The following is a 144,179-nucleotide window of genomic DNA, read 5'->3' on the forward strand; positions in this document are numbered from 1 at the left end:
AAGTTTACTGATCGAAGTCTAGCGTAGAACTGACCAAACAATGAACACCCCGTGCACATTCCCGCCTTTGTCCGCCTGAGTGACCATCACTCACGTGACAACCACACGCATGAACGAACCGCACAAACAGGTTGTATAGACACGTTCTGTGCTATACTCCGTAACGCACAGAACTGAAAATTATTTACAAGCAAGAAATCATTTTCGCACTAAGCTGAGAAGTTTTTGCTACATGTTTGTTTAATAAAATATGTTAACAAACAGTTATCGCCGGTAAGACCGTTCGCGATGCAAGATGTTTTGCATTCGATTTCACCATGAATAACACACGTTCCTTAATGAAAACATGGTTTTTGAACTGGACGTAGCGTTATCGTTTGATCCTCGCCGGCGGTGCAGGTTAATTGCTCAGGAGAGATCGGACGGACAGTGAATACCGAAATTACAGGAGTGAAACTATCAGTAGCAATGTAGCATCTCATAAAGTTACTTCTAAAATAAACGAAAGGTGTGCAGACGGCTTTGAGTACTTGCTATAAGATTGGATTTAGTCTGTGTTATTAAGAGGTAATATACATAATTGAACGTTGGAATACATTTATTATACGCCTAGCTTACTGTTTACCCTCTCATATTTAAACCATGATTCCCTGTTTGTCACTATTGCTGATCTTAATACGTAAACAACTGTAGAATCAAAATATTACGTAATGACAATATGATTAATGGTCAAAAGTTATATAAATCATGAAAATTATACACAGGAGCCCTTATCTCTATGCGCATGCGTGAACAATACCTTGCGCGTATCACATGCGTTATAAAATGTCGTAAAATAAACTAAATAGAAAGAACTCGCTTGCGTTAGGTCGACTTCATCGTTTTCAATTTAGAATGTGTACACTTGAACAAAAGTCCCAATATAATACACGCATGATTCTACACGTTGAATTGATAATCTTTCAAATCACTTGTGCACATATTTTGACATGTTTTGAAGTTCGTCAGTAAATGCCTTACATGAAGAAATTTCAACATCGGAACTTAAAGAGCTCCAACATTTAAGCAAGACTAAAATTCAAGAAAACAACAACAACAACGTTTACGCTCACATGGGCTCCAATATTGTATTTGCATTAAGAAACTATAGCCGTTACCACTTCTATATATAAGCGATCCAAGTTTTGTAAAAAAAATATAACAAAACAACAGAAACACTCTAAATTATCAAGTCGTTTTGCGTTTGTAACGATTTATACTTTTAAAAATTGAGTCGTGTTCTGAGAAAACTGGGCTTAATGCTCGTGTGTAAAGTGTCATCCCAGATTAGCCTGTGCAGTCCGCATAGGCTAATCAGGGACGACACTTTCCGCCTTAACTTGATTTTCGGTAAGGAGGGACTTCCTTGAAACTAAAAATACCATAAAAGCGGAAAGTGTCGTCCCTGATTAGCCTGTGCGAACTGCACAGGCTAATCTGGGATGACACTTTACACACGAGCATTAAGCCCAGTTTTCTCAGAACACGACTCAATTTCATATGATAATTACTCATTAACAAAAGTGTTCAGTACGAATCGATACCAATCGCGTTATTTCGTTACCTAATGCACAGTGTTTGTTTACTTTTGAAACTGTGACAAAAAGTTGGAAAGTTATCATTTCGATAATCTGTGAACAAGAACACTAAAGGAGTTGAAACGCTCTTCCTAACACAGTTGAAAAATTTAAATATTAATATGTACTTTTTTCTTAATTGGATTTAAGTGTTCCTTTGTTATTTCACATAATTTATGAAATCATATTTATAAAATACATTTATGGAAAAAATATTTATAATGTTTGTATGATCAGCGTTATAACACTTTCAAGCTGATGAATATTTGTATAACGTAGTAATTTAGCTAATAAATACAATGTTCCATCAAATATTTAATAATATATTTCTATCAAAATTTAAATTTTGTTTAAGTGTTCGTTAAGGTAATGTAGCAGTATACTTAACATATCACACATACATTATCATAACTCTTAATTTCTTTCAGATAAATTATATTTCATGAGAAATTCAAATGAAGATGTACATGTAACTTTAAAGGGTATGGCATACAATTATGACGACATTAAATTTCAAGTCGAACGCTTGATTTTATTACGTCACATTGAGAATATTATTGTTCTGTGTAAGTGCATGCAGTCCATCTGGAGGAGATATTTTTAGTTACAATTCTTTGCAGGCCAGTGACTTGATGAATTTTTCGAATTTAAGGAATTTACAAAAGTTAAACATAAATCCGTTGTGAATACCGTCGATGGCAAATTCATATTTTCAACGATAAACGCTCACGTTTAAAATAACATGTAGCCCTTAATAACAGCACCCGATTGTATAAACGCTGGTTAAAGTTACCGCTCGGTAACATTCAAACCTTGGTAAGTTTGCGGTTATTCAGGTATAGTAGTAACCTTCAAGGTAACTCGATTGTATAAACACGATATACCGCACTGTAACCTAACCGCGCATAGTGGAATTTAACCACCGGTAACTTTAACCAAAACATTCCCACAATGCATAATTTTCGCGCAAAGTGTCATGCTTATAAACAGCGACATGTATTTTTTTTATCAAATTCATTCACAAATGAATTCACAATAAAATAAAGTGTAAATTTTAACCATGAGTTCATCAAAATGACCAGGGACATTTTGATAATGATGGCGGGATTTGCATCATTTAGCGGAATCCCTGGTGCTTCCAAACTGCAAGAGAGTGCTTACAAAGACGTCTTTTCTTCTAGTTGTTCTAGATGTAACATAAAAATTATACATGGTCGTCGTAACATGCTAGACTATTCTTCTAATTTGGCTTATGTTTACAATAAACTTACTTACTTTCTTGTACAATAAGGGAATTTACCATAGACAAATAAAACATTGTACAAGTTTAAATATATCTTTGTATGCAGAAATCTGCAAATGCAACCGAGTTTACCAACGGCTATTATTTGTGTCGTGTTCTGAGAAAAATGGGCATAATGCATATGCGTAAAGTGTCGCCCCAGATTAGCTTGTTAAGTTCGCACAGGCTAATCAGGGACGACACTTTCCGCCCAAAATTGATTTTTGCTAAGAAGGGACTTCATTTTAACAAAAAATGTCATAAAAGCGGAAAGTATCGTCCCTGATTAGCCTGTGCGAACTGCACAGGCTAATTTGGGACGACACTTTAAGCACATGCAGTATGCCCATTTTTCTCAGAACACGACACATTTGATAAACTGCTCCGGTTCATTTTAACAGCAGTTATGTACATAGAGTACATGACGTAGCGTGTGACAAAGAAGAAAGTTTATTGAGTTCTCATTTGACTATAATGATATGAAGGCATAAGGGTCTTTATTTGACTATGCTAAAATAATTATCAAAGACTCTAGATGCAAACTCGTCAATTATTGAATTAAATGAATTATTTATGGATTTTAAAGGATTATTAAAGGTACGATACTAGTTCGAACGTGTTTTGTTTTTTGTTTGTACTTTTGTTGTTCCCTGTGCTCGGAGAAATGATTTTAAAATGGGCGCCATTGATGCATCGGATCACACACGGCATACCCATAACAGAATATAAGAAACACGTTCTGTGCGTCCTTAAATTCGTCGTCCGAAGTCGGAAATCGTATTGCCCTGTAAATTAAGTCAAATAAAGTGTCAGTCGCCGCAATTTGTTGTTTACTCGTCGAAATTGTAAAGGTCGTCGATGGTTAGCTTTTATAATGTCACGCGCCGCGGCCATTTTGTGTAAGTTACCTCTCGGTTACTTGTACTTACCCTCCTAGGGAAGAAGGGTATGTTTTAACTGGGTTTTAACCGATCGGTATAACTAACCAAATTTTATACAAACGCTTACCGACCAGTAACCAACATGTTACAGACTTTTAACCGCCGGTATGTGGTGTCACGTAATCGTTCATAGTTCATGGACGACACATAGTTACTAGCAATGTTCATTACTCTTAAATTACCGGTGTGTAGCCTATCATTCAATATCTCGTCATGCGCGTATTGCCAAGATGACGAGATTTGCATTAACTACCATTTTCTCGTGTCACGCATGGGACAAGTTGGTCCCTCTCTATTAATGTTGGTTTCTCTGCATAATATAGGATAACATATTCAACAACACCATATATCAGTTTCTAGTCCAATTTAATGTCTGACTTAACTAATATTTCAGTTATACAAATACGTTGTGATTGCTACATGATTGTGTCTTTTTCCAATTGTACGCCTCTAGGTCTAAACGCTAACTGCCTTTCTCCTTTTAACATTTGCCCCGTGAAACTCAGTTATGAATCCCATTGGTCAGTGTTCTATGCGTGGTTGTTTCTGATTGGATACATTACTTAAGATACTGAATCAATGAAGCCCTGGGAACGGGATAAACAAACCACTAAAATATTTACAAGCTTTATCCAACCTTTTGATGAGAGATTTAACTGAATAAACACTACTGCCTGACCAATACAAACATACCTGGCCTTGTGTCAACTATACTACATGTATTCTTTAATCTGTCCCTCATCGATAAGCTTATTTGAATATATGTGCACTTTGTGACTGTCATGTTTACTGGCCCTTTTAATAAAATTTTCAATATTTCTAATATAAGGTAAACCCACATATTCCACCTATAATTTCTAACCATAATGTGACAGTGGTTAACCGCCGGTTTAACTGTTTATACAATCGGGTGCAGGTGTCGTTAAAAAGCGGCCATGTGTTCCACATAGACATAACAATCGCGCTTAAAAACTTCGAGTACTTTATATAAGTTAATCCTGTGTTATCGATCGGGAAGACGATCACAGGGATCGATTTCTGCAAAGGTTTACTTTAATCAAAATAAAGACATATGTGTGTACATCTTCATATATCAACTGTAGAAAACAAAATGCATTAGCCCATATGAAGTGTAGATCTCTATATTAAATGTTTATACAGCTATTAAGGTACATATTCGATAAAACAACCATTTTGAATTGTGGTTAAACACAGAGGCGTAGCGAGCCCTTTAAGGATGTGCAGGCACATTTTAGGGGGTCCGCGGACACCCCACCCAGGAGAAAAGGCCTGTAGTGGGCGCAGACGCGATTTTTCTCATTATAGGTTTTAAAAATGAAATTTTCGTTTCGTTACAAACATTTTTAACATATATACAATTTTGGCAACATATGGCAATTCATATGATGAGAGGGACTTATGTTCCGACTCTTCGTAGAGGCAAAAGTATTGATCACCTTTTCAATGCCCGCTGCACTTTCCCGGTGAATGTGGAGCACTGCAAGCGCTGTAAGGCAATCCTCGCCAATGGTAGAGCGTATGAGTGTCTTAATACGCTTCATAGAGCTAAAGGACCGCCTGCAGGCTGCTGATGTTGCAGGCATGGTGTTCAGTTCTGTGAGTATCAGCTGAAAAGGCGGGTAACCGCTTCCACACGCGTTCTGTGCATCAAGCAGGGTTTTGGGTCGTTTGTCTGCATCCATAAGACTTCATCGGACCATCCATCGATTGGCTTCTCGGTCCAGCTGTTGACGTTCAACTGATATGTGTTTATCTGTGAACGACTGTACCCTCGATGGAAAAGAATACGACGCCGGTTATCATCTGGCAACGTTTCAACCGAACATGGATCTGGATATGACGGTGGAATATTACAGGAATTCATTAGTTTGAAATACTCGCGCCATAGTAAATAAAACTTTGCTTACCGCTATTCACATGCAGAGGAAACTCTGTCACTCGATCAGACGGTCTTAACAATATAATGGTTTTAAACCATATACGCTTGAGGGGTTACCTAATGCTATTAAAAATGCGCTACCTATTCTTATTTGGGTGCATTTGACTAGAGTAAAAAGACTACGTTTCTTTCTTAGTTTTGAATATGAACTCGTTGAATACGTTTAATGTCCAACATATTTGATGATTGATTTCCAAAAGAAAGGCGGGGGAGAATTCACACCTCACTTTAAAAATAGGGGTGGATTTTTCAGAAACAGAGGGGCAGTTATCAATTACCATTTTTATACGTTTTAGTTTTACTGTTTTATTGTTTAACCTTAAACACTATTACATACCGTCAGGTCAGTGAAATACTAGGGTTACTTCTGTGAATTAAAACAGCACTGTCCATAGTATTGCACTTAGATCTACTTGGAAAAAAAATGTTTTCGCATGATACTTCCGTATCACTTTAAATTATAAACACAAACATTTGATGATTTGCGCGCCGTTCATGATATTTAGGGATCGGCGCTAAACAATTTTGATTCAACAATTTATACAGCCACGATATTCATGCGGTTGACGTGACGTCATGAAGAACGATTTTCGCACACTTTTTGTCGAGAGAAAGGATCAACATTATTCAAAGCTAGAAAAGTCGCGTTAACATTAAAATTTCGGAAGTGTGTTTCGGATTTATTTTTGGAATTATGCTCATTTAAGAGTTCAACAAAACGTGTACGAATGTGTGTAATAAATTCAACGATAATTTTTTTAATGATTCACGGGTCGAATAAATGTTTGTCAACATTATGCACGAAATTTCCACGAGGATTACTACCGGTTGCCATCATTAGTTTTCTCAGTAACTGGTCACGATTTCATCGTGGAGGTGTACACCGTAGGGTCTGATTAGTGTCACGCGCTGATGACAAATACGTCACGCGTCGTCTTCATGACTTTACTGCATGTATTGACTGCCAATGTGCTTTCGCTTATTCAAAGAGTGCGCACTCATTGGCCAATATAGATTTTCTAACACAACGACGCTCCGCCTTTAGACTGTCTTTAGTTGAGTAAAGAGATACATGTTGTTGAGCTCGATTGGTCATTGTTGGCTCGGGTAGTACTTAAATGTACCCCGGGTACTCTTATGATGCTTAATTGTACCCCGGATGCGGAAAATATACTGAAACGTACCCGGGAATTTTAACGCAAAATTTGTAGTTGTCGGCTTTTTTTCAAATTAATTATGTTAATATCAATGTAAATATTCTGTAAAATGGACTCTATATTATCGAAACACCTACTTAAAAAGCATTGTAATGCAGGTTTTGTTCAAAGAGAATTTTGTTTTGTATGCCTTCGTGTGTTTTACGACATCGGGCTTTGGGTGGGAATAAAACTCGGGTACATTCAAAATTTGCCGGATACCTGTTAGTATTTTTGCCTTAAGTATACTTATGAGTACCCGGGGTACATTTAAGTAGTACCCGAGCCGACAATGGCCAATCGAGCACTATGAACGATCCATGATTTCTTGCAAGTTATGACTATAGCACATTTTTGACACGTTAGATTAACATCTGTAGTTAGACTATATAAAACACATATGGTTTTACCACATGACAGACGGATTGACAGCATAATAAACTGTTTGAACAATTTTTAAATCTTGAGATGACTATAATTTGCAAATAATCAAATTTCTGATGCATTTATAATTATTGTGTTTACCTATTATTGTTGACATATTATGCTTATTATTATTCGCCGTATCGCAAAGACAAGGTCATTTGGAAATAAAACAATAGTATTTTATAAAAAATGTATACCCGGTAGTCAACCATTTTAACTTATTTCTACGGTAATATTATAATTTTGGTACTGTTGGACATATGGTCATTGTCGGCTCGGGTATTACTTACATGCTCCTCGGGTACTGCTAAGTATACTTAAATGTACCCCGGGTACGGAAAGTACATTGAAACGTACCGGGAATTCCAGCGCTAAATTGGTCGCTGTCGGCTTTTTCTCTACAAACTAAGTTAATATTTTTGTCAATATTCAGTAAAATGCCCTCTATATTATCGGAACTCCTACTTAAAATAGTATGTTGATGCAGGTTTTGTTTTATGAGAATTTTTTTGGGTATTCCGTAGCGCTTTTTACGACATCGGATTTTGGGCGGGAATAAAACTCGGGTACATTCTAAATTGTTGGCATATTTTCCGTACCGCGGGTACATGTTAGTATACTTAAGAGTACGCGGGGCACATGTAAGTAGTAACAGGAGCCGACAATGACCAATCGAGCTGTAGTTGACAGACGATCGTAAATCGGCCCCCAACATTTGAAGGCAATATCGCTTTGATCTTTACAATTTCTCATGTACACCGAGCGCGCGAATTTTCTCGCACACATGCGGTCAACGCAAACTTTATTAAATAATTTTTAAAAGGCTAATAATATAATAAGTCAAAAGCTTTGACGTTAAATATCAGGTACTTGATTAATTATTGCAAGTGAAACAACTTATTATAATTTATGTCAAAATTGTTTTCACACATTTGAAACGGAAACGAACGATAATGCTTATCATTGCTTTTTTTGTAGGTGACCTTTGTGCTGCTAATGATGAAAATGGCGAGGCAGGACGCCATCTTAGTTGTTTGTTTGGTTACCATGGTAACGACAAGTTTGGCATTTGACCTAACCATTCTTCACACAAACGACGTACACGCGAGATTCGAACAGTTCAACAAATACGGTTCGGATTGTAGCGAGAAAGAGGCCGGAAGTGGCCAGTGTTTTGGAGGCGTTGCTAGGCGACTGACAAAGCTCAACGAGATACGTCGTAGTCATAGCAATGTGCTACTTTTAGACGCTGGTGACCAGTTTATGGGTACACTGTGGTTCATCGTCTATAAGGGACTGGCCGCTGCTCATTTTATGAATAAACTTGGATATGACGTCATGGTAAGTGATGACGAAATAAACATATTTTTTACGTATTTAAATCGGTTAACGACGTTCCAATATTAGCAATATGAATTACCAATAAAGCGTATAATGGTTTGATTTATATGTTCGTTGAAGATGAATAGCTCGGTCACTTTAAAGGCACCTTTTAACAGGTGTTGGCAAAGAAATAAATTAAAGTAATAAAACAGTAACCCTTAACTGGGCTCGAACCACTGACCGCTTGAGTAAAAGTCTAAAGCTTATACCACTCGGCAATACGTTATCTTTCAGTGTGTTATGTATTTTACAATTTATATAAGCAATCGTCGTGGTGGCACAAAATATAACGACAGCCACATAACTCTCCAAGTTATTCAATCGTTTCGCGTTACAACGCTTTATAATTTTCGGGGTTTTTTTAATCGTCAAAATATGCATATAATGGATATTTTAGAGCATGTTTAATGTTCAGTATTACTGTTTCTTCACAAATATCATAACTACAACGAAAATTGCGAATCTGAAACATTTTTTTTAATTGTGTCAAATACCAAAACGTGAAAAGGCAAATTTTCGTTTTAGACATTTGTGAGGAAACAGTAATACTGAACATTTACATGCTCTAAAATATCCATCGAAAATATGCATCTTTTGATGATTTAACTCTTTTCAGTGCCAAATGGAACCGAATTTTGAAGGCCTTTGCAAACAGTTTGGATCCAGATGAGATGCCACAGAACGTGGCGTCTCATCAGGATCCAAACTGTTTGCTATTCTGATAGTATTCTTTGAAAAAAAAAATCGAAGAAAATGCTAATTTTAGAAATTCAGCAGATGACATTTTAGCAGACGATAAATTTCCCAGCTTGCATAGGATTAAAAACCTGAAATCATAAAGCGTTTCAACGCGATATAATGGGGTAATATCGAGAGTTCTGTTATTGTCGTTATATTTTGTGTCACTACGAGGATTGCTTACAAAAAGTATTAAATACATCACACATCGAAAGAGCACGGTTGACCGAGTGGTCTAAGCGTTATTCTTTCACTCCAGGGTCAGTGATTCGAGCCCCGTGCAGGTTTACCTTTTTCTTTCTTTAATTTTACTCTTGTCTTTTACTGGAGCTTTTTATATCCTATGTTTACATTTATCAATATAAAGCATTTGAAGACAAACTTCAATACGTGCCAAAACATGTGAAAAGTTTCCTTTAAATGTATCTTCATATGTTGTATGGTGAACTTCATATATTGTTTTAAAATAAAGCTTCTGTCGAAAATGCTGAAGTAAATGTGAGGAAAATTTAATTTTATACAGAGATATAAGTTAGGATTACGTCCCCATTTTTCCCGACAAAACACTGACACGCTCGTATAAACGTGTAAACGCGACTCTCTGTAGGCGCTTGGTAATCATGAGTTCGATCTGGGTGTCGAGGGGCTTGCTCGATTTCTGGATAACGTAACTTGCGACGTCATCAGCAGCAACATTGACGTCACAAGGGAGCCTCGGCTGCAGGGGAAGTTCAGTGAAAGCGTGATAAAGACTGTGGGAGGACAACAAATAGGCATTATAGGATACACAACACAAGAAACCGTGTTTATTTCCAGTGCAGGTTCGTTTTTATTTTCAAACTATGTGCCTAGAATAATTTATTTAAAGAAGGGATTGCTATAAAATATACGAAAGGACTGATAAACGCGCGCAAGTACGGACAAATGCACGCATACACACACGTGCATGATTTAAAAATATAGCTTTGAGAAAAAAGGGATAAAGAAATTAAATAACCAATGCCAGGGTAGATTAATGTTTAATGGAGGTTATATATATATATATATATATATATATATATATATATATATATATATATATATATATATATATAAAGCTTTGAGAAAAAATGTACAGGAATAAACAAATTAAATAACCAATGCCAGGGTAGATTAAATGTTTAATGGAGGTTTGACATCATTAACTACGATGGTTGATTGAACAACAACAGCGGAAACAACAACAAATGTCATAATAATGTATTTCGAGAAAATTCTCTCATCAGGCCCGACGTTGACATTCAATGACGAAATCGCCAGCATCCGGTACGAGGTGGCTGTCCTGCAGGCCGCCGGCGTCAACAAGATTATCGCCCTCGGTCATGCCGGTCACACGATGGACAAGGAGATCGCGAAGATTGACGGCATTGACGTCGTCGTCGGCGGTCACACCGACACATTCCTTTACACGGGTAACACGGGACATCACATGTCAATAATTAATGTTAAATTATTGCACGGCCTATACTATCTGGCGCCATCTTATTTTGGAGTTGCAATGACATATACGAACCAAAGTTCCATTTAATTTGGCGCAAATGACTGGACATGACAAACCTCTAAACAACACCATTTCTGTAAGTACGTAGGCTTTATACAGTTTGAGCATATTATGCCTTTAAACAAAAGAGCACTGTTAATGTGCTGTTTATCCATCCATCATTGAATAGAGATATACAATCGCAACGCATTTTGGAACGTGCTGGACAAGTTGTTACATAGTGGATGTTTAGCCAGATTATTCCCATTATAATTCGTTGCTTTGTTCAACATCGGGTCATTGGCACCAGCTTTGAAGGTCACGTGAATCTTTCATAAATATCCTAAAATGTAGTGGCGCCAAAGATTACAGGCCGTGTTATTATACCGCCACAAACATCTGTCTGATCGTTACTTGTTACGACAATGATGTGATTTAATTCGTTTAAAATAACTGTATCCAGCTAAATCCAATTAAGTACTTAATATTTGGATACACAACGAACAGCAAGAAATTCTGCAAATTACATTAACGTTTTTGTTGGTATTAGTTACATGCAATAAAATGTATAAAAGTTGTTTTTTACAACAGAAACACACCCAAAAAAATGACTGCAGCACAATGCATTGCTGGTTAGAATTGAAAATGGTTTATTGTTTCAACTAATCGGAACTTCTATTTATGGGTATTCCACGTTGAGTTTGTGATTATATCTATCGTATTTGATCGTATTCGCCAGGTTAACTTTTGCATGAAAAGAAAAAATGGTGCATTCTTTCCTAAAGAAAGATGCTTGGAAGATTTAAATCAAGCTCAACCTATTACATAGGAAAATAATTACGATAGTTTTCCCTACTTTTTCGAAAGATGTTAGTAGAAACAAACAGCTGTTGATTACCTTATATCTTTAGTGAAGAAATTTAACTTTAAATACTGTGAGCCGTGATGTGAGAAATAGGAAAATAATTCTGGTAGTTTTCCCTACTTTATCCAAAGATATTAGTAAAAACAAACAACTGTTGATAATCGTATATCTTTAAAGAAGAAATCAAACTTCAAATAATGTTAGCCGTGCTCTAAGAAAACGGGGCTTAATGCATGTGCAGTCCGCATAGGCTAATCAGGACAGTGTCTGCTGTGATGGAATTATTCGTTTAGAGGAAGTATCTTCTTATCGAATATCTAGTTAAGGCGGAAAGTGTCGTCTCTGATAAACCGTTGCGGACTGCACATGCTAATCTTGGACATGCATTAAGCCCCGTTTTCCCTACCTAGACTCATATATTTTGTGTTTGCAGGGACACCCCCGTCGAATGAAAGTCCCGTCGACGTATACCCTGTAGTCGTTCAGCAGCCTCAGGGTGGTCGGGCACTCGTGGTGCAGGATTACACGTTCGGAAAGTACCTCGGGTATCTTAACGTCACTTTTGACGCAAGCGGTGCCGTCATGAGTTACGGCGGGAATCCGATTTTTCTAGACGCAAGCGTACCGGAAGGTAGGTATAGCTTTGAACGGTGAAGGAAATAACAATATTATTTCATATAAAATGAAATATTCACATAAGTGTCTATAAATGTAGGCTTGTTTTTAACCAACACGTTTACATGCCCAAACTCCATTACAAAAGGAAGAGATAAAAACATAATGTCTCGGCAGTTTACAAAATAAATTAAGGTAACACCAATTACAACACACTACCAAAGGACATTTTGAGTTTGCTTAAGGAGTTTTCACATTATAAAGTAATCTATAATGTTTTGCTTTCACTTATTTTTGTCACTGTTTTCGATTATTTTCGAAAAAAGATCATATACACGAGAGTTTAAATACACTTTCAAATTTATATTTATAGACCCCGGTTTGCTTGCGGAAGTGGCCACCTGGCGTTTGGATGTGGACGCCCTTAAAACTAACGTTATCGGTGAAACGTTAGTGACGTTGGATGGTCGACGCGAAATCTGTCGACTGCGAGAATGCAACCTTGGTAAGTCCACCATATGACTTCTATGACTAAATATACCGCCCTTGATAAGAATTAACGTTGTGCCACATGAAACACGTCGCTTTCTGAACAGTTGGCTTGATCCGTCAGACAGCGTGATATAGAAGCGATATCTGTTAAAGATAACAATTGCCATCATAGAGGATATTTGTTGGATTCGATGGAATATCGATTTTATTTTACGAGTGATCATATAAAATATGTATTTGTTATTATCACGAGTGAATTAAAATCGATATCCCATCGAATCCAACAAATTTTATTTTTATTTATTCTTTTTTTCACCGCTTATTTACATAGTAAAAGAGTTTAACTGCATGATTTCGCTAGATTTATGACGTCATTTCGTCGAAACAATTACGTCATTTTACCGTTTAACAGTTAAAAATATCGATATTTTTCACTGTTATTTTTCACTATGAAAACAGTGAAATACCAGTTTTATTTCACTGATATTTCTCTATTAACCACCGGAAAGCGTAAAATAAAAAGTGATTCTACATAATCATTTAATGATTATTTATACATTTTAGTAATTTGAAATACTTTATCTATACATTACTTGCAGTCAAAATGACATTAAGCTTGCTAAACACTATATGTATACAGTCAAACCTGAATTCAGCGGTCAGTCAAGGGAAATGATCAAAGTGACCGTTGTCCACAGGTGACCGTTGAATTCGGATCACAATTTTAAGAAGGTTGGTCAGTTGGTAGTATTACTACGTCGTTACCCCACCCAGTCGTTTGCATACAGTGTAAAACAAATGCTCATTGCATTAACAAAGCATAATAACAGCATTAACTGACGCGTGTACATTGAATAATAGAGAATACTATCTTTTAGATTGATTTTATTTCATAATGTTAAATTAAACAATGACTTTATCAACGCTGGTATAATTGTTTTCTCGTGCATCTCATTCATTCAGTAAATAAAGCTTGTCACGTTCCGTTGACGTCACGTCCGTAAAAGTCTAAAAAGCGGATTCGGTGTCATAAACCGATAGTACGGTGTAATTGTACCGTTCTAAATCAAAGAAATAGCGGTCATTTAATTAAGCGATAATTACTTTCAACAAGTTATAAACTCTGAAACATTTTCTTTAGAAGATACACCCACAATTATCCCCGGAAAAGAAACCTTCTCAACACCTCATAATTTGTTTACTCGCAGCGGGCCGCTTTTATAATATCATAGACAATTACCGCTTTCAGACGCTTTAAATGTTGCAAATCAGTCCATGTTTTGCCATTAAAGTTGATCACTAATCCTCTTATCGCCTTCTTATAAAAACACTCGCCAGCTTAATATTGTTTTTAACACTTAATCACCGATACAGATCAATTGACTTTGTCACGCGCTAATGCGTTATGCATGCAGACGATAATTGCTATTAATACACATTGTTATTGTTAATGTCACCGGTTTAAAGTTATATTATGGGCATCTAACAGTTTATAGCTGGCTATCGCAACCGTTGTTTATTTTTGGTATTTTCACTTCATATACAATGTACACTTATATTTGTTAAATCAACATACTAAAACACTATCCCGGAGAGAGAAAAAAAATGCATTTGAATATCAACCGTCTTTTCGTTAAACAACTGATCATGCATGTACGATGTGAACCTAAATTTAGTTTTAGTGCAGATTCGTTCATACGACACAAAGACACAATTTTGTTTTACGGATCATTTCGGCTTAGAGGAGTGGGTTAGTCATGTAAAGTAACCAATATAAAATATATTTTAATAAACAACTGGTAGCAAAATGAGATGCAGACAATTGTTCTTTTAATGCAATCAAAATGAAAATTCAATAATAATGGTGAAACAATTTTACATACCGGTCATGGATGCACAAATTGTTTGTTTACTCGCAGCGGGCCGCTTTTATAATATCAAGGACAATTACCGCTATCAGACGCTTTTACCGCAAAATAGACGGACACATGATTTGCTGTGTTTTTAATTTTCGCGACTCGAGACGACTCGAGACGACTGACGCGTGACCGTTGATTTCAGGTCAAACATGAATTTCGGAGTGGAATGTAGTGGCCGTTGGCCGTTATGGACAGGTGGCCGTTGAATTCAAGTGTAATAAAGAGTGTTTTTCGTCGGGGGGATTCCAGACTGACCGTTGTCTGCAGGTGACCGGTAAATTCAGGTGGCCGTTAGGTCAGTTTCGACTGTATATATATAACATAAATAATTTAATGAATATTGGAATCGATTACTGTGATTTTATATGATGGCATGAATTCGATAAGAGATATACTCGAAACCAGTCAAAAATCTGCGTGGAGATTTACTGACTATTGAGCCAGAAGTTTACGCTTAGACGGTCGTTTGTTTGATGTTTTTTTTTAAATTAAGCCATGCTCTGTGAATACGGTGTTTAATGTATATGCGTTAAGTGTCCCAGATTAGCCTGTGCAGTCCTCATAGGCTAATCAGGGATGACATTTTCCGTCTGAACTAGATGTTTGCTAAGAAGAGACTTAAAAAAGTTTCCTGAACCGAAGAATATCAATAAAAGCGGAACGTGTCGTTCGTAATTAGCCTGTGAGGACTGCACAGGCTAATCCGGGACTACATTTTACACACATGCATTAAACCCTCTTTTCACAGAGCACGATTCAATTAGATTTACCCTGTTTTCAACAGTATTTTAATCATATCATGGCGATCGGTTAACCAACTTTTCTTCTTTGTTACTAGTATTTGATTTCCCATTTCTGAGTGTCCATGTACTAAGCCAGTTACTTACAACTGCCACATTCAAATCGTAGAAGAAGGGGGTTTGTGACCGTAAAAAAGGATGTCTTGAACAGTCACCATCCATGAAATATGGCTAAAAATCAAGTTTGCAGTCCAGCTTTTTACCAAATGAGCTAGCCGTCCCGTTTCCCATCGATTCTATTCCATCCGTATATAGACTTGTGGGATTTTATCAATATCAGTCAGTACAGGTCTTTACTGCAAATATAAATCCACTGTATTTGTAAATAATACATGTCATATGCTGGCAAAAAAGGACTTATAAATGGACCACACAGTTAGTTTTTGTGTTGTTTGATAAATAAGTACGCAAATAATCGTTACCATTAAACAGGTAACCTGATGACGGACGCTATGGTGGACTATTATGTCAAAGGCTTCAACCACGCCAATACCACGTGGGCCCTGTCCGCTATTGCTATGTTGAACAGCGGTGGCATCCGCGCTTCTATCCAGAAAGGTTTGTCAAACATTATTAGTGTATCAGATAAGACCTACGTGCTTAACATTATGTTTGTTTTCCAAACTAAAAACTGATGGACAACAAGACCCCATGTAAATTGCTGCGTCTTCAGATAGTGATGATACCACTTTCCTCACTTCTGCTAACATACACCCAACACTGTCAGAACTAACGCCACCAAAATAAACTCAAACAATCGTGAATTCAATTATGAAATTACACCGCAAACAATAACTATATCATCTTATCATTCATCACCAAGGTAACATCACCACTGGGAACGCAAACACCGTTCAGCCGTTCCAGGGAGAGGTGGACCTGATCACGGTGACGGGCGCAAACCTCCGCGAGCAGCTCGAGTGGAGCGTGGGGGAGTACAACCCAGTTGATGCGCACGGCAGGTTCATGCAGTTTGCAGGTAACCACGGGATGGTCTTTTAAATCCCTTCAGCTATCATGGCTTAAAAAAAATTTCAAAATATATTCTCATTTAGCACATTATCGTACAAACTTCGAGCGGGTGCAGACATGATTCCTTTTTTTTGTTGACCGCAAACTTAGTTTTTTGTATGATTCACAGTGAAAAACCACTAGATTTTGTTTCAAAACGGTTTGCGATCCTCACGAAACTTGAGAGGAAATATGAATAATTCGATGTTAATGTTACAAGAGTTATTCATGTATTAATTTTCCCAACCTTCACAAAAAGATGTAGCTCGTTTCAAAAATATACCGGTATACATATTTTTAACAAATGTCATGAGAAACTTTAAAGTGTATCATTGGACTTAAAAAACGAGTATTGTAATCTTCGTTTATGAAACAAACAATCGATTACCATGAACAAGTTATTTATTACATATTACAGGTTTACATGTAACATATAACCTGCTAAAGCCCTCCATGCATCGTGTGGTCGACGTACAGGTGCGTTGCCTTGAGTGTGACATACCGAATTACTCCCCGTTGAAGGACGACGCCATTTATCCAATTCTTCTACCAGCATTCATCGTCGGTGGCGGAGACGGCTTTAATTTTCAGCCCATAGAGCATCTGCCTTTAAGTAAGAACGCGATTTTACGGGATAGTACCTCCTCAATGTTGAACTTCTTTAATTTACAAATTGTCATTTGACTCGATATATGTAGTCCACAGTCTATACTCTTAATTTGCTATTAAGCTTATGTGACACCAGGATGAAGGATCACGTGACTCTGTGGGGTTTCCAATTAAATGTTAATGGATGTAAACACACCGGTAATTGGTTCTTTTTTTCAAATAACTTGTTTAAACAATTTTTCGTAAGAACTTCAACTAGTGCATTACAGACAGATTTTTATGCTGATTATTGCAATGTGAAGTACATCAGAATTACTTAATTTAAGAAGCCTGTGTTTTTGTTCAAAAATTCCGTTTGTACTGCACGGTTATGTTTCACGCAACGTGAAATTTTGTCGACGATTTCATATGTATTCAATGATTTATTCTTACTTCTTAAGATATCGGCACAAACTTCAAGACAAACTGTCTTTTATGCACTTAAGATTTTTATTTATTTGAATAACTTGACATATTTGAAAACAAAATCTTGTGTTTACAACTTTACATGCTGTCCAGCCCGTGTGTAAACCCCTTTGATTCTGCACCCTGGACACGCATAGCAACATTATTGTTGCAACGAGCAAAGAATCGCAGCAGTAACCAAAACATTAGTAAAGCAATATTAACTCTAACTCTAACTGTAGCTCGTATCGCAATATTATTCTTGCAAGGATCCAATAATTGAAGTTGTAACCATAACACGAGTAAAGCATTACAATATTAACCTAAAACTGTAGCTCGCATCGCAACATTATTTTTGCAAGGATCCAAGAATAGCAACAGCAACCATAGCATGAGTAAAGCATCACAATATTAACATTAAAATGTAGCTCGCATCGCATCATTATTTTTGCAAGGATCCAAGAATTGCAGCAGTAACCATAACAGGGGAAAAGCATCACAATATTAACATTAAACTGTATCACGCATCACAACATTAATTCTGCAGGAGGACCTACATGCCAATATTATCTATATGACAAGTTTCGCAACATAAATCTTGCAATGTTACTACAAATTGCAACATTACGCTTTCAATGAATTCGCCACGTAAGATTACGCTTGCAAAGTGACTTAAGTGACATAAAAATATCCTCGCATGCGAAGCCGTCATATCATTAACCTTGTTACGAGACACACATCGTAACATTAACCTTCTAATGTGACACCGCGTATTGCATTATTAACTTTGCAGTAGGGCACGTATTGCAACAATAACCATTCAAGGAGACACAAACACAACATGAACCTTGCAAGATGACATCGCGTATTTCAATATTAACTTTGCAATAGGGCACGTATTGCAACACTATCCATTCAAGGAGGCATACACACAACATTTACCATGCAAGGTGACACCGCGTATTGCAATATTAACTTTGCAATAGGGCACGCATTGCAACAATAACCATTCAATGAGACACACACACAACATGAACCTTTCAAGGTGACATCGCGTATTGCAATATTAACTTTGCAATATGGCAGGTATTGCAACACTATCCATTCAAGGAGGCATACACACAACAAGTACTGTGCAAGGCGACACTAATAGCAACATTTACTTTACAAATCTGCTCGCAGTGGTTACTTCCAGTCCATGCCCGCAGCAACGCCAGATAGTGGAGACTGATTTTAGGAACAACATTTTTAAATTGATACAACATAGTATTCTTGTTTAAATAGTAGTAATGGCATTTGATTTAAAGAAAAATAATTGCTTATATTTTTTAAGTATGCCAGGTCACACATTCGTACATTTATGCATTTAGTACACAACAATTTAATATAATAACATAATATCATAATCTTGTATTGTATTAACATGTTGTAACACGATTTGCTCTTTTCTTCAGACACTTTGGATGTTGAAGTTACCATGGCATACCTGGCGAAACACGCTCCAGTTTACCCTAGCGTGGAGGGCCGGATACAATTCCAAACACCTAGCGGTCCGACGACTTCCGGTACTGACAAATTTGTTAGTGGAATGGCGCCTATGGCAATTCTTTTGACATTATGTTTATATTTGCTTTCTTGATTCTGTATTAAGTGATAAAGTAAGTTAAACTTTTATCGTTGCCTTACATTTAAAGCGGTTTCTGTTTGTCGTGTACACATATTGTACAATCGGTTTAATTCCGGTTGATGACTTCGTGATTGGCTTGGGTCCTTGTATTTTTGATTACTGACATCGTTTTGAGTTTTTATTTGAAACCTGTGTAAACTATTTATAGATTTAGTTGTACGTTTTTTTTCGTTGAAAAATAAAAAATCAGATGAAAAATCTATAAAATCTAAGTCATGTGATGTCATTATTGTGATACGATTGCTAAATCATATATTGTGCTTTGGAGCTCCTCCTTTCCTTAGCGCCTTCTCCTTGGCATTGGCTCAGTTTCTTTTTGGATAAATGTAAAGTATTTATTTGATCAACTAGAAGGCAATGTTTTTGTTTATACAACAACTTTTATGTCTTGATTTCGTTAACGATTACATGTATTGGAAATTTGCTCCTCACCCAGGCAACATAAGTCGATTTGCTTTGAAAACATCACGATGTCGCAATTTATAAAAAACATCCGGTCTTAAACGCTGCCTGGGGAGTATTGTTGGCTTTTGTATTAATGCATCTCGAAAGGGAGGTGGCGCGTATGATTGATGGCCATGCACCAATCATGTCATTCACCAATCATCTGGGCATACATCAATCATCTGGACGTATAATCTTACAAATTCTTTACACACGACCTGCGTGAGCATGCCAGTGCTTGATTACTTAAGACCAGTGCCTTCCTTATAACTATTGGTATTTCAATCCCTTATTAATTCCATAACTATCTGTTTCAGGTCAATAAATCCCATTTGAAACGTAATCAGTCATATAAGCAATATACTAATTATGTTGTTTGTAGGGACTGTTTAATTATTTGCATATTTGTTAAGGCGTTTAGCATGTTTTGTTTGTTCTTAACGTATGGAAAATTGCCCTTAATAATCATACATTTATATCTGTTTTTTACGACTTGAATATACATGTATTCAAATATTTGATTTATGAACCCTTAAATCGAATTTCCTTTTTAAAACGTCCGAAACATAGTAATGTTCTTTTTCGTTACAAAACACACATTATCGAATGTACCTTCAATGCATCTTTGAAGAAGTAGGATAAAGCAAATATTATACATTAAAAAAAAAAGAGACATCATGTAGATTTATGCAATTCGATTCATGTACTTATAGTAGTAGGGAATAATGATGTTCGTGTTAAGTTATCATTTTTTGTGTAACTGTGAACTGTATGATATAGAAATCTTGTAAATAGTTAAATAATACCTATTTTGTGAATACTGATTTCAAAATATCATTTTATATAAACTAATTTACCTGTATATGGTTTATATTTTAGCGTCAGAGTTTGGTTATGAAAATATACGAAAAAATAAGTGTTACTTTATTATTATTTACCTACGTATGATTCAACATATGGTAACGGCTGGAATATCCCACACTCGTGTGAAGATCTTGTTTACGGTTTCTTGTCAGAAAAGTTTTAAAATTTCCCGTCATTGACGATTATTTTAAACAGGAAATTTATAATACGTCTATCACTTGAATATGAAGCTGGAAATGTTGCCACACGGCGTTTCAGATGTTAATAGTATTTTCTGGCATTGAAACTAATATAAATAAAAATTAAAACTCCGTGCAATTAGGTAATGCTCAAGTAAAATTTGTTGTTAATAAATCAAGCTTGCAAATAGTTGTTTATGTTTTATTACACAGTTTAAAACAACAACCATAGACTTTCATACAGTTAATGAAAAAGGAAATGTATTTATTGCATTTCCCTTTTACGAGGGCAGCCTTTTTTATTCATACGTCGAACATGAAAAAGCGACTAAATGTATATCTAGTGCAAGCACAGCAAGGACAAAATATTAACACGGTATTTTGGTTTATATGTGAGCAGCCCATGTGACTTAATGGAGTCAGCAAAGGCTTATCAGTGACGACATTTTCTGCTTGGCCTGGATTTAAACGAACAATACCGTAACAGTTGAATGTGTCGTCTACTATTAGCCTGTGCGGACTACACATGCATTAATCCCCGATTTTTCTAGAATAAGGCTCTGTGTAAATTTAATTACACAGAGGTGACTCGAGTTTAACAATGCTTAATGATTGTATGTCTTACAGTATTAACTGCAGATAGCACATTGAGAACAGTACATATCTGAGGAGTTTCGCCGGGTTGTATTGCACGAAATAATTGCCTGATGTTTTATTCCATGAGCCCACATGTTGACTGCAATTCAATGACAAACAATCAACAAATTAAAAACAACTCATCAGCTGTCCACAGTATTGTTATACTCCATTTAATTTATTACTATCTACTATTAAACAAATAATTATAGCATTGAAATAAACGAGTGTACGTGAATAATACATCGGGTTAGAGGGAAAATGCTAGATATAATTAAAGCGATGTATTTTACCGTTAGATCGAAAGTAAAAAATAATAATCAGCTCAGTGAAGATTTTGAAGATTGTGAATGCTTTCTTTGTGTAAGACAAGGTGAATCGCTCTGAGCATTTTTATTTTCAATGTACCTTAACAACATTGAAGAACATTTTATATCACGTGACTTCCGAGGGCTAGAGATATAGGTATCTTAAAATTATTTTTGCTATGACATGAAGATGATATCGTACTGCTATCAGTGACTGAAACTGGACTTCAAAACAGATTACACTTGTTAGAAGCTTAATGTGAAAAATGGAAGCTGTGTGTAAATACTTATAAGACTAAGCTTATGATTTTAAGAAAAGGTACACTGAAAAAAAAACGTTATTTTTACATTTATTGAGAAAAAAAGACATTGTTTAACATTTTACTTATCTTGGGATTGTTTTTACAACGAGTGGCTCTTTTAATGGTACCATATCTGGGTCAAATGCCCCAATAAACTAGGTCACCAGGTCAAATCTTAGAAGCACCGTATAACAACTACAGATGCCACATTCATTACTGAATTCATTTAAACTTTTAGAAACACGTTGTAACCATTCTGGAGACCACATTTATGACGACGTCTTAATGAAACTACGCCATGGTGTTTATCTGTGTCAGATGCGTACACTCACTGGGTCACCGTGTGCTAACTAAAAAAAACTGTGTTACCATTCTAGAACCCATATTAATGACTCAATTGTAATTACATTGTACTCTTAGTCAGAATGTTTTGTTTATCTTGACATTTAATTGGCCTAGTCTAAATTGAGGTAATGCGCGATCAAACTACGCCACTAAGTCAAATCTGATTCACACCTTGTTGCCACTATTAAAGCTTAATGTATAACTCAGTTATGATAAAATTTGGTCAGAATATTATCTTGACAATATATATGCCAAGTTTGAATCTGCGTCTAGTGCGTCCAAAATCAAGATCACTTGTTAAAATGATTGACACACATTGTTACCACTCTATTCGCAACATGTTTGACAATATATAGGCCTATATTATGTTTGGGAGACCTAGATCCCCAGATCAAGGATTTCTTGTTACCATATTAAGAGGCCACGTATTTATTCAGTCTTTATGAAACTTGGCCCGAATGTTTATCTTGAAATGATCTAGGTCAGGTTCAAACCCATGTCATGGGAATCCTTAACCTAGGTCACCATTAAAAATCAACTTTAAGTCACTTTAAGAGCCACATTTATGACTTAACCTTGATGCATCCTTGTCAGAATATTAATCTTAACCATATATATCCAAGATTGATTCTGGATCATCAGGTCAAATCTTAAAAAACCCAGAAGGACCCTAAAAGCCACACTGATAATTCGATATAAATGTAATTTTGTAAAATGATTTATCTTGACAATAGCAGGGAAATGTTTAAATATGGAACAAGTGGTGTCAAAAACCAGGTCCATTTTTCGAAGCTTGGTGAACCGCGAACTTGGGTGGGCGCTTCAAGGCCATTAACGTACTCATGTTTGGTTGAACTCGAAACCTTCCTAAACAAGGCTATTCAAAAATAAAATTAAGTGTTTTACCTTAAAAAAGGTGATACGAAGGTGAGATTGTGAAATCATGTAATCTCGAACAAACTCGTGTGCTGATAAATAAAATCCATGCGTTAACATATATTATAGTGTAATACATTTTTTATTGTCACTAACTCTTCAGGGGATCAACCTATTGTTCCTATCCGATAGCTGGTTGTTTTTCAAAATGAAACGGTGTCCACACACTTGAGTACGCAATTTAAATAGCGAAGCCCAGTACTGTCAAGTTTCAATACACTGTCCGCCTTAACACGATTTGAGACGCAATTGTCGTTTTGTCAAATGAAGTTCGCCATGTAAAAATCACGATAACATCCGAAGATTTTCCGATTCAGTTCACAGTACATTGAAACATGCAACATATCTGGGCGCAACATCTAAACGTTTGGAGTCCTTGTAGATTAATTCAAACTGTCGGAGATTAATGTTGACTCTTTAAACACTAGTCAATGTACAAACGTGTTTTGTGGATTTAAAGAAAATGTTAACGTCCGGTGAGATTAAGGTAAATCTAATTCATTGAAAACTCTGCCTTTTACCGAGCGTCTGTGTTAAAATAATAATCTATCTATCTTTGAGCTATGACTACATACAAGTTAAATTCGAAATCTTTTTTGGTCTGTAGCCAAATAAATAATATTTGTATTGTACTACTATTGTCTTATAAAAAGAATTAGATGATCGAATTAAGAAGATGCAACTGAATGCTTGAGAAAAATTCAAACAAATCCATGAGATTCATACCTTTATTAATTACTTATTGACAAAAGTTGAATCCTAAACTGAATTTATGTGAAATAAAAGACTCATGTTTAAATGCCTCTTTATACAGCTTTCTCGCTGTAATACCTCTTCAAAAGTAAAACGTACTACTCTTACAATTCAATGGGTGCGGTTTAAGCAAACACCCCCACTAACACCTCATTGCGATCATCACCGGACTGAATTACCAATACAATACAGAAAGTATGCGTATGTAGGTGTTATTTTGGTGATTTCCCTATCCGATCGTGTATCATGCCATGGGTGCAACACTCACTGGTTAACCACCATCTTCGATTACCGACATGTGGTATTTCATGTTTCATATGTTAACCCCCGAATGCGGTCTAGTATACGTTACTGAATAGTTAATAAGAAGTATGTGGTTGGACAACATAAGCGTCACAATTCCCACTTAAGGTCAAGCGTGGCTTTTTGCATATATCATTCCGATACATTCGTCTTTCGGAAGTACAACGTTTATTTGAAATATAACGCGCCGGAAGCAAACTGATGCGAAACTATTCACATATTTATTGATAGTCATAAACATATACTACACCATTTATCAGTTGTGACAAATTGCTTCACATTATACAAGTGATTAATAGTTCAACGAGTAGTTTGGACTTTAAACGTGCACTGTGAGTACTTGTTCAAAATAAAGTAGTTTCTTATAAACAAGTTATTGATATTGATGTATATATAATATTACCATATATGTATTGGTAAAAATACAAATTGACCGAGTTTTCAACCGAGTGTTTCTGTCAATTTTTCTGTAATTTGAGTCATTTAACATGGTTATTAATTAATAAGTGCTTTATTGTAAAACGTTTTGTATAATTTTTAACAGACGCTATATATGTACGCACTCCTAAATGCAAGGAAACCGCTGTCAATTTTGTGAAAATACGTGTTGTTTTGTTATTGTGACACTTTACAACAACTACAAACTCAACCTTAAAATACAGGATATTATCGTTAGTGAACGCACAATTATCATGCTGTACAATGCTTGATGATACCGGGTATTGTGTTTGAATCCTTTTTCAAAAACAATTAAAGCATGGCGTAGGAAAACTGTGCGTTATTGATTCTTGTAACTGATCAGATTTCCATGTTCTCACGACCTGCCTCATTTTGAGTTTGACTCCGTGTATGTCGCACTACGAAGCTTCTGTTTAAAATTTACAAAGTTAATTTGATTTTCGGTTAAGATGTTGAACATTTTATTTCAAATTTGCAATTCTGGCCGAGAACGTAGTGTTTTGTCGTATATTCGACTTAAAACAAGTCAACTTGCGAGAACAATATGACAAAAACAGCCATCATATGATAGTGATTTGAAAGAACAATTGTAGTAGAATCAAAATAAATGTATCTCTAGAAATGTTAAGTTGTTGTTTCAAAAAGGAGTCAAATTTGCAAATCCAAGTAGCTGAACAAATTTTTGTTAAGTGATATGTTAAACTAACGCTTATGTGCACGCAGCACTTTGAGAGACCATATCAATACTTTGCGAATCATTGCCCAACGCCACTGGGCAAAATGGCTGCATAATGAGGTTATCTATTAAAGCGAGACTATACGATTTTGTCAAATATTTATGAATTTATATAAAGTGTATAAAAAAACTTCTTATACAAATATTTCAATATAAATTAAAATAAAAGTTAAGAAGACATGTGTCGAAAAAATACGAAATAAGCCAGATATTTAATTCTGAAATCGAAAATATATATACGGTCGAATTTGCCAGCAGGTATATCATGCATGTACGATGTGAATCTATATTTATCTTTACGGATAATTTCAATTTCCTGCAACGATATCTATTCATACGACACACGAACACTAACTTCGATCCTAATAGAACGACGAACGCGTCGGTTATTGTAGGAAAATATGTACTAAATATCTTTGTCACAATCGGCTCGGGGCGCTAATTTGTCTTTGCTGCATTTTTATAAAATTCGTCTTCAATGTGTATTTTTTCTTGCCTATTTTGTTTTTTTTAACATATTTTTATCAAAGATTACAATTTACTACATATTAAAATCGTATAGTCTCGCTTTAAGAAATTTAACAAATCTGTCTTGAATCTTTATGTCCGAGCAGGTAAATGTTTTACTCTCATGCAAATTAAAACACGAGCGGTGCGTTTTAATGATTCTGATGTTATAAAAAGGCAAAATGAACGTATGAAAATAATAATATGTGCGTTTGTTCATAAATAACTTCATGCATCTCAAACTATTTTCACGTCTGCATTGTTGCTTAAATGAAGGTTTTGAATTTCTTTTTTAGGCCATCGAAATGTACAAAGGTTAACAAAATCATATTATTGCCTTTCGTTTCGCTTCGTTTCGTTTATTATGCTCTCCCAAAATTTTTGGGGGAGCAAATAATCGCCGCTTCGTCAGTCTGTGTGTTCTGCCGTCCGTGCACAATTTTTGTCCGGGCTATTTCTCAGCAACTAATGACCGGAATTCAATGAAACATTATGGGAAGCTTCACTACCAAGAGGAGATGTGCATATCATCAGCGGGTTCTGATCGGATGATTTTTCACAGAGTTATGGCCCTTTGAAATTTTCCATTAACTGTACATATAGTGCAATTCTTGTCCCCCCAACTACTGACTGGAATTCAATGAAGCTTTATGGGAAGCTGAACTACCATGAGGAGATGCGCATGTTATTTGTGGCATAACAACTAACATAAGGAAACCGTTATAAGAAGGCTACTACGTATTGCTATTGCTGTCATAACAGAATTGCATGTCAGCGACTTCCTCTTAAACTTAAAGTGAAAGCTGGAGAAGAAACAAATTGTCACTTGCAGTCATAACACTAAGTTTGTATGATAATCGCACAATGGTTTTTTTCATTTAATTAACTTTTTTAAAGGTTTGACTTTTTTCAATCATGTTAAACTCATGAACATATCTTCCAACACATTACAATGTTGTAGTAGTAGGACTAGTAGTAGTAGTAATAGTAGTAGTAGTAGTACTAGTAGTAGTAGCAGTAGTAGTAGTAGTAGTAGTAGTAGTAGTAGTAGTAGTAGTAGTAGTAGTAGTAGTAGTAGTAGTAGTAGTAGTAGTAGTAGTAGAAGTAGAAGAAGTAGTAGTAGTAGTAGCAGTAGTAAAAGTTGTGTTAGTAGAATGAGTAATAGTAGTAGTAGTAGTAGTAGTAGTAGTAGTAGTAGTAGTAGTAGTAGTAGTAGTAGTAGTAGTAGTAGTAGTAGTAGTAGTATTACTAGTAGTAGTAGTAGTAGTAGTAGTAGTAGTAGTAGTAGTAGTAGTAGTAGAAGTAGTAGTTGTTTTTGTAATCTCAATATGTAAAACGTGTGTATCTTTAATTGAATTATTGGATGTCTTGCTGAAACTAAACGAGGTGTGAGTATATTTACAAAAAAACGGGATCCCAAAGAGCGTAACGTTTTACGAAGAAGGCAATCCCGTTCAAGTGTTCGTAAAGAAAATTGCTAAATGAAGGAACGCTTAAAGTACCTCATAGCGTAATAAACGCATACTTCTTGGTTTCCTTTAAACTTAGGCGCAGCATGATGTGTGAATTGATTTTTTGTCGTATTTGATATGTATTGGATTTCGTAGAGATGTTGAAAAACATGCATGGAAAAAGCCATGATAAATCGCTCGAAGTACGAACATTTGTAATACGGAAACGATAAAGAAAACGTGCAAATGTCAAGTAGCTTCTCACGGATATCTTTTATGCTCCAAGTTTGATGAATCCAAGACAAGAATGCGATGCCTTTAATAAATCCACTGTGCGGGATCGATCTAATGAGGAAAATTATTACCAAGAAAAAACTGGCTTATAATAGCCACTCCGGATAGAAGGATACACTCATCCCCTCGCATTGAATGATTGCATTCCTAAATATTCAAGGTCATGTCATAATTGGTTTATTTAAAAAAATGGTTTTTCGTTAAAATGCTTAATTAAAAAACATTATCTTGCTTAATTTATAATTTAACAAATCGCCTCATTTACAATCATTCCTCGTCTAACTATTTCCAAGTGGGCTTTAAAGACAACAATATTCTGGACGGATACTAATTCGGGTTGAATACGATTGTAGCGCCGTTAAATGTCGCATCGCCGTTATATGTCGCAGGCTACAAGATTTGTCGCAACGTTGACGATAAATGTCGCAAGGAACGATTAATGTCGCAAATCCTACTAACGATATATGTCGCAACTTTAACGATTAATGTCGCAAAAATTTCAACTGCCGATATATGTCGCAACATTACCGATAAATGTCGCACACCTTAAGTTTGTAAGTAATGTTTAAATGAAAAGTTAAAGTAAAAATGACTAAAAATTTCAGGTTACATCTAGATTAACCACGAGGTTTATTCGGGCCGACTTCCACCAGAATGGTCAGTTTTAGTAAGTATTGTCCGAAATGGTCAGTTGTAGTCAGTATTGTCCATAATTGTCAGCTGCGGTGAAGATCGACCGAAGCGGTCATAGTTATTCATTTTCGACCAAAAACGTTAAGCTGTAGTCAAAAATGACAAATCCTTGTTTTAAATTGGTCGGAAATCGGAAAAGCGAGGGTACCGTAAGTTACATGTTTTGACTCTGAGAGAATTAAAGTAACTAATGCATATCGTAATAGTGGTGGAAAAGCCGTGTTTGTACAAAAAACGAGCTGTTAAAAGATGGCTTTATTTCACAAATATGTCATAACTATCAGGATTGTATTGTTCTGTATATCAAAAGTTCTATTTATAGCTCTTTAAAAGATATCATATTATATATAGCCTATGTATCACCAGAAGGTTCACCAATTTATGAAAGAATGAATGAGATTAATGGTATCACTATTATTGACTCCAATATTTCTTCTTTAAGAGTACTTCATGCTGATGCATGTATATACCTAGCAGGAGATTTAGACGCACGCACAAAAAAGTTATTAGATTATATACCTGATGATAATGTGGATAACATTTAACACAGAGGTTGATTATAACACGGATCCTTTTGATCGCTACCGTAATAATAAAGATAAAGATAATAAATATAAAAATAAAATTACGTCGATTTTCAAAAAGCATTTGATAGTTTGATTATTCATAAACTATTTACAACTACGTGTAAAAATGGTGTTAGAGGGAAGCTTTTCAAGTATTAAAATCCGTGTATTCAAATCTACGCGGATGTGTACGGATAAATGATAAAAATGTCACGCAAAACTTCAATTGTAACATCGGTACTAGGCAAGGGGACGTAGCCAGTACAATAATTTTTAATTTATACATGAACGAGTTGTCTACCTTTCTGAAATCTAAAGGTCATAGGGGTATTTTTATCACCGAAGACATTTCCGATATAATTTGCATTCTTTTTGCTGATGACGTTGCGAGATGCGCTCATACTGAAAATACTGTTATGACAATTAACCAACAAAAAGACAGAAATCATTGTTTTTAGAAACGGAGGTCCGCTAAGATCATACGAACATTGGGTCTTTAAAAATAATCCCGTAAATGTCACATCTCTGATCGGTATATAAATACATGGGTCTAAGTCACATCTGTATATAAATACATGGGTCTATGTCACATCTGTATATAAATACATGGGTCTATGTCACATCTGTATATAAATACATGGGTCTATGTCACATCTGTATATAAATACATGGGTGTATGTCACATCTGTATATAAATGCATGGGTTTATGTCACATCTGTATATAAATACATGGGTAAATGTCACATCTATATATAAATACATGGGTCATGTCACATCTGTATATAAAACATGGGTAAATGTCACATCTGTATATAAATACATGGGTCTATGCCACATCTGTATATAAATACATGGGTTTATGTCACATCTGTAAATAAATACATGGGTCTATGTCACATCTGTAAATAAATGCATGGGTCTATGTCACATCTGTATATAAATACATGGATTTTTGTCACATCTGTATATAAATACATGGGTCTATGTCACATCTGTATATAAATACATGGGTCTGTGTCACATCTGTATATAAATACATGAGTCAAATGTCACATCTGTATATAAATAAATATAAATGTATTCACCACAACTGACCATTTCGGACAATACTGAACGCAATTGACACTTATGAAAAATTCTGACCACAATTGACCATATCGGACAATACTAACTAAAAGCTGACCATTACCTCGTCGGGTAATCAAAATATAAATTGAAAGTTTTAGTCATTTTACTTCAAGTTTTCGTTTTTAACATGACTTAAAAAGGTGTGCGACATTTATCGTTAATGTTGCGACATATATCGGCAGTTGAAATTTTTGCGACATTTATCGTTAAAGTTGCGACATATATCGCCAGTAGGATTTGCGACATTTATCGTTCCTTGCGACATTTATCGTCAACGTTGCGACAAATCTCGTAGCCTGCGACATATAATGGCGATGCGACATTTAAAGGCGCTACATACGATACGATAGTCGGAAAATATTGCGATACACCACTTTACAAATGTATACATATGTTTTCATGTTAAGCATTGATGGCGTAAAATAGTACAGTATCAAAGTCCGGTTGGATTTATAAGCTTTTTGTGCAAAGTCTGGATAACGAAACAAAAGAAGGATGTGTGTGTATAAAAAAAACGTCCGATTTAATGTGTTCCGTGTATTTAGTAATGCGCGGTGAAAATATTTAGCATTGGGAATACTTTTTCGTCTGGATTTTAAGTAACATGGGGGATCGGTTTACCTAAGAAGTGCAAGACTATTTGGCAGCATCACGGGTATGCATTTTTTTAATATATATATATGCCCTTTTCACAGAGCACGGCCCACATATCGAAGTCGGCGGAAACAAGAAAAAATATCGAGATAACGAGATGTCCGATTAGGCGTTTTCAATGAAATAACAGATATAAATTAATTTCATAGAATTCACTTCTTTTTCGCGATCGAAGCTAATCTTAATCAAGTTAATTAATGCGAAAATTACAGACAATTGTACGTTTTTAACAATAGAATGTATCATTTGTAATACAATAATTACATACCGAATGAATGGAACCGATGATTCCTTTATTTGTGTTAGTTGATGAGGAAAACGAAGCCTTTTATCGCGTCGCGAACAAAGCATATTTGACACGGCCGCAATTTAGGAAATTCTTGACGCGTGCATGTAGGATGTTACCCATTTCAAATATAAAGATGCGATGTATTAATCCTTTGTTCCGGAAAATGATTTTGGTATCAAAATAAAGATGAAAGATTGAATTTTAGGTTAATGTATGCACATTGTGAATAAAATGTTTATCAAAAGCGCATTTTATCGCTAATTTTCAATAAGTATTTCGGCCTTACGACAGGCTGTGTTTTAATTGCAGTTAATTGCAGTAAAAGTGACATGACTTACTCAAGTGTTAATGGCTAAGGACATTAGACACGTGTGATCATTGATGCAATTAACAGATCAATTATCTACCGCACGTAGTCGGGAGCAACCGGTCGAAGCGGGACGGTGAAGTATCAAAGAAAAAAATTCTCACCTTTGCCGACACTGGGACAGTGATTCGCACTTCGAGATAAATCACAGTAAAATCGGGACTCGGGATAAATTTTTATATCGAGATATCGAATTATTTGAGATAACGAAAATCGAGATATGCGATATTTATTAATATAGATAAAGAAGGAAAAAGCTGGGACATTGTCTTACATCGACATATCGAGAATATCGAGATATGCGATGTCGAGATAACGAGAGTAGACTGTATACATATATATATATATATATATATATATATATATATATATATATATATATATATATATATATATATATATATAGATATATGTGTGTGTGTATGTGTGTGCTCTGTGAAAAGGGGTTTAAAGGGGCCTTTTCACAGATTTTGGCATTTTTTAATTCATTCATTAAATGCTTTATATTGATAAATGTAAACATTGGATCGTAAAGGCTTCAGTAAAAAATCAAGAATAAAATTAAAAAAAGGAAAAGAACATTGCCCGGAGCAGGTTTTGAACCAGTGACCCGTGGAGTCCTGCCAGAGTCCTGAAGTAAAAACGCTTTAGCCTACTGAGCTATTCCGCCGAGTACACATACTTTACGTATTTTATACCTTATATAAGCAATCTTCGTAGTTTCACAAAATTTAACGACAAAAACAGAACTCTCCAAATTATTCAATCGTTTCGCGTTGCAACGCTTTATAATTTTTAGGTTTTAAAATCGTCAAAAGATGCATATAATGGCTATATTAGAGCATGGTTAATGTTCAGTATTACTGTTTCCTCACAAATATCATAACTAAAACGAAAAATTACGAATCTGAAACAACTTTTTTCAATTTTGTCAATTTACCAAAGCGTGAAAAGATCCCTTTAATGCAGTTGTGTAAAGTATCGTCCCTGATTAGCCGTATCATAAACGACGACACTTTCCGCTTTAAAAAAATGACTTTTTTGTTTAAAGAAAGTCTCTTCTTAAATATTCATTCAATTCAATTCATTTAATTTTCGCTATTATTTTCCGATTTCAGATCATGTATATTCAAAATTTTACGCCCACGCTTACGTGCAAGCAAACACGCATTAACATTAGCATGCAATGACAAACGAACGCATACTTGTAAAATCTCCAAATCAGGAGATGTGTTCTAAACCATTCGATCGGGAATAATCATTTTTTTTAGACATTGCGGAAATTACGGATTGTAATGAATACTGAAATGATATTCGAATATTTATAGTTAAGTTTTTCGCTATTCGAATCTATTAACAAATTGAATTGTACACATACGATTCAATTTTCCAAGCTTACAAACTTACAAACTTACAGAAAATATCCTCTTCATGATTGCCTTAAATATCGATACGTACTGTGTTAAAGAGTGTGTAATTTCCTTGCTGAATCATGCGAATGGAAACATTTTGGACATCTCTACTTAGATGCAAACATGAGTACATTTATATTAGCCATCTATCAATAAATTGACTTTGTACAAGCAGATAATTAATGTAAGCAAGTTATCATTTTATAAGAACTATAAAAATAGTGTTTGTTTAAAGAAAAATGTCTAATATTCTGTGTTATCATAAATATAGAGTCTGCCTTTTTGCTTAAAAGAGCAAGGTTTTCAAGCAGGTGTTACTGTAATGTATACGGACACTTATGTCATTAAATATCAAGTTAAATATTGCCACATTCGTAGTTTACATAATACGTACCTTGAGTGTCAAGGTGGAATTGCTTTAAAGTGACATGTTGGTTTATCTGCAACGCGGGGAGCTTCACGTTGGTCTTTTGCCGAGCCGTAATTTAAAATTAAATTGGAACATTATTATACATATTAAACTTAAAGAGCATAAGATTCTATCGTGAGCGTCATTAAAATAGTTGTATAATTACATGCCTATTTCTTTAATTCCTCTATCGGCTTCAAATATCGCAGACAAACAAAAAGATTTTTGTTACTAATTGCTAAAACATGGTCCCAATACAAATATTGGTGGCATATTTTAAATACTAAAATAACAATGCCCCTGTGACACATGGATAAATTGTATTTGCATGTTCAAGAAATACCAAGTATTATAATGCAACCCAGCATTTACTGTATCCAGAATATACATGCGTCGGGACCCAGAAATAACGAATAAATACGAAATTTATTTAGTCCACTACAGTCCGACAGGCAAGATGGGTTTATAAATTATTAACGTACATAAAGTTATTAAACGTTAAATTAGATTTTGATTGGGAGAAGCGCATCGTTGTAAAATTTGCTGTTTTTTTTTTACTTTGGCAGTAAATAATTAAAATCACCGGTTCTATCTAGATCTTTGTCAGAATTGGTACCGCTTTTGTAGTGTCGAGCAACGTGCCGTGCGTCGCTTCGACTGCTGTGTTATTAACGCCAATGTCAACAGTTGACATTCAATGTGGCTTTAACCGGATTCCGTAAATATTAAGACCTCGTGACTCACTAGTAGGAAGGATATCTTTTTTTTACAGAGGGATACCAAATTGTTTATAAATAAACCATGCGTAGTTTCCATTTATATTATCGTTTCAGAATATAGTAAGACGCCAACAATTACGTTATGGACTTTCTTTCTGCAATTTACAATATGTTTAATAACATTTTAAAACATATTTTAATTAACTTAGCAGCACGTTTTAATTAAATGTATATTTATTATAAGAAAATTATAAAGCTTATTTCTAAACTTTGACCGAAATCTAATTGCTAAACGTTGAACAAATAAGACGCAAGTATATACATATAACAGCACCAACTAGTTATATAATTAACATTTACTGGGACTGATAGGTCAACAACATGTATCGTACTTTATTTGTTGTGCTCGATGTCTTCTGCACTACCTAAAGTACGCGTTTGTGTTTTCGTTGTGTTTGTGTGTATACTTTGTTTAATAAATCTTTGTAGTTTATCGATTATTTTATCTTGTAAGTGCGTCGAGTCGTTCGGGAAGGGGACAACGACAACGAGCGAGGCATGGTATTGTAATGCGCATGCGCCAACAAGAGACTTTAAATAGATTCTGGGAAACCAACAAGTTATAAATAATAAAACTTCATGTTTACATTTCCGTACGTTATACTCATTGAGTATGGGTCCGAAAACTATTTATGTTCATTTAACATAACTCTTATCAAATGGAAGCATTATTTACTAGTATTGATCATTATATTTTTTGTACAAAGGAACTTTATTTTTACACACGGGGAACTATCCAAGATCATACATGCCAGAATTGTTCAGGTCTGAATCGGGACATTCAATACAAAATTGTCGGGAAATTTGACCAAAAAGCAGGACACTTAAAACGATCAATCATTCCACCTTTACTTAATGTCACATATATATTTTTAACTCATGGTTGTGCCAGTTGTAAAACTATACATTTATTATTATTACATGATCTCTTGTGAATTAAAATTGATAATCAACCAAAATAAACATGTCTCAATTTACTTTTTTTAGCCCGCTTTTTTGAAGAGTACATATGTTTCCCCATCCCTGATCGAGAGCACTGTAAGCACTGTAATTGTCTAGTGAAGGACAGTATCTTTATAGTGCACTGTATATTCACTTGATCAAGGTTCACTGGTAGGGGATGTAATTCTTGACTACTTTGTTACCTTTTTCTGAACATCTAAGTGTGTTCGTTCCAAAACAAATCCACTGAAGGAATGTATATTAACTTCATGTTTTTCAAATAAAATTGCGCAAAAACTCTCATGTGGTCGTGAAGGGAATGCGCGTTTTGTTATTGTGTAATGCTAGTTCAGATTGAACTATTCAGATTGCGTGACAAGATCTCTATCCTGTGAAGCGTTGCAATAGACACATCGAAAACTTCCTGTTTTTTGGTATTTGTTAAATCATGATAACGATAAATAACTTCGCTGTATTTGTATTTGGCTTTTTAGACAAAATAACTTCCCTGAATGGTTGTTTACCAGATAGCTATCAGAGTAGCACATCACATTAACCTTTGTGTGAGTTACAGAGCAATACAGAGATGAATGGCATGTCATTGTTTATAATGTCTGATTTGAATAAAAGGTAAAACAAGATCACAGAATAATTCTTCCTTGAGGTGAACATGGTAACAATACACTTTTGTAATAACAAACTCTTGGTTCAAAGCCGGGACTCAGTTGGTGCAGACATGTTGAACCATATCTAATAAATCTATTTGTCAAACAACTGTTTCTTTCAGATTCTCAGCTTATTTTCATGGAAAACTAGTGGATTATCAACACCTTCTGAATTATTGTATGAGTCCAACAGATTCACCCTAAAGGCAAACACATATTTGTCCATAGTTCTTATTATGGTATCCATTCCTTAAATTTACAACACCTCAGATAATCACAGTTAAAGTTCAATGTAAAATCACTAAGATTATTAATTTGTACATATAATGACATATGTTTATAAATTTATATTGACCAATCTTTGTCTATAATAAGCATGCATCATGATGTGTCTTGAAATGCATTTGGCTTGTGAGGTCAGGGTCATTGTTAATTAACATAGAAAAGCAGCTCCCTCTCAATGCATACATGACAGATTTTTTCAGGTGCAAATCGGGACATTCCATAAATAATTGTCAGGAAATTTGACCAAAAAGCAGGACACCTAAAACGATCAATCATTCCACCTTTACTTCAGTCAGTAGTCAGTTTATAACTTACAAAAACACTACTTTTCTGTCCAATTTTGACGATACATGTGTTTCAGAAATTCGTGAACACAGCGTTCTCCATTCTCCGGAAGTAAACAAACTAAATAAAAATGAACTGAATTGTGGGGTTTGGGGATATGCCTCGATTTGACATCCAATCGGTACAGGGATATCCCCCAGAACATTTGTTAATCGTGTGACGCGATGTGAGCGCATCGTAACTTTTCTTATTCAACCAATTGTCAATTTACACCCAATTTGGATTGATGCAAAATGTCACAAATTATTTTCTGAAAATCAGTTGAAAACGAACGTTAATTTATGTGAAACATTGATGCATATTGTTCAGCATCCAATTTGTTTGATGTACACAATCGGTGTTTTGACAGGTTTTATAATCTTAGGTGGTATAATACACAGGATAATAGTGTTATGGCGTTTATTTCTGCATGATACATCTTTCGATAGCAATAAGAGACCCCTATCATAAAAACACCGTGGTGTAAATGCCTGATAAAATCAATAATTTGTGGATAAGGTGTCAGAAACAACACTGGTGCACTCGAGTAGCGGAAGCGTGTTGTTAATTGGGGGCAATAAAGGGATTAGCGATGGTAAATTTTAGCCAGACAGAGCTAGAATAGCGAGTTTTATTGGGAACTTAACGACTTTACATCGTTTTTTGACGAATGTCGGGACAAAAAGTCTCATATCGGGATGCCGGGACAAGGGCCCAAAAGCAGGACCGTCCAACCGAGATCGGGACGTCTGACATGTATGTCCAAGATTATACTGTAAATACTGATTTATACTGCATTATATAAAATTATCCTATATAATATGATTTCTAACCGGTCCATACGAAAGCTGTTTTATGACTGATTTTGCATGCATGTAATTTAGTTTATCTTTTATGAATAACCCGATTTCTCGTTTATAATATGCAATATATTCGGTCACCATTTGTTGATTAGTCCACTATACTTTTATCTCAAATCGTTGAATAAAAGTTCAATGGACAGTATAAAAGGCCGCTATTAAGAGGTTGGCCGAGTTTCATCAACTACAAGGTGAAGGGAATTTTATCTTTATATTTTTAGTGAAAGGAATGAAAAAAAATGCATCTGATTTTTTTTTTTAAACATGTTACAAAAACAATGCTAATATTTATAGCAAAACACCTTATATTCATTTAAGCCTTTATTTAAAAAAATACTACTGGGAAAAATGAAAATGTCGAGAGGACGAAAATATGACGGTACTAAATACAAAATACTGGGAATAATAAAAATGTATATAGGAAGACATATATTAGGGCATGAAAAACATTTAAGTTTGTAAACTATTCCATGGACTTTAATCAACGAAGAACAAACATTAAACCAATGGTGTATACACACGCCCTTTAAAAATAATGTTGGTAAAAAGTATAAATCGTGGTTTCCAACCCACATGTACTCTAACTTTGTAACAGCATGATTATAGCTCAGCACGTTAGCTTAATGCAGTATAAATCCAATATTTATAATTTGAAGTATTTGATTGAAGGATCATAAAATTTACATGAGCATGTTCTATATGTTGACAACAGAATACCATGCCTTGGCTGTTGTCATAAACGTATACCAACAGGCGGAGCATGTTCTATATGTTGGTAATTGAAAACCACGTCTTGGCTGTTGTCTTGGACGTATAACAACAGACGAAGCATATGCTATATGTTGACAATAGAATAACATGCCTTGAATGTTGTCATGTACGTATAACAGCATGCGGAGCATGTTCTGTATGTTGACAATAGAAAACCATGCCTTGGCTGTTGTCATGAACGTATAACAACAGGAGGAGCATGTACTATATGTTGGCAATAGATTATCATGCATTGGCTGTTGTCACGAGCGTATAACAACAAGCGGAGCATGTTCTATATGTTGACAATAGAATACCATGCATTGGCTGATGTCATGAACGAATAACAATAGGCGGAGCATGTTCTATATGTTGACAATAGAATACGATGCCTTGGCTGTAGTCATGGACGTATAACAACAGATGGAGCATGTTGTGTAAGTTGACAATAAAATATCATGCCTTAAATGCTATCATGAACATATAACACCAGGTGAAATATGTTCTATATGTTGACAACAAAAAAACATGCCTTGGCTGAGGTAATAAACGCATAACAACAGGCGGAGCATGTTCTATATGTTGGCAATAGAATACCATACCTTGGCTGTTGTCACGAGCGTATAACAACAAGCGGAGCATGTTTTATATGTTGACAATATATGTATCCCGGAAAAAGCAACTATTTGGAAAATCCCACTTATCTGCTGATACAAATAAACATGACCCATTTATAATCCTTTCAAAATCACACACCGTATAAACCTTTATTATTTAAATAAAGCTATCATTGGTTGATATAATGGACCAGCGATGTTTGTACCGGGTTGATTAGTGGGTTTTTCTAAACGCGTGCTTTTCCGGGATCAGTCTATAGAATACCATGCCTTGGTTGTTGACACGAACGTATAACAACAGGTGGAGCATGTTCTGTATGTTGGCAATAGAATCCAACGTCTTGTCTGTTGTAATGGACATATAACAACAGACGGTGCACGGTTTATATGTTGACAATAGAATACCATGCATTGGCTGTTGTCATGAACGTATAACAATAGGCGGAGCATATTCTATATGTTGACACTAGAATACTATGCATTGGCTATTGTCACGAACGTATAAGAACAGGCGAAGCATGTTCTATATGTTGACAATAGAATATCATGCCTTGACTGCTGTCATGAACATAAAACAACAGGTGAAGTATGTTCTGTATGTTGACATCAGAATAACATGCCCTGGCTGTTGTCATGACCAGATAAGAACAGGCGGAGCATGTTCTATATGTTGACAACAGAATACCATGCATTGGCTGTTGTCATGAACGTATAACAACAGGCGGAGCATGTTCTATATGTTGGCAATAGAATACTATACCGTGGCTATTGTCACGAACGTATAAGAACAGGCGAAGCATGTTCTATATGTTGACAATAGAATACCATGCATTGGCTGTTGTCATGAACATATAACAACACCAGATGAAGCATGTTCTATATGTTGACATCAGAATACCATGCCCTGGCTGTTGTCATGACCAGATAAGAACAGGCGGAGCACGTTCTATATGTTGACAATAGACAACCACGTCTTGGCTGTTGTCTTGGACGTATAACAACAGGCGAGGCATGTACTATATGTTGACAATAGAATAACATGCCTTTATTATTGTAATGTACGTATAACAGCAGGCGGAGCATGTTCTGTATGTTGGCAATAAAATACCATGCCTTGGCTGTTGTCATGAACGTGTAATAACAAGCGGAGCATGTTCTATATGTTGACAATAGTATACCATGCCTTGGCTGTTTTCATGAACGAATAACAATAAGCGGAGCATGTTCTATTTGTTGACAATAGAAAACCATGCCTTGGCTGTTGTCATGAACGTATAACAACAAACGGAGCATGTTGTGCATGTTGACATTAACATATCATGCCCTGACTGCTGTCATGAACATATACCACCAGGTGAAATATGTTCTATATGTTGACAACAAAATACCATGACTTGGCTGTTGTCATGAACGTATAACAACAAACGGAGCATGTTGTGTAAGTTGACAATAGAATACCATGCCTTTGGCTGTTGTCTTGAACGTATACCAACAGACGGAGCATTTTCTGTAAGTTGACAATAAAGTATCATGCCCTGACTGCTGTCATGAACATATAACACCAGGTGAAATATGTTCTATATATGGACAACAAAATACCATGTTTTGGCTGTTGTCATGATGGCATAACAACTGGCGGAGCATGTTCTCTATGTTTGCAATAGAATACCATGCCTTGGCTGTTGTCACGAGCGTATAAAAAAGCGGAGCATGTTATATATGTTGACAATAGCATACCATGCCTTGGCTGTTGTCATGAACGTATTACAATAGGCGGAGCGTGTTCTATATGTTGACAATAGAAAACCTTGCCTTGGCTGTTGTCATGAACGTATAACAACAGACGGAGCATGGTCTGTAAGCTGACAATAAAATATCATGCCGTGACTGCTTTCATGAACATATAACACCATCTGTAGCATGTTCAACAGATACCATGCCTTGGCTGTTGTCATTAACGAAAACAATAACCAGAGCATATTCTATATGTTGAAAATAGAATAACATGACTTGATTGTTATCATGTACGTGAAACAGCAGGTGGAGCATGTTCTGTATGTTGACAATAAAATATCATACCTTTACTGTTGTCATTAACGTATAACAATAGGCGGAGCATGTTGTATATGTTGACAATAGAATACCACGTCTTGGCTGTTGTAATGAACATACATTATAACAAAACAAGGTGCTCGGTTCATATGTTGACAAGAGTGTACCATGCCTTGGCTGTTGTCATGAACATATAACACCAGGTGGAGCATGTTCTATTTGTTGACAACAGAATATCATAATTTTACTGTTGTCATGAACGTAAAACAACAGGCGGGGCCATTCCTATAGTTTGCCAATAGAAAACCATGCATTGGCTGTTGTCATGAACATATAACAAGACCAGATGGAGCATGTTCTATATGTTGACAACAGAATACCATGCCTTGGCTGTTGTTATGAACAGATAAGAACAAACGGTGAATGGTTTATATGTTGACAGTAGACTATCATGCATTGGCGGTTGTCTTTGACGTATTACAACAGGCGAGGCATGTGTTATATGTAAACAATAAAATAACATGCCTTGATTCTTGTCATTTACGTATAATAGCAGGCGGAGCATGTTCTGTATGTTGACAATAATATACCATGCCTTGGCTGTTGTCATGGAAGTATAACAACAGGCGGAGTATGTTCTATATGTTGGCATTAGAATACCATGCATTCGCTGTTGTCACGAGCGTATAACAATAAGGGGAGCATGTTCTAAAAGTTGACAATAGAATACCATGCCTTAGCTGTTGTCATGAACGAATTACAATAGGCGGAGCATGTCCAATATTTTGACAATAGGATACAATACCTTGGCTGTTGTCATGAACGTAAAACAACAGACGAAGCATGTTCTGTAAGTTGACAATACAAAATCATGCCTTGACTGCTGTCATGAACATATAAAACCAGGTTAAACAGGTTTTATATGTTGACAATAATATACCATGCCGTGACTGTTGTCATGAACGTATAACAACAGGCGGAGCATGTTCTATATGTTAGAAATATAATACCATGCTTTGGCTGTTGTCACGAGCGTATAACAACAAGCCGAGCAAGTTCTATATGTTGACAATAGAATACCATGCCTTGGCTGTTGTCATGAACGTATTACAATAGGCGGAGCGTGTTCTATATGTTGACAATAGAAAACCATGCCTTGGCTGTTGTCATGAACGTATAACAACAGACGGAGCATGGTCTGTAAGTTGACAATAAAATATCATGCCTTGACTGCTATCATGAACATATAACACCATCTGTAGCATGTTCTTTATGTTGACAACATAATTCCATGCCTTGGCTGTTGTCATGTACGTAAAACAATAACAGGAGCATATTCTATATGTTGACAATAGAATAACATGCCTTGGTTGTTGTTATGTACGTATAACAGCTGGTGGAGCATGTTCTGTATGTTGACAATAAAATATCATACCTTTACTGTTGTCATTAACGTATAACAATTGGCGGAAAATGTCCTATATGTTTACAATAGAATACCACGTCTTGGCTGTTGTAATGAACATACATTATAACAAAAAAGATGCTCGGTTCATATGTTGATAATAGAATACCATGCCTTGGCTGTTGTCATGGACATATAACACCAGGTAGAGCATGTTCTGTATGTTGTCAATAGAATACCATGTCTTGGCTGTTGTCATGAACATATAACACCAGGTGGAGCATGTTCTATATGTTGACAACAGAATATCATACCACAACAGAATATCATACCTTTACTGTTGTCATGAACGTAAAACAACAGGCGGGGCAAGTCTTATAGGTTGCCATTAGTAAACCATGCATTGGCTGTTGTCATGAACATATAACAAGACCAGATGGAGCATGTTCTCTATGTTGACAACACAATACCGTGCCTTGGCTGTTGTCATAAACAGATAAGAAAAGGCGGAACATGTTCTATATACTGACAATAGAAAACCACGTATTGGCTGTTGTCATGAACATATAACAACAAACGGTGCATTGTTTAAATGTTGACGATAGACTATCATGCCTTGGCTGTTGTCTTGGACGTATAACAACAGGCGAGGCGTGTTCTATATGTTGGCAATATAATACCATGCCTTGGCTGTTGTCACGAGCGTATAACAACAAGCCGAGCAAGTTCTATATGTTGACAATAGAATACATGCCTTGGCTGCTGTCATGAACGTATAACAATAAGCGGAGCATGTTCTATATTTTGACAATAGAATACCATTCCTTGGCTGTTGTCTTGAACGTGTAACAACAGACGGAGCATGTTGTGTAAGTTGACAATAAAATATCATGCCTTGACTGCTGCCATGAACATATGACATCAGGTGAAATATGTTTTATATGTTGACAACAAAATACCATGCCTTGGCTGTTGTCATAAACGCATAACAACAGGCGGAGCATGCTCTATATGTTGGCAATAGAATACCATGTCTTGGCTGTTGTAACGATGTAACGAGCGTACAACAACAAGCGGAGCATGTTCTATATGTTGACAATATAATACAATGCCTTGGCTGTTGTCATGAACGTATAACAATAGGCGGAGCATGTTCTATAAGTTGACAATATAATACCATGCTTTGTAATGAACGTATTGCAACAGAAGGAGCATGTTCTGAATGTTGACATTTAAATATCATGCCTTGACTGCTGTCATGAACATATAACACCAGGTAAAATATGTTCAATATGTTGACAACAAAATACCATGCACTTGATGTTGTCATGAACGCATAACAACAGGCTGGGAATGTTCTATATGTTGACAATGTAATACCAAGCATTGACTGCTGTCATGAACATATAACACTAGGTGTAGCATGTTCTATATGTTGACAACAGAATACCATGCCTAGCTGTTGTCATGAACGTATTAGAACAGGCAGAGCATGTTCTATATGTTGTCAATAGCATACCATGCCTTGGCTGTTGTCACGAGCGTATAACAACAAGCGGAGCATGTTCTATAGGTTGACAATAGAATACCATGCCTTGGCTTTTGTTATGAACGAATAACAATAGGCGGAGCATGTTCTATATGTTGACACTAGAATACCATGCCTTGGCTGTTGTCATGAGCAGATAAGAACACGCGGAACCTTCTATATGTTGACACTAGAATACCATGCCTTGACTGCTGTCATGAACATTTAACACCAGGTGAAATATGTTCTATATGTTGACAATAGAATATCATGCCTTGACTGCTGTCATGAACATATAACAACAGGTGAGGTAGGGGCATCATATCAGCATATTAAGCATGGTTATTACATACTGGACAGGTGTTTTTTCCAGTGTACACCAGTTCCCCACCCCGCACCATCTACGCCACCAATAGATGGAGACTAAATCAAAATTAAATCTCATCTTTGTAAAAATTTAAATATCTTCGATTAAAACTTAATTACATAGGAATTGACACTGTATTACAAAATTTGTCCAAAAATTCGCAGTCTAGTCAGTTTATTATTTAGGAGTGCATGGACACAATCTTGGTAGTCACATTATGCGACTTCGGGCCGGGAAAGTGAACACACGCATGTGAATGAAAGTCAATACAAAACAGGTTTAGTTTTGAAGTAACATTTGTGCTCTTTTAATGTATTATTGATATTATATATATATTATATGGTAGTTTCAGCTAGAATATCAGCAGATGTTGTAGCAATAAATACGATCATGGTGATATTGTAATATTATAATTGTTTGTGGTTGTCTTTGTGTTTATGCTGTTAAAGCGTTTTTAATTTACTTGTATGTATTTGCTTTAAAATATGTACGGGAAGGATGCACACAAAACAAATTCCATATGCTTGACTAATGTATACACCTTTTAATTGAAGTTAATTTAACTTAGATAATAATTAATATTCATCATTATACATTTCACTTTCACAACATCACATATATATATATATATATATATATATATATATATATATATATATATATATATATATATATATATATATATATATATATATATATATATTTAACAAAACAGCACATATATATTACACAACATCAAACATCTTTTAAAACGTAAAACTGACTAGATTTGTACGGCTTTTCAATGTTTATCTATCTGAGTTATATATGCAATTATTTGTTAAGTACCAAACATTATTTTTGAAATTATAAACAAAACCCATTCAAATAGAAAACAAGAGCTGTGTTTGTGAAACAAAAATGCCCCTACTGAGCCGCTTTGAAGCCATTTTTTTTACATTTTACCTTGAAGGATGACCTAGACATTTCACCACTCAAAATGCCAAATTTCATCTTGCTATCTTCAATATTGTAAAAGTTATGACCAAGGTTAAAGTTTTGGGACAGACACACAGACACATGCATACAATGACAGACAGACAGGCTAAACACAATATACCCCTGATCATTCGATCAGGGGGGCATACAAAATCTCCCTGTTGCGAACATGTGTTTAAATGTCAACCAAATAATAAATGTCTCACAAGTTCAGCAGAAGATTGCATCACATGTCACTAGATGTTGTGGCATGCTTAGTCTTTCTTATCCGTATTTTATGTCGGTCTTGTTTTTTTAAATAAATGTAACACTTGATTTAAAATAAATATTAGATTTTTGAAAACTATTATACAACACATGGTTGTAATGTAAACAGATGTTAATCAGAACCAACAGTACTCAAAAGAATTATAAGTTAATAAAAACACAAATATTGATAATCGCAATTTTGAGTAAATATCGTACATGCATTAAGATATAACAATAGACATAAAACAAGTGTTGTCCAAAGGCAAAATTCATTAACAATACTTTCGTTTTGATAGTATAATGTACAGTTTCTCTCATTCAAGTAAAAATCAACTGCAAAACCAAATTTGTAAATTTGATAAATAAAAAACAGAAAAAAAAATTCTACGATACTGTAAATACAAACTCCAAATGGTCTTTTTTGTTGTCTGTAAAGTGATGCATTATGTTTTTGTAATAAATTATAACCTGAGATTTAATTTAAAAGTAACCAGACCTTGACAGATATAATATCTTGCAAGATGCATGAAGAACTGATATTTTGCAAATTAATTAATATTTCTCAGGGCTTTTTTTTATAAAACAAGTCACATTAAATCATAACATTTACAGCTAAAATGTAGTACGTGTTTTTGCTTTTCATACAAACACCATATTTATATGCTACTGTTAGCGCATTAGAGACTTCCTATTTAAAACAAAAAAGTATTAAGACAAAAACTATCAAATTATTTACAACACAGAAATTAATATAAACCATTCAAAATATAGATTATTAACACCCTGTTCCAAACTATTTATCCGAAACAAAATATAGACTTACATTATAACACTGCCATACATATGTACTACTGTAAACGCCTTACTTAATACTTCCTTTTTGGAACAAAAGAAAGTATTAAGGCAAACACTGCACAATTATATACAACAGCAAAAGTAATAGAAACCATTCAAAATATAGATTATAAGGTTCCAAACTATCTATCCGAAATAAAACAAAAGACAGTCATTAGGCTTAAACTTTTACAATAAAATATCTATATACTCTCTCTCCTGTTAACGCCTTCTTAAAGACTTCCTTTTTGGAATAAAATAGGAATTAAGGCCAACACTATATAATTATATATAACACAGAAAGTAAAATAAAGCATTTTTTAAAGTTGATTTAGCTCATTGTTCCGAACTATCTGTTGGAAACAAAACAATATACAGTCATAATGCTCAAACTATACAACATAATAATAAAATAAGAATATCAAAACATAACTTTTTTCATCGATTGATTCGGTCATTATGCAACAATTTGACAAGTATAAGCAATTATACTTTAACAATAGAAATATATTTTTATGTTCCTTATTTGTAAAACCAGCCTTGAGTCTCTGTTTAAATACACCATTATTTCAAGAGCAATCAAATATGTTTTTTTTGTAATCTAATTAAAAAAAAAATTCAAAGCAATTTATTGAATCAAAACTACTTATTTGATTATCTTAATCACTGAAACATCATCAAATATATAGAACACATCACATATATGTTAAACACATACCGGTAAAACATCTATATAAAAGCAAAGTTGACTAGACATTTATGGCTTGCATTAATAATCTGTGCTTATAATATATGCACTTATTTGCAAAATAAAACTAAAATAAAATCTGCTGGTATTTCTGAAGCTTCTCTCGTCATTTATCACAATGGTGTGTGTACCCAATTATTATAATATATGCCTCCAAATTAGAGTTGAATAACACATGCAACCACAGAAGAGCATACTCCTACCATGCTCAGTCTTTTATATCTGCTTTTAAGCCAGTCTTGTTATTTTATAAATGCGACTCAATTTAAAATATTAGAAATACCATCATATTTAAATGTTACATTCGACTCAAGTTAAGTTTAACACAGACAGAATAACTAGGCGTAGTAAGTCCTATATAACTCCCCCATCCACCAACTTGGAAGGAGGCTATGCTACATCGGAAAATTAAATGTGAAATCTACCCATATGCATGTGTTTGCGATAGTCTGTCAGATCATGAGTAATGCCAGATAAAAAAATAAAGATCAGTAAAAACATTCAATAATTATATCGCCCTTTATACTGGCTTCAAAAAGCATAGTAATACATACAAGATTGTTTTTATTCAGTGGCCAGTTAAACAGAGTTTGGGCAAGAAACATATATTTACAAACTTTACCTAACAGGGAGACCCTTTGAGGCATACATGAATGCATAACGTATAACAATACCGAATACGCAATTGGGATTGAGTGATCGGTTCAAGCGGAAACACAGAATATTGTATTTGAAAACGAGTGTTTGATATTTATTTTTGTAATTTCCAATATAGTCAGAAATAATACATCTGCAAACAACACTTCATATATTTGCGTTTCATCTAATATGGAAATGCCGACATGGACTATTTAAATTGTTCATACTTAGCATCGACCAATAAAATATAACGAAGGTGGGAGTTGTTAACCTTTTTTTGATCCCGTATGACATTCAAAATTTCTGAAAGACAACAATTTGCTCGTCCACATTGACTCATGCAACTATTCATAGTAAGTAACAATATGACAATTTTTCAATATTAAATAACTCGACTAGATGTTTTGACTAGAAGTGTCTCATGTAAACAAAGAAAGGAAAGTAATACATCCAATGTCGTCTATCTTAGACTAACACATCCCGCACATTTTAAAGTCCTTAACGTACGCATTATTCCACATTATATTCGCATCGTTTGCAAATGAAAGTGTCCAATCCTGCACTGTGTAGAGCTTCCCCTACACAGTGCGGCTTCTTGTGGAAGTAGCACTCGCACATCCCACAACGCATCTAAAATATATCATAATAATTATATATACGGTACAATGAACAACAATAAATCAATTAATGGTATTCAAATAACCTTATTCGTTCTTTTTTTCTAAACTAAGACATCATAAACTTATTGAACGGTTTTATTTCAAACATATCAATAAATTAGGCACTTTATATACAGTTTTCATTTGCCAGTGTTTTCGTCATAAAATATGACATTGATCGGCATATAAAGTCATTGATACTCATTTGAGTATTTTCGGACATGTGAATTTGTTTAAGCTGTAACTTGACCTAGATATTGGCCTGAATGTATTTCAATGCGTATAACGGTAAACTATTCTACAATTTTCTATTGTTATACCGGATTACCAAGTTTCCCCTTTAAATACATACAGCGATAGATTCGTAACTCAAAAATCTATTATAGATCAATAGAATCTGTTAATTTCCCACACGGTGAGAGAGCAAATCAAAGAGCAAAATGATGATTTTTTTTTAAATTTACAATCTAAGAATGAAATGATTTTAAAATTTTAAAATTCTTACCAACTTTTCCTCCCCTTCTGGTTTCCAACCACATGCAGGACAGCACTCTTTAACATTCACTGAATATAATACATGATAAATGTAGGTCATGTGAAATATTATAATACAAACAATTTAACATATTTTCCCAAAAATTCGATAATGACATACATTTATGATAGACAAATAAGGCGCTTGAAAAAATTGAAAAAATAAACTGTAAAGGGTCCGTTAATATATGATGGCTTGTACTTATACCTACACTTGCCTTATACTAAATATGTGGAATTTGTTTGATACAAAAGCATTCATAATATAGTCTTAAGTGTTGAACTTTCCACTAAAAATTCAGTTGTAACATTCAAATGTATCGATACCTTCATATAAAAGAAGAGTGGCTGCAATCTCTTTTCTTTTGTTGAGCACGTCCTTCTTTTCAAAGATACATGGCAACCCCAAAATATGGTTTTCTGCGAACTGAAATTAGTAAGTGTTTGAATAATAGTAACGCATTTAAGCAAAAGGCCGGTTATGATTTTCAGACCGTGTTTTTCACTGTGTACATGTTCCTGAAATTTTGATGTATAGTATAAATTTAAATTTCACATATTTTTCTTCAAAAAAAAACAGCTCCTACGAAAAACATCTAAGGTTTAAACTGTTAGTATGATCCTTGTTATCTTGAAATCGACATTGTGTCGTCAATTTGAAAAAAGGTTTGACATTAACACAATTTTATCACATTTTAAAGAAACATAGATTACAGCGATTGATCGTCGTACCATCACTATGTAAATGCCACAGTTGAAACCATCAGTCTGTTTTGAATTAACTGGAACTTCCAGCCTCCAGTTTGTGTTGTCATTCAAGGTTCGTCAGAGAAAGTTTCTGAAGAAAGAATGTCAACATGCAATTAAACGACCAATATGTTTGAACATTTACATAAAAAACAGAATTAGAGCTATCACTAAGAGTGATTCATTCCCCCCACCACAAACCTTAATTTAACAGTTGATGTATAAAAGTAATGTGATTTCCAATTGGAATAAATGTACACTGTCTATTCTCGATAGAACTCACTAAGTTACAACTACACATTAAGTTTGATGTTTGTAGTTTGAAACACTTTCATAATATAGCCAATGTTGAAGCTGACGAAGTGACCTTTACCTTGAGATCTGAGAGTGCTCAAAATTCATTGATATGCATCTAAATATGAAGGTTGTTAGTGGAAGCACTTTACCGGTAATCAAGAGTCTATATTAATTTTTGTTTAATGAGAGAACACAGTGACTTTAACCTAGTGACAAAAATGTAGTTTGATATGTATAACTTATTGAGGTGCTTATACATATATGAAAAATGAAGATTTTAAATGGAATCACTTGAAGTTTTCCATTAGAGGTCCATGTGACCTTGACCTTTGACATAGTGACCTGAACAAGTGCTGTCGCCATAGGATGACTTATGCCCCCTATAAACGCTTTCCTAGAAGTTATTGAAATGCACTAAATGAACCCGTGACCTAGTTTTTGACCCGGCATAACCCATATTCGAACTTGACATAGATAATGTCTAGATACAACTTCTGACCAAGTTTGATAAAGATCGGATGGCAATTGCTTGACTTATTGAGCGGAAACTAATCCGGACGGACGGACTGACTGACGGACGGTGCGATTTGCGTGTGTGCGCGCGTGTGTGCGCGTGTGTGTGCGTGTCTGTGTTTGTTTGTGTGTACCTTATAATCTGGGAATCTAATGCACTCCCTCAGTACTGTTGAGTCTGTGCATCCCAGCTTTTTCGAGCCCGTGACTCTCTTTTTATAGGCCGTTTGCCTATAGTTGTGATCGCCGGTATCAACCTGTAAATACACAGATAAACATTTAATATAATATCAATATAGATCATTTGAATGCAACCAAAAGAACATTATAGTAGACCCGGTTGAAATCGGTATGTAGAAGATACGCCTACACTGAATTAAGTTCACTTTAATAATTTTGGCACTTACTATATAAGATAATAATTATATTATAATGTTAACAATTACTATATATAACATAATAATTATAATACAGCTAATGCGAGCTGAAGTTCCTCCGATGCAGCAATGAGCAGCTATGTTATCATTAGTTAAAGCTAGCAAAGTGTCGTCGAATATAACCAAAAAATATAACAATTCCATCGTCAATAAAGTATGACATTACTCCTTTGGAACTATACTTTCAGTAAATCGTTCCTGGACGGAGTTCTGTGACAGTCAAACGAGTTCAGTTACAGTTCTACAACGACATTTTATTTTAAGATACATACTCGCGACTCGCGGCGTGTTGGGAGTGTATGTATTCAATAGTATGAAAATCCGGCCGGATACACATATTTATATAGGTATTATATATTTTATAGTATGTCACAGAATGAGAAAAGTAGGCAGCTTGACCAGGGCTCAAACCCGAGAACCTTCACTTAAAGGGCAAATGCTCTACCGACTGATCTGCCTGGTCGCCTACACGCACTCTCACCTATATATTGACGCACTTAATTTAAGCTTTTAATTGGACAAGAAAGTGGAACATATTGTATAGAAAGTAATTTTGTTTGTGCTTCAATACAATGAGGTCTAAAGACCTGCATAATGAAAATGAAAGTAAAATTGTGAGAAAATTATAATTTACCAAAAAAAATTATACAGGTATAATGTAAAAATACACTCGAAGTTGTCGATCCGTCGAGAGCAACCAAACCAAAATATCAAAGTAAAACATGGCAAACTCATTTATATTGAGTCGTTTCATGAGGCATAATGAAAGGTGCAACATCTCTCACGCACCTTAAGAATATAAAGCAAACCGTTAATATTTAAAACATTGATATTTACGAGCTCATTTGTACTCTCGTTAGCCTGTTACCTATGGTGGAGACCTTAGTGGCATTCAGGTAACCGTGAGCCGACGATTACAAATTGTGCACCAGTAGATGGTATTGGACTTCCTTTTTTGACACGTGTGTCATCCTTGAAACGGATTCGGTGAGAACCTATAGTGAGTGACAGCATATAGAGAAGTTATCATAAAACAGAGAAATAAAAATCCAAATAATACTAGGCCAGTGAACTGCTTGTCGTTGTGCGCTCGTTTAAATAGTTCAAATATTGTATTCCACTGTCAACATATACATTATGTTCTTCCTAATGTTATACTTTCATAACAACAATACAAGCATGGTACTATATACAGCACAGGCTTTGCTTGTTGCTGTTCCAATACTGTCAATGCATGGCATTCTATTGTCAACAAATACAACACGCTCCGCCTGTTGATATATGTACATGACACCAGCAAAGGCATGGTATTCTATTTTCAACATGTAGAATATGCACCTCCTGATGTCATCACATAAAACCAACCAAGGCATAACATACTCCGACTGACGTTATATGTTCATGACCACAGCAAAGGCATGGTGTATTATATTGTCAACATATAAAACATGCTCCGCCTGTTGCTTAACGTTCATGACAACAGGCAAGGCATGATATTTTGTTGTCAAAATATAGAAAATGCTCTGTCTGTTGTAGTATGCTCATGACAACAGCAAAGGCATGGTATTCTTTTATCAATATATATAACATACTCTGCCTGTTGTTATATGTTTATGGCAAACGTCAATGCAGGATATTATTTTGTCAGTATATAGAACATGCTCAGCCTGTTGCTATGCGTTCATGATAACAGACAATGCATTATATTCTATTGTGAACATATAGAACACGCTCTGTCTGTTGTCAAACGCTCATAACAACAGTCAAGGCAGAATATTATTTTGTCAACATTCTTTGCCTTTTGTTATAAGTACAATTTATAGAACATGCTCCGCCTGTTGTTATCCGTTTATTACAACAATCAAAGCATAGTTTTATATTGTTTACATATAGAACATGCTCTTACGGTTGTTATATATTCATGAGAGCAGTCAAGGCAGGGTATTCTATTGCTGCCATATAGACCATGCTACGCATGTTGTTATATGTTCATTATGACAGTCAAGACAAGGTATTCCATTGTAAACATATAGAACATGCTCTGACTGTTGATCTATGTTCATTACAAAAGCCTAAGCATGGTACTCTTGTCAACATATAGACCATGATCCGCATGTTGTTATGCAATCATGACAACAGTCAATGCATAGTATTATATTGTTCACATATAGAACATGCTCTTAATGTTGTAATATGTTCATGACAACAGTCAAGGCAGGATATTCTTTTGTCGACATATAGACCACGCTACGTCTGATGTAATATGTTCATTACAACAGTCAAGACATGATATTCCATTATCAACATATACAACATGCTCTGCCTGTTGTTATATGTTCATTGCCACAGTCTAGGCATGGTACGCTATTATCAACTTATACAACATGCTCTGCCGGTTGTTATATGTTCATGACAACGGTAAAGGCACGGTTTCCTATTGTCAACATATAAAACATACTCTGCCTGTTGTTATACGTTCATGACAACAATCAAGGCAAAATATTATATTGTCAACATATAGAACATGCTTTTGCTGTTGTTACATGTTTATTACAACAGCCAAGGCATTGTAATCTATCATCAACATATGGAACATGCTCCGCCTGTTGTTATGCGTCCATAACAATAGTCAATGCATAGTATTATATTGTTTACATATAGAACATGCTCTTAATGTTGTTATATGTTCAAGACAACAGTCAAGACATGGTATTCCATTGTTAACATATAGAACATGCTCTGCCTGTTGTTATATGTTCATTACACCAGTCTATGCATCGTACGCTATTATCAACCTATACAACATGCTCTGCCTGTTGTTATATGTTCATGAGAACGGTAAAGGCACGGTTTCCCATTGTCAACATATAAAACATACTCCGGCTGTTGTTATGCGTTCATAACAACAGGCCATGCATAGTATTATATTGTTTACATATAGAACATTCTCTTACTGTTGTTATATATTCATGACAGCAGTCAAGGCAGGGTATTCTATTGCTGCCATATAGACCATGCTACGCCTGTTGTTATATGTTCATTACAACAGTCAAGGCATGGTTTTCCATTGTTAACAAATAGAACATGCTCTGCCTGTTGTTATACGTTCATTACAACAGTCCTAGGCATGGTATGCTATTATCAACTTATACAACATGCTCTGCCTGTTGTTATATGCTCATGACAACACGGTAAAGGCACGGTTTCCTATTGTCAACATATAAAACATGCTCTGCCTGTTGTTATACGTTCATGAGAACAGGCAAGGCAGAATTTTATATTGTCAACATATAGAACATGCTTTTCCTGTTGTTACATGTTTATTACAACAGCAAAGGCATGGTACGCTATTATCAACTTATACAACATGCTCTGCCTGTTGTTATATGTTCATGACAACGGTAAAGGCATGGTTTCCTATTGTCAGCATATAAAACATGCTCCGCCTGTTGTTATGCGTTCATAACAACATACCATGCATAGTATTATATTGTTTACATATAGAACATTCTCTTACTGTTGTTATATAATCATGACAGCAGTCAAGGCAGGGTATTCTATTGCTGCCAAATAGACCATGCTACGCCTGTTGTTATATGTTCATTACAACAGTCAAGACATGGTATTCCATTGTTAACATATAGAACATGCTCTGTCTGTTGTTATATGTTCATTACAACAGTCCTAGGCATTGTACGCTATTATCAACTTATACAACATGCTCTTCCTGTTGTTATACGTTCATGAGAACAGGCAAGGCAGAATATTATATTGTCAACACATAGAACATGTTTTTCCTGTTGCTACATGTTTATTACAACAGCCATGGCATGGTACTCTATCATCAACATATGGAACATGCTCCGCCTGTTGTTATGCGTTCATAACAACAGTCAATGCATAGTATTCTATGGTTATCATATAAAACATGCTCTTAATGTTGTAATATGTTTATGACAACTGTCAAGGCAGGATATTTTATTGTTGCCATATAGACCATGCCACGCCTGTTGTTATATGTTCATGACAGCAGTCAATACATGGTTTTCTATTGCCAACATATAGCCATGCTCTTCATGTTGTTATACGCTCATAACAACAGCAAAGGCATGGTTTTTTATTGTCAACATATATCATTTAATAAAATAATCCTCTACCTGCTAGTTGACGTTGATGACATCAGTTCATGTAGGTTGTATTCTATCCTCAAAGCACAGACAATGATATTCCTGTTGTTATTTTACTCATAACAACATTCGAAGAATCGTACTAAGTATATTGAAAGCAATTTCTCTATAATTTTAACCAGTCTAATTCTACATAATATATTTTATTTTAGAATGAACGAAAACATGATGGTGGCAAGTATAATAAAGGTACTGGTAATTCTTGATAGCGAGTAGTATCTCGAAGTTTTTCAACATTTACCTTTATGATAGCAATATGTTCTACCAAATAATCACACACATGTTATCAAGTCATGTTGATGTATCTTATGTGTTTTTCTTGCAAGAAAAATAGTGTGAAAATCTGGCGACGTTTTGCTAAATTGACATAAATATTACGTCGTCGCCGGGGATATGTTCATTTTGGTTATGCGAATGGATGCTTGGTTTTAATGATTAAGTTCAGTCACAAATTATTTTAAAAGGCACCATTGTCTTGCACCAATCTACGATTTAATAGTGTTACAAATTACTTAATGGCATCAATTTGCTAAAACAAATATGTTCAAAACTGATTCCCGCAATACTACTCTTACGTTTGTTTAATTTCAGCGTTTTTGGATCATTTTTGAACGTTAAATACACTTAAAACTACCTTTAAACTACCAGATATAGTTATATCATAATATGCAGTTATCAGCATGCATCATACATTTATAATTACCTGAGAAATCAAAACTCCCAAAATTCTTCGATGACCGCACTTGTACAAACGATGTGCATGTACAATATTCAAACTCATTAATTATATCTTCACAGTCGCTTAAAGATAGACAACTTCCGAAAAAACTGTTTTCTTTCCACGAGAAAAGTTCATTCCACGTTGTTTCCATCGCGCGAAAATGCAACCGAAACCATGTGCATTTCACATAGCTAAAAATAAACCAGGCTATACTTTGACCGCTTTATTTATAAACATAAATTTCCAGAATCTATTTAAAGTACCTCGTTGACGCATGCGCATAACATTACCATGCCTCGCCTGTTGTAGTTGTCTGCCTCCCGAGTCGTTCGATGTAGATTACTTATGCGAACAAGGGAAAGTGTGAGTAAGTTAACAGTCGACGTGATATGAGCGAAAAACATGTAAAACGGTCTGAAATAACCTGGTTGCTAAATACACCTCTGTAAATAGGGATTTACTAGTTATTTTTGATAAGTTTGATTTAGATGGAAATGCGTAAACCATACCATGCGTGTAGAAAGGAGTAAAGCCGCAGACAGTATATCACTATGAAACATTACGAAAGACAATAACCATGCAATTATGGTAGCAAAAGTTATGGCTTTTCCACACGCACCTATTTATATAAGAACATTATTCTGATATTTTCGTATTTGTGAAATTATTTATTTAAATAGATTGGAAGCAAAACTGCATTATTTGTGATGCTTATGCATAATTATAATATCAATAAAAAAGAAAAATAGAAAACAAGAAATTTGCCTGCTATAGGGCTAGAACCCGAGACGTCACAATTCCAAAGCGCGCGAGATACCACTATTCCACGCAGGTTTGAGAATTGTATGGCAGTTGAAATGCTATTTTGGGTAATACATGTTTTTAAAATAATGGATAGAAAGCGAAACAAAAGTGTTTTTTCAGATTCTGAATGATGGCATATTGTTTTTGTTCGAAGCCGTGAGTGTTATTCCGCTTATTTGAATATAACGCATATGCGGTTTTTATTCAATAATAATTATCTTTATCATTTTGCCAAATTGTAAACAAGTTCCGTTATTGACCACCATACAAATGCGTTTGTAAGCGATTGAAAAAAATACCATACAGTGCTACGACGAGAAAATCAATATTCTCTGAAAGTTAAGCTTTATTTATGTACTTAACAGCGTAACTAAGTACTGCGCAAACAAAAGCGTAATTGCTAACTCGTTTACTTTTTCCACATATTAAAGAATGTAATGTCACAATACAAACCCATTTAAATCAGTGATCCAGTTTAAGAATTGCTTGACGTCAGACCTTTACCACTGTTTCGTAAACTAACGATCGGGTAAACAGATATCATAATATCGTTCACAATAGTCGCGCTTTGCACACATTGTGGATATTGAGATATAAAAACAGAACAAAGCAGAACTTGTATACGTTAAACCTTATAAATAGGATACTTATGTGAAACGTTCTCTTAATTATTAGCGAACAGGACGACTACTTTATAAGGATAATTTATTACAAAAAAAGACACAATTTATACGCAAAAATGATTTGTAAATATAAATATGGACTCCATATACAATTTTGGTGCGTACATACAATTTGGCAAGATGACGACTTCATTGTGTTTTGGACAATTGCGCAAACACACTGTTCGTGAGAATGATATAAACATTTCAGATAAAAATCCCAACAAAACTAAGCAGAACTTTTATACTAGTACCTTATTAAGGGGATATTTAGAGAAACATTCTCTTAGTGATAAGAAAACTGGAAGGCTTGTTTAAAGAACAAATCAACAACAACAAAAGGCTCGTTTAAAGAACAAATCAACAACAACAAAAACACAGGAAATAACTTGCACAGTGTTTACAAAACAAAAAGGAGAAGTAAAGGCCTGATGGGTTTTTTAGCATCCAAAGGTATATACAGTTTTATATTCAAAGTTTATATGATGTCACCTAAGTTGTTTTCGCTTTCAATTTTCTTATAATTTATTCTTTAGAACTCGAGTTCCTATCCGTATATGTCAACCATGGTCTTTATTGGAATATAAAAATATAAACATATAAATGTCATTGGCATTCCGACAAATAATCAAAAAGCAAACAATTATAATAATTAGGTATTCTGTGAAAATCACTTACAGTTTGAGGCATCTTTCATGATTTGTATCGTTTATTCAAGTAACCTGAAAATAAAATACCATGACCCCTTGTGAGGACCAGTGTCCTGGTTGCAAATAAGCGGGTTGGCATAAGTCCAGGTGGCGTATGTTCGTCATTGAAGGTTTGAAAGGGCGCGGATAAAGAAGATTTATTTAATATCATATTAAAAAATTAAGATATTTGATCCGTTAATAGTTTAGTTATGTCCAAGATATATGACATTCGTTTTGCCAAATGTAGAACTGATTGACTCCAAGTTTCATAATACCTTTTGTATTCAAACGAGGCCTTTGTACGAGTTATTGATGTTTCATTCTCAAATTGTCATGCTACGCCTATTATGTTACAGTTAATACCGTGTAATTTGAAATAAAATCAAATACCTTTGTTAACAACTCATAACAAAACCACGTCAACAAGGTCAGACGATAATATTAAAAGAAAGTGATAAAGATACTGTCATTAAAAAGGGATCAACAGATAAAACTTATTAAAAATAGTTAACCCATTCTGTGATAAAAATTATTTTATAATATGGGGCCTGTATTTTGTTTATGGGTACAATTCGACGTTATTTTTCGGAGAATTTTTAATATCCATAGGTTCCACATGGTTATTTGCCACAACTGATAAAGCAGGTGCTTAGTGTCATTTCTTCGTATTACCAAAAGCTGTATACTCACTTTGAGTTTAATTTTATAAATGACTTTTCGATTTTATGTTTCTGTAAAATTTCTTATAGCACGTTTGATTATGTTTAAGGGACATGTTCACAGTGTGGCCTTTTAAAAAGTGAATGTGGTCCCGTCTGGGTTCTATGCGAGTCTCTCACGCTGTACCCACGTCTGTCCTATCCGCTTGGCATCTGCATCCAGGACGCGACGCCAGTTTTTTTATTTAGGCAACCGTCTCTTCCGTTTTTCTTTGGGGTTCCATGTCAGAGATTACCTTGTCGTATTGGAAGGGTATTGCTCATCTTCCTGAGGCAGGTGTTGATGAAGACCTGCATTTTCTTTATAGTTGGGAGGTTTTCTAGATCTCTGCGCCAAAAGAGTCTTGGCTTAGCGATGGTATTGAAGAGAATAATCATCGTGGCGATGCCTTTTGCACTGCTTTTGCTTTACCGATGCGGGTTCGTACGTCTGCATCTGTCCCTTCATCGTTTATCAGATTTCTTTAGGCATAAATGAAACTGTCCATCTCCTCCAGCACAGCGCTTTTGACTGTGTGTTTGGAGTCGCTGGATGCGCTGGCCTTGAACACCTTGCTCTTCCTTGACTTCAAGGTGAGGCCATTTCTAGCTGAAATGTCCGCAACTATATTGATTTGTTTATGCATGTTTTGTTGAATGCGGGAGAAAAGAGCCAGATCGTCAGCAAAGTCAAGGTAGTCAAAGTGTTTTCTGAGTGTCCACATGATTCTGTTTTGCTTCTGATCTGTCTTCATGACTCAATCCATGACCAGCATGAATAGGGCAGGTGAGAGTAGGCAGCTATGCCTAACCACGCTTCTCATTTCGAAAGCATATACGAGTACATGGAAGACTCTACTAGTATTTCCTTTATAAGACTTCCTGATGTGTTGATGTTCTTTTCTGGCAGTGTTGCAGTAGTAGAGGATCTCCCGTTTAACGATGGCGAACGCATTCTCATAGTCGATGACGTTCACATACAGTGGCGAATTCCATTTCATGACATGTTCAAGAATGATGCGCTATGTTTCGATCTGATCCGTGCACGATTTTTCTGTTTTAAAACAGGCTAGTTGGTCACTTATAAGGCGTTTTTTATTCGGTTAACCAGGATGCGATTAAACACCTTTCCTTGGATGGACAACGATGTGATTCTTCGGTAGCTGGAGCAGAAACTGAGGTCGCTTTCTTGGAAAGCTTGATAATATATCCCCATTTCCACTCTGTTGGTATTTTTTCTTCATCCCGTATCTTGCTTTAGAGCGGGAAGAGTAGCTCGCACTGGTCACGACGTCAGCGTTAAACGCTTCTGCGGGTATAGTGTCAGGTGTTCAGATTTGCTTTTCTTCAATGTCTTGATGGCGCTGCTGTTTAATTTCTTCGTGGGAGCGGATAATTCGATTGGCAGATCGGTTGTAGATGGCGATATATCGGGTGGAATAGCGTGAGCTGGCGGTTGAGTAGCCCCGGGAGTTTCAGTCATCGTCTTCTTCTGCCCTTTGTCATCTGGTATAAATCCTCCATTTTTGTCCGGTCCTTGACTCTGGTTTGGGAAACTTTTATGCCAATCTCTTGGAATGGAATGCAGGTCTTTGGTTATGTTATGATGTGCTGCCAGCATATCTAGTTATTAATTGTGTAATGTCTGCTCTAATACTTCGCTTGCCTTACATATTTGCCTTTTTGTACTTTTTTGTGCTTTCACTTTTGCGGCTCGTGTTTTGCTGCTGTTGACAATGCGTTTGTGTCCTTTTTTTTCTTCAACTTCCTGAAGCGTCTATTCTGGTATGCCCTCATGGTTGGTGACTTCGGGCCCAGTACTGCTTGGCATGCTGAGGTCTCTCCTACCTTCACTTTCTGCCACTTTAGCTTCATCTTCTCTTCTTCAAGTAGCTCATCTATGATCAGGAACTTGTTGGAGTGAGTGGACTTGATTTCCTCTTCATTCAAGACGTATTTCAGCGTAGCGGTGTTGTAACATTTGCACATGCTTCCCCTATTTAACTCCTCTTAAGCTTAAGTTTCAATCGAGCGACAAGGAGATGATGGTCCGAAGCCATGTTTTGCTCCTCGCTTGGCACGTTCACCTTAAAGAGATCGACGAAAAATCCTTGTTATGCACATGTTTGCGACTTAGTTCTCCGTTTACATCTTTTGTGACACCAAAGTTGTCTTTTGTATCCTTCATCCGATGACCAGGTTACTTGTGGCACACAGGTCGGCGAATATCACACGGTTGTCGTTCATCTCAACTAGCCCTTGCTTCGCCATAATCTCCCCATATACTCGTACGTCAATGCCAATCGTGGAGCTGAATTCATCCATAAGGATAATGATGTTTCTCGTTGGTCTGTCTTGAATGATGATTGACAGTCTGTTGCAAAAGTTGTCCCTCTCGTCAACTTAACTGTCTTTTCATTGGGCATAGCTCTGGATTGTGTCCACATTGAGTCTTTTCTTCTTCGTACATGTAAGGAAAGAGGTCGTCATGATCCGTTGTCCATGCTAAGTGTATCGGTAAATGCGTTAAATTGCTTTACATTCAATGATCTGGAGTAAACAGTTCCATTATAAAAACCATGATATGGTTTAAGGAAAAAACGAAAATGTTCGTTTGGGCTCGAACCCGTATCAACAAAAAATGCGGTTGTACTAGGTGAACTTGACCAGGGACATATACACTAATTTTTAATAGATCCCAACATTACTGATTTCTATTGTCCCTCATATGTTAAGAAGATATATAAATATTGGCGTAAATTCAAGAATTTTACATGACATTGCAATAAATAAAATATTAAATACCTTAACAAATAGTGTTTCAGTAATTGTTTGGTAGTTCTAGTCTCATAAAATTGATCAAAAGTATATGTTAAAACAAAGCGTCCATTTTGGTATACTTCACATGCATGTATACAGCTTAAGAGTTAATAGTACACAGTATAAAAAAATATTTTACCATTTTACTTGGTATATAAAAGGAATATTCTAGAAAATCATATATATATATATATATATATATATATATATTTATATATATATATACAATATATCCAATATACAAATATCTTAACTATTTTGAAAATTCAACGCCACATAAGAACGTCGGACTTAAACATTTTCTTTCAAAATCAATAATTTTGATTCTTCTTTTGCACTCTCGTTGTTTAAACGGCTTAACCTGCCTTAGATTTGTTTCTGTTATATTGGTATTTCATATTCAGATACTTATTGCACATATTTATTACTGTCATATCCAGTTGGTTGTAGTATTCGATTTCAAAGGTCACAGTTCAAAGCTTGACGGCCATTGGCAAAACCTAAATTCATTTCGCCATTTCGGCATACATGGCAATGACAAGGAAACAACGCTTATCCATAATAGTTCATATTTAATAAAACATGTATACAGACAATTCAAGTACACATTCATAGATATGCATTAAGGTAGGCATGTAAACATACCCATACACAATCATTAAACAGTCAAGTAACAGATAGTTCATAAAGGGTATTCTTCTTAAAGCTTCTATAAGATATTTACATATACCTGAAATGGTCTCCTTCTAGCTTCTTAAAGATATTTAAATATACCATACATGTCATTATTATAGCAAAATATTTACATACGTCTAAAATTGCCAAGTTGAAGCTTTATTAAGATGTTTACATATACGTAAAATTATCCTCTCTTAGCTGTATACGAGATTTACATAAACCTTAAATTGCCTACATCAAGTTCCTTTAAAATATATATAGTTTCTTGATATTGTCTTCTTATAGCTTATTAAATATATATATATACTCATACATACAATTGTCTTCTTGATGACGCTACAGTGTTGAAAAAGTTCATAGCAGGCCAAAATATATATCGTATATGTTGATTTTTAAAGGTATATTATTATCACAGCATAATCTTTGTTCAAGATCAATATCGTTTAACATACCTGATTTCATTTCTAATATGTTGGATGATAGTGTAAAATGGGCTCATTCTGGATGAAGATCAGATTTGGTAATTTTCAACAAACAATTTTCTTAGGCAAATGATGATTTGAATATAAAATACATGTAAAGTATAGGCATTGGCTGAATCGCTGAACGCCATGAATGCTTATATAAGTATCATATGTTTGCATATAAATAAAATTATATTATTAACAACGTTTGGGCTAATATTATTGAAATGGTGATAAATGATACCTTTAATTCCCATAGACCATAATTCACCATTGGCAGAGTGAAAAAGATCGAATTTGATATTATACATAGATAGATGCATTATTATTATAATAGTTAACCAATAATGGATATTTTGATCTGTTATTTTTATACAACGACAATGGTCTAAGTATAGACAACTTTTGTGAATAACTGCTGGTTGGAGATTATCGGCTGACACTATCATTTATCATTCGCTGGCGTATCGAACGAATTGATGAATGGTTATATTTATTTTTAACGAGTTACGAGAAGAAAACAAATGTTATATGAGCAACGTAACACCACAACTAAATTACATACGTATTATTATACGTAGATCAGAGGTTAAATGTCAATATCCCACTATCTTTCCCAAAACACAACGTGTTGCAACTGTTATTTAAATTCCCATTACCTTTTATTACATATGCTTTGTATTGGCCTCCTTAATGTACAAAATATGTAAAGTTATTATTATTGCTTTATGAATTGCTAGTGCATTGCTTTTATTTTGATGCAATAATGAGAGAATAGATTTCTATTAAATATCCAGGGACAAAACTAATGAGTCTTGGACCGACCTATTATATAAGTGTGATTCTTTATTTTGCGATTTTTTTTATGATCCTTGTTGTGGTCCTTTATTAAATTGAAACTTACTCGAATGCATTTTTGGCATTTATTTCCTACACGGTGTAACACAAATCTACGCGTAAAAAACAACAACAAGAAATAAGCTGGACACAAAAGTAAAATCAAATGTAATATGTTTAAATTCATTATTTTTAAAAGTGCACATCCTTCTCATTTGTTAAATTATTTTCTTTGGTTATATATTACGATTTGCATGATTAAAGAAAATCGAAAACACTAAATCGAAATATCGCACTATGAAACGTCAGTATATAATTGTTAAACAATCAAAATCCACGACTATAACATATTTCTGCTTATAGAATATGAAAGCCAACCGTAAATGATGTCTTCGACAAACTCAAATTCTGCAGAACAACATTCAGGTATGTGATGAGGTAAAATAAAAAAAACAACACTGGTATCCGATTTATTATTATGTGCAAAGTGAAAGAATTATTTGTATATACATTACGCACTTGTTTACTTTATTTATAATGTTTTACAGAAACGGAACCTGAAAACTGCGTTGTATGCGCCATTAAATTGGGACCACAACTAAACAACACAGTTCATAACAAAAATACGCCAAGAGAAAGACGAAGATACGCAATTACTTTGTTGCGAACAATCGCCAATTTACAAGCAAATAGTGAGTGGAGTGAGCTGAGAGTATATTGTCGTCACAGATCTATTTACCTTATTGCGAAAGCTAAGTGGCAAGAACACTGGTTCAAGAATGTCAAACGACTTCCAGCAACTTTCATGGGATATATAGACACATCGGGCGAATTGAAGATCTGCGGAAAATCTCGCGACAACTCTCAAGACATACAATCTGCGTTCGCCTCATTGGATTCTTTCATTAAACCTGAAAATGTGTTTTATATCAAATATGACGATTTAAATAAACCCATTTCAGTGCCTGATTGCAAAAGCAAAGCGTCTCCAGAATATTCAGACAACATTTCAGTATGTGATTGCAAGGGCAAGGCGTTTCTGGAATATTCAGACACGATTGCATTGTCTGATTGCAAAGGAAAAGTGTTTCTTGATTATTCAGACACAAATTTTTTTGACTGTTTTAAGACACATGCTGGATCGACATTGAATGTCTGTCCAACCAACCCACCTGAACATAATGTGCCTGCTCAAGAAGCCGAGCAAATTGAACAGGAATCACATTCAGTTCAGGCAGAGGACGAATCCGATACTTTAAGTTCGATAGCCCCCTCATCTAGCACAAGAGATTTTCCCAGTGAGCATCGTGATTTGTCTAGTTCCAATCACAGACATTTGATTCTTCATCCAAATAACCATGCGTATTTAAGCTTTGGCTATAATAATGGTGATGGAAACTTTCGATTTGACGGTCAAGAGTCTTACAGACAGACAGTACGAAATGCTGATGGTGTGTCAAATGGCGAATTGTTACCGAATTGTCAGCATGAACACGATGATATAACCCCTCATAACGATTCATTTCGACAAGGAAATAACACACTTCAGAATCCTGAGCCAAATTACCCGGTATGAATGCACCGTGCACGATAAAATTATGATATATTCACGATAACATAATTATGACCAAAAATATGTAGCAGTAGATATACTTTATTGTATTATATAAATTAGGAACCAATACTATACAATTTAGTGTTTTTTTTTGCAATTTGCAAGTCATTATCGCTTCAATATTGATATTAGAGTAGGTTTTATTGGAACGTACATGTATTAAATTTATAAATCAGACAGCAAAGTATCCCAACTTCAGACACGAAGAGGTTAGGAGACAATCGTTCTCTACTTGGCCAAGGACGCGGCCGTCAGCTCACGACTTTGCACCGCGAGGGTTTTTCTATACAGGTAATTTCTGTCGAAATAAAACGTACGCATTGCAGATCAATTTGTTACAGTTGAAGGAATTTCATTAATACTATTTGTTATATACATTAATTCTTTTTTTTTTCAATTTTACTACCGTTTGAATGGTTTTATAAGTGTAATCAGACAACCTTTAAACAATATAGAATAAACGACACAAAGGAGTTTACATTTGATGTTTACGGTGTTAATACATTTCTACAACACAGGGATCGGTGACCTAGTTAGATGTTTCTGCTGTGGGATTGGACTGAAAGACTTTTCGGATACTGATAATTCGCTTATGGAACATGCCAAACATTCGAGAAATTGTGCTTTTCTCTTAGAATTGTTCGGTAGCCGAGAACAATTACAAAGATATACGGTATGCGTAGCTTTGAGGTTTAGAACTTAGATTTGCGTCTTCGATAAAAACGAGTCACTTGTTTTACATGCGGTAAAAAGAATCTGGACGTGTTGATTCAGCTAGAGCTCAATTGTGTGTGTGTGTGTTTTAAATATGAATTGTTCGTTTTATTCTAAACAACAGTTAATTCCTAGGATAAGTGTAATAAGTCAGCAATATTATGCCCTTTTATTTTGTAATCGGAATCGATCTCGCAATGCATATTATGCATATTCAAGTAGGTGTGAGACTTTAACAGAACAGACTAGTTTATTTCGACTTAAGCATTTATATAGCTCATCTTATAAACATAAATATGCAATAACAGCATGCGTGCCAATTAAATACAAAACATTCATCATTTCGAAAAAATAAAATATTTAAAAGGAATGAAAAACAGCATGTTTTAAGAGAATGTCACATGGATGAGGTCAATACATAATGTAAAAATGTAGATTAATAATTGCAACACGTATGACATCATTGTAAGCTTACTGCCTTTGTGAAAAATATATAATTCATCCTATATTATATAAGACATTTTCTCGCATTTTTAAGTTTTAAAAACAAAACATGGCTAGTTTTCTTAACACTATTTTATTTGAACTATTAAGTAGTTCGATACAGTTGAACTTATTTAAATAATGTTTATATATTTATATAACAACCTGTTCTTCGAGCATCATTCTATCCAAACGTGTATCATCATACGCTAAGGCCAAACATTTGTATTAACTTTCTTAAATTATGGTACCTTGGTTGCTCAAACGTTTTTCGTTAAGATTTTATAATACGATAACTATTTCTCAAATTATAAAGGATAATAACTTGCTGAAATAATGCAGATATCTTTTTAACATTCTTTGATTCTTTACTTAATTGTATGTAGTAAATATTCTCGAATAGTTTAAACATTACAGAAAATAACTTTTCAATGGGATACCAAAAATGAGTTAAGTGTCGATCAAACAAAATAGGGTCGGTCGGTTAAGTTGATACTAACAACTGATTCAAGCCTAAGTGACTATATGATACGAAAAAATGTTTAAAAGTAAACTGTGACTTTCCAAATGTATTGTGATTGTCTTACGAAACGTGCCATAAGAATGTCGATTAAAAAATAATCATTTATCCGAGTAAAGACAATCGTGACCACGAACAAACAAAACGCAAGCTCATTTCTCAAAATAGGACTAGGTTTCATGTGAGAAAATATTCATGTTTAATTACTGTGGGCCGAAATATGAACCCACTTTCGTCATGGGAGTTAATTTGTCAATTAAAAGTTCAACATGATCGATATTATCAGTACGACGGGAAAATATAGGTTTGCCTTTGCTTTTTCAAGAACAACAACAAAACTTCAATAGAATAAGAATAACTTTTTTATCATGCAATACTGTATTTCATTATAATAATTGCACGACATTTTCCAGATTGCTTTATTACACGATCAAAAGAGCCGCTGCGTGAATAGAGTATTTAATAACAACGTGAACTAATTTCCAAGACACAGAAATTTGAGGAAAAGTCTCTTCAAATGTTATCAAAATTATTTTATTTCAATTTAGCAAAGTGTTGCAACTCAAGAACCCGAGGAGATCAGACGTCAGCAAAGGCAGCAATATAACAATCTGCAAGGTATGCACGAGGATATTAAGGAACCGCTCACAATGTAAACTTCTTAATTGTGTACTTCAATTACTATAACTACTTCTACTGCTACTACTACAACTACTACCACTACTATGACTACTACCACTACTTCAACTACTGCTACTGCGACTGCTGCTACTACTACTACTACAACTACTACAACTACTACAACTACTACAACTACTACCACTACTACTACTACTGCTACTACTACTGCTACTACTACTACTACTACTACTTCTACTACTACTACTACTACTACTACTACTACTATTACTACTACTACAACTACTACTACTACTACTGCTACTACTACTACTTCTTCTTCTTACTGCTGCTGCTACTAAACTACTACTATAACTACTACTACTACTACTACTACTTCTACTACTACTACTACTGCTACAACAACTACTACTACTACTCATACTGCTACTACTACTACTACTACTACTACTACTACTACTACTACTACTACTACTACTGCTACTACTACTACTACTACTACTACTACTACTACTACTACTACAACTACTACTACTACTACTACTACTACTCCTCCCTCCTCCTCCTCCTCCTCCTCCTCCTCCTCCTCCTCTTCCTCCTCCGCTCCTACTACTACTACTACTACTACTACTACTACTACTACTACTACTACTACTACTACTACTACTACTACTACTACTACTACTTCTACTACTACTACTACTACTTCTACTACTACTACTTCTACTACTACTACTACTACTACTACTACTACTACTACTACTACTACTACTACTACTACTACTACTACTACTACTACTACTACTTCTACTACTACTACTACTACAACTTCTACTACTGCTATTACTACTACTACTTCTACTACTAGTACTATTATTACTACTACTACTTCTAGTATTTGTGCTATTTTTATTTAGTTTTTTTGTTATATAACAGGTCTCAATGTAAATGGATATAGAGCTAGACACGAACGGCTCCGCTCTCTTCAAGCTCGCCTTGACACGTTCACAAACTGGCCTTCACACTTGGCCCAAAGACCTTATCAACTTGCCGAAGCAGGACTGTATTACACCGGTGCGTACACGATAAAAAGAATTATTTAAACCGCTGATATATTTTAACCGATTAAACTGTGCATAAATCGTTTTTATTTTGCGTCGTTTCTTTTAACATAAATCATATTCATAAATAAAGCAATACAGTTTCAGCATCTAAATACGATAGCTATTGATGTCCAGTAAATCCAGACTTCAGAGTGTGTGTATTCCTTAAAGTGGTGTCATTTTGTTATTTACCATAGTGAAAGCGTTCTCAAATAAAGGCACAACAACACCAAAAAAACATTACAACTTTACTGCAATGTACGTCATAGAATTATTTTAAGAAGAAAACTTCTGTTGCAACAACGAATATTGTATTGACTATGATTTTAATACATGAGTACGCTGTAAAGTAGTAAAACCTATATTAAGCATCAACAAAATTGACCTTTAGCTACATCAGAAGGCCATAAACGATAAATGATCTTGTTGTTTTGGCCCTTACTATTTCGGCTTAAATACTTAGCCACAAAACAAGGTACTACAAATAATTGTTTCGCTGTGGCATTGGTTTGCATCCATAATACGGAGCTATACAATACATGCATAATATATTATATTTATTTCTGGTGTTCAGGAGTTGACGACCATTGTCGTTGCTTCGCCTGTGATGGTGGTTTGAGGAAATGGGAACCAGGTGACGATCCCTGGATAGAACACTGTCGATGGTTTCCGGCTTGTCCTCATGCGATTGCAACAAAAGGGCGCGATTTTATTGACCTTATTCAACTTTCAGCTGATCAAGCTGCCGACGTAATTACTTATTTTCAGTATTCTAAGCACATATCCTCGTCAAGGAAATGCATCGACCCAGTAGGGTGAACACGAGCTGGGCTTGGAAGCGTGTAACACTTCTCATTAATAAATATAACTATCCACGTGGATTCTGCCTGAAATCAAATATAATACTACTATAACTAGTTAAAAATGTACAAATGTACATGTATGCGTTCAAAAATGAACTCGTCTCACACAATATAATATTAGATGGTTTCATTTTATTATTTATCTTTATGCTTTGTAAATTATGAATTAAGCGATAAAGGGCTTTCAAGTACTTTTTATACTAAATCTATGTGCATTATTTGTAACGCTTTTTGTTGATACTCTGTAAACACATTTTGCTATAATTGAATCGTTCTGTTTCAAAGCATAACGCGTCTGAACCGCAAGAAGAAATTGCAAGTCCCATGGCTCGAATTTCGATTGAGGATTCTGTAGTACAGAGAATTACGGATCGATATGACACTATGCTGAATGGAAGCATGGGCTTTTCTCACGAAGACATCAAACAAGCAGTTCTTGAAATCGTTCAGCAAGGTGAGTCGATATAATGACATGTATAGGGGAAATAAAAACAGACGATACACTTGTATGGGAAATAAAAATAGAAGATATCATTAACACTTTTATTCTGTTGCGTTTTCTTTTCTATTTAAATGTAGGCAGACTAAATATGCAAACATCTGTATAACTTATACATCGGCGTTTGTTTCTAAATAGCTTATCATACGCACTATCATTAATTTCACAGCTTTTGGACTGTTTTCCGATTGTGTAAAGTTTCAAATCAAACATTTTCATCTTTATATTTAAAAATAAACGAAAACATTCGTTTTTGAAATTCAGGCAGTACATCCCCCAACGTTGAAGACATCGTTACACAAATTGAAATCATTACGGAGAGAAACGCAAACCTTCAGGAGTTCCGTACGTCCCAGAATGTCGAACAGACCGAAGGTAAAGGACCTGAATTTAACAACAATATAACCATTAATGCAAATTAGTTTGTTTAAAATTTATTGAATGATATGAACTTAAACTGTAATTACATTATATATCAAAAATTAAATTACTATTATTCGTTTTATATAAAATTGATTGCTATGTCAAAATAGGTTATCTAATAAAACTAAAGAGCCTGGTATCGTTTAAAACGACAAGCACAATAATGAGTTATTCAAATTTTACATCCTTTTTAGCCTAAAGCATATTAAACCAATAGAAAGAAATGTAATATCAAACAACGTCAACGAATTTCCTTTGTGCGCTCTTAATTTAAGCTCTTTATACTCGTACAACACTCTTTTTCAGATGGACTTCTTGAAGAAAATAACCGCCTTAAAAGAATTCTGGTGTGCATCATTTGCAAAACGAATCAAGTGAACATTCTTTTCCTACCATGTACTCATCATAAAGTTTGTCTTGAATGCTCGAGAGATATCCACAGCTGTCCGGTGTGTAAAAGGACTATTAAAGACAAGATCCGTACTTACATGTTGTAAGACCCAAACGGTAGGAATATTTTCGAATTAATTGCAGATCAATTAATAAGAATGGAATCAAAGGACGCATTTTCGAGCATGATAAATAACCTACTGAGTTAGTAAAAACGTGTCAAAATGTGTGACAATACTGGATGTATTACCACGTCTCGTTATCGCCGTTGTTATCCTCGATGGGAAGTGCGTTTGAAGGAATTGATTGCAAAATAAAATTGCGGCTTTGTGACCATAAATTTATCTGTAAACTCCTGCAGCTTGGGACCGAAAGTGCAGTTTGGAGCTCCATGAAACGGAATTAACTTTCAAATGCATTGACATGTCAGACCTTTTGGCGATTTCTGGCTTTCCATAGATGAAGCATTTCGAGATATTATATTATTACTATTTTTAATGTGCGGCTGAGGTATAATTTGCTCAGTATAAGGCTCAGGAGAGAAATCCCTGTATTTGCTTGTGCGACATCTATGCTTGTTCATCAGATTGACATGAAATATCCCAAAAATATCAACACGATGGTGGTTCATGGATCTGTTTGTATACACAAGGTGATCACACTCCCAGAGTTAAATAACAATGGTGATTAAACTTAACGAAATTCATCAGGTATAAAATGTTTGTACCAACCGGTCCTGACTACTTAAACTTTATTCCTTCGTTAGAGGGAACGCTTCAGGTTGGTTGATATATTCAAGTTATATGTCTTCGGATCAGTCAGTTACGTTGTTCTGTTTGATGCATTAGTACAAGTTAGTATTAGCAAGAACATATTGCTCTTGTTAATTACTTTATTAGAACTATTGCATCTTCGACATAAGTGTGAATAGTACTCATAATAGTGTGAGCAGTGTCATATTAACAAAAAATGTCAGTTGTTTGTTGTCTTACACGTTACAAAACTATTCACGGATTAAGTAACCCGCTTGATGTGTTTTAATGATATGCCAATAAGCATTGGATACTTATCCCACAAATATAGACTGAACGCCGAATGTATACGACCTTTTATGTCTAAATTGGCTTGGTATTAGTCGTTTATATTGATACACGGTAAAGGGAGAATCAATGTATATGAAGATGTGTAAGATACTGTATAAATAGTGATTAGGTAATTGAGTAAAGTCGTGCGTAATGATAACTATGTGAATTATTGGTATAATTCTTACGCTTTCGGATAGTGTTAACTGTAAACGGATTTTTCCTCCAGTGTCAATCAGTGCATTTGCTTATCACAATTGTTTTACGGAGAATCATACTATGCTTTTTCATAATGACTAGGAACCTGAAATGGTTAGTGAAGTGTCGAGGTAGAATTCTCATTTCGTTCGTTGATGAAAACCGACCTGCCAAAAGGTGTTGAATGATGATACCTAAACGCACTCATGTTAGATTAAAATTACCTTTAACACTGGATCAGCTTAGTATCATCGCCAACATGAACATTTCAATGTACTGCCTTCAAAGGTTATCGCTTTGTTGAAGGTCTGAGCTGCAAAAAGTCGCAGTTGTAAGCAAATGAATTATGAATCGCTGTGCGCAAATAACAGGAAAGCAGAACACGTATAAGTTTGATGAATATCAAACTAACACAACATAACAAAGAGTGTTTGTGTATATTTTTTGCAGGCAACTTTGTGTAAAATTCACACACACACAAATAATGCAATTTTGAAATCTTGTCAGAAGAGCATTACTATATAATTGTATAAAATAAACATAGGTAAAGACATTTACCGAATGAACTAATAATCATGAACTAATTCGACACATTTGAGCAATACATGCGAGCTATATATGTACATTACTCATATATAAACATTACTCATATATAAACAATGCCGAAGGGAGGATTTTTTTTACTAAAATTCGATATCGTTTATAAATTTGTCTAGAATAATCAATATATTGAAACAAAGCTAAATATGAAGTCTTAAGATTTATTATTTCATTAAAGGTAAAAAATTGCAACATTATGTAGTATCATTATTTAAATATGATTTTTGACCGTGTATAAATTATTTTAGTATTAACTAGCTGTGGTTGCAGTTAACTAATGCATATTTGCTTCTACTTTGCTCTGCAGTTTTCAAAACATTACATTACGACCACGAATCTTAACAAACGAAGTGTTTTATAATTAATTTCTTGGTTTTCTTTGATAATGAGTGCAATGTTATTGATTTAAGCATGAAACAATCATAAAGTACGAGGTTAAGGTTTGCGTTCAATATACCATTTCTTTATGTAGTTTCATTGTTTGTAACTTTGTAACCATCAACATGTGTTTCTTAATCATGCACACCATGTGCATGCATTTTCCAATAAATCCATATAATACATACAAAATAGACACATTTGCCGTTTAATTTTATTTGTTTGGAACCGATTCTATATTTCACTACCAACGTCTTTTTAAAAAAAGATTTGTTCGTTGTTTAAATATTAGCTGTATAATACTATTAAGCGTATAAAATTGTATTAATCCAACAAAAACAAGCGAACAAAATAAAATAAATGTGCTAATTTTGTATGGTATGCTAGAAAATCTTCATAATAAAGCATAGCTAGGATAAACAATATTTTAAAGCATATTCAACTCATGCAAAATAAATGTGTTGTTTTGAATATTTAAATGTTTTGTATAGTCATTCATATTTATTAAACTGGGTGTTACAAAATTGTTTTAAATCATACACGTTTTTGTACTCTTTAGTCAAGATTCATCAAGTTGCATACTTGGATAAAATGTATACATAACTACTCAAAATGATAGTAACATCTTTTTAAAACGTATGTATCTCACAAAATTTAAGTTTTAATGTTCAAGAATATTCATATTGATATGTAGGTAATACCTTTATATTACGCAGATAAATTGTTGTCTGGTCGTTTATTTACTACGCAAGTGATATTTTTCTGTTTTTGCCGAACGATCGTCCTCCAATTATGCTCTTTGATTTCAATAACAATTGTCGACATATGATACTGCATTTATAGGTAATTCTTAACAACAAAACAATATTGATGACGACATCGCTAATTGTAATGCATTTAATTGACAGATATATCGACTTGTAAATTGTATGCAATATAAATAACATGAGACCTGCCTGTACAACTACATTTAATCATATTTACAAGGAGTATTTTTAAACTCTTTAAACCTTTGTTGGTTAAAGAGATTAAACTAATACACTTTATCGTAAACATTAACGAACGTGTTTAGTTGTTATTTTGAGTCTATAGCGTTATTCAATTTCCGTACTAAAATGACACATTTTTTCGCATGTGCAAGGGTATGGGTATGTGCAAGGGTAGGGTTTTCGAAATACTAAGTACTGTTATTAAAAAGCGATTTGCATATCACCACTGAAGAAAGGTCATTTATCGATAAAATCTAAATTACTAACAATATATTTTGTAATACAACAAATGCTTGTAATCAGTAACATCTCATATGCACATATTGCTGCACACTTTGCCCCACAATTATGATTGCAACAAACTTGGTATTTTACAATTTTACACACTTGAAACCGTTTCGCTTGCTTTTCAAGAAAAGGGTTCATAAGTTATTTTCTACATTTTTCATATTTTTCTTATTTCACTTCTATGGCGATTGAACGCCAATTTCTCGATTTGATTGAACGTTTACTATTCAATGTAACATGCCAAATATCAGACCTTTTAACCTTGCGGTTTTAAAGAGTTTTCACTCTGTAAGTATAAGGACACATGGGTCATTTTGAACCCAAGTAGCATATGTTTAACAAACTTGGTAGAAGACAATAAAACAACGATGTTACGTAATGTGATCCCTTCGGCTTGACAAGTTTTGAGCGCAGAATCTTGATTCGTACAAACTTATTACAGGACCACCATACGATGTAACAAACACTATATTTAAGCACGAACGTTTGAGGTCCCAGAGGAGATTTGTAAAGCTTTCATTTAAAAAATCATTTTAGCACGTTGTGCACGAGTTTGTTAAAATCAAAATTAAGTAAAAAAGTTAAAAAAACAAGAGGTCGCAGCGGTGAAGTGGATATGGTGTCCGCCTAGCGATCGGGAGGTCATGGGTTCGATCCCCACTGTGGGAACCTTCTGAAGATTTTCCCCATAGACACCAAGTTCTGATTCTAGTCCAAGGAAACTGACTCGAGAGCATTTCAAATAAGCCTGAGGCGTTATATGCAATCGAGCTAAAATAAATTTGTTTAAATTAACAAACACTAATGCCCCAACCACTACAAGTATTTGGGCAAATAGTACCAGTCCCTGAACAAAACCCTTTGAAAAACTGTTCCGGATAAGAACTGTATGAGGCGTACCATTTAGAACGTTTATCTCTGATCGGTGATCCTTTCCGGTAACGGGAACCGGTCAGCCCTGTTTGTAAATAGTTTGTCATATCGGTTCCCGACAACAACTTTATTATCGAAGGTACATTGACCCACATGTCATCATCTGTTTTCATAACAAACTGTACATTAGAGAATTTTGTGGAGGCTCATTTAAATCCCATGATGGTTTTATAGGTTAGATTTGTGTAGCTGTCTATAAAGTTCTCCTGAACGATATCGTGATAAATTTTATTTTCCATCATCACAGATTCTTGTAAACTTTCATGTGTTGTTTTTTCTAAAAGGAAAACATGCCTTGCATTTGCAATATTGTTCTTAGTGTATGACAACCACGATTGTTGTCTGTCGATTTAAGACATTATTGTGCTTAGTGGTAACGAATATCAGAAGATAAATGTGTTCGTGCATGTCCAATGTGTCGCAGATATGGTCGTTCTGAATAACATATTCAAAATCATGATTAAAACAATTATTGCATTCACTCTGGCGCACAGTGATATTAGGTGTCGTCACGTCTTTTTCTAGAGTTTCGTGTTTCATACATGATTCAATTGCTAATATCCCATTAGTGCTAGTGTCGGTACGTGTTAAATTCTGATTAACAAATGCATCTTTTTTGTAAGTGGTAACATTCAGTGGTAGATCGTGTGGCTTGCTGGAAGCTATGTTTTGCGTGTAACCGCTGCAAGGTCGAAACGAACATTTTGCTTCTTATCGAATCTAACGGCACTGTTCGCGATAGTTGATAATTCGAATAGTCCGTTTGTTTTAAATACGGTTGAGTTTGTAAAGTTGACACGAAACACATGACTTGAAACATGTGTCGTGTCTGCCTTTATTGGGACAGAGATGACTTTAAGAGTATGATATAAAATGGATGATTCAAATAACAAGAAAAGGAAACATACGGCAGTCAGGGTTAAAAAATATATATTGGTATGTTGTAACCTTTTCACACTGACCAAGAGTTGTCGTTCGTTCGGGACGGCATAGTACTCGTCAGGTAAACAAACCAAACAAAACAAGTTCCCTCTAGATCGCTAAAATCGATGTATATACAGAATATTTCAAATAAAATGTACTTGTTGAAGTATATTTTACATTGTTTAATATACCTCTATGGTCAGTATATCTACATCTGTATCCTAATTCGGATTTGCAATATAACTTTGCGACCAGGAAGTAATTTCCATTTAGTGTAAAGAAATTCTGACATTTTGCCTTTTTCTGGTTTAAAAAAAAATGTGCTTTTTGCATCATTCAAATGGTATCCAACATTTGGTCCGTTACTGCAAGGTTTTCATTGATTCATAATCGGTTTTTTATTGTTGTTTTTAAATGCGTATTTTGTTAAATATTGAATGACATTCTTCATTCACTGTATTCTTATTGACTTAAATATCATTTTTCATTGATTCATAACCGTTTTTTGTTGTTGTTTTTAAATGCCTGTTCTGTTTAAATATTGAATGACATTCTTCATTCACTGTATTCTTATTGACTAAAATATCAGTTTCTAGGAAAATGTGTTTGTATAGAGATTTCCATACCAGTTTTTGTGTAAATTTATTGAATGTTCAATCGAGAAATTATAGTGTCCTGAACAAATGTGTGGCTTAAATAGTTTTCTTTAGAATACTGTGCGACAGTGTTGTCATTTGTCCCAGCTCAGTGTTGTGTTGTTTATGTTCATTGTTGTCCATGGACCGAATTCACTGACCGAGTTCATTGACCGAGCTCATTGAAAAGATATAATGGTATTCATCTATATCTATAAAAAATTAACTTTCTCTTATCATATACATAATTATTGTCTGCATTGTTTACTTGTATTTATGTTTGCATGAACTGTGGCATATTTAAAGATATTAACCTATATCTATATTTATATATGTAGCGGGCGTTGCTTAGAATAGGTGTTACAGAAAATCGCACTCAACTGCAGACACACAAACACACGCGCACGCACACACACGCATACGAACACGCACACACACGCATGCACGCTCGCGCACACGCACGCACGTACACACGCACACATACACACACGCGCACACACACGCACATACATTCACACACATGCGCATACACACACATGCACGAACCCGCGCACACACACCCTTACACGTACATGCACAACACACGCACACTACATACTCGCGCAACATGCGCGCACACACACGCACAAACACACGCGCGCCGAACCACCCCACACAATTCTGTAGTTCTTACTGTTACATTACTACTATTATAAGTTACATACAATCTACGGAGCTATATATAAACTTTTATTTTGTGTATTTCCAGTGTATGGAAAAGCGCTTTTTTATGTCGCTCGTGAGCTGTGATAGGAGGATATGTATCTATTCCTATATTTATGTACATAGCATGCGGTGCGTAGAATATATGTGTTATATAAAATACAGAAAATATGTGTTTTATACTATTTGTGTAATTTTCAGTATATTGTATTTGCTCTACAACTCCACATCTTTATGTTGTCAATTAACCTCTTTCCAAACAGGGCAACACATTTTTGTAATCATTTTTGTTAATAAAACTTAAAATATTTATTGAGAGTAAGACGCTCATAATTTTGTTATATGAGTAAAAACACATCTGGTGGTATCTCTAGTTCATTTTGTTTTCGGAACTAGATTAACTGCAGGCCAGATACAGTAAAAATGAAAATACTGGAGTTACATTTTATAAGTACAAAATGCTTATAAAACGTTTGCTTATCAAACAAAAACGTGGGAATGTCCGTCAGTCGATCTAAGTAGGTTTCGTTTTTCGTATATTTCAGATCGACAATGCGACGGACATACGAATGTTTTCGTGTATATGTCTTTGATCTTATCACATATCGTGTAATGTTGATATTTGTTAAACGTTTTGTTGACAACAGTTTATTAAAACGTGTACTGATTGCATTAATTGTGTTTAACAATAAATGAAGATATACATATATAATCAATAGATGATTTTCAAATACAGTAGGTGCATAGGTTCTTTTTAACTGTCGTGAACCTCTTGACAAATAATAGCACAAAATGTTTGTATAAGAATGCATATTTTGTCATTGTAATAGTCATGTTATAGTCATTATTGTAACCTAAGGTTATCAATTATTACAACGTTTTTTTTTACGAGATACAGGTACACACAGTGCAAAACAATAAGACAGAACACATGCATGTATACACACATACACTCACATACACGCTCACAAACACACATGAACATACGCGCGCACTCAACCGCAGACAAACACACACATACACACGCGCACCCGCACACACGCGTTTTACACAACCAGCACACGCACACATACATATACACGCGCGCTCGTGCCCGCACACACACACACACACGAGCACGCACACACGAATACGTGCACGCACACACGCAGCCGCGCACATACAAACCATACACAAACACGCACACACACGCGCAAACACACACACGCGCGCATTCACACACATAACTGAACCGGCGCGCACACTCCTTTCAACGAACATACACAACACAGGCGCATAACACACGCGGCAACACGCGCGCACACACACACACAAACACACACACACACACGCACCGAACCACCATCCACACACAATTTAGTAGTTTTTGTATTGGTATATTATTATAATTATAAGTTACCATAAATCTACGGTGTTATATATATAATTTTATACTCAGATCACTATTTCAAATAATTTGTGCATTTCCAGTGTACGGAAGTGCGCTTATGTAGGTCTCTATTGGAGACAAATCGTTTATTGTTGTTTTCTTCTCATTTTTGTGATTATTTCTGTTTGCTTCTTTTTTTTTATGGACTATTCAGCTGTTTGTATGTAATGATGTCTTATGTCTTATACTAGAAACCAACTGGGCATTTTTTAAAATAGTGACCAACTGGACAAGCATACACAAATTATCATTTACATCACCCTCCACTTCTTTAAATGATTAAGATATTACTTTAAATGTAAAAGGGCTAAATAATAAAGACAAACGCATAAAAATCTTCAAATGGTTAGACGAAAAAAAATATAGTATAATCCTATTACAAGAAAGTCACTTGACACATACTTTAAGACAAACCTTAAAAGATGAATGGGACGGAGACATCTATCTTAGTGGTCAACATTCTAATAAACAAGGCGTGGCCTTTTTGATAAAAAATAATATTGGGATCACAGTCGATAATTTTAACGAAATAATAATTGGCAGACAAGCGAGTATAGATATCAAAATACACGAAACACAATTAACATTAATCAACGTTTACGGCCCTAACATAGATGATTCCACTTTTTACGAAACACTACAATCCTTTATAAATAATAATCAAGATAAAAACATCATAGTCGGTGGTGATTTCAATACTGTTCTTAACCCATTATTAGATAAAAAGAAAGGCAACCTTTATACTCATCCTAAAAATAGAAACATTTTAAATAACATAATTGAAAACTACAATATGATAGACATCTGGCGTACAATATATCCAAACGAAAGAAAATTCACCTGGCACTCAAACACAAAACCAACAATATTTTGTAGATTAGACTATTTTTTAATATCTGAGTCTCTTTGCAACATTATTGACACATGTAACATAAAACCAGGATTTATGACTGACCACTCTCTAGTTGAACTTAAACTGCATAATATACAACCTGAAAGAGGCCCAGGATACTTTAAAATTAACAACAACATCTTATTAGATACACAATATCAAACACAAATAAAACAGGAAATATTAAATACAGTTCAAAATAATAAAGATGCAAACCCAAATACCTTATGGGAAGTAATTAAAGGAAATATACGCAACACAACAATTAGATACACATCATTTAAACAAAAAGAAACACACAAACTTGAAACTGAAACCATCAAAACCATTGAAACCCTTGAAAAACAATTGCATCAAACGAACACAAATGATACCACCGACATTGAAAATGAAATAACGTTAAAAAAACAAATATTAGATGAAATTTATCATACACATCTCAATGGAATAATACTAAGAGCGCGTGCACAGCATGTTGAACACAATGAAAAAAATACAAAATACTTCGCAAACATTGAAAAACGTAGAAGCGAACAAAAAACTGTACACAAATTAGTAGTCAATGGCAAAGATATAACAAACAGAACTCAAATACTAGAAGAACAACGTTTATTTTTCGAAACCCTCTATAAACGAAAAAATGTTGAAAATAACACTCTTTTTAAAAATACACATCACGCTTTAAATCAAGAAGAAAAACTATTGTGTGACGGATTACTAAATGAATATGAATGTGGATTAGCACTAAAAGAAATGCAAAATAACAAAAGTCCAGGATCTGATGGCATCACCATTGAGTTTTATAAAATATTTTGGAATGATATCAAAACACATTTAATTAAATCACTAAACTATTCATATAATAATGAAAACCTAACTACGCTTCAAAAACAAGGTATAATATCACTCATTCCAAAACCTGGAAAAAACTTAGAATCCTTATCGAACTGGCGCCCAATTAGTTTACTAAACAATGATTATAAAATTGCAACTAAAAGTATAGCAAACAGAATAAAAAAAATATTACCATCAATCATTTCAAAATCTCAATCTGGTTTCATAAAAGGACGTTACATTGGTGAAAACGTTCGTCTTATCCAAGAATGCATCAACTATTTCAACAATTCAAATGATCCTGGTCTAATATTCTTTGCAGACTTCGAAAAGGCATTCGATTCGCTTGATCATTCATTTATGTTCTCTTGCTTAGAAAATATGAACTTTGGTGAAAGTCTCATTCAATGGGTCAAACTATTCTATACTGATATTAACAGTTTAATCATAAACAATGGCTTCTTTTCAAAAAGTTTCAACATCGAACGAGGGGTTCGACAAGGATGTCCACTCTCATCATCGCTATTTATTATTTGCATCGAGTACCTATCACATCACATCCAATCAAATAAACACATAAAAGGCATATCACTAGAACCTGACGAAAAAATCAAACAGTCCCTATTTGCTGACGATGCAACTTATTTTTTAAACGACAATTACGATTCTTTCCATAACCTAATAGAATCGCTAACCCTTTACGGAATGACATCGGGTCTTAAACTAAACAAAAGTAAATGTACTGTGCTACGAGTAGGTAAATTAAAACAAAGTAATGTTCAATATAAAAAAGAAATGAAATTTCATTGGACATCCGATGAAGCCACAACGTTAGGAATTACTTTCACAAATAATGAAAAGGATACAGTTCTTAAAAACATACTACCTAAATTACAGAATTTTAAAAACTGCTTAAAATCATGGCATCACCGTAAACTTACACTAATCGGAAAAAACACAGTATTGAAAACGTTTGCACTTCCTAAACTAATTTATGTATTAACAGTCCTCCCAAATCCACCAAATGATGTTATAAACGATATAAAATCAGCAATATTTAATTTCATATGGGACGGTAAGCCTGACAAAATAAAACGAACTCAGTTAATTCAATCTGTAGAAAATGGAGGTATCCAATTAACGAACATTGACTCATTCTTGAATGCAATCAAATGCAGCTGGGTTAAAAGATACCTAGATAATACCAATACGAGTACATGGAAACTATTCTACCAGAAAATCCTAAAAAAAATATGGTGACTCTTTACTCTTTGAATGTAACATCAACAATACTATCCTACATGAAATTGCAAACGAAAACATATTTCTGTCTGATGTTCTATCAGCATGGAGTGATGTCACTCATAATCTAGAAACCCAAAACAGCAGTAAAACTATTTTATGGAACAATAAAGACATAACTTCAAACAATAAGACGTTTTTCTATAAAGATTGGTTTGAACGAAGCATAAAATATGTCGACCAATTATATGACTACAGAATTAAGGATTTCTACTCTTTTGATAATATATGCTACATATACGGAATACCTTCAAATAATTTTCTGAAATACTACACACTAATCAAAAGCATACCCATACATATTAAATCTGAAATCAATACAAATAATACACCATGTACTCAAACAACATTTGTAGAAAACATACTTGGAAGAAAAAACAAAACAAATAAAATATTTTACACACTACAAATTAAAAACCCTACAGAAAACTCCAAAATCCAAAATAAATGGCAAGTCCTTTTTGGAGAAAATGAACTTAATTGGAAACACATATTTACCATGCCATATAAAGCAACTATTGAAAGCACACTGAGAAATTTTCAATATAAATACATCCATAGAATTATAGCTACAAATAAATATCTCTTTAAATGCAAATTATCTAACTCAAATCTGTGTGACTTCTGCAGTGAAAACATTGAAACTATAGAACATCTTTTCTGGGAGTGCAAACACATCCAGCCTATTTGGAATCAATTAATATCTTTTCTTGAACAACATCAACTAAACGTTAAACTATCTTTCTTAAATGTAAGTTTCGGAATTAACTCATTGAAATCAATAGACTGTAATAATATTGTGAATTTTATGGTTATATTGATGAAATATTTTATCTTAAACATGAAGTACAAAAAACAAGTACCAAATTTTAATTGTTTTGTCCATAGTCTTAAACTAAAAATCCAGATTGAGAAAGAAATAGCCCTCAGAAATGACACATTACAAATCTTTGAACAAAAATGGAATCGGATTAAATTCTCATAATGTTTTATCCACTTATATACATTTCACTCTAATGCTAGTTTATCTCTCTAAAATAGTTTTTTTTATTTTTTTTTTTTTTTATTATTATTATTTTTTTTTTCAATCTGACAAGACCATTGTGAATATACAACAAAACACACAAGCCCAGTATGCTTTCTTCCGCCTTTACACAACTTATCATTTTTCATAACTATTCCTCTGTTGTTCTTTTCTTTTCTCTCTAAAAAAATATATATTATATTAGCATATCTTGTATAACATGTCTGAACTTTATTGCTTTGTACAATCACTATGTTGTATGATCATATACATGTTTACATTGTATGTATGATATTGAATAAAAAAAAAAAAAAAAAAAAAAAAAAGATCGACATTTACAAGCCCTGAAAGTTGTGGTCGTTTTTTGCATATTGACACATGGATGACAGATGTTCATAAGTGAAAACTTGAAAAATTAATGACACGAAACATTTGCCATGTGTGTTCTTAACAGTTTCCTTTTTCATTCATTTTCCATCGATGTTTCCAACCGGGCACCGTAGCAAATATTGGGATCTGAACAGAAAATAAGCTAAGTTTTTACTATTTACTATTACGTTATCACAATAACTATTTGAAAAACAAGCGAAACAGAACATTTTACCAAATGATTGGTGTCGATTCGTGCAAACATTGCGAATATCTGGCTACGATTGTGTTTTGTGTTACAATGCTGAAAATATTGGTGATAACATTTAATTCAACAGATAATTTTCCATACATAATTTAAGTTTAAATCGATCTTCCGCTCCGAAAACCTTCATGAAAATTATCGAAAACTTCACGTTTAAACGTCATGATGTCTAGGATGATAGTAAACATTTACTCTACACGAGAGAAAAAGTTGCAATATTTTAGAAGATGTTTATTTTATATTCCACAACTTAGTTTTTTTTTAAATTTAGTTCTATCAATATGTCGAATAATATAAGTTCGATGCGTCGACTGCGATTGCTTTTACATGTACATAAACTATGAATTGAACTCGTCCAGAGTTCACTTCCCTGTTCTGAAACGACATACATCGAGACAAACAAGCCCCTTACAGAAAGCTAGGCTTGACTTTTTCCCGTTTATTTCCGCTCTTATTACCAGCAATCTTTGATGTGCACATTTAACCTAGCTTCCAACCTGATCGTTCAATTGTAATCATGTCGTTACAATTTACAAATTTTAACCGATTGCAAAGGTATTTGGGGTCATAAAATGTTTAGTCGGAGTTATCGAATACTTAAATACTACCAATACAAAGGTTTCAGACAAGTGGATCCGCTTAGATGCTACATGTTCATACTTTGCACTGACAAATGGTATCAATCCAATTAAAGTCAAGTCCTGGGATAAAGGTAATACCAATCAATGGCATAGACTATGCATTATTGCCATTTGCCAACGAAACTGCCATACTCTTGTATTGATAACAGCATCTCTCAATGAAACCTAAGACGTTTTGTCAAACTTCAAAAGCTACTCTGATTTAAAAATTAATTTCGACAAAACAAAAGTAAGGTAGATAGGTTAAAACAAAAATAAATTTAGCTCCGAAAGCATTAACATTTGATAGAAATAAGATTGGAACCCTGAAACATTTGGAAAGCTTGGCTTACCATTTCACATTGATCTTTAATCAAGAACTGGAACTAAACTATGTTGACACAGTTGTCAAAATAAAAACCTTATTAACCCTTCCCCAATCTGAGGAAAAGTGAAAACTGTTTTGAGCAAACAGCATAAAACCAGAACAACCTGTGAGTAACTCGCAGGCTATTCAGGTATTGTGCTGTTTGCTCATCATCAGTATCTGAGGGTTAGAAATGAAACCTTTCAAACTTGATTGTCGTAAGAAAGGTCTTCAATTAAATATAATTTTCTAAGTGACTACTAATGCGTGAAAATGCGAATCTAAGTTGAAAAGTGTTAAAACGCTCGTATAAAAGGATTTTAGCACTAATTAAAAGAGTTTAAGTCTTATTAGTTAGGGTATTGAATGTATACACCATTAAGCTTTTACTTATCATTGTTAATTTATAATTGTGTATTTCAACTGTGCACCATATTATGTTTTCAGTATAAGGTGTATTTATGGGAAAAAGAAGGGGTTGATAATCGTTGGGTAGCACGACATTTACAATTATGCTTCACAACTGTAATTAATGATCTTGTTATAATTTAGGAAATGTATGTTAAAAGTGTTCATCATATCATCAACTTAAATAAAGGTTCCATTTTTCCTATCAATATATTTGGATTAAAAAATGTAGATAATTAATAAAAGTATTCGTGTTTAGTTCTTATTTTACAATAAAGTGACACGCTTGTTAAACATGCACCAAAACACCCAAAAAGGGTTTGGAATTATGTAAAATATATTTGAAACCTAATGATTAAAGAGTTGCAAAGGAATAAACTGCAGTTGTGTTAAATCTATCGATCTTTTTTCCATAAGGATTTATTTATTGTAAACAGGTAATGGATGATGATGGAGGATGATGGATGGATGATGGAGGAGGATGGATGATGGATGGATGATGATGGATGGGTGATGGATGATGAGGAGGATGAGGTTGATGACGATAATGATGAGGAGGAGAAAGAGGATGGTGATGATGCTGACGATGATGAGGAGGATGCTGATGACGATGATGCTGCTGATAATGAAGACGATGATGATGACGATGATGAGAATGACGATGAGGATGATGCTAATGACGATGAAGATATATTGGGCGTAGAACAAGTGATTACGTAAACTTATTTCAGATTGCATTATTATTATTTTCGTTTCAATTAAAACGTACAATATACAATATATGATATGTATCCCGGAAAAAGCAACTTTTTGGAAAAACCCACTAATCTGCTGGTACAAATAAACATGACCCATTTATAATCCTTTCAAAATCACACGCCGTATCAACCGTTATTATTTAAAGTAAGCTATCATTGGTTGATTTAATGGACCAGCGTTGTTTGTACCGGGGTGATTAGTGGGGTTTTCTATACTCGTGCTTTTTCGGGATCAGTCTAATAGAATATTAATAATAATAAAGAAGGAAGTACAACACAAACACTTTAAAATACCTAGTAAATGTGCCGTTGACGGCACTGGGATTCCTTCGTCTCTATGCTATACAGTAGTCAGTACTATCATATTATAGTATAGTAAAGTGTCGAATGAATTCCCTGTTCCTGTGGTTAAAAGAAGCACAGTGTGATTCTCGGCTATTTTTTCACTTACTTAAGGTTCATGGGGGGGATAAAATTCATTAAAACTTCGCTTAGGTTTTTCTTCACTGAATGTGGTACAATATGGTCAAACTAAATGTATATATCATTTTAAAGCTAAAGACGGATAGAATAACATAAACACATTTTTGACATTCAATATTTGTGTGCTTTATGCATATTTTGGTTTAAAACCAATACTTTTTTACACTAATTTAAAAAATCTCAATCTAAAGTTAGGAAGGATATGCACTACCTTAAGTTGAATAAATACAAAGCTATATGCATATACAAGGTCAAGTTAGCAACATTTCACAGAAAATTATTGTAATAAAACAACAAATGAGTTTTTATTCAACTGCCTTTTTGGATAAATATCCTAAACATAGTTCTACAAATAACTAAAACGTAACTACTTTTAAAAAATCCAGGTATGGTGGATAATAAGAGTCACAATTCTATTTCAAAGGCTTAACAATTTTGTTATTTACCTCTTAACCAAATTGCAAATTTTAAACCATCTCAAATTGAAATAGATTGCAGACGACATATAAAATTGTAAAGGAATATAAAGAAATTGGCAAAACGATTGATTTTATATTTCGATTACTTCTACCCATTTGAAAGCGTGGCCATCGCTGTGATCCGTAGAAAAACGTGCAAAACAAATCGGTCGAAACCACGTGCAGTGGTGAGAAAACCGGGTATGTGTATACACATACTTGAGATAACACATACTTATTTTGACAGTTGGGTGGCAACTAGTAAAACAACTATTAACATTAATCAGCAAGAGATCGCACTAAATTTCAGAAATGACCACGTAGAGATATCATCACTTACCCTATTTCAAATATTTTCCAGCTGAAATTTGTCCCCCACACGTCTTTTTTAGTTAATTTGTATTGTTTTTCTGGAGCCGAAGTGCATCTCACAGAATATCCATCCAACTTCCGATGTTTTCACTTTCGTTATTAAAAACTCCGTTTAAAAGAATTATTTCTACTTTTAGATTGTTAAAGCGATGTATTATTATATATTAGCAATAGAATAGTATACCGTGATGAATTGAATTGTAACGTATCGATCTTTCTGTCAGTCTGTAATCGTACTATTTTATGCGCAATAATAAAGTACATGTGATTCGACAACGATTGTAAACATTGGTGAAATGCTTCTTACATAGTTATTCTTTTGGGTGTTTATGAGGTCTGATCGTGCAGTTTGCAAATATCAACGGAAAGATTACAATCCAATGCATTTGTCATCGTCAACCGTTTGGAATGTCAATTAGGCGATGAGTGAGTTTTTAGCATGTTACTTTCTATTTATTAATTTAAAAATGGCTGCCCCCATGGTGATGAAATGACATGTGTTCGAGTTTTGATATTTCTAGATATGCAAACTTTTTTTACTATTTAAGCGTAACTTGCCCTCGTCAATGTCGATATTATTCACTAGTTATATAATTTTCCGCCGAAATACGTGGAATAAACATGATTCAGATTTTTGAAAATAATGTATATTTTAGTGTTAAAATCGCTGTGTATTTTCATTGATTTTGTGGATGTTATGATACGTTGATGTACAAAATTGGTAGCAGTTTGAAGTAAAAGCATCCATTAAAGCATATATGTATACATTATCAATGTGGCACACTTCCTTTAGTCAAATTTGAGTTCAATGCTAGGGGTCCCACATTTTTCAAAATGAAGCCTCTACATGAACCTTAAGCGAAAATTTTAGCATAAATATAAACTATATTTAATTGAAGAAAATAACAGAATACAACATACTTAATTTGGCTAGGTGCACGTAACGTCAAGAAGAAATAATGAAGTGCGAAACCTATCCGTGTTTTGAAGCGTCTACATTAGCTGAATTCTACATGTACACTGTGACTGACTGTCAACGTCACAGTTTTTACGCTCGAGAAAATTGGGAATGTGCAAAATAGTCGATGTTGGACCATTGACTGAAAATGCGGGACAAGGCACGAGGAACGCATGAAACACAAGTTAGCGTCCATCAAACATGTTATTGTTATACATGTAAGCAAGGTGCAGAATGTGTGTTAGGGCACGAAATGTGTGTAAATTGACATATTTATCTTCAATATAATGGTAAGTGATATGTTCAATGCACACTTGAAATTAATATACTGTGAGGACTGAATTGAAGATCCATTCAATATATTTAAAAAAAATAGAAATTGCAGATATTTATTGATTGTATGGCTATACATGATAAAGTAAACTAACGTCCAAATTGAACTTACGCACGTATACTGCAATTTTAATGAAAATTGTGTTATACCTAGAATTTGATAAAAAAAAATATTTATCTAGAACCATATGCTGTGGATAGAAAAATAAAATAAAAATCATGGGTCACCAGTGTTGTTAAAGGGGCCTTTTCACAGATTTTGGCATATTTTGAAGTTTGTCATTAAATGCTTTATATTGATAAATGTAAACATTGGATCTTAAAAGATCCAGTAAAAAATCAAGAATAAAATTAAAAAAAGGAAAAAAAGTAGCCGATACCAGGGCTCGAACCAGTGACCCCCGGAGTCCTGGAGTTAGTCTGAAGTAAAAACGCATTAGCTCTCTCGGCTATTCCGCCGGGTATACACGGTTCATGTATTTTATACCTTATATAAGCAATCTTCGTAGTTTCGTAAAATTAAACGACAACAATAGAACTCTCCAAATGATTCAATCGTTTCGCGTTGCAACGCTTTATAATTTTTAGGTTTTCAAATCGTCAAAAGATACACATAATGGCTATATTGGACTATGGTAAATGTTCAGTAATACTGTTTCCTCACAAATATCATAACTAAAACGAAAATTTGCGAATCTGAAACAACTTTTTTCAATTTTGTCAATTTACCAAACCGTGAAAAGATCCCTTTAACATTGACTTTTTTGTGACAGACGGGTGGAAGAACTGGCGTACGGACGGACGGGGCCAATCATATATTCATCTTTTGGAGGTGGATATTAGCTAAGTCACCAGGCTCTTTTGTTCACAATTACTATTTAAAATACAACTTGCAGTCAAACAATAAATGCCAACACAAGTTCCAACACATCACGACAAAAAATGCTTGTTCTGTCAAATGTTAGACGAATATATCTTAATGAGAATTCATTACATACTTGTATTTCAAAGGATGTTGTTTTCCCATCCCAGAATACGGGCCCTATCAAATGCCCATATGCTACACGTGATTTCATTTCGTGTCTTGCATAATTCAGCGTGTCACAAAACTAAAAATAAAGAGAAAACAATATTTAGGAAGAAAGATATAGATTGCATTGCATTCGTTTTCTCTGACGTTATGTGTGTATTTAAATAGGGAGGCGGAAAACTACAACGGGCGAGGCATGGTCAGGGGTGATAACCCCAAAAAAGGGTTAGGTTAAGGGTTAGGGTTAGGGGTCGGGTTAGGGTTAGGGTTGGTTTTAGGCTAACCCAAACCCTAACCCGACCCCTAACACTAACCCAAACCCTAACCCTAACCCTCTAACCCCCCCTTGCGTAATACCATACCATGCCTCGCCCGTTGTAGTTTTCCGCCTCCCATTTAAATAGGTCGCACGTGCGGTACTAGCTTGTGTTCAAATAGTTTGCTTAACGATTGACCAGACTGTAAACGCCTTAATAAGTGTACATCAATGCTTAAAAAAATAAACAAATGCTAGAATTTTCGAATCATATTGGTCAGAGAGAAATAAATTAAGCGAATACAAATTATTTATATTCGAGTATTACTATTTGCACGTGCGGTAAGATGCAAACACATAAGGGCATGGACCAGACGTATCAGAGCGTCGTGGATGAACATGTTTAATTCATCAGATATACTTTAAGTAAATGATATCAAACAACACTACAAAAAAATTGATATCTTAAGCCTTTGTTTGAGAAATTAAAGTGTTCCGATTTATTTCTAAGAATAACATTAAACGTATATAACGATTTTGATTATAGTTTATATATAACACATATATTTTTATGACATATTTTAAACATATGTGTCTTGTTCTGAGAAAATTGAGCTTAATGCATGTGCGTTAAGTTTCGTCCCAGATTAGCCTGTGCAGTTCGCACATGTTAATCAGGGACGACACTTTCCGCATTTATGGTATTTTTCGTTTAAAGGAAGTCCCTTCTTACCGAAAATCTTGTTTAGGCGGAAAGTGTCGTCCCTGATTAGCCTGTGCGGACTGCGCAGGCTAATCTGGAACGACACTTAACACACGTGCATTATGCCCAGTTTTCTTAGAACGCGGTTCATATGATGGTTAAATAACAAATTGCTTAATTTGGAGGGAAGCTATTCGTTTTAAACCAGTCTTAATTGCGACACAAACGTTTTCAATTATAAGTAAGTATTTACTTTTTTCCGTAATGAAATTCATGCTTGTTGTTACAATCACGCGTGAAAAAAAAGGTTCGTGTGGTCGTAGGGATGATGGTCAATTCTTATTGTATAATTTAGGGATACAAATTGTTTATCTTTACTTCAGTATACTCGAGAGGCCGTGTTTGGCCCGCAGGCGGTAATTCAACCGGAGGCATTCCTTCCGAACCCCGTCTTCCTTTAGGCAGATGGGGCAGACACTCGGTTTACTCTAGTTTGCGGACATTTTCTGAAGTTAAAGTTACACAGTTCAAGCAACAATCCAACATTTTTTGACACGTACGGGACACCATACTTTTTGCATGCCGATCGAAATCATCTCGTGAAAACTATTATTTTTACTACTACTACTACTACTACTACTACTACTACTACTACTACTTCTACTACTACTACTACTACTACTACTACTACTACTACTACTACTACTACTTCTACTACTTCTACTACTACTACTACACTACTACTACTACTAATACTACTACTACTACTACTACTACTACTACTACTACTACTACTACTACTACTACTACTACTACTACTACTACCACTACTACTACTACTTCTACTACTATTACTACTACTACTACTACTACTACTACTACTTTTTATTATTCTTATTATTATTATCATCATTATTATTATTATTATTATTATTATTATTATTATTATTATTATTATTATTATTATTATTATAATGAATCTTCGAACAGATAATGTCTTATACCTATTAACATTAATATCTCATAATCGATCAGATTAATAGGTCAAAGCATTTGCATTAAATACGGTTCATTGAAATGTAGGTCTATTATTGGTTGTATTAATGAATTCAAGCTAATCGATCCTTTCGACGATTTCAAAAGTTTACAAAGCCTATCTAGTTATAAACATGACTCATGTTACCCGGCTTACTGAAATTGTCATAACTGAAAATAAACTAAGACTGACTCCGCGTTATAACATTCTAGGATGTCAATATTGCCTGTTGCAATGTGGTGCAAATGTTTCTACAAACACGACATCGACGGGTTGAAAACACTAGCTAAACTACGGTGAGGTAAAGCGGCTGTCCGGCGCAGTGTTTAGTTCAATGCATGTCAGATAATTAAGTTAGTTGAGTCTAGTAAGTGAATTATGTAGGAGTGTTGGGGTGCGGCCCGGGTCCTCACATAATGCAACCTCATGGGCGGAGGAACCTGATTATTTTGGAAACACACACACACACACTTTGAGGTAAAACATCTTTATAGAATAAAGTAGTGTTCTTCTGCTTTAGATCTGCAAGTACCAAATTCAACCGCCGGTCCTTTGAATTACTGCTATATATAAGATTTATTCAGAATCATTTACCCGTTTTAATATTGTTACAGTAGTAATTTTCGCGTGCACATTGTTGTGTTTCTTATTGTTCGTCACCGGTAATGTTGCCGCAAGTTTTTTATTTCTGTGTGTAGTTCCAAGTTCGGCTCGGGTACTACTTAAACGTACCCCGGGTACTCTTAAGTATACTTAAATGTACCACGGTAACGAATATTATACTAACACGTATCCGGCCAATTAGACCGTACCGGATTTTTATTTCCGCCCTAAACCCGATGTCGAAAAAAAACGCGCTACGAAATACAAACAAAATTCCCTTCCAACAAAACCTGTCTCAACATGCTTTTTGAGTAGGAGTCGATAATATAATTTGAAAAAAAATAGCCAATCACGACCAATTGATCGTTAAAATTCCCGGGTACGTTTCAGTACATTTTCCGTACCCGGGGTACATTAAAGTACCCACAGTACATGTAAGTAGTACCCGAGACGCCAATGACCAACCTTACTAGACTCACAAAAGTAGGAACGTATTCAATACCATAACAGCTGCAATTTCCAGTTATATCGATGTTACTTGATTAAAAAAAATCTGTGGTCATGTGTTGTGGAGAGAAGCTGGCTTACCTGGAGGAGTCCTGTCCTGTATGGAGAGCATCAACCAAACTCGCATGTTTTATTCCTATCAAGAACACGTGAGTACATACTGATAACGGGATTGAAGCCGCGGTCTACAAACACGTGGGAAAAACAAATTTGAGGAAACATATTCTTTTGAGCATCTTAATACCAACCAAAGATCTATTAATGATCGTCCACTCGTTACGACCAAACTAAAATAAAAGCCAGCGCAGAATCGGTCGAATAATGAAAATTTGGTGTGAATTAAATGCTCAATTTAGAAATACGCGATAGCAGGTAATGCGTCTCAATAACGATTAAGTTCACAATCTTACATAAATTATACATTAATTTTAAAACAGCACTTATGATAATTAATATACTAACGTACATTAATTACAAACAAAATAATTTTCACTGAATTAAATTTTGTTTTCTTTCTTAAGTTGAGAACGTATGCTTTTTTTGCATTCCATTATGTTCCATGGTTCGGGACTTTAACTTGAGAGTTGGATTATGGGGTGTCAGACAATTCACCCCCAAGACAATTCACCCCTTGGCCAATTCACCCCCAGAATTTGATTTCCTTGGACAATTCACCCCCAAAGACAATTCACCCCCAAAGACAATTCACCCCCATATTTTTATATGAGATTTTATTGTTATTTGCTTTTGTCATTTTTGAAAATAAGTTGTGAGCAGATGCTTTGGGTTTTAAATTTTGATTTTGCAGCACAATTTTGACGTGTAAATAATAAATGTAGTATGTAAATGAAAGATGACATTGTTATTTATGTCAAATGCAATTCAACCAATGTATTTTTCAATAAACTGTTTTACAACATATACAATTAAAATAAATTAAGTATTTTGTATAATATTTGTACATTTGTTTTAAATAATATTATTAGGTTACTATTTTATTATTAGTACTTTTTCAAATAATAAAGTTGATTCATTAGTTTCATAAAATTCTTAGAATTTTACATTATCACAATTACTGATTTATTCATGGTAGATAGGATAATTAATTTAATAAAATACAATGGTTTAATTTATAAGAAAGCCTTTATTAAAGAAAGGAAATTTAATCTGGTTGGGAGCCTGCCATTAATGCAGGGTATTACAATCAAGCATTCACACCCCTGATGAGGCGTTATCAAAGTGTCAAAACAGATTAATCAAAGTGTCAAAACAGATAAACAAAGACTTCAGTTACACACATTGACAAGTAATAATGTTGGGCTGGGTAATTCTAATACCTGTATAAAAAAATGCCATGTTTGTTCACCTGATATTTTGATTATTATTTTTATTTAAAAGGGCCTTTTCACGTTTTGGTTAATTGACACACTTGAAAAATGTTCTGAAATGTATTTTTTACATAAAATGTACTTAATTCAAGTCCACTTCAATCATACAGTATGTTAACTCATTCCATACTACAGCCTTATCTACGTCTCTGCTCTAAGCAACCCCTATCAGTAATAGCCTTATCTCTACCACTAGATAAAAAGTACCCTCATCAGCTCTGAATGCCTGACAGATTATATGTTTATTGTGGTGTACGGAAGAAACCCCCTCCGGAAGAAACCCCCTTCGCTAAAAACGGCAGGGCGGAAGAAACCCCCTTTCATAGTTTGCATACGCGGAAGAAACCCCCTCGCTCGTTTTGCAAAGGCGGAAGAAACCCCCTCGCTAGTTTTGCATAGGCGGAAGAAACCCCCTTCCATAGCGGAACAAACCCCCTACCAGACGATTTAGTTGCAATCAAACGCACGGTAATTGTTACAGAAATTCACTTTCATTTTCAGAAAATTCGCGGGAAGCATGATTGCATGATTAATTTTTTTTTTAAAGACGAATGCTTCGGTTATTGTAGGAAAATATGCACGAAATACCTTCGTCACTATCGGCTCTGGGTGCTAATTTTGTGTTTTTGGTATTTTTATCAATCTAGTACAAGTTAACGCATATAAATGGTATAATCTCACTGAAACGAGTGCAAGACAAATTCACAGGAGCATCTCATCATTAACAACTTTTGAACATACGGCCGGTACACCTCTTTACTCAGCACATAACCGTTTGGAAATAGATTTTCGCACCTTCATTTAATTATATAAAAGGTCCTTTAATGTACCGGCAATTGAAGATGATGATGAGAAGTTGTGTCATGATCGGCGCCTTTGCGGCTCGTGTGAAGTTATGTGCAGTTTTTTTCATTACATTAGCATTCGGCTATAATTGTGTGATTTTAGGGAATTATTTGATCTTTGTAAATAAATGTAAATATATGCCTGTTTATCGTTAATAAATGCGTGTCTTTTTTCAACAACAAATTGTTTATTGCTTTTTAATATATGCTTGTTTGAGATCTTTGTAAATAAATGTAAATATATGCCTGTTTTATCATTAAATACGTGTCCTTTTTTGCAACAACAATTTGTTTAATGTTTTCTAGTATATGCTTGCTTGATCTTTGTAAATAAACGTTAATATATTTCATTTTATTTTTGTCTATTTTATCCTTCAATAATAATTGTTCCCCCATTCATACATTATTCGTTTTATTACCATCTTGATTAATTATTCACAGCTTGTGAACAAACGGCCGGTACACTCTTTTAATCAGATTTTCGCACCTTCATTCAATTATCACGATAATGATGTTTGAGTTTCACAGATTGAATATTTAGTGTGTATCATTAACAACTTCATTAACAACTTGTGAACAAACGGCCGGTACATTCCTTTACTGTAAATCCGAAACACACTCCCGTAAGTAAGGGCGCGAACATTATGCAGCATAGAAAGCGTGGGTGTATTGAGCGTTGTAACAAGCACACAATTAGTCAGGGGATTGATGCATGTTCGAAGAGAATATTTCATCAAGTCTATAAATAGTCACTTATGCCGAAATTTATTTGATACAAGAGAAAAAATGGGTTTGTGTTAAATAAATTATTGAGAGCTTTTATCGTTAATATTTACCAGAAAATGCTTTAAAAATGTTATAAACGGGATTATCGGGAAATGAATATAAACTTGAAAAGTAGCAAGCATGCAGTAAAAGAGTCGGGTTGAAACGGATGTATTGGGGAATCGTTCGAGTCGGGATTTTACTACCTCTGCGGGAAAGACTTAACACTTGGGAAGGGGGTTTATTCTGCCAGTCTGAAAACACGAAGGGGGTTTATTCCGCCTGTCTGAAAACTCGAAGGGGGTTTGTTCCGCCTATGCAAAACTAGCGAGGGGGTTTCTTCCGCGTATGCAAAATGTGAAAGGGGTTTTCTTCCGCTATGCCGTTTTTAGGGAAGGGGGTTTCCTCCGAAGGGGGTTTATTCCGGTAATCGTTTATTGTTACCTTTAGTGGTGTGAAAAAGGTTGTTTTTAGGTGTTGTTACTTTGTGGAGTGATTATGTGACAAATATTTTATTATTATATTTCCCATTTAAAAATAAATATGGTTATATTATGAAAATTTCGAAATCTTTCATAACTTATCAAATAAAAAACATATTTCCAGATAATCTACCCAATACCATTATTACTTATCTATACACTTTTTACAAATATAAACTGTTTAATTAATAAAAACATTATTAAATAAGACAAAAACACATAATAAATTATTTAATCTTATAAAAAAATAATAAGATATTATTAATAATAAAAACAAACATCAATAGCTTAAAAGCACACTTATGTTCCAATTGCAAGTAATTTTATGGAAAAAAGAGAAGACATTCTGAGAACAACTTTATATGCTTTTATTAGAACTTTAGGGAGCAGGGGTGAATTGTCTAGGGGGTGAATTGTCTTCTGGGGTGAATTGTCTTGGGGGTGAATTGTCTCACTTCCGGATTATGAAATTGTATTTATATACCTTAAACATAATTAAAAGCGCAAGAATAAGTGGTATACATTTACTCTTGACTTATTTGCAAGCTAATGTATATTGTTGTTTGACATCACAACAGTGATAAGTCCAATGTTTTCTAGGCGTGCTTTCGCTTTCTGTTGAAATATTGTGCAAGCGCGTATGAATATATTGTCGGCAAATATGTACAAATAGTATGAAACACATACATAAATAATGTATTTGTAAAACATTAAGATCTAGTTGAAGTTTGATACCAATACAAATTAATATAATGGTATCCTTATCTTTATTCCAGAAACATAATTAAATTTAGGACTACATTTTGGCCCATGATTATTGACCGGTGTTGTGAGATGTAATGTTTACATGTGTGTTGTGCAATAGCGAACGAAGTCTTTATCCATATAAATAAGCCTGACATTGAGCAAACTAAACGAATAAACATGAAATAACACACGAAACTAAGATTCTTTGACACCTGAAAATCTCAGGCCACATATTTGGTGCATGAAAATCATTGATTGAGCCAAATTAACCAAAGGACAAAGTGCAATCGGACAGACTTGTGCAATTGTAAATAATATCGAAAACGGAACAGGGCAACAACTTGGAAGCTTTTAGGCATTTTTCACCAGATATTTTGATTGTGTCTTAATCATGCGAGGCCGAGGAAGAGGACGTGGTCGTGGTGGAAGAGGTAAGTTCAACACTGATTTAATGCTACTCTGGGGCGACTTTTCTCTCTCATGCATTTGGCTTCAGTATTGCAGATCAAATCTCAAGTATTTAGAATTACCGTAGGGACCCATACAAATGTACAGGTCCCCTCTTACTTGTACAAACTACAATGTTACATATACTTAAAATAATCTTAAATTATTAAGAAAGAGGTAAACATATGGAGTTATGGTCGTTTCGTGCCACTACCAGTTCGTGCCACTACCAGTTCGTGCCACTGATATTTCTGTTGAAAAGGGGTAGCGTTTCGTCCCACTGATAATATATAGCCGGGTAGGTGTGAATAATACCGTGTAGGTGTTAATCAAAATGGGAAATATTCGCACCTGTGATGGTCACCTATGCCATGTAAAAACAACCTATTTTTAATTTCAAGATTATTTATTCACCGAACTGCTTAACGTTCGCTTAACATTTCGTGGCTTTGTTTCTGACACTGCACGTCCAGTATGTGCGACCACCATCACTGCACTAGAAAAAATAAGACAATAAGTATTAACATTATTTATATTACAAGTAATAATTTATAATAATTGATATTGATACTAGTATTCTCATTTACAATGGTATTCTCATGTAAAATGGTATTCTCATTTATAATGGTATTCTCATTAATACTGAGATTTTTAAAAGCAAAAGTGAACATTTAATTAGTATGATTGCTTATAATGAACATACCTTTCTTAGTTAATAATTAACTAATTGACCATAAAAGGCCTGGCTCGCTAATTAATTGTTTGCTTGTCGCTACTATAACATTTGAATGCCTTTAGCGGCACTGATGATGCCAATAATTAATAGTTTGCGAGTTGCTAGTAAAACATAAGCTTTTCTAAAAGCAAATGACCAACATTTTATTAATTATTTTTTGAAAATAAACTGTATTATTGTTCATTCATGCTTTCTTATTATTGTTAAATGTTATACACTTCATGTTTTATATTTATTGGACATAATGCACATGGTGCCTAAAAAAAAATAACAGCACGTTATGTTTTATATTTATTGAAATTGAACACAATGCACTCTGCGAACATAATATAATGATCGCAAAATTAAAATAACAGCACTTTATGTTTTAAACTTATTGAACATACATGTAATGCACATGGTGCATAAAATAAAAACGACAGCACTTTGTGTTATAAATTTATTTAATACAATGCACTATGCAAACATTTTATCATAATAATAATCGCATAATCGGCAAAACATGCTTTTGGCAAAATAAATAATATCATAAATACATATACACAGTGAGATGAATAATAATATGGTAACTGAAACACAAAAACAGTAAAATAAACAAGAAAATATAATTATAATTGTTAACACTGTTGTAATTTGCTACATCAATATACACCCCATTATGATTCACACCTATACAGTATTATTCACACCATTCTGGCTATATATTATCAGTGGGACGAAACAACCAATCCCTCTCAGCCCCTTCCTACACAAATATCAGTGGCACGAACTGGTAGTGGCACGAAACGACCATCACCCAACATATGATACCCTTTGATTTGTTCTTCTTGAATGCTCTTAGCTTTTATGACAAGTAGCCTTTTGAGTTTTGGTAAATTGACAAAATAAAAAAAAATGTTTCAGATTTGTAAATTTTCGTTGTTTATAGTTATGATATTTGTGAGGAAACAGTAATACTGAACTTTCACCATGCTATAAAATATCCATTATATGCCTCTTTTGACGATTTAAAAACCAGAAAAATATTAAGTGTTGCAACTCGAAATGATTGAATAATTAGGAGAGTTCTGTTGTTTTTGTTATATTTTGTCATTCTACGAGGATTGTTTATAAAAAGTATAAAATTCATTACTCATTGCATGAGCACAGATGGCTGAGTGGTCTAAGTGATAGACTTTTACTCCAGAGGTCAGTGGTTCGAGCCCAGTTGAGGGTTTACTTTTTTAATTTCTTTAATTTTATTCTTGTTTTTGTACTGGAGCTTTTTAGATGCAATGTTTACAATTATCCCTATAAAGCTTTTAATGACAAACTTCAATACATGCCAAAATCTGTGAAAAGGCCCGTTTAATAGCTGGTAGTGAGAAAACAAATCTAATGTGATAACATACACTGGCTACATTCTAATTATTGAGACCTTTGTTGAGAATTTAGTTAATGTTTAAATGAGTCTAAAAATTTGCTGGAGTGAAATTTGCAAAATATAAAAAGTAATTCAGTATTCAACATATTTCCTTAATTGCTTTGTAAGAAAGTAGTAACCTTGCCTGACTCCCTTGACACATTTGGTTGTGTTCTGCTAAAATTCAATTCTTTATATTATGTAGCACAGAACTATGATACAAATATTTACCAAAATACTGACCAACACTTAACAATTCAATCCATTTAAATTTCTGTTTTGAATGTTTGAACAGTTTTTTTTTAATTATATACTGTTCCTTAGTAATAACTAGCAGCCTAGAAGGCTCATTGTTACAACACCTTGCTAGTATTCTAGTGGTCTTGGATTCGAACCCCAACTAGGCACACTTCTATGATTGGCTTCACCTATGATTCAGTGATTCTAATTGAATTTGAAAACCAGAAGTAAAATGACCCCATGCTTGAACTCTTCTGGAGTTATTTTGTTTCTGCGTATTTATTTAAAAGTCTTCACATCTTTTAAATAAACTTGAGTAAAATACAACTAAAAAAAAGAAATTGGTTGTCATATGATATCGTATATTTTGGAGTAAACTTCTTGGTCAAATTAGTGCAATGCAGATTATTTGCAGGGGTCAACAGTGAGAAAGTTTCAAAATGTTTGCATCTAAAGCAGGATTCTGCTTAAATTGAAATACCTGTTATTGTGATATATTATCATTTCTAGGTCGTGGTGGAAGGGGTCGTGGTTCAAGCCGGGGAAGAGGAGGTCGCAATACACGATCCCAGTCAAAGCCCAGGGAAGAGACAACGACAACTCCCAAGGAGTTGAATATCGAGACTGACGTTACCTCATATTTTGTGGGCAACGTCTCTGCAGACCAGCATTACGAGGGGCAGCAGCAGAACCGTGACAGATATGCAGCCGCTATGGCTGTCCTGCAGAATAATGGCGTAGATATAGTGCAGAGTATGTATGATTGAGTAGACATAGCGCAGAGTACGTATGATTGAGTAGACATAGTGCAGAGTATGTATGATTGAGTAGACATAGTGCAGAGTATGTATGATTGAGTAGACATAGCGCAGAGTACGTATGATTGAGTAGACATAGTGCAGAGTATGTATGATTGAGTAGACACAGTGCAGAGTATATATGATTGAGTAGACATAGTGCAGAGTACGTATGATTGAGTAGACATAGCACAGAGTACGTATGATTGAGTAAACATAGTGCAGAGTATGTATGATTGAGTACACATAGTGCAGAGTATGTATGATTGAGTACACAATGTGCAGAGTATGTATGATTGAGTAGCATAGTGCAGAGTATGTATGATTGAGTAGACATAGTGCAGAATACGTATGATGGTGTAGACATAGTGCAGAGTACGTATGATTGAGTAGACATAGTGCAGAGTATGTATGATTGAGTAGACATAGCACAGAGTAGGAATGATTGAGTAGACATAGTGCAGAGTACTTATGATTGAGTACACATAGCGCAGTGTACCTATGATTGAGTAGACACAGTGCAGAGTACGTATGATGGAGTAGACATAGCACAGAGAACGTATGATTGAGTAGACATAGCGCAGAGTATGTATGATTGAGTAGACATAGCGCAGAGTACGTATGATTGAGTACACATAGCGCAGAGTACATATGACTGAGTAGACATAGCTCAGAGTACATATGATTGAGTAGACATCGTGCAGAGTACGTATGATGGAGTAGACATAGCACAGAGTACGTATGATTGAGTAGACATAGCGCAGAGTATGTATGATTGAGTAGACATAGCGCAGAGTACGTATGATTGAGTACACATAGCGCAGAGTACATATGACTGAGTAGACATAGCTCAGAGTACATATGATTGAGTAGACATTGTGCAGAGTATGTATGATTGAGTAGACACAGTGCAGAGTACGTATGATGGAGTAGACATAGTGCAGAATACGTATGATGGAGTAGACATAGCACAGAGTATGTATGATTGAGTAGACATAGCGCAGAGTACATATGATTGAGTAGACATTGTGCAGAGTATGCATGATTGAGTAGACACAGTGCAGAGTGCGTATGATGGAGTAGACATAGTGCAGAATACGTATGATGGAGTAGACATAGCACAGAGTACGTATGATTTAGTAGACATAGCGCAGGGTAGGTATGATTAAGTACACATAGCGCAGAGTAAGTATGATTGAGTACACATAGCGCAGAGTACGTATTATTGAGTACACATAGCACAGAGTAGGTATGATTGAGTACACATAGTGCAGAGTACGTATGATTGATACAGTGATACTAGGCATAGACATAGGGCAGAGTACATATGATTGAGTAGACATAGCACAGAGTACGTATGATTGAGTACACATAGCGCAGAGTACGTATGATTGATACAGTGATACTAGGCATAGACACAGGGCAGAGTACGTATGATTGAGTAGACATAGCACAGAGTACGTATGATTGCATAGACATAGGGCAGATCACGTATGATTGAGTAGACACAGGGCAGAGTATGTATGTATGTGCAAACAGCATAAAATCATAACAGCCTGTGAGTAACTCTCAGTCTGTTGAGGTTTTATGCTGTTTGCTGCTCATTAGTATTTAAGGGTTAGAAATAAAGCCTTTAAAACTTTAATCTAGTAAAAAGGTCTTAAATTTAATTTAACTTTCTAAGGGACTACAAAAGCGTAAAAATACGTATCTAAGTGATAAAGGGTTAACTTAAATTTCAATTTTATCTGCAAATTTCAGATGCTAGAATCAGAGCCCTCGCAGCCGCCTGGGCGAGACATGACTATGAGTTGGCAAACGCTTTTCTCCAGAACAAAGACAACTTTGGGCTGCTTGAAGTTCTCAAAGCTGTGACTTTGCTGGACTCTGGGCGCCAAATTCGTGTCCTTGAAAAGAAGATGAAACGTTTACAGACATCTGCCGGCAAAGTGAAACCCACAACAATTGGCAAACTGAAGTCGGACATCGACAACTTGAACAAGCATAAACCGTTGGTAAGTTGAAATAATTGTAGAGTATTACATGCCTTACTCTGTGAAAACTAAGTCTGATAGCTGATGGGTACACATTAGCAAACGTTTTTAAAAAAATGTTCATTCGGCTACTTGTTTTCAATAAAGCAACAATAAATATCCAAATGAGAATGATTCAGACTTAACTGTGGCTGACAATGACACTTTTGGTGCCCACACCTCATGCCCCTAGTCGACCTAGTGATTTCTATAGCGCCAGTTCCCAGTCGATTTGACTTGATTAAATTAGCCTACCAGTGCCAAGGCTGGCTAGTTAAAAATGTACTTATTTTATTGAATGCGTATTTTGAGGTTTTAAAAATGATTTCCAGGGTTAAACTATGCATAAAGTAGGGATGAAACTCTGTGATCTTCCTATCTTTATGGGTCCAACAGATCAACTACATGGAAACATCACTGAAATCTTTTGTTGTTGTTTTTCAATCAACATAATTTACTTGCAGCATGGCACAGCCAGTGGAGCCATCTGTAAACATGTTCGAAGTTGGGTAAAGCATTTCACGAAAGATGAACTGGAGTTCTACGCTTTACATTTTCCCAAGGATCCCTGGACGAAGTTGGCCGACATTTGTCATTTTCATCCTAAACAGGTAACAATTTAATTAATACTGTATTTTTTTCTTGAATGCATAAGAAAAAAATGTAGTTTAAAGCTTTTTTTTCTAAATTGCCACAAAATCCTTGGGCCTATAGAAACACCATCAAATCCGTTCCAAAGTAAAAGCAGTACTTGCTGTTGTTAGAAAAGATCTTAAGACACTTCCTTAATTGGGATTGAACCCGAAACTCCCTGTTTGATAGGCATATACCATATCCTGTAAACTAACAGTGACCTGAAGAGAAGTTGAGTCTTCCCTGGGTACGTATTATGGTTACTGGTGGCAAACATACACAAAATCCATTACAGCAATGTGACCTTAAGATGAAATCTAGCCTGAATAGGGCAATAAGGCTCCTGGAAAGGGTAACAAACCCAAGACATTTCATTTTCAATGAGAAATCTACACCAATATTGAGACCAGCAAATGAGACTTGTTGGTCTGTTTGATATACAAAATTAATGGTCTTTAGATAACATCAAAAGCTATTTTTTTATAAAGGCAGTCATGAGTTGTCTTCCAAAAATAATCAACACTTTCTTTAAAGTGGGTTTGAAATCATTGATTTTTGTGGAAGCGAATAAACGTTAGACCTCCCAGATGCAGAATAATCACCGTCTCAATTTACCATTGTTAGCCCAGATTTAATTTAGCTGCGTTCTGGGAAACTGGGCTCAAAGCATGTGCTTAAAGTGTCATCCCAGATTAGCCTGTGTAGTCCAAGAAGAGGAGACTTACTGCCTTCACTGGATTTTCACTAAGAGACTTCCTTTTTAAAAAAATCTATAAAAGTCAAAAGTGTCGTCTGCACAGGTAAATCTGGAATGACATCTTACGCACATGCAATTAAACTTTCACAGAACGGGGCTCGTTGACACATTGGGACGTTACTTTACGAACATGCATTACTCTCTGTTTTCATAGAACCCGGCTCAATTTTTTTTATAGGATATGCCCTACTTTGACTGGTTACTTCAAGTCTTTGCAGGATTTCCCCTCCCTGGACTGGTTCCTCCAACTTTCAGGATTTCCTCGCCCTGGACTGGTTTCTCCAACTTTTCAGGATTTCCATTCCCTTGACTGGTTCCGCAAACTTTTCAGGACTTCCTGTCCCTTGACTGGTTTCTCACACTTTTCCAGGATTTCCCCTCCCTTGACTGGTTCCTCCAACTTTCAAGATTTCACTTCCTTTGACTGGTTTCTCCAACTTTTTTAGGATTTTCCCGCCCTAGATTGGTTCCTGGAATACTGCTATGGTGGTCCCGCCCCAGAGGGGTCTATGGTTCAGCGGTGTTGCAATGTTACTGCCGAGAATGTGAATAGCTTGATACAGGAGTTCCCCATCCCATACACTCATGTGAAGTTACACTTGACTGCTCTCACGAACGAATCGAAGGCACGGATAGCTTCATACGAGAAGAAATTGGATACAGTGATTTGGTAAGGGCTTGCATCAGGCTTACTGAAGACCAAAATCACAGATCTGGGTCCATATTTACCTAACCATTGTAAGACTTAAGAATAATAAGTCTTTTACTCAAAAAAATACCTCAGAGTTTGCGTATCAACAGGCTAAATAATGGTGTTGATATCATTATCATATTGTTCTAAACAATAAGAATAATTATATAATTATAGCTGTTAACCCTTTTAGCGCGGGAACCGAATTTTAAAGGCCTTTGCAAACAGTTTGGATCCTGATCAGACGCCACAAAACGTGGCGTCTGATCAGGATCCAAACTGTTTGCTATTCTGATAGTGGTTTTTGTAAAAAAAGTGAAGAAAATGATGATTTGAGAAATTCAGCAGACACCAATTTAGCAGACGACAAATATCCCAGCATGCAAAGGGTAAACTGTCATGCTAGACTTTACTTTCATTTTGTTTTAGTGCATCACAGTTTTAGGAATATTCTTAAACCCATTTATGCCTAGTGGACTCTCCCATCCTTCTAAATTGGATCAATTTATTTCCAAAATTAGGGATTTCTAGTATATTTATTTCTATATTTAGAATATTTCCTACAGAAATTCCTTTAAGCAAACAGTGCAGACCCATGCATCATGCCGCGTCTCATCTGGTCTATGCTGTTTGCCAAGGCCTTTTTTCTAGACGCTAGGAATAAATGGGTTAATGTCAGACTTTCGTTAAAACAGTGGTTGGTGTATATACTGGCCCTGGAGCCTGTAGAAGTAATAATACCAATTTCTGTGCACAAACCTAATTGATTAGTTGATTTCTGTAATTCTATTATTTTATGATTCCCTGCAAAGATGGCAGCATTCGTCAGCTTCAATGTCCATCTTGTGGTCTCATCTTCTATCCATCTGTGCAAAAAATTCTGTCTAAGGCATAACTTTGTTTTATATTTTATATGGGTTGAAAAAAATCAGGCACACATGTCAAGCATCATAAGACAATTTGTAATCTGTACTACTCATGTCCCTAACTCAAAGGTCAAGGTAACAATTAGAGGTCAATGTCAAGGTAACACTTAGAGGTCAACATCAATGTAACACTTAGAGGTCAACATCAAGGTAACAATAAGAGGTCAACATAAAGGTAACAATTTAAGGTGAGCAACAAGGTAACAATTAGAGGTCAACATCAAGACAACAATTAGAGGTCAACAACAAAGTAACCATTAGAGGTCAGCATCAATGTAGCAATTAGGGGTCAACATCAAGGATGCATTTAGAGGTCAATATCAAGGTCACAATTAGAGGTCAACATCAAGGTTACAATAAGAGGTCAGCATCAAGGTAACAATAAGAGGTCAACATCAAGGTAACAATTAGAGGTCAACATAAAGGTAACAATTAGAGGGGGTCAACATCAAGGTAACAATTAGTGGTCAACATCAAGGTAACAATTAGAGGTCAACATCAAGGTCACAATTAGAGATCAACGTTTTTAGATAAATGTTGAATGGGGGGGGGGCATCCATGCCCTATGTACACATGCCTTGCCTTTTTGATTCTTTGCACGTTCTTTAATATATCGGAGAATATTGATGATATTGTTTATTTGTTGTGAGCAAAAGATATACATGTATTGATTAATTCCCTAAGAAAGGACCAGAAGCCATACAATTGCATGAGAATAGCTATTTGACCAAAAAAATAATTTCTGTATTATTTTCTATGCAAAATAAATTGTTTTACTGTTGTATGTTTATTCTATAAGATCTATGACATAATGGTTGAATACGTGTGATTATTTGATAAGGCAATCTTGGATGACAAATTAAAAAGTCAAGATACAAGGATTTCAAATAACACATTAGGGCTCCAGTGGCCCAAAATTTTCTTTTGACAGATTTATGGTTAACACATAAATTCTTCACATTTTATCTGCTTTACTGGGTTTTATGAAAAAAATGTAGCCAGATGAAAATTTCGGAAGCCGTATTCACTAATTGGAACAATTTGAAAGTTCCCTATTTTATGTAAATTTTGGGGTGTTTTTTGTTACAGGGAATTATCTGAAAAAATAAGTGGGTACATGTTAATCAGTTTAAAAAAAACCATCTGCTGTTTGTTAGGTGGTACGACGAACTGAAGTGCACTGAAGTGGACGAGGTTATAACAAGACGTGTCCAGGCAGGGGAAGAGATTACTCTGCCTAATGGCAAGCTTCTGGAACGTCTTCTGGCGATCAAGATGTATCGAGAGGGTCTGCAGCAAAACAGCTACGGTTACGGTGAAAATGGGAAGGAGAGAAAGCCAGACGAGACCAAGGCGCCATTTTTCAAGGAGTTGTTGCCCTTGGGACAGAAAAAGATGGACGCAATTAGGTCAGCATTATTGTTTTGTGTTTGTCTCTTACTGATGTCGAAAAAGTTGTGTCATGCTATTTTGCCAAATTGTGAAGAATTGTTTTCTTAATTGGAGATTTTCACACAGATTGATATGCTTTGATGAATTCCAAGCAGTTGTGTACACACTTTCCAAGAAATATGCAAACCTAAGTGCAGTTTGCCTGTTGTATTTGCTAATTTGTTGTTTTTGCTAATATTAGAAAATTTTAATTACCTCTTGTTATGATTCTTTAACTCACTTGAATGGGCATTGGTTTAGAATAGGTTTTTATCCCACAAAGAAATTCAAAATTCAATTGGACAAAAAGAAGCAGGCCATGGCTGTTATTAGTGGCTCTAAACCCTTTACCACTTAGATTTGTATTTTGACGCCTTTGTAGTCCCTTAGATTGTTGTATTTAATTGAAGACCTTTCTTACTAGATTCAAGTTTTAAAGGCTTTATTTTCAACCCTTAAATACCGATGAGCAGCAAACAGCATAAAACCTGAACAGACTGCAAGTTACTTGCTGGCTGTTCTGGTTTTATGCTGTTTGCACATAGCAATTTTCACTTTGCATCTGAGTGGGAAAGGGTAATATGTCATGTCTATTTACGGTATCTTTTATTTAGCCTCTCTCTGGAGTCCCCAATAGTTGTGATAGGGGACGCGTCTGGCTCGATGCAAGTGGCGATAAGAACAAGTTCCATCATCGCAGGCCTGTTGACAGCAATATGTCAGGCTCAACTCGTGTTCTTCAACACTGAAAATATCGTCCCTCCATATGTACCTAAGAACATTGAAGAGGTAATCACAAATCGACGATCTGGGCCAGTATTCAGAAAGCTTCTTTGGGAAGTCTTTACTTAAGATGCAGTTTAAGACTGATTTCATATCAAATATTCAGAATGTCAATGTCAAATCCATTGGTCAACGCTCACAGGATGATAAAATAAGAACCATGTTTATGTCCCCCACCATTATAGTGAGGGACATATTGTTTTTGCCCTGTCTGTTGGTCTGTCTGTTGGTTTGCGCCAACGTTAACATTTTGCAATAACTTTTGCTATATTGAATATAGCAACTTCATATTTGGCATGCATGTGTATCTCATGGAGCTGCACATTTTGAGTGGTAAAAGGTCATGGTCATCCTTCAAGGTCAAAGGTCAAAAAAACTAAATCAAAGTGGCGCAGAAGGGGACATAGTGTTTCTGACAACACATTTCTTGTTAGCATTTTTTTTCATTTAAATTTTAACAAGACCTGAAACACTCAATAGTCATACTCACTTTCTACAAAATTGTGCAAAGTTTAGGAGTATTCCCCTCAAGAACTTTGTGTATTTGGGCTCAGTGGCTCATACTTAAGTCACAAATAGTTTACTCAAGACTTTAATCAAGGTGATGTAACATTCTTCACATAACACTCTTTATTAAATGTTTGTGTTTAACTTGCAATGTGGTGTTTCATCAACTATATGCAATATCACATAAGTATAAACATAAAATACATTATAGGTTTTTTACACAACTTAAAACAGTGATATACCAATTATTTACGTGTGATATTTTCCTATAAACCACTAGAAAGCATACAATACCATTAGTCTAATTTTTATTTTTATTTTCACATTATTTGTGCAAAATAAAAAATTTGCTCAAAGATTTTTAAATTGCACCATCAATATTAGAAATAATATGTAAATATATGAGAATCACTCTGGAAAAATGACCCTATATGCATGTACGTAACTATCATCCAATATTAGCCTGTACAGTCTATTCAGTAACAACAATTTCAACATTAATGAAGTTTTTTTGTTTAAATGAAGTTTCTTCTAAACATAAAATCCATTCTAGGCGGAAAGTGATGTCCTTGATAAGCCCGTGAAGACTGCACAGGCTAATCATAGACGACAACACGTACAAGCATTAAGTCCCGTTTCTGAGAGCATAGGTTGTATTATTCAACATATTGGTGTTAAAATTAAAAAATATTTTAGCAAATTTTGTGTTAAGCCACATTTTCCCAGAGCAACGCTCAATCATACTTTTTATGCTCCCCCAAATTTTGTTGGGGGAAAGCATACAGTCGCCGCTTCGTCTGTCCGTACAAGTGTCTGTCCTTGAACAATTTTCGTCCGGGCTATTTCTCAGCAACAAATGACCGGAATTCAATGGAACTTTATGGGAAGCTTCACTACCAAGAGAAGATGTGCATATTATCAGCGGTTCTGGTCAGATGATTTTTCACAGAGTTATGGCCCTTTGAAATTGTCTAAATAAAAAAATTCTTGTCCCCCCAACTACTGTGCCCTCAAGACGTTTCCTTTTATCTGAATATATAGTGCAATATTGTGACAAAAAAAAACTTTGGGGAGCATCACCCGTCTCCGACCGTTTCTTGTTTTAATGCAGGTTCTAAACCTAGCTGTGGAGATGCAGGCAGGAGGTGGTACGACCCCTGCAGCCAGTCTGTGGCCTTTCTATGAAAAAAAGGAGGTCGTGAAGACGTTCATCATTGTGACCGATGAAGAAGAGAATGGCCAGAGTCATGGCGATAAGTAAGAAAACCCGTTTCCTAGTAACCATTTACTACTTGCATACGCATTTTGTTGTGTTTGTACGGAAATTTCTTTCTAGATTTGTTTAAATTTTGTTTAAATTTAATTTAATTAAATTGTTTAAGTTATAATTTTTTTCTTCTAGATTTAAGTTTTAAAGGGTTATTTTCCATCATTAAGGTACTGATGAGCAGCAGACAGCATTAAACTGAACTGTTAGTTATTTGCAATCTGTTCAGGTTTTATGCTGTTTTCTGTTCAGGTTTTATGCTGTTTTCTGCTCATCAGTATCTTGGGATTAGAATTGAAAGTTTTAAAATTTAATCAAGTAACACAGGTTTTTAATTTAATTTGATTTTCTAAAAGACTAAGTGAGTGGGTCTGAGTGGTTAAATATGAGTGGTAGAGTTAAGGGAACCTCCTCAAAGATACTTTCAATTTCCCCCCGGCTTCTTCGAAGAAGCGCATACAAATTTAATTGAACTAATGGTTCCTCAAGGTATTGTCTGTTAACTTCAGACCCAAATATAATAAATGTCTAAAGCAATAATATGAGCCGCGTTCTGAGAAAACTGGGCTTAATGCATGTGCTTAAAGTGTGGTCATATATTAGCCTGTGCAGGTTGCACAGGCTAATCAGGTACGACACTTTCCGCTTTTATGATATTTTTAGTTTCAAGGACTAAATCTAAAAAAATTAACATCTATTAACTTATCTGGCAGTTAAAAGTTTTTAGAAACAAGGCCCTTAGCTGGGTTTTTTGCCACTTTAGCTTCAATGGCCTGTACCAGAAGTACCACGACGAAGTGTACCCGGCGAAGCTCGTCTTCGTCTCATTCTTCCATAATCAGAATTCTCGCGGTGATATGGTACCCAAATTGGAAGCCAACGGCCACAAACCAATGCGGTTCATTTTCGACTTTGCCCGACCAGATTTGACGAAGCTGGACAAGATGTTTGGAATGCTTGTGTCTGGGACGACTAATTTTGATGACGAAATACGCCAGGTACAGTTGGATATCAAGAGCGGGCGCCTGGCGAAAGTTTTTGAAAAAATGGAGATTTGAGGTCAGAACCCATGTTCATAAAGCTTCGTTCAGGTTTTTTTTCCACTTTTTGGGAAGATAGCCCATGGCTTTGGATTTGGGAGGTTTATCTGCATTTTCATGAAATTGGGAAAATAAATTCATTAGCCTTTTTTTTCCACACGAAAAGTCCACAGACAAGGGAAATACTTTATTTGATATAACTCTTTATAATCATTCAAATTAAAAAAAAAATAATCATATAATACTTTGTTTGAGGTAATTGAATTAAAATTGAGATAAAATACACATTAGACACTTCTTTCTAAAAAAAAATAAAAAAAAAAAAATTTTTTTTTTTTTTTGTAAATTGGGAATTTTTTGCCACATTTTGGGAAAAAAGTAAACTTTTTGGGATTGGGAACATAGCCGAATTTCGGCTATAAAATCGGCCAAAAAAAACCCTGTCGTTATTTTAACTATTTTAAGTATATATATATTCATGACAACTACCAAGAGTCTGAGGTAATTTAATACGTATTTTTATGCCCCCCTTAAAAGAAGAGGGGGTATATTGTTTTGCACATGTCGGTCGGTCCATCTGTTTGTCTGTCCATCAAATGGTTTCTGGATGATAACTCAAGAATGCTTAGGCCTAGGATCATGAAACTTCATAGGTACATTGCTTGTGACTGGCAGATGACCTCTATTGATTTTCAGGTCACTAGGTCAAAGGTCAAGGTCATTTTTGGGGGGCATATGTGTCCGACCGGAACACTTGCTTACATTAAATTGTCTTTAAATACTTTATATTGCTGAGATGTTAGGTATCGTATCTCGTTATTAACATAAATCTTTGGATACAGTTCAAAAAGAAAAATGTGATAAGAAAGTCAATGTTTTTGCTCGAGGAACCGTGAATACCCACACAGGATATTCCTCTTATTCCAAATTATTATGTTCAAGTTTTAAGTATTTACACCATTCAAAACGGTTAATTGTGAAATTATAGTTTTAACCATATATGCCTAGCGTCTAGAAAAAAAGGCCTTGGCAAACAGTGTTAACCCAGATGAGACGCTGCATGATGCGGCGTCTCATCAGGATCTGCGCTGTTTGCTTAATGGAATTTCTGTAAGAAATATTCTAAATATAGAAATAAATATACTGGACATCCATAGTTTTGGAAATTAATTGATCCAATTTAAAAGGATGGGAGAGTCCACTAGGCATAAATGGGTAAATCAACTATATCATGGCTTCAATGTTCAAGACCATGACCAAGACCAATGGGCAGGTGCCATACATGATACTCAACTTACTTTTTTAAATTGTGTCTACTATTGAGCTGTGATAACTATTGTGCACACATACATAAATTGCATCCTTTAATATTATTTCTATTGTTATAGATATTGTTATTGTTATAAATATTTATGTGGATATGTTGTTGTTTTTTCTCCTGTTATTAATAATAATTTTCAACACAAAACATTTGATAACTATTGTGCATTTGTTAACTGTGATAACTATTGTGCTTGTGAAATTTAAATAAATGATTATTTTTTAACACAGTTCACGTTTTGTTATATTTTATTTTACACTAAATATTTATTTTCATATTTATGAATAAATTGTTGAGCTCCTACATTAGGTTTGTTGTACTTTTTATGCCCCCAAAGGGTGGCATATAGTTTTTGAACTGTCCGTCAGTCTGTCTGTCCCTCAGTCAGTCTGTCCGTCTGTCCAGAAACTTCAACTTTGGTCATAACTTTTGCAATATTGAAGATAGCAACTTGATATTTGGCATGCATATGTATCTCATGGAGCTGCACATTTTGAGTGGTGAAAGGTCAAGGTCATCCTTCAAGGTAAAAGGTCCAATATATGGCTTCAAAGTGACGCAGAAGGGGACATTGTGTTTCTGACAACACATCTCTTTTTCTTGCAGTGCCTGCACTATTTATAAAGCTATCTAGCATTTTACATATGAGCCTTAATTTGGGGAAAAGGGAGCTTACATATAATGCATGTGCGTAAAGTGTTGTCCAAGATTAGACTGTGCAGTCCACACGGGCTTGTCAGGGAAGACACCTGCTTTTATGGTATTTTTATTTTAAAAGAATGATTTCCTTAGTAAAAATCAAGTAAAGAAAGAAAGTGTCATCCCTGGTCCATTATAAGGGATGCACTTTACGCACATGCTGTAAGGCCAGTTTTTCAGACCGCCGATCATCTTTTAACTATTTCAATTGTATGCAGACTGTCAGACAAACCTTCAGTGTCCCAGGACAACAGCATGTTACTGAACAAATTGGTTTAAACCTATTTATTTCAGCTCGATTGCATTCCAAGCCTAAGTCTTATTTGATAGCATTTGAGTCCATTTCCAGGGAGGAACCAGTACTTGGTGTCCTAAGAAGAGATCTAAGTAACACTCCAACATTGAACCTGTGGCCTCCGTGTCCCTAGGCCGAAACCATATCCAGAACACCACTATCTAACATATCTAGCAATTTAGTGAGCCATTTCAAACAGCAATAGTTGCCTCATTAATATGTTTATGCAGTAAATAAACAATTATTTGGAGCTGTAATATGAAGGAATGAAACACATTTTATTGTCCCCTACCGGTGAAACCGGAGGGGACTAATGGTTTGCTCTCTGTGAGTCTGTCACACTTTTCTGGATCCTGCTATAACTTTTAAAGTTCTTTATATTTTTTCATGAAACTTGAAACATGGACAGATGGTAATATGGAGATTATGCACGTCATTTCGTTTTGTTCCTACGTCAAGAATTTTGGTTGCTATGGCAATAAATGGACTAGAAATATTGCTGAAGATGGTTGATCCTTTGATAACTTTAAAAGTTCTTCATATTTTTTCATGAAACTTAAAAGATGGATAGATGGCAATATGAAGATTATGCAGATCATTTCATTTTGTTCCAACGTCAAGAATTCTGGTTACTATGGCAACACATAGTCTAGAAATATTGCTGAAAATGGTAGAGTTTCACCGGTAGGGGACCATATTGATTGACAATAGTCTTGTTGTACATGGCATTAATCAATGTCACTGTTTATGTGTGACATTTAACATTTATTTCAGAATGCTTCCATGTATTTAACAACCAAGTAGTATCTGCAATTACAAGAGCTGAGTGAATAGTTTTAATTGGAACATAAGCTGCATTTCCCACCGCAAATAAAACACTTGTTTCTGATAAAGACGTTCATAAATACAAATTAAGTTAGTCAATATATGATCTGACAGAATTTTTCGTTGCTTATTTAAAAGCATGTGATAAAAAGATCAGACACTCGATCGTTGCCACATCATGCCACGATTTATTAAATAGCCACAGTGCTCTCCCTTGTTCAAAATTTTATTGAACCAAAATAACCATTGAACATAGACATTCAAATCATTTTAGCTCTTTAATGGGGATTTATGATCAAAACAATGTAGCCAAATTATTTTACTGAATTTGTTCTGGAGATATTCATTAGGGCAACATTGTAAGATTTTAGGCCCAGGCAGAATTTTTATTAAAATGTCCATAGCTGCCCTAGCCTAAAACATGATTATTTCTGTCATTTTATTCAAAATTTACGAATCATTTTGAAAAATCTTGGTCGCAAATGATTTTTTGGATTTTAATCTCAAATAAATCGGAAAATACACTTAACTGAATCTCAAAAATATTTCAGACCGAGGCAGACTTTTTCATTGAAAAGTTTATATCTGCCTTTGCCTTAACCTTTTTTTATTAATAAATCATTAAAGTATAATTTTAAAGATAAAATACACATGTTTTGCCCGAGTGAGCTGATATGCATGCATTCATCTTTAACACTTATGGTGCTCTTATATTGCCTAAACTGTTTTTTTTCTTTAATTCTTTCAATAAATTCGTAGTTCTAAGAGAGGAATGTAAAACATGAAAACATGATTATTTAGCCTTCACTGCTTACGGATAATAGATTAAAGCAAGAAAATGAATGGTCTCGAATGCAAATCTTTGATTTAGGCAGGGACGCATTCCCTCTTTAATATTTGTGTCGTGTTCTATGAAAATTGGGCTAAATGCATGTGCGTAAAGTGTCGTTCCAGATAGGCCTGTGCAATCCGCACAGACTAATCAGGGACAACACTTTCCGCTTTTATGGTATTTTAAGTTTCAGGGAAGTACCTTCTTACTGAAAATCAAGTTTATGCGGAAAGTGTTGTCCCTGATTAGCCTGTGCGGACTGCACAGGCTTATCTGGGACGACACTTTACGCACTTGCATTAAGACAAGTTTTCTAAGAACACGACTCATTTAAAGGACTGTCAAATACGAAAATGTCGCCTTGAACACGAGTTTTTCCATCAAGGACGAACAAAAGAATATAATGCAACTTATAAATATTTGTTGAGGACTCTACATGATGCTATACATTTATGTTGCTTGTGTAAGAGACAATTCTTGAAATTAATTAAGTGTTACGCTCCGCACCGCTTATTGTCCAGAGGTCTCCGGCTAAATTTACCGGTCCTCAAGTTATATGCTTGTATAAGTGGTCCTATATTCATTCGGACAAATCGTAAAATTCAACTGGTGTGTTTGTTGTTTTTATTTAGCTTTCAAAATGCATCAATGCGCTAAAAAGTGTTGAATTTATGTGCCGTATAAAGAAATAGCAAACGCCACTTCGATCCTTCTAACCTCTCAGCCACCTCTGAAATATAAGAAATAATAAACACGATTGAGGGCCTTCTGACCGGCCTTTAAGTGACCTCCCAATAATCTCTTTAAACACAGTAAAAACATGTAACCAATATCGGTCATCTTTGTTCCGCTACGTGTTTTAAGTGTTACTGGTCGTATTTAAAATGTGGAATACCCGCAGTCTTGTTAATTGGTTCTCATGTGGTAAGCTTTTATGGTCAGACATTCATTTGTTATTCACACTCGTTTAAAATCACCTTATTTCACCACGACAATTCGAGTGCTTTCTACGGAATACCATCGTGGTTACACATTAAAATCCAGAGGGCGAGAATGCGAGAACGCAATAGTACGATGACGACAATGCGACAATACGATGACGACAGTGTGACAATACGATGGCGACAATGCGATAGTACGATGGCGAGAACGCGATAGTACGATGGCGACAATGCGACAGTGCGACAATACGATGGCGACAGTGCAATAGTACGATGGCGACAATGCGATAGACATATCGTACTGTCGCCATCGTATCATCGCATTGTCGCCATCGTACTATCGGATTGTCGCCATCTTATTGTCGCACTGTCTTCATCGTATTGTCGCATTGTCGCATTGTCGCCATCGTACTATTGCGTTCTCGCATTCTCGCCATCGTACTATCGCACTATCGCCATCGTATTGTCGCACTATCGTCATCGTTTTGTCGCACTGTCGTCATCATATTATCGCGTTCTCGCATTGTCTCCATCGTACTATCGCACTGTCGCCATCGTATTGTCGCACTGTCGTCATCGCACTGTCGCATTGTCGTCATCGTACTATCGCGTTCTCGCATTTTTGCCATTGTACTATCGCATTGTCGCCATCGTATTGTCGCAATGTCGTTATCGTATTGTCGCATTGTCGCCATCGTACTATCGCGTTTTTGCATTCTCGCCCTCTGGATTTTAATGTGTAACCACGATGGCATAACGGTATTCCGTAGTTTTCTTCGGGTGCGTGTTTCAGTGTTTTGCGTAGTTGCCTTAGATATGTTGACATAGATTTCTTCTGATAATTACATGTACTTTTAGATGGTCATCCGCCTAACGTATATGAACGACGGGAAACTAATTGTCCGCTTGCTCGTTTATACTGGAAATGACAGTTAAAATACTTATATGTTTTCGAAAGCTGAATATCAAATATCGGGGGACAAAAATTATGTTATGCTAATGATAAATTAATGCGGTTGAACTTGAATTACCGTAACATTTCAATATACATTACCCTAGCATTACCGCGATACTAGGGAATTATGCTGACAAGCATTGTATCATGAATATACATGTAAACACTGTTTTCATTTCACAACAACTTCAAAACACCAAGCATTGATTAAATGACGATTTTCTATACACTTGTTTCACTTCAACCCACTTATACATAGCGTCTAGATAAAAGGCCTTGGCAAACAGCGTAGACCCAGATGAGACGCCGCATGATGCGGCGTCTCATCAGGATCTGCGCTGTTTGCTTAAAGGAATTTCTGTAAGAAATATTCTAATTATGGAAATAAATATACTAGTCATCCCTAATTTTGGAAATAAATGGATCCAATTAATTAGGATGTGAGAGTCCACTAGGCATAAATGGGTTAAAACGTTGTATTAATATTGTGAGAAACTTTATAAACATCTGATTGCAACTATTGTTTTCCTTAAAACGTTTGTGTATACGACCTTAACAAACATTCTATTTCAAGACAATCTAATATGTTTTCTCAGTTTCCTCACCGTAAGCTTATATAGTTTTTATCTCAGATATATTTAGCACAGAGCATTTTAAAAATACGCAATATTAAAAGTAATAGGCACAATATATTGGTATTCACATATAAGTGTCCTTCCAGCAGTTGGTCAATGGATGTTTGACTGTTTTCAAGCAAAAAGTCAAAAGTAATAGTAAATTTTCATGGTAAATGTTAAACTGTTAAGACTGAAGTAAAGCTTTCTAAGATTTAAAGAAAAAAGTACAGTTATTCTTAGATTCTTTTCTATGATATATGAGTCGCGATCTGAGAAAACTGGGCATAATAAATGTGCGTAAAGTGTCGTCCCAGATTAGCCTGTGCGGATTGCACAGGCTAATCTGGGACGACACTTTACGCACATGAATTATGCCCAGTTCTATCAGGACAAGACACATAATTTATGATGACACTTATTGTTTTCGTCGTTTGATTGTAGCCATTAAGGATCTTCTGGGCCAACACATGAGCTGGTCTTGTGCTCAATGTAGGGGCAGTCCTCGTAGACGCGCGTGCTTCTGTTGTTGTGTCCTCCTTGTTTCCTTTCATTTGGCTTGAGTAAGATGGTGTTCTAAGATTTAACCCATTTATGCCTAGTGGACTGTCCCATCCTTCCAAATTGGATCAATTTAATTCCAAAATTAGGGATGTCTAGTGTATTTTTTCTATATAAAGAATATTTCTTACAAAAATTCCTTTAAGCTAACAGCGCAGACCCTGATGAGACGCCGCATCATGCGGCGTCTCATCAGGGTCTACGCTGTTTGCCAATGACTTTTTTCTAACCGCTAGGCATAAATGGATTAATTGTCTTTCATTGGGCTTGAGTAAGATGGTGTTCTAAGATTTAAACTAAGACTATTCATATTAGAGCTAAAGACTTAAATTATGTTTCCTTACATTTTTTACATAAATATTGCTATACAGTAAAACCGCACCTAGATACGATATACCGCTCGAATATACCGTGGTTTACCGATAGACGTTACCTAACGATGTGGGATTTAAAAAGAACACGTGACTGATCATCCTATTGTAATATATTATGGAGAAAAGTAACGTTGCAATCTTAATTGAAACTCAGTTCGCCTTTTTATATTTTAATTTCTTGAATCGGTCGTAATGTGAAATCCGAAACAAATGTTTGTTCAGTGAATATTCATATTTAACTTTGAGTCTCGTTATGGGAAAACAGGGCTAAACTCATTTGCTTAAAGTGTTATCCCAGACATGGCTATGCAGTCCTCACAGGTTTATACGGGACGACACTTTCAGGTTTTATAGCATGCCGGAATTGTTTTCTTATCGAAAATACAGTTTAGGCGTTTATTGTCGCCCCGTATTAGCCTAGTCAGAGTGCACACACGGTACCTAACCAATACGGATAATACCGGAAACTTTTGAACGATTCCGGATAATACGCGAAACGGCACCGGATCATATCAGAACATAAACAAGACGAAATGATGGATGTGCCTAATATTGTGAGCGAAAAAGTCAACAAGACCGCGTAAGTATGCCAAATACTATTGCTCACGGAACATTATGGTATTTCAGCTTATGGTTGAATTCAAAATTCGACATGAAAATAAAATATTTTATCAAAACGAACGAAAACAAATGAACCATACCTATCTCATAGTCATGAAATACTTTTAAAAAACTTGCATTTTTGTAACTGGCGAGAAAAAACATATGCTACTACTACTTTGCAATTTTGTAAAAATTATTTAGATGTATAAAAAAAATCGTAGGAATTTACAGGCAACATCAAAAACGTGAGCATTTGCGTTTTAAAAGGGTCGCATATTGATTTCACTGGCACCGGATAACAGACGAAACCATAAAATACTGGCACCGGATAAAGTCCGGAAACACGGCATTGGATAATACACGAAATAAATTGATACATATACAGATGATTACGTGCTTTTCAGCAGGTTTTATAAACAACATGTGCACATCTTATGTGAAACTTTTAATATAGTACTTGAAGTTGGTTTCAAAAATGGATATGAGTTGACGATACGGATTGTATCGATGTAAATTCGCACTTTTCAGTTAAATTCTTCCACCTAAAAGAAGTAATCCCTACTAAGAGAAACATGAAAAAATGTATAATATGTGTGTCGCGCCCTCTTGCGGAAATCTCGATATAGCTGTAGCAATTGTCTAGTATATGTGCGTGCGTGCGTTCAATCAAGCTTGACCGGACTGGCAAATTGTCATTTATCATGAAATTTAAAAATAAATTACCACAAGTGTTCACAATATACAATTCAGGATATGTTGTATATATGGAAAGGCATGCAAAGCTACTATGCGTTAATACTGTATGGAAACGCAAATAATATGACGTCATTTTCATTGTATATATTTCAGACTGAAACGGAAGAGAAAATCGTCTCTGTGGTTACATCAACCAAAAAAAACTAAATTCCGCGAAGAAAACTTACCTGCAACAGTACCTTCCACATCAACAAGTAAATCCGATTATGAGGCTGCATTATGTGAGAAACCAGAGTGTGTCCCAGCACTCCTACCTTATTTACTTTACTAGACTCACGAAATTTGGGACACATTTTGCAAAACCGGTATGGCTGCAATTTCCAACTACTAGTATTTGCTTGCAACTGAAAGATATTTCATTTTGGTGTGGTCTTGTGCTGGAGTGGGGGTAAAGAAAGTGCCCGGGTGAAACCCCGCCAGTCCGGTATGGCGACCACTAATCAAGCTCTCATGTACCGGAAGCGACGATTGAACCCGGGTCGCCTAGGCGAGAAGCGCGAGTACCAACCACTGCGCTAACCAGACAGCCACGATGTTCTAATGTGTTTAATGACATGCGTATATATGATACAAGCAAGTGGTAGACAAAAACGTAATCATTAAACGCAGATATGTGTTATGCATATATGTTTTTGTAACAAAAGCGTATAATCTTAACTTGCAGGTATTGCGCAATAGACATTAAAGCACCCATGAAATGCCATTACACTAGTTCCACATGCCTTATATTTAAATTCCAATTAATCGCTAGATTTGTTTAATTTTTGCTTTAATTCTTGGGAGATGTCTGCAGTGTTTTATTATATTTGGGCGTATATTTCTTTGTTTTCAGAAATCATGCATTTGATTCACCTACGAGGCTTGGAAAAAGACAACGAAAATCGAAACGGTCAGATATCAGCAGACGGCATGAGGTCGCAAGGGGCTGTTTGCCAATTCGCAGCCACCACAAATGCGATGAGTCAAAGATTCTGCCAACCACTCGTCTTGGTATAACGTTGGAGGACACTATGAAAGTGTAAATTGTATTATGTCACCACATTAGGAGAACAAAGTGTTCATCACGGAACAGAACGAACTACTATGTCACTATTAAAATTGTTGATTAAATAGACGAGTTAACGCGTGACGTCACACGCACCTGCAAAGTTTAGACTCCGCCCACTGGTTGGCAAAAAGAGGTGGAATCCATATAAGCGCATATAGAGAAGGTTGACATAATCATCGTTTGTATTGATAATCATAAACTGTATCAAATATAATTTTACTATTTATGTCTGAATAAAACATAAGCATGCGTGGAAATTCATTTTTGAAACGATTATATTGTTGTTATTATTTGTTTTTACTAAAAACGAGCTCAGGAGTGGAACACTATCTACGTTACGAGCTCTGTATGTGGTTACCACAAAAATCTATACTAAACGCACCTTCACGTCCATTTTAGATACACAATTTCAGAAATGGAAATACTTTTAGTATAAATTAAATTTAATGAAAGAACACAAATAAGGATGAAAACAGTTTAAGAGTTTTAATGTTTATTTCGGATTTTTTATCGTTTAATTGACTAAACAAAAGCCCTTTATACATGTTTAACGTGACTGTAACCAGTGTTTTTGCCAACCAGTCAGTGCGCATGCGCGGAAAATCCCGAATGTAAACAATAACAATTAACTCGTCTATAAAGGTCTTAACATGGCAGTACATACCTAACGCGGTGTTCGCATGTGGTGCACTGTTCCTGTTCTATTTCAACGACCATTAGACAGTTGAATTAAACTTTCAATTTTATCAACATGTCCAATGTATTTTATGAAAAATTGGAGAAAGTGAAATCTAATATCGCAATAATAACTACTATTTGTTTCAACTTACCTTTTAGGGGTTTCGAATGTAATTTAGCAAAAAGCATTTAAATGAATATACATTTGTAGTTTTTTGAACGAGTCCCCCCTTCCAATATCAGCAATGTGATTTGAATGTGCTCGCTACTTAGGCTTGTGTATTGACATAAAACATATTGTTTTGACAAGTGACAGGTTGTTATATGATCTTTGGATGTTTCAATACACAGGATATTGGTTTTTTGAAACCGCTAAAGGATCAGCCACGAAAGTGCTGTAGATCATACAGTGTCTTCTTTGTCTCACCACATAGCACATCCAATGTGGCTGTAAGCTTGATGTAATTCTGCTTTTTAATGTGTGACTGATGATCTGAACACCGTGCATTTTATTTCAAGGTGTGAAAACAAAACATTCTAATCTATTAGAGTTTATAGTCTGGCAGCTGTGGCGCCAAATATTCTATTGCAGAGTTATTTATGCTTCAATCATTTATGATTGCATGGTTTTAACAGAAAGATATCCATGTACCAGATTATAAATACACTCCTGTTTATGGAAAACAAACCTCAAAAATCATAATTTAACAAGCATATTTTTCTCATGTCAAATACCATCGTTTGTCTGAAGATAATTTGCATAATAAAACAGTTGAAACTTAACATAAACTTATTTGTTAGTTTTTGACCCGGCATGACCCATATTCAAACTTGACCTAGACATCATCTAGATACAACTTCTGGCCAAGTAAGGTGAATATGGTGTAAAAACTACTTGAATTAAAGAGCGGACACCATGCTCAATGTTTAAAACACACTTAGTAACCCTGTGACCTAGTTTTTGTCCTGCCATGACCCATGTTCAAACTTGGCCTAGACATCATCTAGATACAACTCCTGACCACGTTTGGTGAAGCTCGGATGAAAACTACTTGAATTAGAGAGCAGACACCATGCTCAATGTTTAAAACGCACGAAGTGACCACGTGACCTAGTTTTTGACCCCCGCATGAATCATATGCAAACTTTTCCTAGACATCATCTAGATACAACATCTAACCAAGTTTGGTGAAGATCGGATGAAAACAACTTGAATTAGAGAGCGGACACTTAATACAGACAGACCGACCAACAGACAAGCTCACTCATATATACCCCCTAAACTTAGTTTGTAGGGGTATTAACATGTTTTTACAAGCTTAAACAAATATAACAGTGGACTCTGTTCAGTTATTTATTCTTTTCTGTAATATTGTATTAGGAAACTACAAAGAACACATTTATTGATAATACTCAACATTAAACCAGCAAAAATTAAAACAATAGTCAAACTTAAAATGAACTTAAAGACCAGCAGCTCCTGCCATGATTTTATACATTTATATTATACAGTTAATACTTTTCAGTCAATAGACACTTCAATAAAGAATGAATATAAGAAAGCCTGTTTCTTTTGTCTTGTGAAAACTGAATGAAAAATATATACACAAATAACACAATTCATATATTGTTGAAAGAAAAAGTTGCAATTATCATCAAGCATCTTGCTCAAAGAAATAAAACTTCATACAATCAAATGCTGGCTTGTCACCATGGCATCTCGTAAATGGGGTAGAAAATATTATTTAACAACTGCAAGTTAGCCCTAACAAACATATACCATGCATCAAGCTTTCAAATACATGTAGTTTTAACAGAATAACCTTAATGCAGAGCCCTAACACATATATACCCAATATGCAAATACTGTTTAATAACAATTTAAATTCTAACAGTTGTAATATTCTCCAACAATAAATGTCATTACCTGAAATAGCAAGAATATTAAATAAAACGTATTCAGACAGTTTGTTGCTGTTAATCATCAACCAAATAATCATCATCATCATCATCTTAATCAGGACACAATCCAACAATGCTACACTATATTTTAAGGCAGGATTAATATTCAGATGACTGCATTAAAAAAATAAATGCCACAATATGAATTAATTTCATGCAGCTGGTATACCGGGTATTGGTAATTTCTCAAAAGCAATTCTTCTTTATGTCAACAAAATGATTTCCTAATTGCTAAGCAAATCTTCTGAGCAAACATCATGATGAAGACTGGCTGAAAAACAAGTGCTTATAAGGTTCATAAGGGTTTACTATTGCCATTAAGTTTCTGCTAAGGCCTTACAGTAAACAGATATAACTGTATAATTATATGCCTTTATAACATTATAATATATCCAGAGTTTTATCTGTACTTATTCTGACTAAAGCATTTAAAACACTAATGACCAGTCTTCTTTTTGTGTCTTTAAAAAGAAGATCTATATTTGTAAAAAGTTCCACACACATAACACTGATGTTGTTCGGGGTCATCATGAGCCTTCATGTGTTCTTGAAGGTAGTGTTTTGTCTTGAAAATGCTTCCACACTTATCACACTTGGGTGATTCCATTTTTCCGCACACATGCCGTGACAGGTTAGGCAAGTACTGATATGCTTTGTTGCACTTAGGACACTTAAATGGTTTGGACCCATCATGTTTTGCCCTGTGTCCATCTAACTCATTTCTATAATTGTAACCCTTCCCACATACTTCACACACAAATTTCAAGTAAGATTTGTGTAGCCTTGTTCTGTGAACATTTAAGTCGCGTTTTGTTTTAAAGGTTTTTTCACATTCAATGCACGAGAAAGTGCGTAAGTTACTGTGGTTGCTCATATGATTCTTTAAGTCATAGGTGGAATAGAACACTTTTTCGCAAACAGTGCACTTTTGACCATCGTTGGAATGGCTAACTAAATGCCTTTTGTATCCTGTTCTTGTGCTATATTTGTTTACACACATATTGCATTCATGTTTCTTCTTATTGTCAACAACAATTTCAACAGAACATTTTAAGTCTAAAGGTTGCTCTGTGGCTTTTTCATTATTGTTGCAGTCAAACAATAAATTATCCGCTTGGTCTCCAGACTCAACATTGTGTTCATTTCTATCAGTTTCAGATGACACCACAAAACTCTCCTGCTCCTGTTCAATCACCGCAAATCCAAAAAAACTTAGGTCGTTCGTGAAATCCTGAAATAAATTATCATATTTTAGCAATTGACATATGCTATTGTTCCGAAGTCATGAGCCTTTTAACTGGCACACTTTTCTTTCATGGTTACTTTACGAATGCCATGGGGACAGCAGTTGATCAAAGCAGGATAAATTATTCCAATTTTTTTTTAAGTTAACAAGAGCTCCGTGGTCGGAGACAGAGGCCCCCCTAAACAGGGCCTTGACATGGGATTTTTCGCAACAAAAATGATCATATGAGTCAATCTTATCATATAAGTGTGACTTAGCCACTTAAATAAAACTTAATGTCACAGTGATCTTGACATTTGAACTAGTAACCCCAATTTCAACAGGGGTCTTCCACTGTCCAAGGCCAATGCACATGTGAGGTATCAAGCCAATCGGTGAATCAGTTGACAAGTTATTGATCGGAAACTATTTCACACTTAGTGTGACAGTGACCTTAACCTTTGACTTAGTGATCCTTATTATAATGAGGGACATCTACTGTCCAATGCCAATGCACATCGGAAATATCAAACCAATTGGTCCCTTTTTCAAAAGTTATTGATGGGAAACAATTTTCACTTTTAGTGTGACAGTGACCTTGACCTTTGACATAGTGACCCCAATTTAAATAGGGGTCATCAACTATTGGCAAAGGAAAATGCACATGGGATGTATCAAGCAAATTGGTCAATCAGATCACATGTTATTGATCGGAAACAAACTGGTATACCGACCGACATCCAGCAAAACAATATACCCCCTCTTCTTCGAAGGGGGGCATAATAATAATCAGTCCACTCAGGGCTTACTCTGTCATTCGCCAAATTAGCCAATGGCTACAAATAATGTAATTTGGCTACAAAAATCCATTTGGCTACAAGGATTTCTACATAGTCACCCATAAAATATCCTAAATAATAAGAATTCAGACATAAAAAGGTAAATTTGGCTACAGAAAAGTTTGGGCCAGAGGGAGAACTGCCACTGCTACATCCAATCAAATAAATATGGAACAGTGGCCCTTATTCATGGAGTAAACTTATCATCTGAGACTGTACCCACCATATTCTATGTACTCACCATATTCTATCTGACTATCTCGAACTTCAAACTCTTAATCCGAACTCAGATCATGACAGATGTGATGGCACTGGTATCTGAAACAAATAGCATACAGTAATAAGTGAACTATGAAATGAAAACTATTGTATGTAAAACATAGATTGTTTACAAATAAAACAGATAATAGCTCTGAATGAGTGAATGTTGATATTGATAATCCAAAAACGACAAACCATGTGTGCATTTTGAGGAAAGTGTTTTTGTAAACAAGGGAAGTCACTCTAAATCTAAACCGAAGGTTACACACAACTCCCCAATATTCAATAAAATAATAAATAACAATTATTATAATCGCACCAAAGTAAACATGAATGGTTAATAAAAAAGATTAACAATACGCCAACAATTCTATTTTACAATTATTACTGCTGAACTGGTCTAAAAACTTTTTTTCAAATCGTGATCAAATCGTTTATATAATTTTAATATTAAAACAATCAAAGGTGATCAAATCGTTTATATAATTTTAATATTAAAACAATCAAAGGGTTGTTATATCTTATAGATATTAACGATTTATCGGTCGTTGTACAATAGCACGCGTTCTACATCCGATGTTGTAAGAATCAATACAGTGTGTAACCTTTAATGTCTAGTTTTAATAAGCTTTTTCAGGGCAGGGTCTAGACATTTTTCATGCGTTTTAACTGGCGTTTAGACAGAGTGGTCAGGTCTGAGTGACGAGAAATAACCGACACATTCATTAAACAATCTTAAATCAAGAAATTCTTTAAATGTTAACCATATAAGTAGAATTCAAAATATTCTTTAAAAGTACTACATGTATACTTAAGTTCATTAGTTTCGGCTATTATCCGGTGCCTAATTCATGCATTATCCGGTGCTAGCAATCGACACATAAAATACGTGTTTTTTCTACAAACTAAACCGTCAATCATCATGGCAATGATTAAACAATAATTATGCTGCCGTTTTTATCAGGAAACTAGCTCAGAAATTTTAATTTCATTGTTAATATAGACCAATATCTGCATTTTACCTCCGTTTCCACAGGTTTTGCGCATAAACTGTTGGACAATATAGGTTCCCTCTGCATATTGACGCTTGTGTTACTGAGCACGAGTATAGAATTTACTTAATGAATGTCTTAGATGTTCCGCGGAATATTGGTTTGGTGAAAAATGTTAACTTAAAAAAAGAATATTGAAATAAAAGAACACACTTACCTCAAAACAGTCAATATATTTCTGATATGATCCGGTGCCGTTTCGCGTATTATCCGGAATCGTTCAAAAGTTTCCGGTATTATCCGTATTGGTTAGGCACCGTGGCACAGGCTATTCTAGGACGACACCTTAGGCACATGCATTAAGCCTAATTTCCTCATAACGCCGCTCATATGGGGCATACTGCAGCTTAAGGCGTTCCGATCTAATTAGGAGACCGTTGCACGCATACTTAAGTTTATATTTACAGCACTTGAATTGTTAAGTATTTGGCGACATACCGGTCTTGTGAGCGGATCTATTTTGGTGCAGATAGTTGAAAACCATCGTTTATTCCCACCCTAGATTAAAGATATAAAGATGTTAAATTTATTACGTGTCTTAATACAAATGAGTCGTGTTCTGAGAAACCTGGGCATAATGCATTTGCGTAAAGTGTCATCACAGATAAGCCTGTGCAGTCCGTACAGGCTAATCAGGGACGATACTTTCCGCCTAAACTTGATTTTCCGTTAGTAGGGACTTCCTTGAAACTAAAAATACCATTAAAGCGGAAAGTGTGCTTACTGCACAGGCTAATCTTGGATGACACTTTACGCACATGCGTTATGCCCAGTTTTATCAGAACACGACTCAAATGTAATGATCACATGCAATTAGCATGATGTGTTGTTAAAGTTCTTATCAATAAAAGACACGTTGTTTATTCTACAGGCGTTATGTTTAAATCAAAATTGGAGATTTGGAGTTCAAGGAACACTATCTGTCGAAAACTTGACCCGGTGACCTTGTTTTTGACCCAACTTCACCCAGACTCATGTAGTAAAGTTAAACACTCTTAACATAGCCCAATCTGGGACGACACTTTGCGCACATGTAAAATAAACTATTCTGTCTGTGTGCCTGTCTGTCTGTCTGCCCGACCGCCCGCCCCACCCCACTCCACCCCGCCTCTTCCCGCCTCGTCCGGTCCCGTCCGACCGACCGCCCCTACGTATGTCCGTACACCTTCCGTCCGTCCATCCGTCTGTCTGTCTGTCTGTCTGTCTGTCTGTCTGTCTGTCTGTCTGTCTGTCTGTCTGTCTGTCTGTCTGTCTGTCTGTCTGTCTGTCTGTCTGTCTGTCTGTCTGTCTGTCTGTCTGTCTGTCTGTCTGTCTGTATTGGTTAAGGTAGTAATATCATTCTCCTTTCACCAACAACAAACGCACTTCTTCAATCAATACCATGCAGGAAATAAAGTATATGTCGATTCATGTATAAATGCCGTGGTCGACATGTACGGAGCGATTTCCGATTGAATCTGCGGTTGAATCAACTGTTATACTGTAATTCTTAAGTCAGTTCCGGGTTTCACAGAATAAGCGCGTGAACCACTACACAACATGAACACCCTTTGCAAACCGAAGACATTATTATAATATTATAACAGTTAAATTATTTAAGAGAAGGGTATTCCTTAACATCACTGCTTAATGAAACAGGAATAAACTCACGTAATATGGAGAAATGAATACAAATTAGATTGTATTTTTCTTAACTTCAACGGTGTTTGTACTGTGGGGGAAAAATACGCCCTTTTTGCAAATAAACGCAAACTGAATGCAGTAAAATACAACGCAGTTAACATAAGGGTCATTTACCCTTATCACGCGTTTAAATTTCAGCTCGTTCTGTGTCGGAACACCGTTATTCAGTTTTATCAACCGAAGGTAGTTTCAGTCACATAAGAACGCTTGACCTGGTTTGCGATTGTGAAAGGATTTCGTCATCTTTGTAGCTGGATCATTCCTGAAGCCAAATATCTTTAATGACCCTTCCTTTTTCGTCAACCCATGACCACTTTAACGTTTCCCTGATTTATGAAATACGATCAGATGTACGAAATCCGGATAGGGCCAAGATGATTGTCGCGTGTCGACCTTCGAGGTCGACGCACGACATTCAAGCAACGCACGATATGACACTTGACATTTGAAGTCGACATGCGACAATCAAGATTTGAGTGTCGCATATCATGCTGGGTTTCAGAAAAAAAATGCAGAAAATCTTGATTGTCGACTGAATTGTCGACTGTCATATCGTACGTCGCGACGAATGTTGCGTGTCGCTTCGCATGTCGACTTCAATTGTCGTGTGTCAACCTTCGAGCGCGACACTCGACATTTGAGCGACGCATAATACGACGCGCGACATGAAACTCGACACTTTATCGAGCAAATGTCGCGCAAATGTCGCCTGTCGACCTAAAATTCCATAGGTCGACACGCGACATTTTCTCGACGCACGACACGACGCGCGACGCACGATATGACACTCGACACTATATGGAGCAAATATCGCGCAAGTGTCGAATGTTGACCGGTGTGAGAGTAATTTTTTCAACTGCACGCACTGTGTTATAGTAACCTTTTCAAGCACCGCTGCTGCAAGATGCCGTCATATTTTACTTGTAGCTAAAAACGTTACTAGAAGCGGTTTCAATTCATATCACAAGTTGTCCTAGGCATAGGAAGGTCAATTTTTATGAAATAGAGATTAATTAAACTACTATTATACGCAATATTATCTTACTTTCGTCCAATTCTAGCATTTGTATCTCCAGTTACATAAACCGCACCTAGCTCGCTGCAATAATCTTAAAAATATCCCCATCAAATCGAGAGTGAACAGGTGAATTTTCGGGTGCTATAAAATGATAAATATTACCGCAGTATTCATGTTATATTCAGAATTTAAATAGTGTTTATCAAATTAAATCCACGGTAGACACGCTATTAAATGTTTTGCAATCGATACTCCTTTCCTTATATTATCTCTAATATGCACAGTAATTCCGCGTAACTTGCACGATACTCACGCCTATTTTGATAACTTCTATATGAATGTATTGGATCACTAAATTCATAATGTTTAATATTATTTTTTGCATTGGTCCATGTTTCTGTTAAACAAATAATGTTATATTGTGAAAGCGATTTCTCGAATTCCGCGGATGAAAACATTCCGCTGTGAGCCCTTCAGCGTTCTAGGTTACACATTTTACAACACTCCAATGTCCATCATAGGCATTTGACTTGTACTCACGGCCATCGTACAGGCGTATGTTTACCTCTGCTGTTTTCGTAGCTGTTTCTGTGGCTTTCTTATATGCATCTATAAGGCGTTCACGAAGTTGTCGTGTATACTAATTTGTAAACTTCGCATGTATGTCGTCAGTGTTCAAATGAAAAAGAGCATTTATTGCAAGTCTAGAGTGGCGACCAAACATTAGATAGTACGGTGAATATCCAGTATTGTCATGTATAGTTGAATTATATACATGAACCATAGGTCCAACGTGATACTTCCAGTTGCTGTTTTTATCTTCGTCGAGTGTCCCTAACATCTTCAACAGGGTTTGATTGAACCGCTCTACAATGCCATTTCCCATGGCATGTTATGAGGTAGTACGGGACTGGTTGACACCTCAAAGAAGACATAGTTCCATCATCAAGTTGGGCATAAAGTTTGTACCTTTGTCGCTATGCATTTGCTCCGGATATCCATAGTTTACAAAGAACTTTTGACAAAAAAAAACTCGAGCAGTTGTCTTGTCAGTTTGATTTGTAGTTGGGTACGCTTGTACATATCTTGTAAAATGGTAAGTTACAACAAGTATATGATTGATACCACCTTTCAACCTTTGAAGACTAAGATAATCTATACAAATTATCTGTAGCGGAGCAACAATGATATGTTTACAAGAGACGCCGACTGGGTTGCTGCCTTGGGTCGGATACACCTGGGAAACACAGCCACTTTATGGCGTACGAATGTGTCAATGCCTGGCCAATAAAGTCGCTGTTAATATAGATACGTGGTTCGATCCCTTGCTTGGTGTCCAAGATCATAATGCAAAGCCTGAAATACATTGTTTCTTAACGAAGAAGGCATCACAAATTAGTGGGATTGCTGTCCAAAAGGACGCCTTTAACGATAATGATCACGTACACTTTATCAGCTTGATAGAAACGTGTATACTAAAAAAAAAACGCAACGATCCTTAGTACAGAAATCTCATAGTTGGGACTGATGGTACTCAAGTGTGGTACATATGAATAAAAGCGTTGCAAGTAAATGGGATGAATGGTCACATGCATGCGGTGCATTTAGGCGAAGCGTGAAGATATCGACTCGGACGGTCCTTGTGTAAGCTAAAAACGTATTAGTAAGTACTTCCTTTTTTTGGACTGTTAAAAATGGCGTTTTACGTGAAACTAGCTTTAATTACACTCTTTCTTGGAAAAACTGACTCGTGATAGTTATTCATTTCGACGATACGTTACTTTATGAGCGTATGCTACTAAATGGGTACCTGTGAGGGAAATAAGTCAATGTGCCGTGACTGCCTTGTGCGCCATATGTAAACGGACGTCTTAAATCCCAGTGATCGGGGGCTTAATGTCGAAGTCGGCTGAAGATGCATACGTTATCGAAGCAGACTATAAACCGCACCTTTAACCTTTTAACACTATAAATAAATTGAAAGGCTAAATATGACGAATAACCATGAGGACGGCATGCGTTTGGACGATACGGGACGATTCGGTTTCGGTACGTGTTGTGTACAATAGAAACACGTGTAATGCCATAGTTAAAAAAGAACTTGTTTGTGACTCTGAGAAACTGTAAAATGGGTGCTCTACGTATCAGTCAATACAAAAACGCGAAAAATGCTACATAGTCACATATTCAAGATGCATTTAGACAGAACCTGTTTTATTAGTTAGGCAGGTGTGTGTGTGCTGTAATAGAAGTCCATGATCCGGGAAAGCTCTTGTTAAGACCTAAAGGCCCCTCAAACATAGTAACTGTACGTAATAATCTTACACAAACGTAAATTCAATCGTGTTCATGTTCACATGAAGAATTAAGATGCCATGCGACTAAGCAGCTTGACATGTGCTTGTTTAATTTACAAGTACACCTGTTTTTGGGTCTTTTGGTTACCAAAGCAAAGTCACTGTACATTAAAAAGCTATAACAAACGCTTAATGGGAAGTACGGTGAATATCCAGTACTGGCATGGTACGTGATGAATTTAGTAGGTACGTAACCATACTAGTGTATAAGGTGTTTGTGTATAAGCACTTGTTAATTGAAAGTCCGGGAAAATTATCATTTGTCACTTTTGGGTTTTCAAACATTTTCTGATAGGTTACACTTTTATAAAACCGCTGCTTGTAAATGCAATAAATGGCCATGTTCACACGTGACTATATCCGCGTGGTAGCTGCGGGTGTACAGTACATACACGTGTTAGTCCTTTGTCCGTAAATAATTTTGTTTACGACATTCGAAAAATGAAACATGTGCACTGTGCGTTATAAGTTAGTAAACCGCTGAAACACACCTACAACGGTACAGTCGGATGAAAAATCACGCGCATGTGCTGCATTTGGACGGAACGTGACTATTCCAAAGTTGTTGGGGCTCATGTAATATAAAAGCACTTGCTAGTCTTTAGTCAATGAAATCTCAGACAAATTTGGAACTCGTGGTCACTGAATATGGGCAAAGGACATTGAAACATGACATATAAGCGAATAATTGGATGTTTGGCGACATACGTTGGATGTGTGATCTGTATCTAAGTCTTCAAAAGTGCCAAGTGAGCCAAAAAGGTGAATGATCCGAATCAGTTGTACATTTCATCTGATTTAAACAGCCATGCTTCGAATCACTATAGATCTAATCGGGTATATTTGTAACTTCACACAAACACGAGCATCACGCTTTCATACCAGGTTAATGTTGGAAAATCTAAACATTAAAACCATCTTTATATAGTGTGATGATATTACTAAAGGTAAGCCTAGATTAGTAAAATCCTAAATCAAGAGGACATTATCCTTATACATTTCATCATTAAAAAGATAACATGCATAAGCGAAAACAAGTTTTAAAGCAATAAAACGAAATCAAACATAGCCTTAAAAACTCATTTTCTCAAAATTAATGATCGCATCCCAGGTATGTAAAACGATAAATGCAAGAAAATGGCACTTTTGAATTCGTCTCAGTCGTTTCGAATCACTGAGTTTGTACTTAAAAAACTGCTGAATTTTCAGCGTATTCGTATATACTTGTATAACTGATATACCGATTGTTTTTTGTTTTGTCTCTTTAATACATTTTAGTACAATATTTTGTTTATTGAAAGACGAAAGTAACGCAATATGAATAACCGTATTTATTACGAACTATTGAAACGTTGAATTTAAACTAGAAAAACATCAAGAAAAAAATGTATCATAACATCGACGAAATATTTGTTTATACAATTGCATACTGTTTGTACGGTAAAAACGAAATTCATTATTAATCAAGATTATAGCTTTTAGTGCATGCTTTTGTATTAAGTGCGCGATGTCAGAGTTAAATAACATTAAGTTATTGTATTAATAAATTTACCATCCCAATCAATCAATTCATCTTTTTTTTTGTAACAATTATTTATCCCTAAGCCAAATAGATTTAAGAAAATTAAACCCGAAACTCAGGCCATATGCTACATTTCACTATTTAAAAAAAAACAACATAGAATCTTCTATATGTACTTGTATTAATCTTTACATATTGGAACAGGCTGTGATGAACGAGAGGCTCATATAAAATAGAGTTTTTACAGGTAAGTGTATACAACGAGTTAACTTACAATAACTTGAGATATTTGAAAAATAAAGTTCTTAACGGTGTTATTACATTCTGTCCAGCCCGTGTGTAAACCTCTGAAAACCCCGTTGAGTATGTACCCTGAATACTCTACCCTTAGAAAAGATACACTTCATTTGACCTATAAATAAGTGTAAGAATTGCTTTCAGACATAATCCATGAACGGTGCGAGTGTAACATGAATGTTTATTTTATTCAATCGTTTACTCACTATAATTATCGGCAACCACAATTCGGAGTTCTTATTTTTAAGTTTCAATACAATAACTGCATTGGAGATTCAGCCGATAAATTGTGCGTATCATAGCGAACAAAGAGGAACCCTATCTTTCCAGTACGGTGACCATCAACCAAACTCACATGCTTTCGGAGAGCCATCTAGCTGTTCGGTTTGAGTGTATATTAACATTTATAATGTCCTTCCGCGCCTGAGGCTGCATTATGCGAGAACTCGAAGTTTGCCCCAGCACTCCTGGCTTATTAACTTTCCTAAATTCACGAAAGATGAAGAATAGTTTAATTTATAGCTGCATTTCCAGCTTTTTTGTTTTACTGAAATATAGTTTATTTTTGTGTGATTTTGTTCTGTGGGTGGAAACCGGAGTTCCCAGCAGTCCGGTATGAGCGCAGATTGAACACGGGTCGCCTAATTGAGAAGAACAATATTATTTATTGATAGCAGTGACAACTGGAAGGTAATATGATGTTGGGAAGAGGTGTGTTTGGTCAAGGTCAACCTGATTGGACCGGACAGCGATACTTGGCTGCACGAACAAGCAGGCGCACTCTCGAAACACCGACAGCTGTGCCAATCCACACAGACGGATGTTAGAAGATGTGTCCGATGCAACTATAAAGAAATTGGTCTGAACTAAACAATCAAACGACGAGGAAACACTTGTTTGAACTCTGTTTATTAAGTATAAGCAAAAATAAGCGAATAGCAATAAGCAATAAGCAAGTCTAAATACCACAGCAATGAGGATTACAACTTTTCAATTTCATTAAATTGACTTGTCTGCGAGTGGAAACAAAATTGACATAGTTTTAACAAAGAATATATTCATTATATTCAAACAGGCTAACACAAATAATGATTTTATGGATAATAGTCCGCCATAAAAAAAGATAATCGCTTCAAAATCAATCATAATCATTTTTCATCACTGAAAACAATGCGCATTAATAAACCAAATACCAAATTTCACAGGTACAATTCATAACCACGAATAACCAAGTGAAAGCGCGTTGTATTTTACCCCCCCCCTCTCTCAGATGTCATTATCTAACCAAAATTTTTTGCCGTACAATCGGCAACTCTGAAAGTAAGAAGAACAAAACTGCAGGGCTGCCTAGCTGAACAGAAAGTAGTTAAAGATTACACCAGCACGCTATTGTGGTACCTAGATAATATTTTCAAACTTTTATGGCAAAACTTTCTAAATATTATCTGTCAAAGCCGTGAATACAACTTTATCAAAAGTAAGAAAGTGATACTATCTTAAAACGTTTTCATGAGTATTTTCCCTTGATAGTCCATGGTAATATGTTTGATTCCAGATCTTTGATTGTTTATTTGTTAAGATGATGCACGGAGTGAACCATAATGTGCAGCCTCCAAAATTATTATTAACATTCAATATTTAATGTCTCTGCACATTTAATTTCATGTTTGACTGAGCAAAATATATTGTATTGTATCGTACTTTGTAATTCTCGTCTTCGAAACGAAAGTATCCGTATATTTTTTATATTGAAAATCTTGTATTCAATATCTTTATTTAAAGTTTTGGCCAGCTAAAGATGTCGCTCAAACAAGTCTGTAATCGCGATTGCTTGGAAATATTGTACTTTAACGTCTTTATATAGCTAAACAGGCTGCCAGAGAAAATTGCTCAAAAGCCAGTGTTCTTGTCTTAAAAGACCTCGCGGAATTTCTGAATTTAAAATTGGGCAACTTAGCGTAAGAAGCCCTTGTTAACATAGATTCTGCTGTCCGTTTACTTGCCGTGCTTTAACATTGGTGAGCTTTACATAAACTTTTTTCTTCTGTTTATGGCATTCTAAAGTTACATTCGAAGATGCAATGAACTATCATTTGTGCCTAAGGTAGTTAAAATCATATTGCAAAATAAACATATCAAAGTAAAATTAACAAAGTTATGTTTCGTGAATATGTACTAGATTAGAAGTTATATGGCTCAGATTGTAATTTGTTGAGTAATATTGAATAGTACGGTACATATTTTAATATGAGAAACAATGCTTGTTTATTTTTTGCAAAATGCACATAGAGCATGAAAAGTGTGTATTTATTAAAATAATGGTTGATTTTCCAATGGAGCACTTCATTATACAAATGGCTTGCAATTTCTTATCGGTACTTTATCTTGAAATAAAAAAAAACAATATGATCTAACATGTAAATAGATCGAATAGGAGTTCGTTTAATTGCATTTTCTTGCACTTTTAAATAAGCTTTAACCAAAACAAACCAAAACACATCAACAACTAAATGTGTTAAAAGAAAGAAAGGCCCAAAATAATGAGTTTGATATATACGTACACCGCTAATAGACAAGTATTACAAACACAATATTCAAAATAAAAGAAATGAACACAATCTTACTTTTTGCTACAATATAAACATGCATACGTATATATACATTTAGAATAACGCGACTCCTTAAAAAGAAATATTTCTATGTTGGTCAATATAGCTAGTTGTAGTCGTAGACAACATGTCAAAAATCAAATTCGCAACAATATCTTAACGATATGAATAAACGTAAAGTAATATACTACTAAATGCATTATAGTTCAGTAAACGAAGTAACACATTTAAATAACTGCTAATGCATATACACATAAATATTTCTCATTTAAATAAATGACAATTGTCCAAAACGAGGAATTACACATGCCAATTTATATTGCATCAATAAGCACTTTGTTCAAAGGCTTCCATGATCCGTTGTGAGATAAAGCTGATCGATCTAGGTTACTTGAGGAATTGCGCGTCTGAAACAGTAACAAAGAACCTGGGACTAGTATGCACATCTATAGTATGTGTGTATAAATGTAGTTTGTGCTACAATCTTTACAATCTTTACTAGATATAGCGTCTATTTTTTATGATGGGGAAATGTTAAGGATTTGTTGTAGTTAATGTAGCGATGGAGCTAATGTTGTGGAGTCCGATTGCTTTATCTATCATGGTCGCTTAGTTGAACGCTTTTTTATGATTGCGGTGGTAGTGTTCTTATGGCGTAAGGTAGTGCTTGTGTTATGGCAATTAGATGTGGTGGTATTATTGTTGGTTGTGGTTGTTATGGTCGTGATAATGGAGGTAGCGGTGTAGTTAGATATGCTGGTGGTTTTGATACTGATTATTCCACACGCTACTCAGAGATGACACTTTCCGCTTGTTTAGAAATGTTCGTTTAAAAGAATCCTCCACTATACGGATATCCAGTGAAGGCGGAAAGTGTCGTCCGTGATTAGCCTGTGCGCATTGTACATGCTAATCTGACATGAAGCTTGGTGCATATGAATTAAGGCCAGTTTTCCAAGAACGCAGCTCATATAGTTCTTACCCGCGTGTGGGCACCACTTGCACGTGTTGGGACACACATATGGTACGTATGGATCTTCCTCGCATATCATAAGATTGCAGTGGCGCCCGTCTATGGCGCCCTCGCAGTTCACTGCAAGAAAACCGTTACAATTCATTACAATTTACATTCTGGGTCCGTATTTACCAACCCATTCTTAGAATTAATAATAAAAATAGCCTTAGACTTAATAAAAATGCCTAAGTGTTTGCATATAAAAAGGCTTAAAATGGTGCTAAAAATCCTAAATATTTAAAATCATTAAGATATTGTTATTTGCGATATTTATACAATTAAAACTGTTTAAAATTATTATTACATTTAATAATTCAGTCTAACAATCAGTTATTGAACACTGGCACTGGTTCTTTTTAATGAACATTGCATTTATATATAAAAAAATCACCCAATGTAATTTCAACAAATGGTCCCGCACTATTTGGACAGTGGATACAACGACTGGTTGGATTGCACTAAAGAGATTCATAGCAATCATACAATTTGGTATCAATTACGTGTGTCAATCAGGATAGACAGAAAAGGTTCGTTATAAACTTAATTTTCAACTCAAGCAACAGAACAGCAAAACTTTTTGCAAATGTAACCTTAACAAACATAAATGAGAAGAATAGTCAGTAATACGAATTAAAAGTATGTGATTGACACACACATTTAACAATAAATATAACACTGGTTGATATCAACGAATATCTACCAATAAGTAATACAAGTAATATTCCCCCTTCGTCTGTGGAATCGAAACTCACTTGCACAATTCGGTTGCATGTTAAATGATTTTCGGCAGTTACATTTGCATTCCTTCAAGTCAAGGACCCCTCCGTTTAGACACACAAACCCGCCACAATCTAGACACAAATAAAATAAGAAGTACATGTTCACGGCCGTTTATCATGAGCGCCACCTCTTTGTTGAGATGCATTTATAAATGAGCCAAAGGTACTTCCGGGGTTGCGTTTAGGCCCCGGATGTTTTGAAAGTTAAAGGATAATTGTACAAGGTGATTAGGTTTTATTTGTGTTTTTTTTTCAACAGATTTCGCATTATTTTTAAAAATCGGGCAATGTAGTTCGATTCAGCGAAAATAATTTAATCCAAAAATTATCCATGAAATTTCAAAACATCCGGGATGAACGCCACCTCGGAAGTTGCATTGACTCATGTATTAATGCATCTCAAAAAAGAGGTGGTGCCCGTGATTAACGGGCGTGATGTTTGTATTACATTACTAATCACAATCTCAAACAAATACACGATTTATCCATCCGTTAAATGAGTGTCATGGGAAAAATTCAGCCCTTTTTTTTTGCCGACCATGTATTATCATGCCTTTTTTGGAATTAAACGTTAGTCGATTGTTCCAAGTGTTCAGACTGTGTGTATAAATCTTGGTATTGTTGCTATTTAAGATATAAAAACAGAAAAAACACTCCAGCGAAACCTACTTTTTGAACAATACTAAAAAATAGTACATATTTCATTGATATATGATTGCGAAATAATCATTTGAGTTACCACGCACACAATAAACATAATAGTCATTAATTCTTTTATAAACTTCATTATTTGAAAGTGTATTTTCTACAGTTAAGATCTGTACTGAATGATGACAATTAAAGACATTCTACACGAGCTCGTCAAATCAGGGTTTAATGCATGTGCGTTACGTGTCGTCGCTGATTTGCCTGTGCAAATGGACACAACTTGCATTGAACTTCTTCATAAATTCAACTTGTTACCATTTCGTTTATTTTTACGACAGGTAAAAATCGTAAACATGCTCTTGGGTCTTAACACCGCTGGGAATTCAAAATAGTGTTCAATTAACATTTTGTCTGAAGGTGTTATTTTATGACTTTGCGGATACCGCACTTTCCGTTTTTCTTCTTCTTATCCATCATCGATTGATTAAAGAAAATATGTACATGCACAAGCGTTAAGTGTCGTCCCAGATTTGCCTGTGCAAGCCGCACAGGCCAATCAGTGCGACACTTTACGCCTTCCCTGGATGTTTGTTAAGAAACATCTGCTTTTAAACTGAAGTGTCGCCCATTGCAGTCCCCACCGGCTAATCTGGGACGACACTTTACGTCAAAGCATTTTAACTATTTTTCACAGAGCGAGGATGAAATGTTATTGTTCTATTACATTTAATGAGCTCGTACATTGTGTCTGTATCATATTCTTCTTTCATCAAATTATAAGATTATTGTTACACTAAGGAAGATAAATCTGTTGTCATTGATTTTTAATTACTATGAACTTACATGCCAACGAATGTACTAGTTCAATTTACTAAATCTGAAATTGCATTGTATTTCGAAGCAACTTCAGTAACGTTGTTTTAGACAGTAATAAACACATTTTTACCACACAGTCCATTATTGCAGCGATCGGGACACTCAGCACATGTTGTCCCGTTTGCATACGGCGGTAAGTACCAATAATACTTACCCCTGTAAGATATAAGAAGCATTCTTGGAAAACTGGTCTTTATGCATGTGCGTAAAGTGTCGTCTCGATTTAGCCTGTAGAGCCCGCACAGGCTAATCAGAGACGATACTTTCCGTTTTTAAAGATTTTTTTTGTTTAAAGAAGGTATCTTCTAAGCGAACTGCCAGTGAAGCGGAAATTGTCGTCCCTGATAAGCCCGTGCGGACTGCTGGGGTGACACTTTAAGGATATGACATAAGCCCAGTTTTTCCAGATCGCGGCTCATATAATAATAGTGCACATTCATCATGTAACGTCTCGAACAATGTGTAATCACTGGTGTAATGGGTGACAACTAGTGTAAAGGGTAACCACTAGCTTATGACGTAACCACTGATAGCGAGTAACCACTAGGTACATCTGCAACCACAGGGCCACGGGTAAGAGGATCAAAATGTTAATGGGTTAAAATTTATAGTCTAAATAAAATACCTCTTCGCTCCTTGTGAGACCACCTGAAAATTACTTATTGAAAAGAAAATGATAAAACAGTACCAAACTTACGCTGGGGCATAGTTGCACACATAAAAAGGCTGACCATTACAGACGGCAGATCCACAGCCAACTTTTGATGTATCTGCCCACACCATCTGGAAACAAGATACCGTTAATTGTATTATATATAGGCCTACTGTCTGTTATTTGATAACTTAAGTCGCAATTATTTGATTGTTTATAAACAAAAATGAAAAACAAGCACATTAATAAAGCCAAAGTGACGTCGCTGCATCGAGTATTCATGGGCGACTTATATCCTTATGATCAGGAAGTTAGTGTGAAAATCGAGAGACGATGCACTAGTCATCACAGCCAACTAAAACTCGACCTTTCACATTTTTCTCTAAACCAAACGACCATTACCTTAGTATAGTGCCCCACAGATTTGTTTTGATTGTTGCCGTAGGTGAAGTCCTTCTTCTCCTTTGCCCATCCTTCGATGGCATCTGTCCAGCTAGGATAGTTAGATGCTATGTTCTGACCCACTGAAAAACGTCCTGAAGCAGGCGAGAAATATTTGCATAAAACGGACGATTAATTATCGGGGCAGCAGACGAGAAATAAGCCTCGTTCTGGGAAAACTAGGCATAATGCATGCGCAGAAAGTTTCACCCCAGATTATCCTGTGTCCGCACAGGTGAAACAGTTAAAACACTGTCCGTCTTAACTGGATGTTCGCTAAGAAAATAATTTGTTTTAACGAAAAATACAATACAAGCGGAAAGTGTCGCCAATGACTGCAGAGGCTGATTAGAAATGACACTTTACGCATATGCATTATTCCCAGATTTCAGATAACGAGGCTCAAATGATCGGGTGTAGGTCTTAAAAGTTTGTATTCCGATATTATGCATATGATCTATCATAGAATATGCAAGTAAACAAATCAAGACTTCTGCTGCATAAGCATGAGAGAAACCCCATTTGTAGAGGGTCCTGTATTTATGGCAAGTCTCCAATGGCTAGACAATATTAGCAAAAACATCACTAATTCACGGAACACATCAAAACTATGAAGAAAACTGAATTGGCATGGTTCATGCACAGATTAGGGGTTTTTCAGCCATTTAAACTGACCCATAAGTCACGTGGTACCCGCAGAAAAGCGACGAACAGCAAATAAGAAATGAATGTAATGCGGATGAGCATATATTTGGAAAACACAACTGTTTTCTAGGTTCTTTATCTGCAACCAACAATTGACCAACGGCCTTCGTGGAGGTGTATATTGTAGTACGCAATATAAAACGAATTGTAAGTATGATAAACCCAAATAATTGCAAGTAAGTTTATGTAAGGATAAGAATATCAGTGATACAAGGATACTGCTAAAGTACACGATGATTTGACGCGCGAGTAATGGCTACTTACGTACCAACATCCCACCTCCTGTTTGCGGGCTTTTCATGATCGTGATGACAATTTTCCGCCCATCTCTGGGCAATATTTGCTAAAGACTCGTCCCAAGTCTGAAATTAAAGAAAAAAATACAATGTGTGGAAGACAGAACCTTTTAATTAGTATTATTAAAGAGATTATAAAATAAACAGATAAGTGGATGATATGCGTGCTTGCTGAATATGAAAATGTATTACATTCCTGCCAGATGTATTGTAATTGCGGATTGACAATATATAGAATTTTGGATAGTTTATACAATACAGCGCTGATGAGAATATAACATCGCATATGACAATAGGACAGCGCTGATGAAAGTAACAAACCGCTCATGACAATATAACAGCGCTAATAACAAAAGCACAACGCTAATGAAAACACCCAAACGTTTCGTGTTATTCTTGGTTGGTTGGTACACACCATCAACTGCATGTTGGAGGCCGTGGGCGTGACGTCACGCCGAGCCGTGTTGTGGGCGTCCAGAATCAACTGCTGATCGCTAGGCTCTACACCTACAAAAAAAACTTGTAACTAGGCCTCGTTCTGTGAAACATGGGCCTAACTAGATTTTTGCTAAACATATACTTTCAATAAAATAAATTAATCATACAGGCAGAAAGTATCGTCCCTGATTAGTCTGTGTGGACTACACAGGCTTGTATGGGACGACAATTTGCGCACATGCATTAAACAACCTTTTCACTTAGCGGGACATGTATAATACGTAATCGTATAGAGTTGACCTCAATAACAAATCACTTTTCTTTATCATCAGTAACAACAAAGCATTGCGATATCGTATGATATACAAGACAGTTTAAGACGAACGGAACTGTAAATAACATGTTTTTCACCGGTACATTCATGAATCAATAAACTGCGCCAGCTCTATTATATTGCTGGGCATTTCATCATTTGTGAAAATAAAACAACCTGCATAATATCACACCGGCAATAGTTGTCTAAAATGTACGCATTATTTTGGTACTTTGAGTGGAGTCGATTACAATGTAATATGTTAAAAAATACAACAAATTTTGGATTGCAGTGTTTAAATATGCAGGCCGATAAATAATCATTTAGGTGTCACTTTGGGGTGCAACTAAATCCAATACAATAGAGACGAAAGTTCAGACTAAATCGATAGCATGCTTTCAGTTTTCACATGACTAACAATAACGTTCCTATTAAATCGCTACCAAGCATTCCGTTTTCACAAGCCTCACAATTATGACCAGACCAGATCGATAGCAAGTATTCAGTTTTAACATGACTCACAAGAATGACAAGACTTGATCGATAGCAAGCATTCAGTTTTCACATGACTCATTCATATTACTCGAATTCATGTCTAAAAGGAAGTAAAGCGAAATAAGCATCGTTCTGGGACAACTCGGATTAATGCTGGTTCATAAAGTATTCGTAAAGTTTTGTCCCAGTCAACCTGTGAAGGTTTCACAGGCTAGTCAATGACAGAACTTTCCGCTTAATTAAAGTGGATTTCAGTTTACAAGAAAATACTTCTAACAAAAAAGTCCATAACAGCGTAAGTGTCGTCACTGATAAGCCTTTATGGACTGCTCAGGCAAGTCTGGGGCAAATTGTTTCCCCAAAATTATTTAACCCAGATTTTCAAGAACGAGGGTCCATTGACAAACAATTACCGTTATTATTCCTCGGCAGACAGGCCGAGTGTCCAGTGGTAAACTTGGCGTACTTGTCTGCGCAAGGAACCTGTAAAGTTATTTATGTCATTAGTATCTCATAGTTGATCGTTAGGGTTGACATGTTATATTTTTTAATAATGTAAATATTTACAAGAAGTGCGTTAATAGTTATTACAGTAATCAGGAACTAAATAGGCTGAAAAGGCAATCATAGAGATGGGTGGTCATATTTGTCGGTTTATGATAGTGGCCGGTTTGATCATCTACTATAAGGGTATAATGAGGCTTATAGGCGAGAGTTTATCAAAAGCCATATAATTGGAGTTAATTAAAATAAGTGTGATATCAGTTGCACGTTTTTTTCACGCTGCGATAATTTGTGTTATTTTGTGGGGTTTCTTCTAATTCACACGCATCATTTTCTTACGCAATACATATATATGACAGATACATATTCTTTAGGAATTGTGCTTTCCAAGATTTGACCTACGACCGAAAATTAACGTAGAAAGGTAGAGACTGCCATATCCGCAGCCACGATTCGTGTGACCTTAAGGTGGTGAACTTCACTTGAGTCATCGTGATTTACTGTCGACTTCTAAAAATCGTCTAAATGATATAAACTTCTCATGAAATCCTTTATTGGGTTAGGAATAATGAATCAACCCGTTATATCAAGGACACACAGGCTAATCTATTGGTCTTCAAGTACAACCTTGACCTTGACTCAGCCTGAGTGACTCATTCTTGCTGCATATATTGTCAATAACGTAAACATTTATACCACTTTTCATGACAATCGTTTAAGAGGGTATATGAGATATTGAGTGGACTTGACACTGGATGCTTAATCTTTGAATGTAAAGTATGCCATCGACATTGAATTTGGCGTTACAGATTAATGCCTTTTGCATATCGTATAATTTCATAAACGTTTTACCCAAGTGTTTAGAAAATATGTTCATGTGTTAAGAAGATTTGGAACGGACAAGATATTTCAGGCTCTAACTTTAACCTTGAAGTTTCACTATAGCGTCACTTATTCATGTTTTAAGCTCATTTTCTATATAAACTGAACATTTAAACCACGTGCAATCAAAATCTTCGAAGATATATAAGAACGTTAGCGGACATAAAATAGAGGCTGAAACCTTTAACCTTGAATAATACCGTAACATTGGATCAACCTTGACTGACTCATCCTTCTGCGCGAACTTAATATTTTTGTCAAGTTTCATGAAAATCCTTTAACGATATCGAAGCGAACACGACACTTGAAGCCCTAATCTTTGACCTTAAAGAGAAGCAGTATTCTTGCGTCGGCAGGTCTACATCATTCCTTGTGCATATCATCTCAATTGCACAAAACAATAGACACAATTCATGAAAATCTATTAAAGGGCATAGGCCATATAAAGCAGACGCGAAAAAGAGAGTTTCAACCTTTGACCTTGAGATTATATAACTGACTCCTTCCTTCTGCACATCGTCTATATAACCTTTACATTTGAGGCCATGTTTATTAAGATCGGTCGAAGGCGAAATGGAGTTTGAGAGAAAACTGA

The 144,179-nt window shown here is 35.2% G+C and overlaps 4 protein-coding genes and 3 long non-coding RNA genes across 10 annotated transcripts in view; 3 read left to right on the plus strand and 4 right to left on the minus strand.

The window, feature by feature from the left end:
• The first annotated feature begins 8,420 nt into the window (after positions 1-8,420).
• LOC127850985 (5'-nucleotidase-like) lies at positions 8,421-20,811 on the plus strand. Its single transcript, XM_052384395.1, has 9 exons — positions 8,421-8,762; positions 10,150-10,363; positions 10,808-10,993; positions 12,360-12,557; positions 12,915-13,046; positions 16,185-16,310; positions 16,576-16,731; positions 17,182-17,376; positions 19,271-20,811. Exons 1-9 carry the CDS (start codon positions 8,421-8,423, stop codon positions 19,453-19,455), a joined length of 1,734 nt encoding a protein of 577 aa, XP_052240355.1. The 3' UTR covers positions 19,456-20,811.
• Positions 20,812-24,840: 4,029 nt separating this feature from the next.
• Positions 24,841-71,802, plus strand: LOC127850799 (E3 ubiquitin-protein ligase XIAP-like). 3 transcript variants are annotated; one of them, XM_052384112.1, is made up of 11 exons: positions 24,841-24,905; positions 63,675-63,737; positions 63,860-64,881; positions 65,103-65,217; positions 65,445-65,599; positions 67,192-67,261; positions 68,219-68,356; positions 68,960-69,135; positions 69,534-69,702; positions 70,012-70,122; positions 70,477-71,802. In XM_052384112.1, exons 2-11 carry the CDS (start codon positions 63,695-63,697, stop codon positions 70,665-70,667), a joined length of 2,190 nt encoding a protein of 729 aa, XP_052240072.1. In that variant the 5' UTR covers positions 24,841-24,905; positions 63,675-63,694; the 3' UTR covers positions 70,668-71,802. The 3 variants fall into 3 exon arrangements, with proteins under 3 accessions (XP_052240072.1, XP_052240071.1, XP_052240073.1); XM_052384111.1 differs by lacking the exon at positions 24,841-24,905 and adding an exon at positions 30,752-31,063; XM_052384113.1 differs by lacking the exon at positions 24,841-24,905 and adding an exon at positions 57,490-57,575.
• Positions 45,933-51,680, minus strand: LOC127850801 (uncharacterized). Its single transcript, XR_008035457.1, has 6 exons — positions 51,617-51,680; positions 50,446-50,568; positions 49,487-49,592; positions 49,082-49,181; positions 48,726-48,784; positions 45,933-48,191 (listed from the first exon to the last, which is right to left on the minus strand). It is a non-coding gene; the product is annotated as an uncharacterized LOC127850801 (long non-coding RNA).
• On the minus strand, positions 69,122-87,927 carry LOC127850800 (uncharacterized). The gene is made up of 4 exons (XR_008035456.1): positions 87,792-87,927; positions 72,065-72,153; positions 70,080-70,131; positions 69,122-69,272 (listed from the first exon to the last, which is right to left on the minus strand). It is a non-coding gene; the product is annotated as an uncharacterized LOC127850800 (long non-coding RNA).
• Positions 87,928-96,597: 8,670 nt separating this feature from the next.
• On the plus strand, positions 96,598-111,837 carry LOC127850969 (uncharacterized). The gene is made up of 9 exons (XM_052384370.1): positions 96,598-96,954; positions 99,859-100,101; positions 101,907-102,160; positions 102,643-102,789; positions 104,015-104,238; positions 106,343-106,594; positions 107,231-107,405; positions 109,018-109,163; positions 109,937-111,837. The coding sequence occupies exons 1-9, from the start codon at positions 96,915-96,917 to the stop codon at positions 110,229-110,231; spliced, it is 1,776 nt and encodes a 591-aa protein (XP_052240330.1). The 5' UTR covers positions 96,598-96,914; the 3' UTR covers positions 110,232-111,837.
• A 10,218-nt stretch (positions 111,838-122,055) lies between these two features.
• LOC127850508 (uncharacterized) lies at positions 122,056-125,237 on the minus strand. Of its 2 annotated transcripts, XR_008035327.1 has the most exons (3): positions 125,198-125,237; positions 124,983-125,059; positions 122,056-123,908 (listed from the first exon to the last, which is right to left on the minus strand). It is a non-coding gene; the product is annotated as an uncharacterized LOC127850508 (long non-coding RNA). The 2 variants fall into 2 exon arrangements; XR_008035326.1 differs by lacking the exon at positions 125,198-125,237 and having other exon boundaries at positions 124,983-125,187.
• A 10,690-nt stretch (positions 125,238-135,927) lies between these two features.
• Positions 135,928-144,179, minus strand: part of LOC127849736 (cysteine-rich venom protein VAR7-like) — a 15,385-nt gene continuing 7,133 nt past the window's right edge. Inside the window, exons 3-8 of the mRNA XM_052382486.1 lie at positions 141,368-141,459; positions 140,925-141,018; positions 139,913-140,046; positions 139,590-139,641; positions 136,523-136,633; positions 135,928-135,947 (exon numbers count right to left, since the gene is read on the minus strand). Coding sequence (XP_052238446.1) covers positions 135,928-135,947; positions 136,523-136,633; positions 139,590-139,641; positions 139,913-140,046; positions 140,925-141,018; positions 141,368-141,459 — 503 coding nt within the window. The remainder of the gene's footprint in view (positions 135,948-136,522; positions 136,634-139,589; positions 139,642-139,912; positions 140,047-140,924; positions 141,019-141,367; positions 141,460-144,179) is intronic.

The sequence above is a fragment of the Dreissena polymorpha genome, chromosome 11, assembly GCF_020536995.1.
Source record: "Dreissena polymorpha isolate Duluth1 chromosome 11, UMN_Dpol_1.0, whole genome shotgun sequence".
NCBI lineage: Eukaryota > Metazoa > Mollusca > Bivalvia > Myida > Dreissenidae > Dreissena > Dreissena polymorpha.

Bases quoted from the DNA above. Each gene is read 5' to 3' on its own strand.
- LOC127850985 (XM_052384395.1), top strand. From the start codon at position 8,421: ATGAAAATGGCGAGGCAGGACGCCATCTTAGTTGTTTGTTTGGTTACC. The intron at 12,558-12,914 runs GTAGGTATAGCT...TTATATTTATAG, and splicing joins AGACGCAAGCGTACCGGAAG to ACCCCGGTTTGCTTGCGGAA. The intron at 17,377-19,270 runs GTAAGAACGCGA...TCTTTTCTTCAG, and splicing joins CATAGAGCATCTGCCTTTAA to ACACTTTGGATGTTGAAGTT.
- LOC127850969 (XM_052384370.1), top strand. From the start codon at position 96,915: ATGCGAGGCCGAGGAAGAGGACGTGGTCGTGGTGGAAGAG. The intron at 96,955-99,858 runs GTAAGTTCAACA...TATCATTTCTAG, and splicing joins ACGTGGTCGTGGTGGAAGAG to GTCGTGGTGGAAGGGGTCGT. The intron at 109,164-109,936 runs GTAAGAAAACCC...TTGCCACTTTAG, and splicing joins GGCCAGAGTCATGGCGATAA to CTTCAATGGCCTGTACCAGA.
- LOC127850799 (XM_052384112.1), top strand. From the start codon at position 63,695: ATGATGTCTTCGACAAACTCAAATTCTGCAGAACAACATTCAG. The intron at 65,600-67,191 runs GTATGCGTAGCT...ATTTCAATTTAG, and splicing joins AACAATTACAAAGATATACG to CAAAGTGTTGCAACTCAAGA. The intron at 70,123-70,476 runs GTAAAGGACCTG...ACTCTTTTTCAG, and splicing joins GAATGTCGAACAGACCGAAG to ATGGACTTCTTGAAGAAAAT.